A 144,179-nucleotide genomic window follows, 5' to 3' on the forward strand; every position below is an offset into this window, starting at 1 on the left:
ACCCAGTGACAGAGTAGAGATGGGCCTGTACTTGGGTTCTTGCTTCCCCGGTCTTTAGACATCTCTTCAATGAGAAGTACCAAGTTTTGTATGTGAAAGAAAAGTTGAGGGAGCCACAACTAGCTATTTTATTCTGATCTCATGTCTAAGGAGATTCCATAAAGGTTTGGGACTAAGGTTCTATTATAATGCATAATGTGGATTTCCTCATGATGGGTCAACTTTATATTTCTCTCAGGAAGTTTTGGTGACAGTAAGTAGCTTATCAAATATTTGGGTCTTAATTCATTTCTGTTCCTTTCCATAACAGCCAAGACTAGCCTTTTCTATCTGGGAACACTTGCAAATACAGAATCTATCTTTAAATTATCAAATTAAAAAAATATAGGCTTATGAGTATAGGAAGAGAATTTTATTCATACATGTGATTTTCACAAAACTTTCCATAGTCAATTTCAGCACCTATATATTACATTTAGTCTTATTATGCATTAATATCTTTATATTGTTTTCAACATGATAGTAACTTATAGAAAAAATATGTTTACATGTAATGCATTTATTATTATTTTAAATATAAATAAATAGTTTTCAAATTTTTTAGTTTTAATATCTAATGTAAACATTCAGAGTTATGACCCACAGAAACAAAAGTAATTTGGTTCCCAAATACTTAAGAATATAAAGGGATTCCAAACAAAATGATTTTGAATCCCTGCTTTAGAAATACAGGATCTAGGATCTAGGTAGTCTGGAAGCTTGAGGAACAGCCAGAGAGTTCAGGAGTAAGAGTGTGAATATTGCAAGTCCTGGAGATGACTTACTCTTCAGAGATTTATGGGTTACTGGACATGATGGAGAAAGATTTACATTGTTACCGATTAATATCCTAAGTCTTGGTATGCACTCCAGAATCTGAAGAGCTGTATATTTGAATCAAAACTTTACAACCATCATTTCAGGCCTTACTGTTGATTTTTTAAAAAGATTGTAAAGTGGTAAAGAATGTTTGAAGCTATCAATTGCTTTATTTTATATATACATGTAAGTGTGTGTGTATATGTATGTGTGTGAAGAAATGTACAGAAGATTACCAAAAAAAGAACAGAATATTATACTCTAGGTTTTTAGCAGATTGCCTGGGGAAAAAGAAGGAGAGAAAATGGTGTGCCCATGAATAAAATCAATTTATGTAAAATGATACTTGCCTATGTGTATGTGTTGTTTTTATAGTAGATTGTTTAGAAAAGCTGTTAAATATTTCTCTTCCAGCTTATGGGGAATCTATTTTCAGTGAATAAGAAAGTTGTTGAGTATTATGTATATCACATAATCCTACCTTAATAACAAAGAAAATACTGTGTATTCAGTATGTGAATGTATGCTTGTATAAATATTTATGGGCAAGAGAAAAGGAATGAAAGTATACATACAAGGCCATTAACATTGGCTGTCTCAGTGATGTTAAAAAGAAGCAAAGAAAGGTATCAATAATTAGCTTTGCCTTTATACATTTTGTAATACATTGTTTCACTTGTTGAAAGAAGCATGCATCCCTGTAATGTGAAAAAGATAAAAGTTTTAATTGATAAAGATTAATATGAAACATTGTTTATCATGCATGTTAAAAACAGGTCACAAAGCAATCTGTGTAGTAATTCCCATTTACAAAAATTATGGATGTGTGTGTGTGTGTGTGTGTGTGTGTGTGTGTGTGTGTGTGTATGCATGCCTAAGTAAAACTCTATCTATTGTCCCAGAATTGTGCCCAAGGCACAAAGCTGAATTCAAAGCTGAATTCAAAAAAAGTACCAAGTCATCCGTTCTAAATTCACATAGCCAACAATGAACTGACAACAGTTGGAATCTGACACCTTTATCACTCAGAGGTGATAAAGCCTCAGGAACAAATAGAAGAGGGAAAATTAAGAAGCATTTCAGAGCAAGACTGTGACCTTTCTCTTCCACTCCAAGGAAGTAGAGTCATTTTTCTGACTACATTGAAAGGGAACCAGAGCAAGATGCCAGTGAGGAAGGGGCTACCCAAAAAGAAAGAAGTATGTGAGTTATGTGTAAGTAGGGGAGAGGGTGAGGGTTGGTTTAAATGATTATTGCAACTCTTAGGAAAAATAACACCATTTAATGTTATGACTCCAATAATTGTAGATTCCAATTACATATATCTAAATGTCTGGAAGTATGTACACTACTGTGATAATGATACTTACATCTGGACTCATGGAAATGTCTTATTTTCCTATTTTTGTTTATGTGAATATTTTAAAATTGCTACTGGAATATATATATATTATTTTTAATGCTATTGCATTAACTTATTTCTATATACAATATAAACATCACTCCTAATAACATATGTTATCGATTTGCTACCTAATAGAATCTAACTGATCAGAAATTTTAAACAGAATTTCTGGAAATTTTAAAGCACAACACTGGCTTCACATGCTAACTATTAGCTTAGCAGGGAGAAGCACTACTTTTAACTTTCTCTAAAAATGTGGTGCATAACTTCTTCATTCTTGCAGCCATTCAGCAAAGATTCACTGGGACCACTTTGTGCTAAGACTAATTAGAGACAGGTTTTCCCTGTACTAGATAACTGCCATCTATTATCTCTCATCTTCTTGGGCCCATCTTGTTAGAACAGAAAACTATTAGACAGAAACATTTTCCTCATGACATGTATATCATCTTCTAGAAAGGATATAATAAATAAGTCAACAGCTTTCCAGTAAAACCATACCATCAACTCTTCTCCTTCTACTCTGATAATCAGTAGACCTTCAACATAAATGTATTTCATAGTTTTAGTGGGCTTGCCAATCACTTCCAATGCTGTTTATTACCAGGGACATTTGGTTTCTCCTAACCCTAGTATGAATTTGAAACTGATCTTTCACCTCTGAAAAAATTATTTTCTTCCTATCACAGATATAATTTTATTATACATGAAGTCATGCATACAGGCAATCATTACCCTATGAAAGTCCAACTCCTTCTAAAACCCACATAAGTGTAAGGTATTCTTTCTAAAAGTAGAAGCTAGAATTATTGGTCTCTTACACTACTTTTTTTTTAATGAGTTTAAAGATAACTAAGAGATGAAAATACTTACAAAAGAAAATACTGATCAATGTACATCAGCATGAATTTACTTGTGGGTATTTGTGTATAGAATACGTATAATAAAATGTATAAATATGCTGATTTATCTATGACAGATAATTTAAAATATCCATCTAAGGAATTATTAATTCATGTTAAGAATTATGGTATCATATGCTTATTTATAGCCTCACATCTCTACAGTATGTTACTGGATAGTCCAATTGGTTCTGATTTTCTGACAATTCCTACTCTATCTTGGTTTAAAAAAAAAAAAAGCTTCTTACTCATTTCAAAATTGAATGTAAGCCAAAAGCCATTTTATTTACTGTTAAAAAGGTTTCTGTTTAAGAGGAAAAACGTTTTGAGCCAGTCTAACTATAATGGAAATTTTTATTATGGTTTTGCTTTGTAAAACATATCACCAGATAATCATTTAAATCTACCTTTACGATCTGAGGAATTATCTTATGTATAATACAAATCGTTATTTTTTCCCCTTTGGGGAAAAAGTAAAGTAAGAGTAGGGCCACACAAACAAGTTCATTCCAAAGAAAGCAAAATATTACTACTCTTTTAATTATTGAAATCTTTAATTATTTATATTTTACTGATTCCTTTTTCAAATGTTATTAATAACTTGATTTTGTTGCTTTAGTTGTTAATTCTCTGAAATATATGATATAGTTTCACTAAGTACGATGTGCTAAATTCCTCCAAATTTTGTTTTCCATAGTGATTCTGCCCTTTCCTCAGCTCAGAGGGCGTGTTATCTGCAAGATAGGGAATGATGTCATTTTATGCAAAAAATAATTTACCACCTGCTAGAAGGAGGAGGCATATTGTGGCAGCTGCATCACTGATTTGAAAAAGCAGCAAAATATAAATGTATAGATGAGTATGTCAGTGTAATGGTGGGGAAGTGTAACATTCTTTCCCCAACAACAGCTGGAAAATTATACTAAGCAGAAAATAGTATCTTTTGGCTTCAAACCAAATGTTTCTATCACTAGTACTACACAGAGCAAAAACACTACTCACAAATGAATTCCATATTCTGTTTACAGAAGCAGCATTTCCACAATAAGACATATTAGATATGGGGGGCGGTGAGAAGTAAGAAAAAGATATGCTTTATGACCCTATTCATTCTCACATATAACTCTTAGTCTTCAGGCAAATAAGCAAGAAATAATAACCCTTGAATCCTTTATGTTTCCCTTTAAAGATTGACCTCACGTGAAGTATAGATTTTTTAAAAGAAAGGTGAAAGCTCCTTTAGAGCTTTATAAAATACCAGTAATAACTTCAGAAATAATCTGTCTCCAAATAACAAATTTAATCAATTATGAATGAAAAGAAAGCTCTGTGTGTTCATAAAGCATTTAATAAATAGATGAGTCTGTGCAGCACATACAACACAATTATGTGAATCTGTAAATAATTTTTTTTCTTATACAGTTTGTAAGCAATGACTAATGTAGAACTTTTCACTGATAAACAATCACAATGTGTTTTTTCTTACTGTTTTTTAAGAATAGAGGAAGGAACAAAGTCTAAGGGCATGTTACTTTCTTTTGCAACACATGGGGTGGGAGATGCCCCATTCATCTTTACAGTGGCTGCAGACTTTTTACATTCACTCTCAATTATTTAATCAATGACATTCTAAATGTCACATTCTAAAAATAACTTATAGAATTTTAATTTAAAATATAATGTTTTCTTCCATTGTTTTTCACTGACTTCAGATATCAAAACTTTCCATAATTACTACTACAATTTTAGATATTTTCATAGAGGTAGTTGCTTTTAAGCATTGGGTAGCTAATTTTTTTCAACCATGCTGGTGATATGTTGATCATTTAAGTAAAAGTTAACATTTATTTAAAGCTGGTCCACATAGCAGGTAATTACGTGGTTAATTTTCTAGCAATGTTTAAATTTGATTTTTTAGATGGAAAAACATCAAACTTTAGTATGAGATTTTTTTCTGGTGTTCTTTGAATGAAATATTTTGATTAAATAGTTTCTCTTGGTTTTATGTCTATTTTAATTTTTTAATTTAATTTATTTTTGGCTGCATTGGGTCTTCGTTGTTGTGCGTGGGCTTTCTCTAGTTGTGGTGAGCGGGGGCTACTATTGATTGCGGTGCGCGGGCTTCTCATTACAGTGGCTTCTCTTGTTGCGGAGCATGGGCTCTTGGCACGTGGACTTCAGTATTTGTGGCACGCGGGCTCAGTAGCTGTGGCTCGTGGGCCCTAGAGCACAGGCTTGGTAGTCGTGGTGCACGGGCTTTGTTGCTCCGCAGTATGTGGGATCTTCCCGGACCAGGGCTTGAACCCATGTCCCCTGCATTGGCAGGCAGATTCTTAACCACTATGCCACCAGGGAAGCCCTAAGTCTGTTTGTAAATGTTTCAAAAATTATGCATTAAAAGCTAATGCAATCTTCGGCTATTGGACATTTTCACATTTGTAATGGAAAATTCAGTGGTTTGAAATCTCTCTTTTCTCTACGTTACTCTATCTGGCATGGTACTATACCATGTATATACCCCTACTAAGACTCTCCTTAGTTTCTTCTACTGTTAGATACTTGAGTCCTTGATTGAAAGTAAAATAGAGAGTCCTTTTGTCTAAAAAGTGCCGAATGTAAAAAGAAGAGAATCTGTGCACGTAGGCTGCAGGAGTACTGGGCCTTTGCTATTCCCAACTCATCAGAAGTGAATCCACTGAGGGGTTTTCACACAGAGGATACTCTGATTCCCAGATCAGTTCAGAGAGGGACAGATTTTGACTCTTCAGAATCCAAGACCTGTTCACTGACTCCTGTTCTCTAACATGTCTCCACAGATGATTTTGCTGCTAATGAGACCGAGGGTACAGAGCCTCTTGAGAAGGCTCTAGACTACTGAGATTGCCCCAGCACCCATCTCCCCATGTGCTGACTCAATGTGCAGAGTCGATCCAATGTCTAGATCCCCAGACCTGACCAGTACTCTTACTTTCCTTCACCCAGGACAGCGTTTTCACCCTACACACACCAGCCCAATTAGTTGGGCTTATATTTTGCCAGTCCCATTCTCCAAAGGTGGATTTTACCTCATAGACCTCACCCATGGGCTAAAGCTTTTCCATCTACCCAGGTCTCATGTATTCACTGGCATGTTTTGTAATTTTGGAACATACGAGGATCTTAGCATTATTTTCGTTATTTCTGAGTTCAATTATTTGATCAGAGAACAGAGTCTTTAAGAAATTCTCTTCTTCATAGTCTTTAAGAAATTAATTCTTTGAAATGTACTGATGATTCTCTTGGGAGAATCATTGGTGGTACGCAACCAAGTTTTTATTCTTTTTTTTTACTTTAAAATCGTTTTCTCTGATGTTATATTTGCTGGTGTAGCATTCGTTAGTATGTACAGGTATCATATAACTTTTTCTATCCTTTTATTTTCAATACTTCTGCGTCATTTTAAGCATACCTTGTAGAAAATATATTACTGAATTTTTTTCAGGGAGAAGTTGCTGATCTGCACACATCAGTCTTTTGGTTAGTGAGTTTAACCCTTTTAAAATGACTAGAATTTTTGTAAGTTAGGAGAGATGTTTTTATGTCTTTTTTTTTCTTGAATTTCTCCTATACTAACTTCCAGTGAAAGATCAATTTTTCCCTATTGTTTTAAAAGTTATAATTCTGTTCTTTACTGTACTTCTTTCTTTAACATTTAATCTATCTTTATGTGTAATTTTCTTATTGATATCTGAAACTGAACAATGTGTGTATTTTATTCTCAAACATGTACCCTTATAAAATGCTAAATGATGGTTCCTTCCTCCTCGTCCCTTCCGTTCAACTTCTACTGATGTAATCTGAAATTTCAGTTCCAAATTGAGAGATTGTGAACTGAGAATGATAATAGTATTCATTTCCTAGGGGGGTTGTGAAGTTTGAATATTATTATTATATTAATTATTTCCACCTGTGCCTTGCACATAGTAAGCAATCAATATTAGCAAGAAATATGATCATTATTATGGATAAACATTTTTATGTCTTATTTTTTTTTTTTTTGCGGTACGCGGGCCTCTCACTGTCCTGGCCTCTCCCGTTGCAGAGCACAGGCTCCGGATGCACAGGCCCAGTGGCCACGGCTCACGGGCCCAGCCGCTCTGCGGCATGTGGGATCTTCCCGGACCAGGGAACGAACCCGTGTCCCCTGCATTGGCAGGTGGACTCTCAACCACTGCGCCACCAGGGAAGCCCCTATTTATTCTTCATTATATGATAAATCTCACTCCTTTAATGCTTTTTTGCTGGAGTTAATCATTCAGATGATTTTCAGAAAGGTCAGTGTGAGATAATATAACTAGAAATATTTTCATTTTACATTTAAATACTATGTTGATATAAAATTTATAATTTATTCCATGTAATATAAAATAGATTAATTTGTTTATGCCTTCTTGCATATGTTGTTGCAACTGGGAACTCTAATTTTGTTCAATCAGATTTTTTTTTTGAAAGTGTTCTGCTTTTACCTCTTTAGAGACTTAGAAACTTCTCTTTACCTTTCATGTTCTTAAATTTCACTATGCTGTCTGTATCTGTTAATCCCTCATCAACCTCTTCTATTTAGAATCTTACAGGTTTTTACAACCTAAGGATGTATATGTTTCTCCAACTTTTAGAAATTCTCAATCATTATTTCTTCAAGTATTTCCTGTCTTCCAATTCTTCTTGAAATTCACATATACGTGTACATGTATATTATAATTAAAACTTGCAGTAATCACCACCAATATATTAATATTAACTTAGAGCAAAAATAGTTTTTTTAGGGAGTAGTACTTCTATAACTGATAATATTTAGAGTTGGCAGTACAGTGTGTTAATATAAAGCAGACCGACTTTTAATCAGTTCTATTACGATTTAAAATTTTTCTTTCTAAAATGCACCACTTTATTGTCTACAGACAAGGTGAAACTATTCCCTTGGTCCTGCTCATGCACCTTGATTCTACAGTGATCAGGACAATCTGTTTCTGAAAATACTGTGACATAATATACAGGTAGTTTATCAACCCTCTTCATTACACCTTATTGCTGGAGCAAATTTAGTCAACAAAATTCACAGTAACATTTGACTTTAAAGTAAGGAGAAGCTAAGATTGTTTAAGAATAGTGAATGTAATTTGCAAGTAAGTGTTATGATTTCTGGAAATTTTAAAGTGAAAAAGTGTCCCCATGTTAAAAAACCAAAAGCTCATATTATAAATGCTTATTATTTTTAATAAGCAAATGCTCATTAAAATGAATGAGACCTTTGCACCATTTTACCCAAAGCAATTTTGTGTAATAAGAGAAATTCCTTTGAGGTAGTCTCTTATGGAATTTAACTTCAGCTCAGTAAATTGTTTCTCTGTTTCTTTTGAAATGAGAAGTTTTAGAAGGTGAATGAACATGAAGGTATAATAAGTAAAAACAAAAAAATGCAACAGTTACTAATGATGAGTCATTTTTAAAGTGTAGGAAAAATGTAGTTATACTTTCACATCAAGTCATTTGCCAAAATATCAGACTCTCTTTGACTAACGTTTGAAAGCTATAGCTGATGGAGTATTTATTTTGAGCAATGCTAATTCTAATAATTGAAAGAGAAAACTCATCTGTTGGAAGAAATCAGTCTCTATCTCTCCAACTTCATCTTTCCTTACTGCTGTTACTACTCCCCAGCCTCACACTTAAATCCCAGCTATTCCAGACTCATTACTTATCCCCACAGATGCTATCTCATTTCTCTGTGTCTTGATTCATTCTCTTCACTGTGATATGCTCTTCTTTCCCATTTTATAGGCATTTAAATTCTACCCTTCTTTCAAGGCCTATGTGTGATCTCTGAAAAGTCTGTCTTGGGCAGAATTCATCATTCTGTCCTCTGTGGAGGAAAGGGCATTGTTCTTTGCTTTTATAGCACTGCATATATAATTAGTATATATTAATTTATATATATATATATATGATTAGGATATTTGAATTATCTGGTATGAGAAATAAAGATAAGCTTTAGTTTTAAATCTTCTCTTGCCTCTAAGTTACAAAGTAACCATCCAGGTAGGTGGGGCTTTCTATGGGTCCATAATAGGACCAAGAACAGAATGTGAAAGAATAAAATATCACCCATGACTCAGCCATGTAAAAGAATGAAATAAGGCCATTTGCAGCGACATGGATGGACCTAGAGATTGTCATACTGAGTGAAGTAAGACAGAGAAAGACAAGTATCATATGATATCACTTATATGTGGACTAAAAAATTGGTACGAATGAACTTATTTCCAAAACAGAAGAAGAGTCACAGATGTAGAAAACAAACTTATGGTTACCAAGGGGAAAGCAGGGGGGAGGGATAAATTAGGAGATTGGGATTGACACATACACACTACTATAAAAAGAGATAACTAATGAGAACCTACTGTACAGCACAGGGAACTCTGCTCAATACTCTGTAGTGACCTATATGGGAAAAGAATCTAAAAAGAATCTAAAAAATCTAAAAATCTATGTATCTGTATAGCTGATTGACTTTGCTGTACAGCAGAAACTAACACAACGTTGTAAATCAACTATACCTTGATAAAAATTAATTAAAAAGAATAAAAGGTCACCCATAAGTAACTGCTGCTGTGCATGGTGATGTCATGCCCTCCCTGGCCGGGACAGCAGCGCTGATTTTGATGCAGTTAAATCAATTTTTCATCTACAATGTAGGTTTAGACTTTGTTGACATTGTCCTTGGGGTTTGTGTGTGTGTGTGTAGTTGTTGTTGTTGTTGTGTTTGATGCAAGCATTACTTATTAGCCAACCAACAGTAATTAATAGATTTATCTCCCCAAACTGCCAGGGATCACTGGAAGGAGATAGGACATGGAGTAACAGAGCATACCTTGGATTATGATGTTATTATTTTAAACTGAATAACACAGGGATAAACCTATCACACAAGGTCTGTTGTCCCAAAAAGTTACAGGTGGGAAATTGATGTGCTTTACTCCTCCCCTGCACAAGTTGGGACCCAGAGTAAAGAGAAATTGTGATGTTGATAACATAGTAAAGCTTCCCCTTTCCAAAATACCTTAGAGGAAGCTAACTCTTGGATTTGAAAGTATGTAAAAACTCATGCTTAGAATAAGTAAAAAGGAATGAGCATGGTAACCTATCCATATTTTTTGACTCAACATAATATTTGAATTAGTTGGTGTTAAATATTAGATAAATGACAGAGAAAAGGAGGGAGGGAGGGAAGAAGGAAAACAATCTAAATACCATTAAATTATGTGGTCACTATTTTGAAGTCTATTACCATGGAATTTATTCTGTGTTACATGTAGAAAATATAATCTGACTTTCTGTCATTTCCTTAAAAAACACAGCATACAATATTAACAAGGAAAGGGTCAAAGATTAAAAAAAAAAAGAAACACAATTCTATATTTTGACTGCAGGTTGTAGTCCATTGTTTTCCTCTGGGGTTTATTCCACATTTCTATTGAGGCCCCTAGGGATGTATACTACTTTCTATCCAACTTATATTTTGAATGAAATTATTTAAATTGTTCTGCTTACCTTTTCTTTCTTCCCTTATTTTAACCTACCAGTTAAGTAACAAAGTCCCAAAAGTTGTTTCTTTTCCTCTCTTCATGTTATTGTATATATAAGATAAATTTCAGTATATAAGATAAATTTCAGTCATATGCCAAAACAGCAAAAGGGCTTTAAAAATGGTACTGATACTGTTTATTCCCTGCACTCTAAAAGATAAGCAGGTTTTTCTTATTCTTGATTCGTTTTCCATTTAAATGATGTTTTGCTACTCCAGGTTTCCCAAATATCTGTATTCACAACAGTTACAGGTTATTGTTAATATTTATCTTTAAAACCTGGTTAATTAATTGCCTACTGGCTGCATAGAGGGAACTTCAATCCTATTAAAAATGGATAATATTTTCCCTTAATATTTTTAAGTAGATTTCCCTTGTTTCATTTTACAGTAAAAACAATAATAAAAATATTAGTGGCTGTTCTGAATTTCTTCAACTCCCAGTCTTTACTGGTCAGGATGACTAGCTATCCATCCATAGAAAGACAGAGCTAACCCAACCTTTACCATAATCACTGACTCTGATAAGCTGGACGGTGAGTAGGAATCAGTCCTTTGCATCCTAGTTCAGGGAAAGAACCATGACCCAACGTCAGAGGGTGTGGCTTCTTCACACTCCTCAGATGCTTCCTCCACAGCATGACAACTTTTAGGCTAACAGGACATTCAGGGAAGGACCATAGCAGCTGCTTGTCACAGACACATACACTAAAGAGATACCATGCATTTGTTTACTATTGGAAATCTGTGTAAATGAAAGATTTGTGTTCGCTATTGAACTGAGAATTTTTTAAAGAACTAAGGTTTTCCTCGTATTACTTCACATAGTTAATAAGAAAAATCCTCTTTCTCTCTTTCAGACTTAGCTCTCTATTTTTTTTTTAATACAGAGAAAGATTTAAAAATTCTCTTTATTTTCTCAAGCTCCCAAACTCTAGCCATGATATCATCACCCACATAGTTTCTTCTTCTGAAAATTCTATTATCATTTAAATGGAAAACGCCATTTAAATACCATCTATTCACTGATGTAGGCTAGAAATAACAGTTTATACTTTCCCTGTCAGTTAGTGAATTATGTCTTGCAGATATGTATGTTTATTCTGTCCAAAGAAGGCTGACTGGATTGAGGGGAAGACTAATATTTTTTTCCCCTCTCCCTCATTTTTTTTTAAATGGTAGTTTGCTCATATTTCAATTCAGTAGGTTGAAGAAAACAATCATCACTGTTTTGGTAAGAAAAATAATTAGTATTTAAATTTGTTAACTGATAAATACAGGTAGGGTCTGAAAAACCAAGAACTCACCATGAACTGATTCAGAAATGTTGAGCTCTAGTGGTGATGGAGGTGAATGCAGGGAAATGGTAGCACACATGGATCATTTTGTAAATGTGCTTGAACATATGTCCTTGCTTCAGAGAGAGACATTGTATGCAGAAATTTTAAATCTCTTTTTTAAAGTTATTATTTTTGTTATTAAGCCAGAGTATAGTTTTTAAGAAAAGTTTAATTTCTTGGGAGACAAAATATGCATAAATTTATTTCTCCTACTACTGTAATAGTAACGATAACAACAGCAACAACAACAATAAAAATAATAATGGATTTGGATTTCTTTTTTTCATTGAAACATACTAATAGTTAACTTAAAATGCTGCATGTTTTCTAGAAGTGAGAAAAGAGGAATAAACTTAACATTAAATTTACTTTTATAATATAGAAAAAAATATGCCCTTTCCCCTATTCTACTATATCACTTTCATTTTCAACAGCCCTCAAATCCTCATTAATATCCAGAGCACACATGCAACTAATTGATCTGCTGGGTTTCCCTTAGAGAATCCTCAGTCTCTGATGAGAAATAAGGTCAGAAATAGAGTACTTATTATATTGAAAGTGGTCATTGTAGTCACTTTTTATATACTATACATAATAAACTTGCATAATATAATGTGGTAATTTGATGCAATTTCCTCATAATTAGAAATTACATATTATTAAAATAAAGATTTTTCTAATTGCCTGTGAGTCAGTCTTCTAAATTCACATATTTTTAGAGACTATGAAGCAAAATCTTCCCTCTAGGAAATAACTGAAATACTTTCATTCGTTTCCAAATAATTTGCTAATAAGGAAAAATAAGAAAAAGCTTAAAATCTTAAAAGCAACATCTTAATTTAATCTTTTTGCTGATTTTAATGTTGTGAATTTTATACAGAACCTTTCACCTCAAAAAGAGCCAATTCACATTTCCTTGTTAGGTATATACTATGTAATTCAGATGTTAATTAAAGTCAGTTAATGTCACATAAAAACAATTACCAAATCGAAAGTTGAATTTAAAATGGTCTGCCATAAAAAACAATTGAATACAATTAAGATTTTTGTTGACATAGCAACATTTCTTGGCATTACCATTCTTATAGGATTATGTCAGTACAAAAATGTCATTATTTTCTACCTTGTGACATATTTATATGTCTTATATAGATTCCAAATAATAGAAATACCTATCAATACCAAACATTTAAGGAAGAAATTATACCAATTCTCTACAATCTTTTTCAGATAGAAACAGGAAATATTGGGTTGGCCAAAAAGTTCATTTGCTTTTTTCCACAACATGGCATCAGTAGTACTTAGTTGTCTTTTTTATTCTAAACAATTTTGTTAGATTGTATTGTGACAGCTGTCAAATCAACATGCATTTAAAAAAAAAACCTCATCAAAACTGGTGAATTTTTGTGTAGCCATTTTAATATTGAAGATGGAAGAAAAAAAGCAACATTTTTGGCATATTATGCTTTATTATTTCAAGGGTAAAAACACGACTGAAATGCACAAAACGATTTCTGCAGTGTATGGAGAAGGTGCTATGAATGATCGAACATGTCAAAAGTGGTTTGCGAAGTTTCGTGCTGGAGATTTCTCGCTGGATGATGCTCCACGGTCGGTAGACCAGTTGAAGTTGATAGCGATCAAATCAAGACATTAATTGAGAACAATCAACGTTATACCAAGTGGGAGATAGCCAACATACTCAAAATATCCAAATCAAGCGTTGAAAATCATTTTCACCAGCTTGGTTATGTGAATCGCTGTGGTGTTTGGGTTCCACATAACTTTATAATTGTTATAAAGTTTCATTTAAGCAAAAAAAAACCTTCTTGGCCGTATTTCTAGATGTGATTATCTACTTAAATTAACAAAAACGTTCCATTTTTAAAGCAAATTGTGATGGGCAGTGAAGGGTAGATACTGTACAATAATGTGGAACAGAAGAGGTCATGAGGCAAGTGAAATGAACCACCACCAACTGCACCAAAGGACGGTCTTCATCCAAAGAAGGTGATGTTGTGTATATGGTGAGATTAGGAGTCCTCTATTATATGAGGTTTTTCCGGAAAACCAAACGATTCATTCCAACAAGTACTGCTCCCAATTAGGCCAAATGAAAGCAGCACTCGACAAAAAGCGTCCACTATTAGTCAACAGAAAACACATAATCTTCCATCAGGATAATGTAAGATTGCATGTTTCTTTGATGACCAGGCAAAAATTGTTACAGCTTGGCTGGGAAGTTCTGGTTCATCCACTGTATTCAACAAACATTGCACTTCAGTTTTCCATTTATTTCAGTCTTTACAAAATTCTCTTAATGGAAAAAATTTCAATTCCCTGGAAGACTGTAAAAGGCACCTGGAACAGTTCTTTGCTCAAAAAGATAAAAAGTTTTGGGAAGATGGAATTATGAAGCTGCCTGAAAAATGGCAGAAGATAGTGTAAAAAAATGGTGAATACATTGTTCTATAAAGTTCTTGGCAAAAATGAAAAATGTATCTTTCATTTTTACTTTAAAAACCAAAGGAAACTTTTGGCTAACCCAATACTTTCTTACTCATTCTGTAAGGCCAGCATTATGCTACTATCAAAACCAGACAAAGACAGTATAAGAAAACTGCAGGCCAATATCTTTCATGAACATAGAAAAAATTCTAAATATTATTTAGAAAAATATTCTAAATAATATTTTCTAATATTTATTAGAATTCTAATAATTCTAAATATTCTAAATATTAATTAATCTAATTAGCAATATATTAAAATAATTAAAAACCACAAACAAGTGGAATTTATCCCAAATATGCAAGCCTGGTTCAACTTTCAAAAAATCAATCAATATACTCCATCATACCAACAAGCTAAAAGAAGAGCACATGATCATATAGATTGATATAGATAGATCAATAGAGGCAGAAAAAGTATTTAGCAAAACCCAACACTCATTCATGATAAAAACATCAGTAAACTCAATAGAGAAGGAACTTCCTCAGCTTGATAAAGAATATCTACAGAACACCTACAATTAATTTGAGAAAAACTGGTGAGAAACTCAAAGCTATTTTACTAACTTCAGGTTCAACATAAGGATGTCGCCCTCACAACACTCCTTTTCAACAATTATACTGAAAGTTCCAGCTACTGCAATAAGACAAGAGAAGGAAATAAAAGGTATACAGTTTGAGAAGGGAGAAATAAAACTGTCTTTGTTTGCAGATGACATGATCACCTATGTAGATAATCCAAAACAATCAAAAAACAAAACAAAGGAAGAAAACTCCAACTCTCCTGGAACTGGAACTAATAAGAGGTTATAACAAGGTTACAGGATACCAGGTTAATATAGAAAAGTCAAACTCAGTCTCATATTCCAGCAATGAACAAGTGAAATTTGAAATTAAAAATATAATACCACTTATATTTGCACAGAAAAGAGCTGTTATTTTTGATAAATAGTATCTTCTTGTGTGTGAATTTTAACTACAACCCCAATATTTATTTTAGAATGAATTAAAGGTATCATGGTAAAAAACAATGATGAAAATTTAGAAAATTTTTATAAAGTTTCATCAGTGATTTTTAAAAATCCTTGTTAAATTTATACTTATTTGGAAAATAATTAACGACATGTGCTACTGCATCCAACATCAGTGGTGCCACTGAAATTCAATTTATTTTATGTTTTGAGAGCTATTCTACAGATGACATTTAACTGTGCTGTAGCTTTTATCCCAATTCTTTTTGTTATATTGTTATTTATCTTGTATTTTATTCCTGAACAATTTGATTGAAAAGTACCAATAATATATAGAAGGGAATATATACTATCTATATATTTTAGAGAATTGTAATAAAGACCCATTTACCCACTTCTTCACTTGAAAAATAGAACCTTACCAATCCGTTGTGTCTCCTTTCATTTTATTCCCCTCCTTCTCACCATAGATGACCATATTGTGGATTTTATCTTACTATTTTCCTTTCCTTTCCTGATAGTTTTATCTCACAGGCACCTATTCCTAAATAATATATTACTTAGTGTTACCAGTTTTAAACTTCATACCAATGGTCTCATACTACATGCAGTTTTCTGAAAAATTTTTATGCTTCAAAATTGTTTCTTTATTTATATATATTTATATCTATATCTGTGCTTTATTCATTTTCATTGCTTTTTGATATACATTTGAGTTGTTTTCTATTCTTCCTTTTTTTAAATTAATTTTTATTTGAGTATGGTTGCTTTACAATGTTGTGTTAGCCTCCACTTCACAACGAAATGAATTGACCATACACATAGAGATCTGCTCTTCCTTTTTTTCTAATTTTAACTTTTTGCCATGAACATTCTTGTAATTTATCTAAAAAATATAAACAAAGTGAGATTACTAGGTCATAGGATGTGTACATACATTTAACTTTACTAAATCATGACAAATTTTTTCCCATGTGAGTCTTCACTTTGCAAACATCATTAACATGTATTTATCAAGGAATTATTTTATATTTTAACTTTTTTTTATGCTCAGAAGACTCCTTCCACTGATCTCATGGGTGCTTTCTTCTCATCATTAGATTAACTCAAGTATTAACTCCTAAAAGAAGTTTTCCCTTCCCAGCTGAAGCTGCTTCCCATTCCCTGAATCACTCATTAATATATTATTATCCCTTTTATATCTTTGTCAATTTTTAGTTTCTTGCCAGTAGGATATAAGTTCATTGAAGGCAAGTTTGCTTTTTGTCTTCTTCATCCCTATGTCCCCAGCACCTAGAACAGTGACCCCATACACTGCTGGCACTTAGTGTATTTGGTTGACTGTGGTACTGTTCTGATGTCCGTATTCAGAAGGACATGTATCCTTTGGATTTAGAATGGCGTGCCCTTCAGTATTATCACCATCATTCTTTTCTGTGTATTATTTGTCTATGAACGCCAGTTTGTTTGTCTCGTGAATTTTTATTCAGAGATCAGCTCAATCTTACCCGCAGTTTTGACAAATACGACATGTTAATTATAATTATTATACATTTTTTGCTGAAAAAGCATTGTTTTCTAAAAAAAAGTTATCATTCTGATACTATTTATTTAAAACCCTAAAATGTAACCAACGGAAGTTTCATTAGTTTGCTACACGGACTTTTCAATACTCATATGCTATGGTTTTCATCTTTTATGACTCAAACTGTATATGTATAGCAACTGGTTATCAGAGAAACCAATGCTGAATTATCTTCAGTTATATTTCATTTTGCATTCTTATTTCATTCGTACTTCAATGGAGCTAAGGCCATTATTGTGTCATTCAATAAGTTTCAAGAAAACTCAAATATACATTTTGAGCTGCAATTAATATCAAACATTTACCCTAAGCCAAAGCTTTGGCCAAAATATTTATTTTGATTTATTTTGTCAATAGTTTGGCTGTCAACACATATGTTTGTGTTTAAATAGATGGTTCTGTGTTTATGCAGATGTCTACATAGAATTAAAACAGGGATTGTTTTGTCTCAACTTCTGTGTTTTAAGCTAATTTGAAATGACTTCGCAAGTGTTCAGTAGTACTACAGTGTTAACTATAGTTCCTGTGACACTGACTAGAGGTAGATCCATCACCTGTGGTATTAGGCTCTGTAGAGATTCCTCTTTCAAATATTCTGCAAGATATACGCAGTTCCATCAGTGAAGGTTAATTGGGGAATTATTTTTAATCTGAGGGTTATTAAAAATGAGTATTATTATTATAGGTATTTTATTATTTAAATGCATCCTGGAGAGGAAAAGTATTGAAAACAAACTTTAACTTGGAAAAATTTAGCCTAGAGCTATTGCTTCAAAAAGTGGTTAGAGCACTTTGCAGAGAAACATTCTGTGGATTGTGCAGAATATTTTCATTTGCATTACCATACCTGCTAATCAGCCTAAACAGGATAGTTAGTATGAAAACATAATGTAGTAATACTAAGCCTTTTTTTAAAAAGACAATTCAAAATATAGGGCATAGTGAGTTAGTGGTGGAAATTCTTGGTGATAAAGGAGAATGTAAACAAGTTTTATTCTCTTTACATCTTTAATTGCTCCATTTTGGATAACACATTTATTACATACAGAAACTGAATGTCTGGGACATCTAAATAAGTATTAGTTCAATTGTTTTCCCCTTTGTCTTTTATATCCAAAATCTTTTAGACTGTGACCTAGATTCAGATTCAGTGACACTAATCACCAATATTTAACAAGAAAAATTAAAATATAAAGTATGCTAATGTTATTTCTCTGAGTATTCTACCCCTAAGGATTATTTGTTTTTAATTCTCCTTACTGTGTAACAACACTCCTAGGAAACATTCAACAATAGTTATTAAATAAAGATAAGTTTTTTGAAAGAATAATAACAAACTTAGGAAGATAATTTTTATATCCAAAGATACAAGTGAGATGTGTTTTCCAAAGGTTAAAATATATTTTTTAAAAAGATATAATAGATATAGGCTATTGTTCTAGGAAAACAAAATAAAATATTGCCTATTTTAAGTGAAGTAAAGGATATTTTGTTTTGTGTATTATGGACTTATATATTTAAATTATTTAAAAATACTTCTTATACTTAATGTTTTTTAGGACATGAGTTGTAAGCAGCCAGATGATCTACTAGAATAAAGTATAACAGAATAGTTAAACTTTTGGTAAAAAATTGGTAAAATAGAGTACCAATAGGCTCTGTAGAGTTTCCTCTATTTTACCAATTAAACATTAAGTTTAATCTGATTGCTTCAGATTCTTTAAGGATAAGTACAAAATTCCATAACTACTTCATAAACACATCCAAAAGTACAAAATATATCACTTAGAAACACATTTTGTAAACTGACATACATATTTTTCTTACATCTTTTATAAAGGAAAAGAAAGAGGTTTGCATATACACCTGATTAATTTTTGAATAAACCACACATTATTATATATAACTGGAATTGAAATGAAGTTATTTGATTTCCTTAATTATCTATATTCTCTGTTTATGAAAAATTAGAGGAATTTAATCTCAAGAATTCCACTAGTGTATAATATTGCTAAAATATATATATGGCAGACTTCTTGTCTCAGCTTTGACATGTAGAAAGCTAGGAGAAGCACCATTTCCATCCTTACATAAAAGAAAGAGCAGAAGAAACTTCAAAGTAATTACTTCCTTGGACTCAGAAAACTGATCAATAAGGGCAATCAAATAGCACAAAACCTGGGTAAAAACAGGTGACTGCAGAGAAAACAAGGATTTTAGGATTTTCTTATTTTGAATAGAAATTTTTGAACACCATATAAGCTGATAAAGAGATACTTCTTTAAAAATTGAAGTATACTTCAATTTAATGTATCAGCAAAGTGATTCTGAAAAAGAATGTATATATTCTTTTTCAATTACCGTTTATTATATGATATTGAATAAAGTTCCCTCTGGTATACAGTAGGTCCTGTTTATCTATTTTATATATAGTAGCTTGAATCTGTTAATCCCAAATTCTATTTGGAGCAACATGGATGGACCTAGAGATTATCATATTAAGTGAAGTAAATCAGAGAGAGAAAGGCAAATATTGTATGATATCACTTATATGTGGAATATCTAAAAAAAAAAAATGATACAAATGAACTTGTCTACAAAACAGAAATAGACTCACAGACATAGAAAACAAACTTATGGTCACCAAAGGGTAAAAGAATGAAAAGACAAGTCAAAGCCTGGAATAAAGTTTTTGCAACCCTTATGTGTTATGAAGGAATTCTCTCTAGAATATGTAAAGAATTATTAAAACTCACTATCATAAAACAAACAATTCCCACCAAAATATACATGCAGAGATCTGAACAGACACTTCACGGAACAATGTATATGGGTAGCAAATAAGCATGTGAATGGATGCTCAATGTCATTAATCTTTGTGAAAATTCAAATTAAAACCAAAATGAGATACCACTGTACATATATTATAATAGCTAAAAATAAAACAAAACAAAAACAAACGTGGAAATAACAAGAGCTCTTGAAGATGCTGAGAAACTGGAACTCTCATGTTTTGCTGGGAGAAAGGCAAGAATGGTACAGCCACCTTGAAATATAGTTTGGCAGTATTTTTTCTTAATAAAGTTAAACTTATACTTACCATTAGGTTTAGTAATTCTACCACTAGGTATTTATTTAAGTGAATTTAAAACTTATATTCACCCCAAATCTGCATGCAAATGTTTATAGCAGTTTTATTCATAACTGAAAAAAAAATGGAAACAACCCAAATGTCCTTCAACAGATGAATGATAAACACACTTAGATGCATCCAGAAAGTGAACTATTACTTAGCTAAACAAGTAAGTAACTACGTATTTACAAACATATGGAAAATTTTCAAAGCACTTTATTAAGTGTAAGGAACTCAACCCAATGGCAATACATTGTATGATTTCAATTTTATGACATTCTGGAAGAGACAAACTATAGGGACAGAAAATACATCAGTAATTGCCAGGAATGGGTGTGAAGGGGAGAGCTGATTACAAAGCAGCAGCAGCAGAAAGAAGTTTGAGGAATGATGGAATTATTCTGTACAGTATCGTGGTGATAGATGCACAGCTCAATGCATTTGTCAAACCCACAGAACTGTACACCACAAAGAGTGAATTTTACTGCATGCAGATTTTTGAAAAAAATCAACCAGATTGACAAAAAGAGGGGGGACACCAGTATGGAATCCAGACTGTGGCTAATATATCTAACCATATTACTAATATGTGACATAACAACAGTGAAACAAGTGGGAAATAAAAGAGCTGTCTTGAGTAACTCAGAATATTTTGACTAGATACTATAAGATGAAAGACAAAAATAATACCCAAATACTGTGCCTTAGTGGAAAAGCCTAAAGGGCTAGGCAATTTTGAAACAACTATACATATATATGATTTTTGAACAAATAATTAAATATAATATAGATAATGTGAGCCAGATCTCTCACCTTAGGAGAAAAAGTTGTAAATAAGCAATGGGCAAATGATAGATATGGTGTTGGATTGAACTTGGAGATATGAGTAGGAGCACATATTCATTATAATATGTATACATATGGATGGATACAGAGATGAATATAGATGTGCGTATACATGGCTTAGTACACAAATATACACTTCTTAACCCTGCTAATGCCAAGAGAGGCTAGAAATGGTCTCTGTACTACCAAAGAAAACACTTAGCACCCGTATTTTGGTTTCCAAATACAATTGTCCAATTAGAGCAACCAGGGCTTCTTGGGGAAATTGCTGTGACAGGGAAAATACAAGATGATCCTGGAGTAAATTTCAGTGCCAGAAGGTAAGGTAGTATCAAAAATAAAAACAATAGTAGCAACAATGACAATAACAACAGAAGCAAGAAGAAGGAGAAGAAGAAGTGTGGGAGGAAGGGAAGGAAAAGGAAGAGGAGATGAAAGAGAAAGAAAAGGAGAAGGAGGAGATGATGACAAAGGAGAAAACTGCAAAAAGCTTTCTCTGGCTAAAACTGAAACAGTTTGATCCATAAGATAAACAATGATAGTCCTGGATTATAACTCCCTGATTCTATAGTGATATAAGTAAATAATTCAATGTATGATTAAATGGAGGAAAAAAGACCACTCCTTTTTTTACAGATGGATTCCAGTTTATATATGTAGAGGGAAGGAATGAACTAGAGAAATCACCATTAGAACATCACACCAGTAATTGCTGCAGGAAAGATAGATTAAGTAATATTACATTTAGTAGAAGAAACAGGAAATTTGCATAACTTTTAAAAGCTTCTCCTCCAAGATATTTATTATTTACTATGGTGTTTTTAACATGTTCACAAATTTTTTGATACTCCTGCCTCCAAGAGGTGAGCTTAATTCTCTCCCCTTAAGCATGGGCTGGACTTACTAACACACTTCTAATAAATAGAGTACAGCAAGTGAAGAAAAAAAAAAGAAAGAAAGAAAAAAGAAGAGCAACTTGACGGTGAAGAAGAGAAACCTAACAGACACTACCCTAACCAAGAGATCAAGGTTAACATCACCAGTAGTAAAAATAGTGATAGAATGTATTCTCTGATACAAAGCAATGAGAAGGACACATGCTGTTCTTCCCCCAAATCCATATCCTCAGTCTAAGCACGAGAAAACTTCAGACAAAATGAAACTGAAGTTCATTTTATTTTAAAACCTGAGTACTTTTCAAAAATGTCGGGTCATGGAAAACAAAGAAAGGTGGAGAAAATGTCACAGATTCCAGGAGACAGGAATACGTACATAGTAGGGGTAGATAATGTGGGACTGGGTGAAGGATATGTAGGACTGTATTCTCTTCGCTATCTTTTCTAAGTCTAAATTTATATCAAAATGAAAAATTTTAAAAGAGATTTTACACTTAAAAGAATTACAGAATAATGCCTTAGAAAAAGTAAGCTATATCATCAGAGAAGCATTGCTGTTAGACACACCTATTTAATATATAAAATGCAGTGTTTATTGGAAGTGGATGCAGAATCAGAGTATATATTGCTCATCTATTTTTTTGCAATTTTTTTCAATTTTGGGATATTGATTACAATAAGCGATTTATGCACAGAGGGAAAATGTAAGGAAAGAAAATGAAATTCAAAAATTGGTCATTTTTACAATTTAATATTTGAAATAGTCTTGTAGTAGTATGTTAGAAATATACAATTAAGCAAAGTAATTCACTGTGTTTTGAAGAAGAAAATGTTTCCTGCCTGCTGTCTTAATACACAACAGTTATCTGTGTGGATCCTTGAGTATGGAGCAGGATTAGTGCACTACACTTTCCAAAGATAGTTTAGTTTCCCCGCAGTGTGGAGAGAAAGAAGTAGCCATCTGTCCTAAAAATAGATAGATACAAAGCTGTTAGTGCAAATATGTGAATTTTTTGTTTGCTTGGTATGTGGAGTTTGAAAATTAAGGCAAATTGTGAATATATTTCTCTTGGTTGTGTGGCAATTTCTGCAGAAGTAGTGATTTATCAGTTTGGAAAAAGTCTGTCCTTTATTTAACAATGTCAAGAAATGCAAGTGGACAGGTACATACATATTTCATATGTATATATTTTTTTAAAATTAGGAAAATACTTAACTTTTTCAGCTCTACCATACATTATATTTCAGGCTCCACTGGTATATAGATAAATATTTTTATGGACACAGACTATATTGTTCCTTATTTCAATATATTGTATAATTCAGAAATGTTAAATTGAAATTATTTTCTTAAAAATATATATTTTAAAATGTTTCATCATTCATTTATTCATTCAATAAAAACTACATCAGTTGCTAACTTTTTGCATGTGTCAGAGAGATTCTGATTTCACAATACGTTGCGATCAAGTTGAAGACACAATGGGACCTGCATCTGTAGGGAAATGTTCTTGCTTTTGAAGCACAAAGGAGTGGAAGAGCACCTAGAGGAAAAGACATCTCAGGTGAATATGGTTTCTACTGAATACATATAAAGCAGCACTCCTTAAATTTCAATGTGAATGCAAATGACGTTGGGATCTATTCAGTAGACCTGTTGTGGGCCATGAGCTTGGCATCTCTACCCAAACTATGGCAGTGCTAGTGGGGCTCAGGCCCCAGCTGGAGCATTGCTGCAGCGTATACATGTATAAATACCCCAAATCAGCCTCCAGAACACTGACAGAAATATATCCCAGTTTTAATACAAAGACAAGAGAATAGAAATGTATAAAGAGAATAGACCCCTGCACCAAGGTATACACTCCATGAGGGAAGGGGTGTTTGTCTGTCTTGTTTCCACTATGAATCTGGTGCTCATAACAGTGCTTAGCAGTGCATAACAGTGCTTAGCACATGGTAGGCATTCTATAATAATATTTTGAGAAGTGGTTAATCGATTGAAATGGATTATCATATGAAAGACAGGAATGTACATCTTTGTACTTCAATATTATGGAAAACAAATAAGAAAGTCAAATACGTATTAGAGTTAGTAGTAGGTTGAAAGAATACAACAGACTCTTAACAATGCATAAAAACCAACTAATAAACAAACAGGACTTCTGAGATTATAACATTTTTTAAATATGAAAAAAACCTAACTAAAGAAGGTAAAGAATTTAGGGGTGAAGAAGTATTAGTAGACCCTACCACACACACACACACACACACACACACACACACACACATAAAATATTTATTTATACTTTAAGGAGAAAGTGCATAAGTTTCTGTATGTATGTAGACAATTGTTTTTTATAAGTTCTTATGTACTATATTTTTAAGAAATTATGTCTACATCATCAGTATATTGTAACAATCAAATGGAGCAATTTACTTAGAGCAATAAATAAAGTTCCTAGTGTATAATGAGTTCAGTAAATTATCATTATTATTGATAGCTATAATTAAGTAAAATAATGTACAATAATTCAGTGCATAGATAAATAGGTAACTATGAGGGGTGATGAAAAGGGCACGGTATTTGGAGAAAGGACATTTTCTTTTGAGTCCTGGTTTCTTTGCTAATGGATTGTGTGACCTTGAGCAATCCCACAGGTTGCTCTGGATATTAAATTTAAAAAGAAGGGAAAAGGTTTTATAAGCTCTGCAGTGCTAAAAAATATTAGTTTGTATAGGCCTAGAAAAATAGAGACTATTTCTTAATCTTTTAAATTTCATGATATTCATGTCAATTTATGAAGATTTACTGAAAACCATACCAAGTGAGAAATATGCTAAAATCCTCGTATTCAGGCTTAACAGGTCTAAAATCTCACTACCAAATAGTCTTAAAGTTAGTAAAAAGCTAAAGAAAATTCACTAGCGAATGTGAAGCTTCTTGGAGGGCACATGAAGGAGTGTAGGTTGCACTTATGCGTGTGGTTTTATTAAGGTATAAATCTTCCAATATTTTGCCAGCTAACGGACAGATGGCTGCCCTAAAATGGAATCTGGATGCAGCATCCACATACTGAATGTCATTATACACAGCAACAGTTGTGTTTAGCATATCCATCATTTGAATTCTAGTTCAGAGGAAAGACAAAAAATCATAGGCTTTCTATTATCACCAAGCACCAAGTCCAAATGATAAAAACAGAAGGCTTTTCCAAAGAACTGACACTTAAGGAGAGCATAGCCATAGTCGCTAGGAAATGTAAGGTTGGCAAAATGAACAATCCCAGACCTGTGGAATAGCCTATGTTAAACTGTACCCAGAAACAAATAATTCAAGGCTCAGGGAACATAAGAAAGGAGATGCAAGATTAAAGAAAGTACACATATAAGACAGAAAACAGAAAACTCCTCCGTGTGAAATTTGCATCATATTTTACACAAATCCAGCTGATACTTCTGAGAATGAGAACAAAGCTCAGAATTAGTTAGCTCAGGCTGTCATAACAAAACACCACAGACTGGGTGGCTTAAACAACAGAAATTTATTTTCTCACTGTTCCGTAGGCTAGAAGTCCCAGATCCAGCTCTGGCAGCCTCAGACCCTGATGAGGCTTCTCTTCATGGCTTGCAGTGGGCATCTTCTTGCTGTGTCCCAAAAGGCAGTTGCAGGGTGGGTGGAACAAGGGAACTGTTGTGTCTTTTCTTATAAAGACACTAATCCTACCAGATCGAGGACCATATTTATGACCTCATTTGATATTAATTACATCCTAAATGCACTGTTTCCAAATACAGTCACATTGGAGCTTAGGGCTTCAACATATGAATGGCTGTACATTTTAATAGGCTGTACATTTTAATAACTACACTTTTTCTTCTGGAATTGCTCTGTGATACGTTGTGGACAACTTGGTGGACAGGGCTCTGATGACCACCAAATATCAAACCTGCCCCAAGTCCCAGCTACCACTAACTAGACTACCTTAGGCAAGTCACTTCTCAAAGTCTGTTTTTTATTTGCAAAATGAGGGTAATAATAATGATGTCTACCCTAAAAATTTTCTGACTGGTTCATACAATAAGCATGAATAACAAACTTGATGAATTAAATTTTCCTTAAAATATTTCCCTTAAAATATATTTTTCCTTAAAATTCCCATAAAATATTTTTCTTTAGCTGGCAGCATTTTGATAGCTAATTTCCCAAGACAGTTTTACCAGTATTTTGGTCTTTACAAATTAAAAAATCTTTTGGAAAAATATATTTAAAATATTCGTATTCTTTTTGGCAATAATGATTGATAAAGATTTATATGAGGAAATAATTTATATGCAGGAAAAATCTTAAAAGTAATTTGTGTGTGTGTGTGTTAGCCTAAATGCATCATTAATGGTGGTGATGGGTGCTACAGATGTAAAAGGAAAAATAACAGAGTAACAATGGACAATTTATGAAGTAAGTTTCATTAATAAGTCCAATTTATAAATGGTCAAAATAAGACAGAGGTCATTGAACAAAGCCACAAAGCTAGTAAGCCATAGAGGTAGAATTAGAGCTCAGGGAATATGGCTCCCATTTTTGTAAATTAAATCATTATGATTGGTTATTTGGAACATTAAACAGGGCATTCTAGCATGACTTCACTGTATTCAAGGGTTTTGATATCAGGAATAAGAATGAATATAATGTAGACACATTAATAGAAACAAAATAAGGCATAGTAATCATAATTATAAGGTATAATTGTTTACCATTAAGATAATTATTTGTCAAAATATAAAATTAGGATTCTTTGCTCTCTTTACTAACCCCTAGAACACATACTGTGATTTTTTTTTTGATAGCTCTTGTTAGAAATGTTAAAATCTCTCTCTCTCTCCCTCAGAGTTTTGATGAGGTTACTAAGGCAGTTTTAGAAATGTGATTATTATCAGTGTACTACCCAGAAATTATTCATTCCTTAGGTCCTGACATACTCATCAAACACATATTTAAGAGGACTATCAATTTATTAATCACAATAAAAAATAACTGTGGAGGGAAACTGAATTCTTATGTCAGCTTATCAGCAAATATTCTCTCTTCTCTCTCTCTCTCTCTCTCATTTTATTGGCTGATATTGAGCACTGTCATTGAATTATGAAACCCAGATTTATATTCTGAATTATGAAACCCAGATTTATATTTAAATCTGAAACCCAGATTTATATTTATATATATTATATATATATTTATATATATACCTGTCAAATAGGCACTTTTACTTTTTAGGGCTCTCTCTCATTTGCTCAGTGCTGTAGATACATTGACCCAAACCCTTTTTCATGACTGAATACAGCTTACCCCCTATGATTGGTTAATATTTTTCCTTCAAACAGAATACTCTCCATTTTGTTAGAGTTCAGTTTTCTTAGTTATAATTACAACCCAACTCTTTTTGATGTCATAATGCATTGTATTCACTTTTACTGGTCATGAATGCCCCCTAAGCTTCTCAGTCACAAGTTTATAATAAGATCTTGAATTTTTTAATCATTACCCAATCTCATCAAATAGTTAAAGATTTTATTGTTTTACTGATCAGAAGGAAATAAGACACTGTCTGAGGACTCTTCAATTTTTCCAGAGAAGACTGAGTGCTGACCAACATATGTTGCCAAGGTTGTTAAACAGTTTTTCTCAAAACAAATCTGATGTTATTAAAACAACAAAAACAAATTGTGAGTGCAGTTAATTCTGTAATTTGAATCCTTCGAAGTATATAAAACTGTTAGAGTGACTGGTAATATTAGGGGTCTCCAGTTTAATCATAATTAAAAAATGTGTGTTAAACTAATCAAAACATCCTTTTGAAAATAATTGTGCATATATGTTAATGAATTTTCCTGTTTACTTAAAACACCTATTGAATAGCTGAAAGTTCCAGATGCTGTAGTAAGCCTTGATGTTATCATAAATATAAGATGTGGTTTTACCCTTGTCAAGCTCTCATTCTAAGTGGAACAACAGACAGTCATTACAATAAAGATTAAGTTCTGATTTTGGTTCTTAAACTTGATCAGTTCATATCACCAATCAACTTGATGACTTCTTTTGGACTATCCTTAGGCTTAGGGATATAACGCAGTGAAAACAGATGTGAAGTCTAGGAAAATGAAGTTAGATAATTGTGACATGTTCTTTGGAAGGGGTTGAGGCTTTCTAAGGTTTCAGATTAGCTTTTTTAATGGAAAATTTCAAACATATGCAAAGAAAAAACAATGGTAAAATGAACCCACAGAAGCCATTACCCAGCTATCATATTCATCATCACTTTTTTCATACACCTATGTTTCTATTCATGTTCACCGTTACCCTTTGGAAACAAATGCCAAACATAATATCATTTAGTTCATAACTATTTCAATAAACTTCTCCGAAAGATAAGTATACTTTGAAACAGATATCCATGATTAATTTATAATCCCTAACAACCCAACAATACCTACCTTAAAAGTCTCCAATAGACAATATTCAAATTTTCCTGATTATTTCATTTTTTTCCAATGAATTAGGATCCAAATATTGTGTTCAGTAAATGTGTTCTTAAATGTCTTTTATATGTAATTTATCCTTCTCTCTTATTTGTTTTCTTTCAAAACATTGTTTTGAATAAACTGCAGTGGATTCTGTATTGGTTTTATAATTTCTCACGTTCTGTTTTTTGTTGATTGAGTTTTTCTGGCACTTAAAGGAGAACAAAAGCAAAACCAAAAACATTTCTCTGTCTCTATATTTCCTGAACACTGGTAGATAGCTCTGGAGGTTTGATCTGATTCAGGGAAGGGTTTTTGAAAAGATTCATTGTAAGTGTTGGTGTGTCCTTTCATCAAGAGTCACATGAGATCTGGTCATTTCTATTTCTGTGAGATTATAGTGGCTATTGAGGAAACTTGCCAAGATCTTTTTTTTTTCCAACAGGTGTTTGTAAAATGGTGATATTCTTGATCTATCATTTCTCTTTTTATCAGCTGGGTTCCTTCTGTAGAGAGGGAATTCCCCTCATTGTCTATTTGGTTAACCTGAGGTACAGCTCCTAAAGGGAAGGCAGGGTTATGCTTGATTCTTTCCCTTCATTGACCAGTTTTCAGGACAATGGAAGCTCTGTAACATCTTCCACATATGTCTAAAGAAGATTTTTGTTTGTGCTTTTTAGTACTATCATTTTTGAAATAAAAAATTGTAACATACTTAATGTTCTTCAATCCATTACTGTTAAAATCTTATTAGAGTTCAAACTGTCTTCTGTATTATCAATGCAAGTCTCTTCAGGTTGATATTGAGCATTTTTGACAAGACTGGAGTAGTTTTTGGTGGCTTCATTGTTTTATGATAAAACAGGGAGTCCAAGCTCATATTTTCCACTTCCTGTTGCAGAACTGAAATTAGCCAAATCTCCAAAAAGCACAGGTTCCTGTGGTATGTAGACAATAGAGACATAGCCTTTGCTCTCGGTTCCTGATGGTTACTGAATCGTTCCCTATTTTTTGGCCTTTTCAGCAGTTAGAGTGAGATAATGTTTCTTTAACAGAAATTGCCTCACTCATACTGACTCATACTGATATTTTCAATTCGAATAAAATATTTTAGCATCTTACCTAGCCTCTTTTATTTTATATTTATTTTTCTTTTCTCTTTGGTTAAAGATATTGGTTCTTAAAGACTTTAAGTAATACCTTAGTTTATATATTGTATACATATAATAGTTTATGAATAACAATACCAAAATTATGACCCCAAATATGTTTTTACTGAACATAATTCTAGGGTATTTTTACAGTTCTTTTTTACTCCTAATTTATATTTCCTTATTGGCATTACAGTCAAATTACAATGTTTTTAGGTCACTTGGCATAATTTCTTTCTGCTTATCTAAGCTGTCAACTCAATGCAAATTTCAGTTCATTTGTTATGTAAAAAATTTACATGATTCCAGCATGAAATCTAAAACCCAAGATCTAGCAGAAAAGTCTAGATATTGCCCCTGACGCATCCTACACTCTCCTCTCCCACATAAATAACAGTATCTTTCACTGTACGTTTTTTTAAAAAATAAGAGAATACAAACATGTTTAATTCTATCTATAACTTTCTTAGATAAGAATTACCAAACTGTATACATTGTCTCTTTCTTGAGTTTTCACATAATTTGTACCCTGAAGAGTTAGTCGTAGTCTATATAGCTATTCTTTACACTCTGTATAGCTGCATAATTCTCCATCATGTGAACGAAACATATTTTATTCAACCAGTGCCTATAGATGGACATTTGGGTTATTTCTAGTCTTGTCAATATGGTTTCTACATTAAGAGATTCTTCACAGTATGTCTATCCCTGAAGGAAACTTTATTTGGTTAGTTGTGTGAGTTCATAGAACCTAAAAGCATCAACAACATAAACTTGACGTGCACTCACTTGCACTTCTTTCTTGCATTCAACTTCAAATTGAACCTGGCAAATCCCATTTAACCTTCTTCTGAGATTGGCTTACTAAATCATCCAGTGAGTACCTTTGAATGATGTATGGGTCTTCTAGCTCTCAAGGCACTGGAAACATCTTTTTCTACCTTCCACTTTGTCCTGTAAAGAAGCTGATACCACAAAGGTCTTCGTGATCTTCCTGGGTTTTTTCCCATTCTTATATACTGTGCCACTCGTTTTGTTATTGTTATTGTCTATGGATATTTTGGTTTTGCTATCTGAGTTGTTCAGTCATTTGTAGGAGAATTTGTAGAAACTCAAAACTGTCACCATCTCTCCAGGTTACTAAATTCTATACCAGTGTAATAGGATATATATTATCTTATATAATATAATTATCATTGATCTGAGATTTTAATTATATGTATATGAGTTTCTTTGCAGAAAATAAAAAATTTTGACCTCATTATAAGAATGGACATTATCCTTACTATTCTAAAATATTCTTCATGCTAGTGTTTGCCCAGTCCCATAACTTATGACTAAGACCTGCAAATTTTGGTGTCTCCTTTATTCTTTAAAAAATGAACCATGAAAATGACAAAAATATGATTTCAATGGCAAAAATAGGTTCTAAATCATTTGCTTTTCATTCAAAACCTGCATATCCAAATGTGCTTATGGTAGATAATTAAATAAGGTTATTCAGTAAACAGGAAAAATTGAAGAGCTTTAAGTATGTTTTATAATCTATTTATAGTTATTTTTAAATTACAATATCAAGTTGTTGTGTTTTTTTTACTTTTTAAAAACCAAAATACTATTTAGGCTTAAAATTGTACTATAAATTTTGGAATCATAAAGCCAATTTAGTCAGTCAGAATACATATTTTAAGAACTTATGTTAATGTGAGAACATATCTTCTTATTCACAGATTATAGCTCCCTCATCATATAAATCTTAGAATAAATCCATCTCTTACAGTATGAAATTCAATTTAATTTACTGATTGACAAATTGGTTTAGTCTGTAGTTATTCAGTAGTATTTAATAAGCTCCATTGTGTAGGTGGCACATATGCTAGACACTCAGTGTTTTCTAAATATTTCTTTTTTACCATTTCACCTCCTTTAAAATCATTTTATATGTTTTTTTCTTTATTTTCTTTAAAAAAATTTTTTTGAGGTGGCGTTGGGTAGAAGTGTTAGAGAAGAGAAAGAAACTGTATAAAAGCACTGTAAATACTAAATTCAATACCCCAAAATGAGCTGAGTAAGACACTTGCAAGCTACCTTCATAAACATCAAATGCAGACGATACTAATTACCTGCAATTTATATCGCAGACATATATAGTAAAATGGATAACCTGAAAAACACCTCACTAAGAAACACCTAGAAATCATGGGTAAATAACCTTTTAGGAATCAAAAATAAAAGCGAATAGAAAATAAAGTGGGTAGTCAGGTACTACATTTGCCAGTCTTGGTAACAGAAAAGTTTGAGTATTAAGAAATGCATAGAAAGAGACCAGGCAGGCTGGAGTGCTGTAATTGAGTCTTCTATGTAAAATAGCAATATGTGAGTCCCTTAATTCAATAGTGGAATAGAAGGAAAAAAAGCCAAAGTAAGACAACAAGGAATTATCTGTTATGGCCTAAATTCTGAGTGGGGTAAAAATAGATATAACTCATATTTTTAAGCACAAGAAGCATATCTTCATGCAGATCTGGGGTTTGAATTTATATACATTCACAGAATATTTTAAGCCAATAAATAAATTGTGTAAAATGCAAATTTAGATAAATTTTAGTAAATCTATAGAACTCAGAAAGACAAAAGCAATATTTGAATATGGCCAGCCCCTCCACACACATTTTTTAGACTGACAGCATATTTTTAAAATGACAACAGTACGTAATAGCCAGAGTGTAAAATAGTATACTGAAAGTGATAACACAGAAATATCTGTCAACGTAGTATTTCATAATCATGCACAAAATAATTTAAGAATGTAGCCAAAACAAAAACATTTTTAGGCAAACAAAAACAGATTTATTACTAAAAGACCCTTATGTAGGAATTTCCGAAGTGTGTATTTTGGATGGAAGAAATTAAAGCCAGAAGAAGGACTATGATGTAACATGATCAGTTAACAACAACAGCAAAACTGTAAACATATGAGTAAAACTAAACAAAGTTTGACTGAATAAAACAAAAATCAAAATGGTCACTTTTGTAGGTAAAAATAAGGTGGAACTAAAATATTGGCTTATAGTAGAATGCAAGTCAAATGACAGTTAATTGAAGTTAAGAATTTCTAATGTTCTAGAATTATTTGAAAGAAAAGTATAAAAATATATTAACTGTAAACTTTGCTAAAATAATATGAACATTTAATAATTGATAACAGTTAAAATAATTGAAATATAAAATATGATGTCCAAAGTACTAGAGGGAGAAGAATGATAAGCCCCAAATGAGGAAGAAATGCAATGAGATATGGGAAAGAATATGGAAGTGCAGAGTAAAAAGCAAGAACCAAAAAAGATATTAGCAAAAATACAAATATGTCAATAATTATAGGAAGTGCATGTGGACTTAATTTGCCTGTTAAAGGAAAATTGTAGACACAAGTTTTAAAAATCTGTTGTTTACATGAAATACACCTAAAATATATAAGCACAGAAAGTCTGAGAAAATAATATATATATGATATACATTATATATCACAATATAATAACAATATTAATAAATAGCAAATAATATTAAACAAAAGAAAGATCAAAAGATTAAACAAAAGAAAAAATAGACTAGGTGGCAAAACTATAAAATAAAGGTTACTGCATACATTAAACAATATAATTCATTGGGAAGAAACAATTTTAAATTTGTCATTACAAAATAACATAGCCTTAAACACATATAAAACAAAAATGAATATAACCACTGAGTGTTTTGAAATTCACCAATATTGTGGGAGATTTTAACACCCCTCTTCAAGTAACAGGTTGATCATGTCTCTTGAGGATACAGATGCCTTAAATAACATTAGTAATAAGCTTGACTTAAGGGCTATGTATAGGATCCTGAATCTAGCAATTTAGAAATCCACATGCTTCTCAAGAGCACATGGAATTTTAAAATAATTTAACATATGCTAGCCCATAAGCCATGTTTCAAACTTTAGAGAATAATTATTGTGAAGAGTGTTTTATCTGACAACAGTGTAATTAAGATATAAGTAAAAATAACTTAATGAAAATGCAGTAAATGTATCCTCTTGAATGAATCATAGATCAAAGAAGGAATCATAGTGGAAATTAGAAAATACTTAGGTATAAATATTAATGACAATGGTGCAGAGCTCAACCAACAGGATCTAGGAGAAATAAATTGAATGTCATTTATGGCATTGAATGTTTAAATTTAAGAAGAAAAAAATGAACAAATACCTCATTTAAAAGTTTGAAAAAAAGAGATTATAGAATAATCCACAAAAATGTTATAACATGTAATAGTATAGAGCAGAAATTAATTAGATAAGACAAACAAAGATGCAACAGAGGGTTTAAAAAAGCCAGTGATTGAATTGATAAGGTTCATAAAATTGATAAAACCCTGGTGAGATGAATCAAGAAAATGAGAGTGTATGTAGAAATAACAAAAATATTAGAAATTAAAAAGGAGACAAAGCTATAATTAGAGACTAAGAAACTAGAAAATGCATATATTAACTTACTTTAGGAAAATTATGGAAATATGACAAAATAGACTGTTTCTTAGTAAAATATAACTGAGTAAACCTGGCTTAAGGAGAATTAACAAACATCCATATACCTACAAGTATATTGAAGGAATTGAATCAGTACATGAATCTACAGAAAGACGGAGAGAGAGAGAGAGAGAGAGAGAGAGAGAGAGAGAGAGGAGAAAAGGAAGAAGGGAAGAAAAATTGCCCCTGATAGTTCTGTAGATGTTTCACCAAAAATTAAAAAAAAAAAAAAAAAGGTGCCAATTTCAGAGTATTTCTAACACAGACAATAGAAGCAAGACATTGGTTGGCTCACAGATAGATAAACAGACCAATGGAACTAAATAAGCCTAGACACAGACTTATTAGCTATGAAAAAATGACATGAGAGAAGTGAGGAAATGATTTTAAAAATCTAAACAAATGGTCCTCTATGAAAAATAAAATAAATTTGAACTCCCAATTTACCCAACACATAAAGATCAATGTGCAAGTATAAAAAAATCTTGTTATGGCCATTGGTAAAGATATTTGTGAACAACATAATATGATGCTTGACTGTATTAAAATTTAAAATGCTTATGCAACAAAAGAAAAAAACAACTATGAGTTACAGGTGGGTAAGGTACTTGCAATGTATGTAACTCTTAAGGGTCTAGTAGAGATTACATCAGAGACACTTTAAAATCATTAAGCAAACTATCCAGTCTATAAATAGCAAGGTAAGCAAATAACATTAAAGGACAGTTCAAGCAAGTAAACATGAAAAACCAATAAAAATATGAAATGAAATTTCAATAATAATCAGGAAAATACAAACTACAATAACAAAGAGACAATTTTCATACTCATGAAATTAATAGTCTAGTTTTACTGAAAAGTTTTCTTATTAATGAGAATGTTAAATACTGTAATCACTTGGAAAGACAAGTTTAATGAATAGCTAGCACATTTGAAGATAGTAATACCCCTTCCATCCCACTCATAAATACTCAAGATCTTATGCATATTGAGATGTGTAAAATGTTCAAAGCAGCAACATTTGTGAAGCAAGAAATTGGAAGATATCTAAATGCTCACTGAAGAAGGAATAGATTTTGTATCCTTACAGTGTTATATAACAGACAATGAATGAACTAGAGTTACTTGTATCAACATGGGTAAATCTCAAAAACGTAAATTTGAGTGAAAAAGGTAGAAGGATATGAAGAGAATAATATTATTTGTATAAAGTTTAAAATTATGCAATCTAGCAGAAAAAAAAGTACCTTGTTTAAAAAAATAAGTACCTGCAGTAAGGTTAAAAAATATGTGTGTAAAAATAATAAATATCAAATTCAGTGTAATGGTATCCTGGTAATGGGGAAATGGGGTGACAGAGTGGCAGACACTGAGGTTTTCATAGCCATTTGTAATGTCTTGTTTCATAAACTGAGGAGTGGTTACACAGGTGTTGATTATTTCATTCTATATGCCTTTTGACACAATTGAAGTTATTTGTAATTTATTTTGAAAGTCAACTTCAGATTTTCCACTTTTGGTTATGCAGGGAATTATTTGCCACTTTTATGAACCTAAGCATGAACTAATGGCATAAAAAAAAAAAGTCTTTCTATAGCCCAGCTGAAACTGGTTTCTGATATTTAAACAAAAGAACTTAGATAACAGAAAGAAACATGATAGGGCTAGACAGTACTTCTACTAGATAACAGACAGAAATAGCATATAACTAGATAATCTGACTAAAAATATTTATTTTGTTCTAGAACAGTTTGATGTCCCCTACAAGGTCCCTCCCTGTGTAGCCACCCCCATCTCCCCTCTGCTAACTATGAGTATCCTCACTGTCGACACTCAGGAACAGAAAGTTCTGGGAAAGATGATCTGTGATGTAGGTTTTTTGTTTGTTTTTGGTCTTTTCTTATTACTGACATCAGAAAGTCCTATCTCTTCAAGGGCACTGGCCTCCATATCTCTAGGGGATAGTTCAGAAGATAGTATCTGAATGCCATATGTTAAGCCAAACGTCTTTACTGGAATATGCAGACATTTGGGTAAGTTTTCTGGTTATTTAATAGCATTATAGAAAAGAGAGAATTAGTAAACAGCCTTAGTGCCTGCCCAGAAGTGCCTATAGAAATGCATAGAGAAAAGTCAGGCTCTGCATTTTGATTAAAACATTTTTTTTTTTTAACCACGAAACAGTATTGTTTGGTCAGTTTGTCACATCTGTGTTTTAATTCTGAATATTTCACCTACTACCTATGAAAACCTGAAAAGATCCTTAAACTATTATCTTTTTTTTCATCTGTGAAACTAGAACAATAATAATTCATAAGACTGCTGTGAGAATCAATATGTGCAATTCTTTAAAATATTGGTTACTATTAATAATTCATAAGAAACATATGTATAATCTCCAAATTCAACCATTCTCCTACAAATCTTCTTTCTGATGCTCAAATTAGCTTATCCTCTGAAATCTAAGATTTCAGAAGAGAATAGTGAAGTCTTCTTGTTAAAAAAAACACAAAGTGGTAATTCCAAATTGAGACATTTTCAGTGCCTACTCTAGCAACTCCCATTGCTCCAACAAGGAAGAAGGAATTCAGATCTGATGTAGAATTCAAAATTCTATCTGTGTTTGCTGCAGATTTAGTTGTTTTTTTTCTTTTGATTTGATGCAGCTCCCTGTTAAAAGCAGGTTAATTTTTTAAAAATTGTATATACAGGGAAAAGAGGCAGGACAAATATTTCTGAGATCTTGGAATGCATAATAAAATTTTGCAAAAATCACAATCTGTACACTATAGGCTTATTGTGCAACAGTACATTAAAGAGACCTAATTAAAAACACAGCAAGCATATCTTAAGTAGGTATATAACAGACAGTCTTTTAAAAGATTATGTCACATAAGGCACACCTGAACTCTGCCCTGTGAAGTAGGGTCATTATTAGCCATGTTTAACAAATGAGGAAACTAATGCAGTTGTTATAATTTCTACATGTGATCAAGTTAGTGGCTGAGCTAGGATTTGAAACCAGCTCCTTGCCTATTGAGCCCAGGTTCTTATATGCTAACTAGCACCCAGAAACCTGGGCTATTTTCCTGAAATAGCCCTGGCGCTGAAAGGGCTATAACTCTACATTCAAAGAATATTCTATAATGACAAAGGATGGAAAGGCAATCCCGTCCTGAGGTCTCCAAACTGCAGTAGTAGCTATCAATCACACAGCAGATAAATAGATTTCAGAAGTTTTGTGTACAATATGTTCTTGGGTTTGGGCTTAAGTTCAGGCTGACATATAGTATTTCACTGCTAATGTGATCTCTTTCAGCAGAGGGAACATTCCTTTATAAAATTGTGTTGCATAACTTGTTTGCTTCCTAGCCAAACAATTTTTGAATTTCCGTATAATTTCTGTTAAATCTATTTTTAAAGTTGAAGCTTAGGTCAAGTGCAAATATGAATATAGATTTATCCAGCATGTATAATTTGTAGTCTGTGTGGAACTGACTCATATGTCTTCAGTATCTGGCAGTCACGTGAATAGCTCTCCTGCTAAGAGTGACCTACTCATCCTTCAAATAAACATCCACAAGAGGAAGAAAAACAATATGTACAGTTCCAAAGAAGGGACAACATATCGTGCATGAGCCAATGTGCTTGAGTCAGTTCTGTCAACAATCTTTGGAATTAAAAGTTTCTCATTCAGAAAGCATGTGGAAATGCTGAGAAATTCTAAATGTAAGCAATCTAAAAACACTAGGATTATATTGCTTTTAAAATATAAGTGAGTGACCAAATAGATAAACAAGTTTCTTGAATATCTGCAGAATTATTCTGGAACATGAGTTATTCAGAAACATAAAGTCTATGTGATATAGAGACATTTGTTGTATTTCTCCTACTTTAATTCAGAAAAATGTATTTATTTGTTTCTCCCTTATCATTTATATTCTTCTCAAATTCATCTGTATCTATAGGGATATGCATAAGGCAAAATGCTTCAGGTATTCTATATGTTTTTCTCTATGAGGGGAAAAAATAAACCACCATGTTCACATTGATAGATTTAAAAAAATTTTTTTTAAATCTTTATTGGAGTATAATTGCTTTACAATGGTGTGTTAGTTTCTGCTGTATCACAAGGTGAATCAGTTATACGTATACATATATCACCATATCCCCTCCCTCTTGTGTCTCCCTCCCACCCTCCCTATCCCACCCCTCGAGGTGGTCACAAAGTACCGAGTTGATCTCCCTGTGCTATTTGGCTGCTTCCCACTAGCTATCTATTTTACATTAGGTAGTGTATGTACGTCCAAGCCACTCTCTCACTTCGTCCCAGCATACCCTTCCCCTCCCCATGTCCTCAAATCCATTCTCTACGTTTGCGTCTTTATTCCTGTCCTCCCCCTAGGTTCTTCAGAATCACTTTTTTTTAAATTCCATAAATATGTGGTAACATATGGTATTTGTTTTTCTCTTTATGACTTCACTCTGTATGACAGACTCTAGGTCCATCCACCTCACTACAAATAACTCAATTTTCTTTCCTTTTGTGGCTGAGTAATATTCCATTGTATATATGGACCACATCTTCTTTATCCATTCATCTGTCAACGGACACTTAGGTTGCTTCCATGTCCTGGCTATTGTAAATAGTGCTGCAATGAACATTGTGGTACATGACTCTTTTTGAATTATGGTTTTCTCAGGGTGTATGCCCAGTAGTGGGATTGCTGGGTCATATGGTAGTTCTATTTTTAGTTTTTTAAGGAACCTCCATACTGTTCTCCACAGTGGCTGTATCAATTTACATTCCCACCAACAGTGCAAGAGGGTTCCTTTTCTCCACACCCTCTCCAGCATTTATTGTTTGTAGATTTTTTGATGATGGCCATTCTGACTGGTGTGAGGTGATACCTCATTGTAGTTTTGATTTGCATTTCTCTAATGATTAGTGATGTTGAGCATCCTTTCATATGTTTTTTGGCAATCTGTATATCTTCTTTGGAGAAATATCTATTTAGGTCTTCTGCCCATTTTTGGATTGGGTTGTTTGTTTTTTTGATATTGAGCTACATGAGCTGCTTGTATATTTTGGAGATTAATCCTTTGTCAGTTGCTTCATTTGCAAATATTTTCTCCCATTCTGAGTGTTGTCTTTTCGTCTATTTATGTTTTCCTTTGCTGTGCAAAAACATCTAAGTTTCATTAGGTCCCATTTGTTTATTTTTGTTTTTATTTCCATTTCTCTAGGAGGTGGGTCAAAAAAGATCTTGCTGTGTTTTATGTCATAGCCTGTTCTCCCTATGTTTTCCTCTAAAAGTTTTATAGTGTCTGGCCTTACATTTAAGGCTTTAATCCATTTTGAGTATATTTTTTTGGTATGGTGTTAGGAAGTGTTCTAGTTTCATTCTTTTACATGTAGCTGTCCAGTTTTCCCAGCACCACTTATTGAAGAGGCTGTCTTTTCTCTATTTTATATTCTTGCCTCCTTTATCAAAGATAGGTGACCATATGTGTGTGGGTTTATATCTAGGCTTTCTATCTTGTTCCATTGATCTATATTACTGTTTTTGTACCAGTACCATACTGTCTTGCTTACTCTAGCGTTGTAGTGTAGTCTGAAGTCTGGGAGCCTGATTCGTCCAGCTCCATTTTTCTTGCTCAAGATTGCTTTGGCTATTCGGGGTCTTTTGTGTTTCCATACAAATTGTGAAATATTTTGTTCTAGTTCTATGAAAAATGCCATTGGTAGTTTGATAGGGATGGCATTGAATCTGTAGATTGCTTTGGGTAGTATAGTCATTTTCACAATGTTGATTTTTCCAATCCAAAAACATGGTATATCTCTCCATCTGTTTGTATCATCTTTAATTTCTTTCATCAGTGTCTTATAGTTTTCTTCATGCAGGTCTTTTGTCTCCTTAGGTAGGTTTATTCCTGGGTACTTTAATCTTTTTGTAGCAATGGTAAATGGGAGTGTTCCTTAATTTCTCTTTCAGATTTTTCATCATTAGTGTATAGGAATGCAAGAGATTTCTGTGCATTAATTTGGTATCCTGCTACTTTACCAAATTCATTGATTAGCTCTAGTAGTTTTCTGGTGGCATCTTTAGGATTCTCTATGTATAGTATCATGTCATCTGCAAGCAGTGACAGTATTACTTTTTCTTTTCCGATTTGGATTCCTTTTATTTCTTTTTCTTCTCTGATTGCTGTGGCTAAAACTTCCAAAACTCTGTTGAATAATAGCAGTGAGAGGGATAGATTTTTTAAAATGCATATGTCATTTTCAATAAATATGAAGAGTATTACCAACTGTAGAATAAAACTGATTTTCTGGGAATGTTTTACATGTTTTCAATATAGAGTGACTAAAATAAGGAGGTTAAACTAATGTTCTGAAAAATCCATCTACCTTTAAAATGATAAGTGACTATTTGCCTGCTATGTACTATATTTATAATAATTTTAGGATAAAATTTGAAAGAATGGTTGAAGAACTTAGGGATGCATAAATAGTCTATTCCTAGATGTGAACACCCCTTATCTAGCATGACTTATATTCATGTGGGTTTTCATAAAAAAAATGGAAAGTTACACTACTTCTAAGGTGTAAAGGTATGAAGAAAATACATTAAATAGAAGAATTTGTAGTACTATATAGAATTTAAAACAGTGGTATACAATCACGGAGTTTAGCAGCCTATTACACATTTGAAAAGGCATTTCTATGGTTTTATCATTACATTGGACACATCACATTTATATTAATGTGATTCCATCTTACTAATGTAGAAAACATTAAGAATTAAAAAAATGGAATTCCAGACTCTCATAGCAATATTACCTCCAATTTGGATTTCCTGATCCAGAATTTCAGGGGTAATATATCACATTTTTCCCTTTAATATTGGCTTTTTGTGGTGACGAGGACATTATTTTATAAAAAGTTCTGTGTGGTGAGGAGGGGTAAGGGAATGGAGGAAGCTATTCCGGATTAAAAGATACTAAAAAACCAAAGTTATTACAGTGAGTCAGTCACAAAAGTCAGTCCTGCAACACATGAAAACATTTAAATATGAATAGATGGTAAGTCTCAATAGACTTTCAGCCTCCATAACTATGAGAAATAAATTTCTATTGTTTATAAATTGCCAAGTTTGTGGTATTTTGTTATAGTAGCCTGAGTAGACTAAGAGGACACCCAAATGGAAATATTGACAATGAAGTTACGTATATTAGTCTGGATTTGGGGGAAGGTCTGAGCTGGAAGTACAAGTACAAGCTGGGAGTGATCGATCTATAAAAAGTATTTAAAGCCATGAGGCTAGATGACTAATGAGTCATTACTAATAATAACATAACATATATATGTCTCATAGTAAGCAAACCTAAGCATTTTTAGAACATATTGTAAGCAGTTTTTTCTAAATGTGTATTAATTCCCTTAGTCCACATAATTCTATAAGCTTGGTATTGTCCCAATTCACAAATGGGAAACAAGGGCACAAAAAGATTAGAAACCTGGCCTTAGACCACACAGAGATTGTCAAGGAATAAGCATAAATAGAAAAGAGGAAAATTCTGTACTGGAGTACACCAGAGTTTAAAGGTTACAAGTCTAGGAGAAAAAACAAACAAGTATCATACCAAGAAGCCAAATGAGGAAAGTTTTACAATGAGGAGGAAGAGAACATTTTAGGATGGGAACAAAAGAGGGAAATTTTTAAGAAATAAGTTGTGAGAAAGAAGACAATCATTTTAATGATGTTTGTGAGTAAGCAAAATGAAGTGATAAATGACAAACTGTTGTTAACTATAATTGTAAATTCAATATATTTGATTATTTCAAGCAGTTAACATTCTGACATGGCAATATATACATTTCTCACAAACAGGATAGTCACATATATTTACTAAAAGTATATACATGTAGTAAATTGTTTTCTTAATTAGTGTCAAAATGTTTAAAATTAAATCACATTCTGTTATATACTTCAAATTAAAACCTCTTGTCTAAACTTTATTATGAATTTAAAATGGAAAAATGTAAAGTTGCTATGACATAAAATTTAATGTAAATAATATTTTTTAAAATATTAGAGATGTTTAAAATATAAAAACTTACATTTCTTAATAATTATACACTCTGTTCCTAAACATAACTGAATATAATTAATATTATGGAATGGACATATATGTATGTGGTTATTATTTATCTTATTATATGCTACCTCTTTATTACATACTTTAGTATATATATATTTCTGAGGTGTAGATCATTTGCATAACATTAAGTGAATCAAAAGACTGTACATGAATGAGATGAAATTTCTGTCTACAAATTGGAAGCCAGATGCTAAATACTTGCAGAAATATTCTGCTCATGACACTACTGAACACTTGAACTGCTTCTTAAACTTCAGCTTCATCTGTTATGTTCATGTTGGACCATAGTCCCAAGCCTTTCATTGACTTTGAAAATCCAATGTCCTGTATTCCATGGATATATTTCAAGTTTTAACCTTAACCAACTATCATTTTTGAACCGACAATTTTTTAATTCCTTTTATCTTTTAATGCTTGATCTGGGTGGATGATATTGGGTTGGCCAAAACGGTCCTTTGGGTTTTTCTGTACAATCTTACAGAAAAACCCGAACGAACATTTTGGCCAACCCAATATTTTCTATTAGAACATAGCTCGCAAATACTTTTCTTCACCTCGTGGTTTTATTCAATTTGTTACTGCTTGTTTCATTTCTGAAGTCTTTTATATCTGACTCTACATGACAATTTTAGAGCCATTTTATTCAGTCAAGACAAACTTTTTTTAAGTTGACAACTGCAAAGGGAAAAAGGAAGTTGAAAGTGAGGGAGAAAGTAAGGATACTGTGTACAAAGACGATATAAACAATTATAGAAGAGTAAAAAAGTAGGCAAACATGAAAATGAAGTCATATTTATAAATTAGAGGGAAATTCCTTGAAAAATTATTTTCCTGTTTCAGACCTCTACAGATTGGCCCTGGGTCTTTAACCTTTATCTTTCTTCAGAGTCATGTGGTAATAGTCTTTTCTCACTCCCAAAGTAACTGACTTTCACCAGGTCTTCTCTGAGCAGAGACAAGGAACTGTCCTCCTCCTTATATATTTTTTCTAACCTTTAATTTAGCATAAACTTGTTGCTTTTGTGGTGACTCTTTTGACTTGTGGTAGGCTTCTTTTGTAATGGACTCAGAAATTCAGTGTCATGACCCAGTTTCAAAGTGTGTGTGTGTGTGTGTGTGTGTATGTGTGTGTAAATATTGACTTTCATTCTGAAGCCCTTCTATAGTAGATACATACCTCTAGAGCAATATAGATGCCTAAAAGAAAAGATTTATGATTATGAATTTCTGGACAGAAAACAAACATAATATTAATCTTTCAAGATATAACCTAAATACTCTAACAAAGATAGGAATTAGATAATGAGAAATAGAATAGTTCATTTATACTAAATTCCTTTTGGGAAAAAATCAAGCAACTATACTTTTTAACTATGGTAATTATAGAAAAGTCCTTATTTGTATTTTTTGTTTTAAGGTAACTATTATTAAAATTAAAACTCATGTCGAAAGTAAAAAAGGAAACAACAGCAAATAGTAAAAATACCTTGAAAACGATAGTCATGAATAAATGTTTTGAAATATACCAATATGACAAATAATGTACATTAGTTAGGACTCATGGTGAAATCGAAGGCTATATGATTAAGCTTAAAAATCAAAGTCCAGCAATGTATCTCTTGTGCAAGAAAATGAGAAAAAAGAGTTGACATGAACTAAGTAAACATGAACTAAGATAAATTAGGATAAAGTTAAATGAAAGCCAAGAGGCAATTTATATTTCTAAAATTAAATTTTGAGACAGCAGTCTCTTTGAGGAAGGGAGTAATTTGTGGAACAATTCATAGTCGCAAATTTTTAGCTTTTGTCAACAGAGGACCAAATATACAAAATAAAATATGTTCAAGGTTATAGAGAATATGTCAGGGGTACAATTTTTAAATGTTTTAACATTTATAACTGACTAGGCAAATAGTATTGTTTAAAATATGATTAAAGAGGCTGAAGTAAAAATATGTATGTATTCATTTAAAAATTTATTGAGTGTTTACCATGTATCAGACACTCTTCATACGTGGGGGATAGAACAGAAAAATTCATGCCCTTATGTGGCTTCTTGTGTGTATTCTATTTAGGAAGATGGATGTTGTTGATAAAGAGGCTACATGGAAGCCCAAGCCTCCTCCACTTATTAGCTGGGTAGAACTTATTCAAATTCATCATCTCTTTTCTTTAGTTTCCTCATCTGATATGTAGGTTATTTTGAGGATTAAGGTTGTTTTGAAGTTAAATATGTCAATACATGTAAAGCATGTAGAACAATGTCTAGCACATTGCAAGCCCTGCATAAAGGTTGTTTACTACCCTCTTTTCACTTCTCTTAAAATTTCCACAAATTGCCCATATTTTAGGATGGAAATTGAACCTTGAAAGTAAAATAACATAGAAATACATAATTCATAATTTTGCCACAATATACTTAAACTAGGGATTAAAACAAAACAATTTCAAACAAATATTTATAATTGGCTATTTATTAGAGATTTTAAGATGTTTCTTTTTTCAAATATTTTTCCCCCCTCAGGGACACCTGTATTGCTTTAGTATACATCTGTATGCTCTGCTGTCCATAATTATCTTTTAATATTTTCATTATTTTAATATGTGTCTCTTTTCTCTGCCTTAAACTACTAATAAGATTTTTGACAATGTGTTATTTTATTTGTTGCTTCCCACATGCATTTTAAATGAGATATTGCATTTCAAATTCTTTTCAATCTTTCCATGTTTCTACATTTCTCATTTAAACTTAACTAGTTGCCTTTTCACATAAATTTGATTATCTATGGATCTCTCCTGCTTCATAGTCTGTGTATACTTACAATTTATTTATAATGTCAGTTCATCATGTTTTTAAAGTTTCTTATAAAAAATAAGAACTATTTATTTTCTAAGGAACTATTTATCTTCTTCTGAATCTTCCACATTATATTCTCTTTTTCTTATTTTTCAGTAGTTTTTTCATGCCAAGTATTGTTATACACATACTCTTGAGTGAATTTGTTACCAAAGCACCACTTGAAAATGGAGACTGGAGTCAAGGTATGAACTTCCATCAGAATGGCAGCATTCTTGTATGATGGGTTAACACTGGATGCAAAAAACTGCCATAGACAAAATTATCCTTGTCAGATTGGCTCTGGTGATAACAAAAGCTTCCTTTTTCTTCACACAATTATGAAATTATCTGTATTATATTATAATTGATGGATGGAAAGAACCCTGATAGTTAAATGGGCCAAGGATTTTTCAGGTACTCCGTTATAGCTATGGTGACTTGTAATTCCAGATCCCTAGTAGCACTAGAAGCTGAACTGCTCTGTGAATACCCTATGGCACAATAAATGATTTCTATGATAGTGTTATCAAACATCAACTTCCATAGTCTCACAGAGAAAATCCAAAAGTATAATTGAAGCAAAAATATATGGCATGAGTGGATTTTTCCTCCCTCTTTACTAGAAATTATCCACACCATTATTTTGGGAATCGAGATTGGTATTTATCTAAAGTTGAATATTTGAAAATCAGGAAAAAGGAAATATTAATAAATTTGTGACAATGTAAAATAAAGCTTTGGTTAGCTATTGAATGTTATCTGCACCAGGCACTCTTCTAATTATTAAATAGTAAAATTTATTATCCACAATTTGCAGGTGAAGAAATTGAGATAAAAGCATGTAATTTAACTTGCCTGCATATAGTACATGTAGAGGTGGTACCTAAATGCATGCTGTTTTAGGTTCTATGTTCTTAATTCTAATAGAAGGGTCATATGAAATACTTCAGACTGGTCTGATGGGAAAACACCCCAAGCAAATTCACCAGAAGCAGCTAATCAAAACCACACCTTGAGATTTCCATTTCCCTTCAGGGATATATTTGTTCCTCAATTCCCAGAATGTGTTGGAAACAAATTCTAGACTCTAGGACAGTGACAGTGATGGCTAAATGATTACAATGATTATGAGTTACAGCAAACATTTGGTCACTTGTCAATTCCAAAAATTTTAGTCTATTTGAAACACCAAAAAAGACTTTACAAAATCTTTAAGCTTGACAACTCTTTTAAGCACTTTGACATGATAACCAGAGAACCTCTTTGAAAGATTTTCTTGGTGTCTCTCCATTTCCTCATAAAGTATAATGATTCACTTATATGTTGAGGATCTATTTTTTAAAGAATTTAATACCTTGATAAAATCAGGTAGCACTTTGTGAACTTCTGGCTTCGAGTTTTATTGCAAATGCTTCCTTATAAAATATACTGTGAAAAAATTTTATATGTGGTGCTATTTGGCTAATCTTATCTCAAATAATAAAATAAATGAAGCCAAATACACATTCCATTAGGGATTATACATATACATATTTACTCTACTATATAGAGAGCATACATTGAGAATATGTTGAAAATATATTTTCTTGGGTACATTTTTACTTAATTGGTCAACAAAGAAAATAATTTCTTGTATATTTCATAATTGAAGGAAAAACTATTTTATATCACAAACTGAAGTATTTAAAAATCCATACTTTAATCATACTGTATATATTTTTTTCCTATTGTCAGCATTGCTTTTCATGTAAATTTCAATAATGTTTGCTGACATGAGAATTCATTTCCATTTGTGGCCAAATTGTTTACTCTGTATTGTATCAGTCATTTTTATCAGGAAAGAGGAGCAAGTGTTTCTTGAATGGTATATCTCTTTTTGCCTATCATTATTGTGGGAAAAAAATCCACGAAAGAGAGCTTTAAACACATCATTATATTTAGTGACACTCTACAAATACTGCATTACCATTAGATTTTTATTTCTTTTAAATTCTGGTAAAATACACACATAACAAAAATTACCATATTAATTTTTAAGTGTATAATTCAGTAGTTTTAAATACATTTATATTGTTGTGCAGCCAATCTTCAGACTTTTTTTCATCTTGAAATACTGAAATCCTATACTCATTAAACAATAACTTTCCATTTCCTCTTCCCCCCAGCTCCTATCAACCACTATTCTGCTTTCTGTCTCAATGAATTTGACTATTCTATGTACCTTAAATAAATAGACTCATACAGTATTTGTCTTTTTGTGATTGGTTGTTGTAGCATGTTTCAGAATGTCCTTCCCTTTTTAAGGCTGAATAATATTCCATTGTATGTATATAACAATTTTGTGTATCCATTCACCCATCAGTGGACATTTGGATTGCTTCCACTTTTTGGCTCTTGTGAATAATGCTACTATGAACATGGGTGTATAAATGTCTCTTTGATATCCTGCTTTCAATTCTTTTTCATATATACCCAGAAATGGAATATGGTGATTATACTTTAATTATTTGAGGAATCATTGTACTGTTTTCCATAGTGGCTGCACCATTTTACATTCTCACCAATAGAACACAAGAATTCCATATCCCCATACCTTTGTCAACACTTGTTATTTTCTGTTTTTTTTTTAATACCTGCTATCCTAATGTTTGTGAGGTGGTATCTCATTATGGATTTGATTTGATTTGCATTTTCCTAATGATTAGTGATGTTGAGCATCTCCTCATGGGCTTATTGGCCATTTATATGTCTTGTTTGGAGAAATATCTAATAAAATCCTTTACCATTTTTTAGCCAGTTTTTTTTTTTTACAATTAGATTTTAAACATCAGTTTTAAAAAATGTTTTAGAGATTTGTCTTTATGTTCCTGAAGCTTAATTTTAAAACATTTTGCTAGCCCTGATGGTTACATAGCTCAAAGGACAAAATACCTGTAGAGTAATTTTCTTTGTTAGTATTAGATTTGTAGGCATATTATCAAATGCTTTTATTGATAAACTGAAAATTTGATTTTGCTTTATAGACAGAATCTTACTAGAAAATCATCATTTTTACCAAATTATATAGCTGGCAATGAGTCACACCACAAAAAGAGGTGTTACATATACCATTTTCTTGTTCTCTTAAAATTTCAGTATAGACATTGTCTTCACTTATGGGTTCTTGGTAGGAATATTTTAAAATAACTTATTGATTTTTCCAAGCTAGAATTAGACAGTATAATTAATAAATTGTGTACCCACTTGTTTACTTGATTTTGAGAACTGCTCCATCAGTTCCATCCCACTCCCCCCCCCAAAAAAAATGATGAGAACATGGTGTTAGAATATTTAGGATTAGAAATGTCAATGTGTTTGAGAACAACATCTCTTGAATTCATGGGCATATTAATTTTTTTTGCTTCAGCTATGATTTCCCACTGTTTAGCCATTTTGCAATTTCCTTTCCTTTTCCTTTTAGGATTTATTCTCGGCACCATCATGAATCTGGTGTAGTAAAATAGGACCACATTTCAAGCGACACAAATCCCATGTACTGACAATACCTAGAAATAATGGATTCTGCTCCAAAACAGATAAAATTCCTCTTTCTTTGGCAGACCTTTCCTTTATTTTTATTTAACTTTTCTATATTTGACATGAAAACAACACAATCTCATGAGAGGGGTGAAGCTAGGGGAAAGGGGCCAAGGAGGTCCATGCAGTCTTTTCTGAGTCTCAGCTGTGAATATTTACCCAGGTTAGAAGGTTAGAAAGAGTCTTCCTGACTCATACTTCATCTAGTCCATCAGTGCTCAGAGTATGGTTCCAGGACAACACCATACCTGGCAACTGCCAATTCTCAGACCCCTCCCCAACCTGGGAGTGAGGTGCCACAATCTGTGTTTCCACAAGCCCCCTGGGTGAATTTGATGCATGTTAAAATCTGAGAACCAATGGAAAGCCCAAGTCACCAGGGCTAAGCACCTCATAGGGATTTGAGGTTATATAATTAGAGTAATACACAGAGTGATTTGTTTTCCAGGGTTGTTGCTGTAGAATAAGTAGTTTACATGTCAATTCTTGGCAGTAGTAATTAGTTTGAAATCCAGATTGTTTTTAGAAGTTCAAATTATGACCATTTTTTTAACCTCTGTTTCAGGTTCAGTGTATCCTCATTACTTGCGAATTCCATATTTGTGAATTTGTCTCTTTGGTGGTATTTATTTGTAACTCCAAAATCAATTTTGTGGATAACAGACACATGCAGAGTGGCAAAAATTTGAGTTGCCCGACACACTCATTCCCAGCTGAGGTCAAACACAGATGCTTTGCCTTCTCTTCTCGTTGCAGCTCTCATACTATAAACAAGTGTCCTTTCACGGTTTAAGTGGTGACTTGTTTTTCTGCATTTGGGGGCTTTTTGTTGGTGATTTTGCTGCTTAAATGATCCCTAATCACAGTGCCAAAGTGCTCTATTTTATTCCTAAGCAAAATAAGGCAAGAAAGAATATGACTTATGGAGAAAATATGTGTGTTCAATAAGCTTCATTGAGGCCTGACTTTTAGTATTGTTGACTCTGAGTTCAGTGTTAATGAATCAGCAATATACATAAGTAATGTGTCTTTAAACAGAGACACTCATAAAACAAAAACTTGTACTTAATAGTTGATGAAAATATTTTGACCCGAGGCTCCAGGAACCTAACCCTGTATTTTCACTTGAGCAATGGTTCAGTATTCACTAATTCATTGTTCACGACTTCAAAGAACAAAACTGCCTTGAATAATGAGAATCAACTGTATATGATTTCTCATTCTCAGTTCCCTACCACCTTGCAAAAATAACAACTCCATCTAGTGTTGCCTTAATAGTGTTTTGTTTGCCATTGACTTAATCTTGTACTTCCCAACTCATTTTAAGATTGAGTTAATGCCTGAGTTTCAAATGCTTCCAGGACAATCCTTAATGGCTGGTTCAAATCCTGTTTTCTTTTTCCTCTGGTGTTGTATAATTCAGGTCAAGTTTCATGTTCAGAAAATTTTGACTCCAAAAGCATTCAAACACCTCTCTACTATTTGATAAAGAGGAACACATTCTAATTCTGATCCTTGAGGCACATGGAACAGATGCATTCTGCTCTATTAAAATACGCTTTAGCTATACTGGGAAATTTAAAGCTAAAAATGTTAAGGAAACAGATTGGTAGAAAAGTAGATTCTGCAAAATCATCTAAGCATAAGACACATTTCCACCTTCCTGAGTGTTAGGTGCAGGCCAATGACCATCTCCTGGCTATTCTTACACCTGTGGATTGTTTACCTCCATTAGGTAGTATAAAATAATAAGAAGCAGAATGTATTACAGGACTCTATATAAGCTATACGCTTTTGAATTTTTTTCTTATTTACTGTTAAATGCAAATGCATTTTACGGTTTAATCCTTGGGGGCCTTCTTGAGTTTAACATTTTTTTTTTAAATTTGGATGTATCCCTTATCAGCTTGAGATGGATATAAAGGTGGGCAGTAGAACTAAACTAGCCAATATATTTGTTCACTTGAAATTATGAATTTTGAATTAAAACAAGCAAATTGCCAGAATAATAGACACTGTTTCCACTATTTACTATATAGTTGTAATATGGTAAAAACTCATATTTGGTAATCATTCAGCTTTATAATGATAACCAAGTTTTCACATAAAATGTTCAAGGGTGAACCAACAAATGCTAACTTTTTTCCTTCTCACAAATATCCTATGGGCAGCAAAGCAGTTTAGATAGCCCACTCATGAAACTTGTGGTATTTTCATTTTAGTTTATTTAGATATAAATTTCCTCCTAAGTCATAAGTGAATTTGTTTTAATGGTAAAGAGGAAGCATTTTATAATTTTGGCTATTTGTAAATGGTTCATAGATTAAGTATTCAATTAGAATTTTAGATGACTTACATTTTAATATTAGAATTTATTTGGCTTTTTATGATTTTATGAATTTTATGAATTTAACTTTATGTAAATGCTTAATTTATTTATGATAGTTTATTGGAATATTTACTATGTTTGTTCCAAGAAAGATCTTTGAGAGTGACTAAACCACATAAAGCAACGTCTAGGTTGTAAAACTTTGGGAAATGGCAGTTGTTTATTATTGTTACATCAGTATTAAAGGTAACTCTTATTTCATAACAGAAGTAAAATCTCATAATGAAATCAGTGAAAACAATGATGAGAAGACTTTTTAAAGATGTTATTCGAATATGTGTTTAATAAATTAATTCTTATTTTCTCTTTCAAACAAGAATTCAAAAAATAAGATTCAGAGCCTGAAATCCAAAGATCTAATTTTAATATCATATATTAAATTTGATTCATCAATGCCCTTTAACTTCAGACAGTAAGAGTTTGGGCAACATAATAGTATCAATGGTATCGCTTTGCTACTGCATGATCAGAAATAGACATAGAAACAAATTCTGGCCAAAGGCATGTAAGAGATTTTCTTGAAAATTATTTCTCATATCTACATCAGAACCATAGTAAAAATAATCCCTTAGCTTCCTCTGGATCACTGCTGCATTTTACAGAATAACTGCCTCCCAATTGCCACCACCTTGAGAAGAAGCCAACGTCAAGGCTGGAGCAAGCAGAGGGAAAAACCTGTCCTTAATGAAATATTAAGTTACTAAGTCCACTGATGCTGGAAGCTTCACAAACTCTAAACAGATACAAATAGCTTATTGTTTAGGCATTGCCTAGGGGTCTCTGAGGGTTTCAATCAAAATCGTCTTAGAACATTTTAAAATCAAAATATTTGTTTCCAATGACTAAGATCTGTTACTTATTTCAATATAATCATGCTTTGTAAAGATTTAGTCCTCTTAGAGCCATTGCATATTGTATTTTTTTCTATAAGTTTCATCCAAAGCAAATAAAAACAACAAATTTCTACCCCCAAATGTGGTAGTTTTTTCCAAAAGAAATCTTTTTCTTTTTACTTCCACCTCCATGCAGTGGTTAGATATTGACTCATTTGCCAAAAACTCCTAACACACCCATCCAATTCTCTTGTGCTTTAACACTTCTTTCCAAATATGTGTTGAAATTGAAGCTACATTTCAAAAATATATTTCCCTCTTCACAGCTTATTGCTCCTGGAATTTACATCTAGTACTATGCAAATACAGCTAGGCTATAAGTTTTGGACTTGAGACCAAGTAGAGCATGTCTGAGTTTATCTTTGATGGTAAATTTTTTGTGTGTGAGAGATATAGGAGTTGCAGAGGGGAACAGCTTTTCTGACAATGAAGCCCATAGTCAGAGCAAAGCAAAGACAAGAAGGAGAGAGTAGTAGCGATTTTTAATGAAAACCCCTTTCTGCCAAATTTAGGCAAAAGATATGTCACATGTAAATACAATTTTCCACAAGAAAATCTCTTTCCCGTGTCTCTACACTGTTCGTATTCCCTACACCACAACATTTCCTAATGGACATAGAGATTTAATGTTCTTGGTGTTCAAAGCACATTTACTATGGTATCTCTGACTTGTCTTCCCCCACTCCTGTCTCTTGTCTCTCAGAGGACTCTGGGTAATGTTGGTGGTTGGTGTGGGCACTGGGGACTGAGGACCAAGAAGAGCAACAGTAGCAACAACAATATTAGCACAAGATTAGGAAAAGGAGAGGAAACTGACAGATGACAGCATCCCTTTTTCTCACTAAGTTTCTAGCCTGACAAAGACTTATGTCATGGGAGGGGAGAAAATGCAACTAGCAAAAGGCAATTTGATTACCAAAATGAGTAAGAATGGAGATGTCTGTAAAAATTGTTTCAGAATAACTGGAAAATGTTATGGGCACTGTGTAAAATTTCTCCCAGAGAAGAGAGAAGTGATGTAGTAGATTTCCAGGCAAGAGTGAGGAAAACAATTTCATGACTGTATACAAATGAGTTATGTTTGTTCAATGTGACAGTTATGGTTGTATAATGTGAACATGGACATACTACAATTGTTGGCCCTAAAGATTAAAAGCAACAGGCATACAACATGGAACATATATATATGTTGGCTAAATTAATGACAATGATAGGGCTACTGTAAAAATTTGATATAGAGCAAGTAGATTAGAAGTAATGATAAGTTTATATCAAGAAACAGAATAAAGTGTTTAAATGACAAGCCAGAAAAAGATAACTTAAAGAATTTCAGTATAAATCATGACGACAGGGAAATGCCTTTTAAATTATTTAAATTCTTTTACACGAGCAACAATTTTAGCTTAACCATCACATACACATACATACAAACACATACACACATCCACATCCACATAAACACACATGCCTATTCTTTGGACCATGATGAGTAATAAACTATTAACATACTTTCATTTATTTGTGCCACACACCCTCAGTTCCTTCTATATTTATGACCTTGTGCTGGGATCTAGGGGAAAATGATGAATAAATATTCAATGACTTCATCCTCAAGGGGAGACAGTTAAATAACAAACTGGATATGATGCAGTTTGGCTGTTTTCTCTAGGAGGGGAAGCTTATAGGACAAGTGGACAGAAGTGGGTGAGGAAGGATGAAGGGGAGCTACTAGACAAGCGTTTTTCAGCAAAATTATACCCAGCAAACACTTTGTGCTGATGTAGGAGTGAGTCAGCTAAGGACTAAGGAAAAGAGAAATAAGGCAGTGACAGCCACACTTAAAAAAAAAATGTCTAAAAAGCTGGAACAGAATGAGTGGTGGTGAAGGGAGTTGGGAGAAAATAATGAGACAAGAGAGGCGAGGAGGGACCAGATCACAGCATACTTGGTGATGCATGTAACAGCGTTTGTAGTTTAAGAGCAGTGTCATCAACAGAACAGTTTCAAACATGGAAGCAGCACTAAAATGTTTGCTCTGTGGAAAGAGCATTTTGAATTAACATCCCTAGAGGCAAGATGGTGATGACTCTGTACTACTAAAATAACAGAAATGTTGAAAACAAAATGAACAAAAACCAAGATTTTAATGTGTCACTGGGGTAATGAGAAAGCAAGAAATCCATAAACATCAAAAATATTTTGAAACTTCAAAAATGAAGAGAAGAACATTTTTGTCTTCAGCTGTTTTTATGAAAAGATGGAGATCCAGTTCTTCCTCTTTGCAGACTACATGTAATATAGCTTACGACCAATCAATGAGAAGCATCAGATAAGAGACATCTCCATAAAGATTAGGTCTCAAAGAACAGTGGTGGAATAGAAAATAGACCCCTACTTTTCAGAAGTAATAGCAAGGAAATTTGCCTTTCTCATCGTTGGTTTTGGGTAAAAGGAACAAATGACATAATCATTATCATCAGCTAGGTATTACAACAAAATGCACTATGAAGTTGTGGCCATCTTTAGAAAGTATAATATGCCACAAGTAACAGCATTAACAGTAACACCACCTATGTGTCAAAAAATCTTTGAGGGGAGAATTTAAATTCAAGTGGTCTCAGGTTAATAAGAAATTCAATTGGTTGAAACAAATGCAAATCCTCTCCTGAAGAACATTACAAAACTTCAATTATAAGTTAGAAGTAAATTATATTGTGCTTTATTTTTTCCCAATGTTCTCATTTATTTAGCCATGTATCATGCTCTTTTATTTTGTATTTTATTAGCTCTTTTGTTTTACAGATATGTCTGATGATCCAGTGTGGAGCTCTGTAAAGATGAGGTATGGAATGGAGAGGAGGAGTCAAGCCCTGGACCAATGGACAATTCTGATCAGGTTAGTGATAAAGAATTACAAACTTCAGAATCATATGTCAGTGTGCAAAGAGACCATGAAAGCTTTGTATCAGTGGGTTTTACATGGGCTGACAGTCCAACTTGGCAATTTCTTTATGTCTTCTATGGCAACTTAAAATGCAATAATATTGCCAGAAAAATTAAAGAAACTTATTTATAAATCACAGTCATTTGACAAATAATGTTACTGATTATTTTACAGTTGATTCTTGAACAATGTGAAGGTTAGGGGCACCAACTGCTGCACAGTCAAGAATCTGTGAACTGCTATCTCTGCCTCAAAAACAGAGGAAGTGATAAATGACTCACCCAAGGGCAGGAAGCTGAAAGAGTTTTCACAGAAACAGGACTTAAACACTAGTTCTTTTGATTTCACATAATGGGATCTCTAATCAAACACAAACTTTCCCCCACACTTAGTTAATTTAAAGGTCTGTAAAGTGAAAATATATGTACTATATTTATTGAAAAAAAATCCATGTATAAGTGGACCCACACAATTCAAACCCGTATTGTTCAAGGGTCAACTATATATGGCTTTTAGAATCTGAAAATAAAGTTTTTGTTAAAAACTTCCATCCTGCAGAAAGGAACCAAGTTATTTAGCAGCAGAGAATATTGTCCAGAATATATAAGTCACATGGTTGGCAAAAGTCTGATAATGCCAGCATGTAAAATTATAGTGAGGAAATTGGTGAGACAAGACGCTGGATGAAAATTTGAAAAGGACTGTGATCATCAGCGTATTGATGATATGTCACAAGATGTTGTAAAGGTTTTGTATAATAAACTAGAAAACAAGGGCTTCACTATTCAGGTTGATGAATCAACAGATTTCACCAATAAATGCCATTCTGTAGCATTTGTAATATTTGTAAATGGTGATGAATTTTATAGTAACTTTCCCTGTGCAAAAGTGGTCTAAAACAAGCAAAAGCCTACATGTCCTTGATGTTTGATTTTCATATCTCGAACAGAAGTTCTGTCTGGGAGGAATTAGATTGGCCTATGCACTGAGGTACCATGTCAATGATTGGCTCTTGGAAGATTTCACCTCTCTAATAAAACCAGAGTCCCAGTATTGCCATAAAACTATGCTTTGTTCACAGAGTTCTGAGGTTAAAAAAATACTCATGAAAATGAAATAAGTAGAATTATGCCATGAAAAAAATGGTCAATTTTATTAACCAAGAACAACTCGCTCAAAAATATTTAAAACCTGCATAAAACAAAAACAAAAACAAAAAAACCTGGGCAAAAAACATATACACACACTTCCTTTACACAAGGGAATCTGTGGTTTAATGGAGAAAGAGTTCCCAACAGGATTTTGAACTGGAAGGGAAATTATAGGAACACTTTCAAGAAAATTGTAGGGCAGACTTTGCTGAGTCCTTAGAAGATGAAAAATGGCTGCAGAAATGAGCCTAACTGGCAGACATTTTTCATCACATGATCCAATTTAACAATTCCCAGAGCAAATCGTTTTACTGCAAATGATAAGATTTTTGTATTTAAAATTGGGAAACATATATTTAGAAAAATCATATATTTACAAAGTCATGTTACAAAGGGAAATATTGAAATATTTCCACTGCTGCTTGGATTCGGAGTGAGAAAAAATAGGAGCAAGGCCCAAATCTTAGTGAAAAATATCTGGAGAACTACAGTGCAACACTGAACAGGATTTTTTCTTCCTCTCAACTCAAATATATGACACAGTGATAGACCATTTCACTGTCATTTCTGTTCAGCCTGAGAACTTGACTTTGAAAGAAGAGGAAGTATTTTGTGATTTGCAGTCTGATCAGACACTCAATATTATTATAAATCTGCCTCTAGACAAGTTTTATATATCTGTGAAAGAAGATCCTTCATGTCAGAAGAAAGCATTGAACATTCTGATGCGTTTTTTTCCTTCCAGTTTTACTAAGTTATAATTGACATGCAGCACTGTATACATTTAAGGTGTACAGAATAATGATTTGACTTAAATCATGGAATGATGACAAAGGTAAGTTTAGTGAACATTGAGCAACTCATATAGCTACAAAATTAAAGAAAAAGAAAAAAGGCATTGTTTCCTTATGATGAGAACTCTTAGGATTACTCTCTTAACAACGTTCATATACAACACACAGCAGTGTTAATTATTTTTAGCATGTTGTGTATTACGTCCCTACTACTTATTTATCTTATAGCTGGAAGTTTGTATCTTTGACTACCTTCATTTGTTGAGGAAGTTTTTAACTTCTTGCATGTATCTTCAAATTTCTGCTTGTTTAACAGTCATTGAGTGTGAGGACAGAAATTGTCTCATTTCAGTTAAAAATTAAAATTGTACGTGTTCATTTTAAGTTTGAATCACTATGAGTAACTGTGCAGCAAAAAAGCAAGCAAACATTTTATACACATTTTATACTTAATACCATTCTTTATATCTGAGTTCAAAATAACTTTTATGTGTATATAGAATTATTAAAAAGATCATGTAACCAACAAATGTGCATAATAGTTTTATAATTGATATATTGAGTCCAATCATTTCACTTAGAAAATGTTTTTTTCCAAACACATATTAAATTATATCTTATGCTATAATTTTAGTCATATGGCTTTGGTTTATGGTTTTAGTAGTTTTACCATTCAATCATGTGAACCCATTTCATATTGTAGTAACCTCAAATAATATCAAATTAAAATAGTTATTTAAATATTTGTTTTATGAGTTATAAAATATTTGAAAAGGAAAGAAATTAATGTCAAAAAAAGGTACCCTAATTTTAATACTTCCTTTTTTGTTTTTTAAGAAAGTTTGGTTGAAAAATCATGTTTAACTTTAAGAAGGGGAGAGAAAGAAGGAAAACTCTTGTACAAATCTTAGAGTACATAACCTTATTCAAATTCTAAATAGTAGAAATTTATGGCAAATCTTTTAGGCCAACTTGGATTAGGTTAAAAGATAAGTAAGAAGTTAAGCGTTTTAAAAAGGAAGAAAAACTGGAGTATATACTATCTACATTATTTTCTATAGTAGTAGGAAGGAAAAAAATCATACAAAAATAGTGTCATGATAAAGAAACAGAGCTAGAGAAAAAATATTACTCTCTATTCGAAAATAATAGACAACTATTATTGGATTATTATATCTATAATTTATTAATTATGCTAAATAATATGTGAAGATATAATAATTTTTATGCAGGAGTCCTTTGAGACATGTAAACTTTTTCAAAGTTCTCTCCTGGGTAAAAAAGATTGGGAATGGCTGCTAAAATAGATTTAAATGCAAACATACTGAAATCAAATAAATGAAAATGAAATAAATTTTTTCAAAAACGAAGTTCAGAGTGATATAAATATGTAATCTATAAATGTACTCTAAATGTAACTTTTATTTCAAAAGATGACGTCTTTATTTCAAAAGACAACCCTAAAGTGTATAAAAAATATAACTTCAAAAGTTAGAAAGATGTATATCAAGCAAAAACTAAGTAAAAGATGCTGCTGTAGGTAAATCAATATCAGATTAAAAAATCACACAAGTAAAACTGTGATGACTGAAGATAAAAAGGATCACTCTATAATTCACAAGTAATTTTGACAGTTCTAAATGTGGAGGCTGCTAATGATATAACCTGATAATATTTAAAGCACAATTTGCCAGAAATTCAAGGAAATGACACCAAATCTACTAATTTAGTGGGTGCTTTTAAATACATATCCTAGAAATTGATAGGTGAAATTGATGAAAATAATCAGAAATGATATAGGAGACTTCAACGTCATATTTACCAAGGCTGAACTAATAGCATTCACCAATCAGAGAGTATACAAAATTGAAGAGCACCCAAGGAACACCAAATACTGGATAATGTAACAGTCCAGAAAACTAGCATCAACAATGCCAAATAGTTTTGACAACATATAGAATGTATATTCTGAGCACTATATATATATATAATATGTTCTAAAAATTCCAAAACTTCATTCCTATTTAGAGTTATATTCCCAAGAAGAAAAGAGTGCATGTTTATCAAAGAAATACATGAGGGTGTTCATAAAAGCTTTATACCTAAGAACCAAAAAACTAGAAATAATCCAAATATTTATCAACAAGAAAATTGTGGCACCTTCTTACAATGGGAAACTATACAGCTACAAGAAGTTGTAGCTGTGTGAACTACTGCTACACACAGCTTGGATGAATTTCACAGGTAAAATGATAAGCAAATAATGTCAGATCAAAAAAATTAGATATTAGAGTCGGGAGAGGTTTGGGGCTGAGCGACTGGGGGAGAGGTATCTGGGAAGCTTCTGGGGGACTGCAAATTATTTACATATTGATCTAAATGGTAGTCAAATGAACATTTAAATTTGTAAATTTAAATTTTTTAATATCCATCCATTTAAGAGTTGAGCACTTCAGAAATATTATACTGTAATAAAGATAAACGCATGGACCAAAGAAGAAAGCATAATAAAAATCGGAAAATATTGAGTTGAGCAAAATAAAAATACTAGGTAAAAACGTAGAGAATGCAGGAAAGCTCAGAACTGGTGAGCTAAGCAACAACATTAAGGATTTAGAATAATTCAAATCAAGTAGGCCACTAAAGATAAGAACAAAAAGTAAGGTAACAGAATGAAAACCATATAATAATGATTAACAAAGGCAACATTATTTTCATTATTTAATAAGGAAAAATATAGTCAAAACCCTAGCAAAATTAATAACAAAAAGCAAGAACAAAAGATTTATTAGGAGTATAAAAGGGTGTATAGATTTTAAAAGCAACAAAGAGTAAACATATAATAATAGGGTGTTACAATACATTGTGCCAATTAATTTTAATAGCAAACAGAACTAATTAAATTCTCAGGAAAAATAAAATTTACCAAAACTTATTCAAGAGGAAATAAAAAATTGGATTGTTCAATAATCCTTTAAACAATTCAATCAGTTATTAAAAATTTCTCTAGAAATGAATCATCACTCACTTCCTGAAAGCTTTTTAGGGGTCTTATTTCAAACACTAAAGGAACCAATTATAATTTCACACAAAATCTTCCAAGGAATAAAAGAGAAAAAACACTTTTAAACTCATTTTATGGGACAGGCAGACTATTGATATTAATATGAGACAAAGACAGTAAAAGAAAAATATTGGCCAATCAATTTTATGAATATAGATTCAATGTCATAAAAATTAACAAAGTATTTCATCAGTTTATTAAAAAGTAGTGCATTATAATACTCAAGTTGTTCATACAAGGAACTCCAGGTTGGATTAACATTCATGAAAAATCAGTAGGTGAATTTACTATACTAAAAAAAAACTAGAGGAAAAAATAATATCACTTCAAAATATGCAGAATATTTATTTGGCAAAATTAAATATGTATTATGATTATAAAAAAGGAAACTTTTCTTAGATAACTAAGGATAGAACTTCTTTAAACTGGTAATATATAAGATACAGCAAGCATTATTCTCTTTTTTCTTTAAACATCTTTATTGGAGTATAATTGCTTTACAATATTGTATTAATTCTGCTGTATAACAAAGTGAATCAGCTGTACGTATATATATACATCCCCATATCACCTCCCTCTTGCGGCTCCCTTCCACCCTCCCTATCCCACCCCTCTATGTGGTCACAGAGCACCAAGCTGATCTCCCTGTGCTATGCAGCTGCTTCCCACTAGCTATCTATTTTATATTTGGTAGTGTATATATGTCCATGCTACTCTCTAACTTCGTCCCAGCTTACCCTTCCCCCTCCCCGTGTCCTCAAGTCCACTCTCTACATCTGTATCTTTATTCCTGTCCTGCCCCTAGGTCCATCAGAACCATTTTTTTTAGATTCCATATGTATGTGTTAGTATACGGTATTTATTTTTCTCTTTCTGACTTACTTCACTCTGTATGACAGTCTCTAGGTCCATCCATGTCTCTGCAAATGACATTATTTTGTTCTTTTTTATGGCTGAGTAATATTCCATTTTATATATGTACCGCATCTTCTTTATCCATTCCTATGTTGATGGACATTTAGGTTGTTTCCATGTCCTAGCTACGGTAAATAGCACTGCAAAGACCATTGGGGTGCATGTATCTTTTTGAATTATGGTTTTCTCTGGGTATATATATGCCCAGTAGTGGGATTGCTGGGTCACATGGTAGTTCTGTTTTTAATTTTTTAAGGAACCTCCATACTGTCTCCATAGTGGTTGTATCAATGGTGGTGGTGGTTTTTTATCATAAATGGGTGATGAGTTTTGTTGAAAGCTTTTTCTGCATCTATTGAAATTATCATGTTTTTATCCTTCAATTTGTTAGTATGGTATATCACATTGATTAATTTGTGTATATTGAAGAATCCTTGCATTCCTGGGATAAATCCCTCTTGATCATGGTGTATGATCCTTTTAATGTGCTGTTGGATTCTGTTTGCTAGTATTTCGTTGAGGATTTTTGCATCTATGGTCATCAGTGATATTGGCCTGTAGTTTTCTGTTTTAGTGACATCTTGTCCGGTTTTGGTATTAGGGTGATGGTGGCCTCATAGAATGAGTTTGGGTGTGTTCCTCCCTCTGCTATATTTTGGAAGAGTTTGAGAAGGATAGGTGTTAGCTCTTCTCTAAATGTTTGATAGAATTCGCCTGTGCAACCATCAGGTCTGGGCTTTTGTTTGTTGGACAATTTTTTAACTTTTTTTTTTTTTTTTGCGGTACGCTGGCCTCTCACTGCTGCAGCCTATCCTGTTGTGGAGCACAGGCTCCAGACGCGCAGGCTCAGCGGCCATGGCTCATGGGCCCAGCCGCTCCACGGCATGTGGTATCTTCCCGGACCGGGGCACGAACCCACGTTCCCTGCATCGGCAGGCAGACTCTCAATAACTGTGCCACAAGGGAAGCCCCGTTGGAGGATTTTTAATCACAGTTTCAATTTCAGTGCTTGTGATTAACCTGTTTATATTTTCTATTTCTTCCTGGTTCAGTCTTGGAAGATTGTGCTTTTCTAAGAATTGTCCATTTCTTCCAGGTTGTCCATTTTATTGGAATATAGTTGCTTGTAGTAATATCTCATGATCCTTTGTATTTCTGCAGTGTCTGTTGTTACTTTTCCATTTTCATTTCTAATTCTGTTGATTTGACTCTTCTTTTTTTCTTTGATGAGTCTGGCTAATGGTTTATCAATTTTATTTATCTTCTCAAAGAACCAGCTTTTAATATCATTGATCTTTTCTATTGTTTCCTTCATTTATTTTTCATTTATTTCTGATCTGATCTTTATGATTTCTTTCCTTCTGATAACTTTGTTTTTGTTTTTTTTTGTTGTTGTTCTTTCTCTAATTGCTTTAGGTGTAAGGTTAAGTTGTTTATTTGAGATATTTCTTGTTTCTTGAGGTAGGATTGTATTGCTATAAACTTCCCTCTTAGAACTGCTTTTGCTGCATCCCATAGGTTTTGGGTCATCATGTATTGTCATTTTTTTCTAGGCATTTTTTGATTTCTTCTTTGATTTCTGCAGTGATCTCTTGGTTATTTAGTAGTGTATTGTTTAGCCTTCATGTGCTTATAATTTTTTTTTCCTGTAATTGATATCTTGTCTCATAGTGTTGTGGTTGGAAAAGATACTTGATACAATTTCAATTTTCTTAAATTTACCAAGACTTGATTTGTGACCCAAGATATGGTGTATCCTGGAGAATGTTCCATGAACACTTGAGAAGAAAGTGTATTTTGTTGCTTTTGGATGGAATGTCCTATAAATATCAGTTAAATCCATCTTGTTTAATGTGTCATTTGAAGCTTGTGTTTCCTTATTTATTTTCATGTTGGATGATCTGTCCATTGGTGAAAGTGCGATGTTAAAGTCCCCTATACTATTAATGTGTTCCTGTCGATTTCCCCTTTTATGGCTGTTAGCATTTGCCTTATGTGTTGAGGTATTCCTATGTTGGGTGCATAAGTATTTACAATTGTTACATCTTCTTGGATTGATCCCTTGATCATTATGTAGTGTCCGTCTTTGTCTCTTGTAATAGTCTTTATTTTAAAGTCTATTTTGTGTGATATGAGAATTGCTACTCCAGCTTTCTTTTGATTTCCATTTGCATGGAATATCTTTTTCCATCCCCTCACTCTCAGTCTGTATGTGTCCCTAGGTCTGAAGTGGGTCTCATGTATACAGCATATATAGGTCTTGTTTTTGTACCCATTCAGCCAGTCTATGTCATTTGGTTGGAGCATTTAAACCATTTACATTTAAGGTAATTATCAATATGTATGTTCCTATTACCATTTTCTTAATTGTTTTGGGTTTTTATTTGTAGATCTTTTCCTTCTCTTGTGTTTCCAGCCTAGAGAAGTTCCTTTAGCATTTGTTGTAAAGCTGGTTTGGTGGTGCTGAATTCTCTTAACTTTTGCTGGTCTGTAAAGGTTTTAAATTTCTCTGTCAAATCTGAATGAGATCCTTGTTGGTTAGAGTAATCTTGGTTATAGGTTTTTCTCTTTCATCACTTTAAATATGTCCTGCCACTCCCTTCTGGCTTGCAGAGTTTCCGCTGAATGACCAACTGTTAACCTTATGGGGGTTCCCTTGTATGTTATTTGTTGTTTTTTCCCTTGCTGCTTTAATATTTTTTCTTTGTATTTAATTTTTGATAGTTTGATTACTATGTGTCTTGGCATGTTTCTCCTTGGATTTATCCTGTAATGGACTCTCTTCCCTTCCTGCACTTGATTGACTATTTCCTTTCTCATGTTAGGGAAGTTTTCAACTATAATCTCTTCAAATGTTTTGTCAGTTCCTTTCTTTTTCTCTTTTTCTTCTGTGACCCCTAAAATTCCAATGTTGGTGCATTTAATGTTGTCCCAGAGGTCTCTGAGACTGTCCTCAATTCTTTTCATTCTTTTTTCTTTATTCTGCTCTGTGGCAGTTGTTTCCACTATTTTATATTCCAGGTTACTTATCCATTATTCTGCCTCAGTTATTCTGCCATTGATTCCTTCTAGAGAATTTTAAATTTCATTTATTATGTGTTCATCACTGTTTGTTTGCCCTTTAGTTCTTCTAGGTTCTTGTTAATCATTTCTTGTATTTTCTCTATTCTATTCCCAAGATTTTGGATCATCTTTACTATCATTACTCTGAATTCTTTTTCATGTAGACTGCCTATTTCCTCTTCATTTGTTTGGTCTGGTGGGTTTTTACCTTGCTCCTTCATCTGCTGCATATTTCTCTGTCTTCTCATTTTGTTTAACTTACTGTGTTTGGGGTCTCCTTTTCACAGGCTGCAGGTTCATAGTTCCCGTTGTTTTTGGTGTCTGCTCCCAGTGGCTAAGATTGGTTCAGTGGCTTGTGTCAGCTTTCTGGTGGAGGGGACTGGTGCCTGTGTTCTGGTGGGTGGAGCTGGATCTTGTCTTTCTGGTGAGCTGGGCCGTGTCTGGTGGTGTGTTTTGGGGTGTGTGTGAATTTAGTATGATTTTAGGCAGCCTCTCTGCTAATGGGTGCAGTTGTGTTCCTGTCTTGCTAGTTGTTTGGAATGGGGCATCCAGCACTGGAGTTTGCTGGCTTTTGGGTGGTAATGGGTCTTACCGTTGAGATGGAGATTTCTAGGAGCGTTCTTGCCAATTGATATTATGGGGGGCTGGGAGGTCTCTGGTGGTCCAATGTTCTGACCTTGGCTCTCCCACCTCAGAGGCTCAGGCCTGACAACAGGCCAGAGCACCAAGACCCTGTCAGCCACACAGCTCATAAAAAAAGGGAGAAAAAAGGAAGGAAGGAAAATAGTAGTAATAATAGATTTAAAAAAGAAAAAAAATATTAAAATAAAGAAATAGAAAAATAATTTTAAAAAAGAGAACAACAAAACCGATAAACAAATCCACCAATGATGACAAGTGCTAAACACTAAACTAAGATAAACATAAAAATCAGAAACAATTCAGTTGCAGACAGCAAACTCCAAGTCTACAGTTGCTCCCAATGTCCACCACCACAATTTTGGGATGATTCGTTGTCTATTCAGGTATTCCACAGATGCAGGTACATTAAGTTGATTGTGGGGATTTAATCTGCTGCTCCTGAGGCTGCTGGGAGAGATTTCCCTTTCTCTTCTTTGTTAGCACATCTCCTGTGTTCAGCTTTGGATTTGGACCCGCCTCTGCATGTAGGTCGCCTGAGGGCCTCTGTTCTTCACTTAGACAGGACGGGGTTAAAGGAGCCACTGATTCGGGGGCTCTGGCTCACTCAGGCTGGGGGGAGGGAGGGGTACGGAATGCGGGACGAGCCTGCGGCAGCAGTGGCCAGCATGATATTGCAACAGCCTGGGACGCGCCATGTGTTCTCCTGGGGAAGTTGTTCCTGCATCATGGGACCCTGGCAGTGGCAGGCTGCACAGGCTCCCAGGAGGGGATGTGTGGATAGTGACCTGGGCTTGCACACAGGTTTCTTGGTGGCTGCAGCAGCAGCATTAGCGTTTCATGTCCATCTCTGGTGTCCGTGCTGTTAGCCGCAGCTCGCGCCCATCTGTGGAGCTCGTTTAGATGGTGCTCTGAATCCCCTCTACTCGTGCACCCCGAAACAATGGTCTGTTGCCTCTTAGGCAGGTCCAGTGTTTTTCCCGGACTCCCTCCTGGCTAGCTGTGGCACACTAGCCCCCTTCAGGCTGTGTTCACGCAGCCAACCACAGTCCTCTCCCTGGGATTTGACCTCTTAAGCCTGAGCCTCAGCTCCCAGCCCCAACCCACCCCAGCGAGCGAGCAGACAATCCTCTCAGACTGGTGACTGCTGGTCAGCACTGATCCTCTGTGCGGGAATCTCTCCACTTTGCCCTCTGTACCCCTGTTGCTGTGCTGTCCTCCATCTCTCCAAAGCTTCCCTCCCAGCCCACCCCCAGTCTCTGCCAGTGAAGAGGCTTCCTAGTGTTTAGAAACATTTCCTCCTTCACAGCTCCCTCCGTATTCTTTTGTCTCTGTTTTATTCCTTTTTCTTTTGCCCTACCCAGGTACGTGGGGAGTTTCTTGCCTTTTGGGAAGTCTGAGGTCTTCTGCCAGCGTTCAGTAGGTGCTCTGTAGGAGTTGTTCCACATGTAGATGTATTTTTGATGTATTTGTGTGGAGGAAGGTGATCACCACGCCTTACTCCTCCACCATCTTGAAGGTCCCTCTCAATCATTATTCTTGTAGATTTTTTTTTCTGCTTTTTATTTCTCTGTCAGATACTGAAAGTGATGTTTTAAATTTTCCCATTATGAGTGTGGGTTTGCCTAGTTCTTTCATATTTCCATAAATTGTACTTTGGACATTTTAGTGGAATGTAAATAAGTTTGTAATATTTTGAATCTGAAGACTTAAATTTTTAGTCATTTTGAAATGTCTCATTTATTGACTGAACATTTCAGCTTTATTTTGGATAGCATTGTTATCCATTTCTTTTTTTCTAAACTTTCTGTGTAATTCTGTATTCTGATTTTTAAAGACATCAGTATAGAGTTGGGTTTTGATTTTCCTTTACTCCAGTGTGATGATATTTGATATTTGTCTTTTAATTAAAGTTTCAAAATCCACTAAAATTTATTTTATTTTTTATAGTGGAGATAGAATGTTATTTTATTTTTTACTTCAATTTTACTTTAACTTTAATATTTGTATCTGAACTTATATCGAAATCCTCTCAATGTTTTCTTTCTGTCCGATATGTTTCTCTACTTGATCAGCTTTTTCTGTAATAACCAAGTTTTTTTGGTTTTATTATTATTATTATCATTCAGTGTTTCTTCAGTAATAGTGTCTTATTTATACACAGTTATACTATTTCTTCAAGGTTTATCTTCTGTAATGTGATATGCATCTTCTTATTAAAATCTTGTATAAAGCAGTACTCTCTTCCTTCGAAAATGCCAGCTTTGAAGAATCACTTAACTGCATTAATCCTCCTTCCACCTTTCGTGCTCTTATCACCATGTATTTTATTGCATCATATATTGGAAACTTCACAAGACATTGCAATGCAGTTAGCATGCAATTATATTTACCCTTCTCATTGTTTCTCCTTCCTTTCTTGGTTCCTGTGCTTCCTTATGGGACCATTTATTTCTGCCTGAGGAAATCCTTCAGCATTTGTCAGGCTGCACTTAGGAAATAGAAAACATACTAGTAATTGAAGCAGGAAGGACTTAACATAAATATTTGTTAATTACTAAAAGAGGTTAAAAAAAAGAATATTACATTGTTCTGAAGTAGCAAATGCAGAAAGCAGCTATTACCTCTAGGGCTGAGAGGGAGAGTGAAGAAGAAAAGAACTAAGAACTTAGATGAGGTCCCTTGCTAATGCAGAGATTCAGGTATTTTTGGCAAGGGAATGGCTACCATAAAAACATGCAGATTGCCAGTGGTAAAGAAACTTGCTGGAGGTTATAAAGAAAACCACATGATAGTGGAAAATCTTTCAGGAGGGCATGACCACAGTTGTTCTGAAGGAGTGACCTGCTTGGTGACGAAAAAGAAATATCCTAGGTGTTGGCCACAGCTTCTCCTTGTGGACAGCTGAAGTGAGTGCTACCTGGCTTCCCAGATGCCACTGTATTGGCTGTCAGGTTGAAAAACAGCACATCAGATACAGGAAGGAAGTGCTTTTCCACTTCTCTGGTTTACAGTGTCTTTCTGTCAAGGACCCTCTCTTAAAGAAAGCTGAAAAAGGTGAAATATCTGTGAGGTCTAGTTCTAGTACCATAAGAAAAGAAGATGAATTATGAGATGAGAGGCAATTTTGTTAATGGGCACAGTTGATCTTTTTGGCACTTCAGTTTCCAAATGCACCCTTCATGTAGTGTGAATTTCCATAAAACAAATAAACAACTTTTTAAAAAGTGTTTTCCTTTGTACAGTGTGAAGTCCTTTCCCTCTCACTACAATGATGAGACTCATAGTTCCAATAGCCATTACTGGATATAATATAATCACTAATCAAATTCAGTCACAGTTCCACCAAATATTCTGTTTTGTGAAGACTAAATTTTGAAAGTAACCAGTGATATATTGTATATAGAATTAAAAGAAATAAAGGGAAAGTATAATTAATATACACTAATAACTATACATATAAATGCAAAGGGAAACTGTATAAAAAACTATAGTCCATATCTCAGTAAATGGTTATGTCTATTGTTAATATTTTTATTTCTTTCTTCTATAAGCTTTCTCTATTCCCTTGCTCTTTGGAAAAAAATATCAACTGGTAAAGATTTTAGTAGGGAGGATGACTAAACTGTCATTCTGAAGGAAGTGAGCCCTCAAAAGGCCTCCCTTTTTTTTTTTTTTTTTTGCTTATCCTATCATTAATCTTTACTATTAGATATAAAAGAACTAAGAGGTACTGCAGATACTCCCAAGGGTCCCATACATATTCCTCTTTGCCCCTATTGTAAAACTGCAAATCTATTTCATAATCATGATCAATCAGCCAAAGCAGAAGAGTAAACCCCTTTTTGTATGTGTTGGGTTGATTTCATAAGGAGCACAAAGTGGCAAGTTGGAAATCTCATCTTCCAATTCAGTGGAACCAGTGTTGTGTAGCTAGGGAGTAGCCTTCCTCCATTAGGAAAAATGAATTCCATGCTAGCAGAACTCAGATAATATAGTCTCCTCACCCCATCTTGCATGACTGAATGGCAAGATGAAAGGTCTTATAGGGGCAGGAATTTTTTCTTCATTTTGTATGAAAATTCTATGCATGTGTGGAGTACAGCTGTGAATGCTTCTGGATCACCATTGTCCCACTGATCTTGCCTGTATGTAAGTTACTCACAAAAAACTTCAAAATTGTACTATATGGAGTTGCATGCTTTTGTTTTTGGTCTTAAAGTTCCTTCTCAGTTCGGAGGATATTATTCAATATCTCCGCCTCCCAACATATGCATTGAAGTGATAACAGGTGAGTCACAGGCAGTAGGTTGAATACATGAAAAGTGGGTTAGTGGAAAAAGTAGACAGTGTTGTTACATGCTTGACTGTGAATGATGAGAAATAAAGTGCTAATGGATTAAAGGAATTTGTTTCTGTGTGTGTGTGTGTGTGTGTGTGTGTGTGTGTGTTTAATTTTAGACAAATTTGAGAGTCTTTATTTTCTGAAGGGAAATGATTAGTGGAGGAAAGATTAAAAATGGAGAAGAGGATAATAATCTATAACAAAAAAGTTCTTACAAACATAGAAAGATGGCAAATCCAAATTATAGGGGAAGAGATTTGTTTACACTTGTGGAAAGGTGACTTTTTATTGAGGTTATAGACCCACAAACCAAAATGTTGGTAGATTTGATTATATACAAATGAATTATTAGTAGCAAATTAGTATTACTGAACATTCTCTTATACTAATTAGTCTGTTGATCAATATATATGTTATTTCTTCTTTAATTTACATATTTAGTCAATTATTTATGGTTCATCAGTTCACTCATTTAGCAAACATTTCTTGACTAGCTACTGTATGTCCAGCATGGTGTTAGCAAATGGGGGTTTAAAAACCTTGATGACTACTATCTCTAAATCTATGGGGAAGCCAAACTTGCTGGAAAGAAACATAAAGAATAAAATATGAAATATAATGAGAGAGTAGTGAAAGGTTAAGTACAAAGTATTGTCAAAGCCTAGGGTGGATCAAGTGAATTGGGAAGGAGGTGAGGGGCAAGAGTGGAAAACAATGCTTCTTTTCTTGATTTATTAGCCAGGAATCAAATTTTCTTTTTAAGTTTGACAACAGACTGATTTTCCAACAGCGTTTTGTGTAACCTTGGGTTAATTTTGGATTTTCACAAGCTGCTACAGAGAAAAGTAGAAAATTATATAGGAGAATACAGGCCTCTGATTCATCCAAAGTAACTGTATTTTGATCTTTTTCATAAAGCGGTCTTGTATAAGATTTTGATATAATAGGTATTTCTGCCATTTAAATAAAAACATTTTAACACTTCTGCCTTAAGACATTTTTTTTTCTTTTTTTTTTTTTTTTTTTTTTGCGGTACGCGGGCCTCTCATTGTTGTGGCCTCTCCCGCTGCGGAGCACAGGCTCCGGACGCGCAGGCTCAGCGGCCATGGCTCACGGGCCCAGCCGCTGCGCGGCATGTGGGATCTTCCTGGACCGGGGCACGAACCCATGTCCCCTGCATCGGCAGGCGGACTCTCAACCACTGTGCCACCAGGAAAGCCCAAGACATTTTTAAGAAGGAAAATGGGATGCAGAGGCATTATCTAATATACTTCAGAGATAATTTTTAAAACAGATTAGATGATTATTTCTGATTTCAAATAATCCATATGATTACTTCATATGGCACAGATAATCAAAGTTTGTATTTCTTTACATACAATGTACAAATTTGAGAAGATGGACTGAGAGGGAATGATAGGTTCTTTAATATGTTTAATTATTTTGATTTTGTTGCCCATTTAAAATAAATTGTAAATGCATATGAATAAAAGTGAGGAAATATACTTCTCTAAGCATTTTTAAGATGTGAAATGTCTAGGAGTTTTAACATTCTAAAAACAATTTTTTGAGTGAAGAATGCCAAAATGCAGCTGGAATATTATTACACTGAAATGTCTGAATGTCTTTAAGAGACAAAAATAAAATAAATGTGCTAATCAGGAAATAGTGCTAGCAACAATTCCAAGAACGAGGAATATGGTATGCAGAAAAACGTGATAATTAGGAATGTGAGGCATTATAATGTTAAAATTGAATCATATTAAAGTTATTAAAGTCAAAACTTATGGTTCCTTAGTAATGTGATTTTCCAAGTCACATTACCCATATGTACTATTTTCTCTTCCTGTTTTGTTTATTTTACCTCTGGTCTTCAGCCATTAAGGCAATATGAATTAAAATTATACTATTTTGTTTTTCAAAAATTGCTTTTTTTTATTCATTAATAATGAAATTATAAAAATGTCAGGCAATTTATCTTTGTTTCAAAAATATATGTGTTCTAGACATACTGTGTAGATGAATTACATTTTGAAGACAAATTTTTTCAATAGGTACTTCCATTTTTTACTTATATTTAGAATGTGCAAAATTGCAGGAATCGCAGGCGAGAGACGCAAGTGGTTAAAGTAAAATGGGCTTGATTATCCTTTCCACATTAGGAAAGACACTAAAATTGCTTCATTTGGGCATTTTAACTGACAAAAAAAAGCAAACAAGGAAAAAGAAAGCAACCAACATTTTTTCATTGCCCTCCCTGTACTCCTTCCAATCTTAGTACAGTACATCCCCCCCACCTTCTTTAATTTCTTTTGAGGAGGAGAATAATTTTAATCTAAATAGCTCAATAAATCTTAATAGCTCAACAGTTTACTTCCTCAGATGCTGGAATCTTCTGAAGATGGAAAGGGGATTTTTCCAACATTAGTAAATAAAATATTTCAGTTTCTACTTAAGTGTAGCTGAGGTGCTTTGTGAACAGGCAAATGCACAGACACTACATTCCTCTGATACTTGCTTGTCATGATTCTCCCATGTTGTGTATCTGATGCAGGAGCAATGAGAGGGGTTCATTGTAGTACATTTTATTTTCCCCATAGTTTATGAATATAGTGTTTTAAAGAAATTTACCTCTCAATCTTCTGAAGCAACAAGAGAAGGGGGAGCAATAAAGGAGAGATATGAATGGCATATAGAAAGGTACCAGTGACCACTCTATCAGGGATCCTGGTTCTTCTAATTTGCCTTTCTATATCTCAGTGGTCAGACATGAGAAACACAGGCTGTGTCTAGTTCAGTCTAAATTTATCTGATGATGTGATCAGTTCCAGCAAGCATTGGATTCTACGCAAATAAAAAAACAATTTTTTTAAGATTTTGAATCAGATACTTTCTCAAATTGACCAATTCATTAAAAATGATTCATTGAGTAGTCCATTGACATGGCAATCATGCAACGAGTGGGAAAATTAAAGAAAAAAAAGAAACTGGCTGGTTATTTTATATATATGTTGGTGATCATTCAAGTTTGATTTGTCACACTCCCTTCCCTGCAGGACCAGACCCAGCTGGCCCTTTTCCTAACAGGTAGACACAGACATAGTCTGTCAAATCTGCTTCAGGCTCAAGTCTCAGATATCAGTGAGTGAAACAAGAGCTATTCTTTGAGCACTTATAGAGTGCTGTGACAAGGAGCTAAAGATTTTAGGAAATATAAATATTCAATGAATTAAACATGACCATGCTCCTCAGTCATCATTCAAAATGATGACAAGACAAGTAACTGCTTATAGATAATTACCAGAAACACTAAAAGGAAGAACCCATAATACAAGATAAATTTAGTTGAGGGACTTCCCTGGTGGTGCAGCGGTTAAGAATCTACCTGCCAATGCAGGGGACACGGGTTCAAGCCCTGATCCGGGAAGATCCCACATGCCGGGGAGCAACTAAGCCCGTGTGCCACAACTACTGAGTCCGTGTGCCACAACTACTGAAGCCCATGCACCTAGAACCCACCACAATGAGAAGCCCATGCACCGCCAAGAAGAGTAGCTCCCACTCGCCGCAACTAGAGAAAGCCCGCACGCAGCAATGAAGACCCAACGTGGCCAAAAATAAATAAATAAAATAAATAATTTTTTTAAAAAATGAAACAAAACAAAAAAAGATAAATTTAGTTGAAATATTATTAATCTTGTAGTCATTTTACAGGTAAATGCAAATATTCAACCTAAAATAGACTAGACAGATGATCATTGAACATGTGCTTAGATATTTGCAAATCAACACAATAATAAAACAAATGTAAGTGAGAATGAAAATATTTTGGAAATAAACACACCTAACCATTTATAAAATCCTTGACCTTGTAATGTGAACAACACCCAGAATTCAAAATTCACAAGAAATTTTCTTTCTCCAAATAAAATAACAATTGAGTGTCAGAAAAATATAAATCACTTTAGAAATGATATTTTGTGAATTAATAACTGAAAAAAACCACTAAATTCAGAAAATGATATTATACTAATTCATTCTTGGAAATTTGACCATTCAATTAATCATCAGAAGAATTACTTTTTGTCAAATTACTATTGGGTAATTCATTTTTTCTGAACTTGTCTACTTACCAGGAGCATATTACATTCTGGAAGTGCTCAGTCTGTCTTAGGCTGAAAGCTTCCTCTCTGTGAGTTCTACTCCAAGGTCTCAGTTCTTAGTTCTGTTCATACTGAAACAATGGCAGTGACTACATCCAGTTACTCATATAATATATAGTATCTAACATATAGCATAAATCATAAGCAATAGTTTTCATGAAGAGTAGAACCACACCAAGTGAGTATTTTAGAAATGTATGTGGATATCTTTGGTTGTGAAAATGTTTGGGGGGATACCACAGGCATTTCATTGGAAGGTTCCTGGGATAAAAGACATCCAGCAATGCATAGGATTTTCCTACAAAATGAAGAATAAATTCCTGCTCCCACAATTATTCATGAAAGATGGGGTGAGAAGACTACATTATTTGCCAATTATTCATGAAAGATGGGGTGAAGAGACTACATTATTTGAATCTGGAACCAACTATATTTTACATATAAGCACAAATAGTTTCTGCAATGTCTTAATATACACTAAATTGTCCAAAACAAAAAAAACCTGTGGGGTAAATTTAAGGTAAATTGTACTCTGTTGTTTGAAACTTTACCCAAAGAAAATCATATTATGGACAGCAATAGCATAGTCATATTACCTCTCATAGTTGAGGTAATAATACCAAACTGTACTAGTCTGTATTTGTCATTGCCAGATTCACATTCATTATATGTATCAGTGTGATCTTCCGACCACTCCATTATACTTCATATATTTCTATGCTTTTAAAATCTGTACAACCATACCTCACAGATATTGCAGGTATGGTTCTAGACCACGGCAATAATGTGAATATCTCAGTAATGCCACACAAAATTTTTGGTTTCCCAGTGCATATAAAAGTTATGTCTACACTATAGTGCAGTCTCTCAAATGTGAAATAGCATTATGTCTTAAAAAAATAATGTACATATCTTAATTAAAATTATCTTATTGCTAAAAACTGCTAACCATCTTCTAACAAAGCAGGGTTGTCACAAACCTTCAATTTATAAAATATGCAATATTTGTGAAGTTCAAGAAAGCAAAGCACAGTAAAAACAGATTTGCCTGTAAGTGTATCAACATGTTTAAAAAATTTGAAATGGAAATGAAAACGTCAATTCTATTTATTTCTATTCTACTTGTCAGAAATTTGTTTCCTCAAAGTTGTTTCTGAAAATACCTGCTATGTTTGAAGCATTTATAATATTCGATAATGATCATTCTACTTATCTTCATGTGTGTACTGGCCATGCTTGCAAGACTTACATTTAAAGCAGTGGGCAGAAAGATTCAGATGAAGGAAATATCAGCATGATGGTTCCAATTTTTCTTAGTGGAACAACATGCATTAAAAATTTAATTTAATGAACTTCAAAGATTTATGAGAATTAGATACTAGTTATGAAACTTGAATTGGCCAATGTGATTTTCAGTTTAGATCTTTGCTGTCAACCCATTAGGATCATTGATCCCTTAGGATTCACAAGTAAACAGAGCTGTACCTGATTTAAATTAGCTTTCTCTTTTATTTGAGAATAACAAAAACACGAATGCAGTGCTCAAATAAAATTGACCCCATGGAACTCTCATCACGTTTATCAGGAAATATTTTTAGCCACTTTCAACAGTTGAATACTGCCCCTTTTACAGGTCCTTTTATATAATAATCAATATATGCATAGAGAATTGATACCAATTCACTTATTTCAAACCAGCCAGAAAAACAGATCAATAAATTATGAACTTTTCTTTGCCTCTTCTCTCAACTTTAACAAAACAATTATTCTAACAACTAAGTCAGCAGCCAATACTGTGATAAAGCTGTGTCTGAGGTCAGAATGTTCTGAAATTGAGAGAGACCCCAGACTCCATGTATTTATTTCCAAGTACGAAGTGAGGAAAATATTATAACTGATATTTTAACACTCTCTCCTAACAATGAATATCAGGAGATGATGCATTTTTCCATCAAGAAACATTATGGTAATTAGCAGGGGAAAATAAGGTATTTGTATCGCTCATTTCTTCTTTCAAAGAGACTATGATGGCAATAGAATTCTTATTAGCTCTATGGGTCTGAAGATGAATACTAATAGCATCTGAAATAATAAAAATAAAATTGCCGTTCATATGAGTATTGTGTAGTGCAAAACATTCATTTTTTATGTAGTATCCAGGCCACTTGGGGACATGGCCTGAGTTAGAACACAACACACTTATTGATCTCATACTAATAAAGGACCTGCTTTTTCAACTCCCCTCTACACGTTTCATGGAACACATTTAACTGAAGTGAGAATAACTTTACTTCTCTAATTTATTTTTCTAAAATATTATTCTTTTATTGTTCCAGTGTAGTTACCTGGTGTCATTAGAGAAGAAAAAAGAAAGGAAAGTTCTATTATTCTCCAGGTCAGTATATCATCCCAGTACTTTCCCTGACTCAAAGTAATATAATGGGGCTTCCCAGGTGGCGCAGTGGTTGAGAGTCCGCCTACCGATGCAGGGGACACGGGTTCGTGCCCCGGTCCAGGAAGATCCCACATGCCGCGGAGCGGCTGGGCCGGTGAGCCATGGCCGCTGAGCCTGCGCGTCCAGAGCCTGTGCTCCGCAGCGGGAGAGGCCACAACAGTGAGAGGCCCGCGTATCGCAAAAAAAAAAAAAAAAAGTAATATAATGACCCCAAGCACCTAGTAGGCAATATTGAGAAGATTTTTACTTAAATACTCATAGAAAAGCTTTGGGTGATATTTCCATTTTAGGATTGGAATTCTAGAGGATATTTATTTCTCTCTGCTTCTGCTTCAATATTTTCCTTGTGATAAAAATATGCCAAATTATTTGCTTAAGTTCCCAATTGTGAGAAAAAGTTATGTATATGAATATGTGACCTATTTATAGTTGGAAGTAGTCTTTTACGGTTTAGTCTCTCTTACAATCACTGACATAATGAAACAAGTCCTTACAGGAAATGTTGTGATGCTGACCCACCTTTCAAAAATAATCTATCAAATAACAGCCCTGGTTTTTTTGTATGGCAATCATGTTGATAAAATCTATTTTGGTCAAAAGATGTAAGTCAGTTTTTGTGTGTCTGTGTGCATTTATTTAATTATTTTTGATGTTTTGCATATGAAAACAGCCATGGTAGTTTTTATTTCTCTGATTTTAGTTTTCTGGCTAACTTCACATTAAACAAATAAATTAGTTAAGTTTAAAGTAATATTATTAGAGGAACTGTTCCAAAAATGTCTGTGAAATTGCATTTCAATACCCATTAGACATGGTTCTTTTCACTAAAAACCTCTCGCCATCATTGAAAATGCTATTCTGTAGCATTAAACAAAAGGCATAATCATTAGGTCCCATTTGTTTATTTTTGTTTTTATTTCCATTTCTCTAGGAGGTGGGTCAAAAAGGATCTTGCTGTGATTTATGTCATAGAGTGTTCTGCATATGTTTTCCTCTAAGAGTTTGATAGTTTCTGGCCTTACATTTAGATCTTTAATGCATTTTGAGCTTATTTTTGTGTATGGTGTTAGGTAGAGTTCTAATCTCATACTTTTACATGTACCTGTCCGGTTTTCCCAGCACCACTTACTGAAGAGGCTGTCTTTTCTCCATTGTATATTCTTGCCTCCTTTATCAAAGATAAGGTGACCATAACTTAAAACCTTTTGCATAGCAAAGGAAACCATAAACAAGACCAAAAGACAACCCTCAGAATGGGAGAAAATATTTGCAAATGAAGCAACTGACAAAGGATTAATCTCCAAAATTTACAAGCAGCTCATGCAGCTCAATAACAAATAACCAAACAACCCAATCCAAAAATGGGCAGAAGACCTAAATAGACATTTCTCCAAAGAAGATATATAGGTTGCCAAGAAACACATGAAAGAATGCTCAACATCATTAATCATTAGAGAAATGTAAATCAAAACTACAATGAGATATTATCTTACACTAGTCAGAATGGCCATCATCAAAAAATCTACAAACAATAAATGCTGGAGAGGGTGTGGAGAAAAGGGAACACTCTTGCACTGTTGGAGGGAATGTAAATTGATACAGCCACTATGGAGAACAGTATGGAGGTTCCTTAAAAAACTAAAATTAGAACTACCATATGACCCAGCCATCCCACTACTGGGCATATACCCTGAGAAAACCATAATTCAAAAAGAGTCATGTACCACAATGTTCATTGCAGCACTATTTACAATAGCCAGGAGATGGAAGCAACCTAAGTGTCCATCATTGGATGAATGGATAAAGAAGATGTGGCACATATATACAATGGAATATTACTCAGCCATAAAAAGAAATGAAACTGAGTTATTTGTAGTGAGGTGGATGAACCTAGATTATGTCATACAGAGTGAAGTAAGTCAGAAAGAGAAAGACAAATACTATGCTAACACATATATTTGGAATCTAAGAGAAAAAAAAATGTCATGAAGAACCTAGGGATAAGAAGAGAATAAAGACACAGACCTACTAGAGAATGGACTTGAGGATACGGGGAGGGGGGAAGGGTAAGCTGTGACAAAGTGAGAGAGTGGAATGGACATATATACACTACCAAACGTAAAATAAATAGCTAGTGGGAAACAGCCACATAGCACAGGGAGATCAGGTCGGTGCTTTGTGACCACCTAGAGGAGTGGGATAGGGAGGGTGTGAGGGAGGGAGATGCAAGAGGGAAGAGATATGGGAACATATGTATATGTATAACTGATTCACTTTGTTATAAAGCAGAAACTAACACACCATTGTAAAGCAATTATACTCTAATAAAGATGTTTAAAAAAAAGGCATAATCAAAATAAAGCTTGGTTTTCAATCACTGAGTTACAGCTACCTCAAATAAACATCAGAACACAGTTAAAAAGAATTGAATTCTTCAGCTTGACCCACTGACGATTTCAGTTCTTTTCTTCGCATTTCAAAAGTTTCATTAGGGAACACAAGACTTAAGTTGACTCTGATTTCAGGAATCTGTATGGAAGTGGCTTACTAGAAAATGTTAGGGAGGTGAGGAGGATTGACCTCTGGGAGACAGAAGGGGTGGAGAGAATGGTTACTAGGGAAATCCCTTCCTGATGTCCACATCTGTGGAACAGAAGTAAAAATGGGGAAGGCTATGGAAGGTAGCCTGGTACAGAGTCATCACCCCAACAGCCCAGTAGGGAGGTACCTTGCCTCAGAGACCCTGGTATGGGCCCAGCTCCAAAGGCTCTACTATTCACAGAAAGAGCTCTGATGCTGTTAAGGAAGCATAATTTTTCTGGAAGCAGATAGCTCCAAAGAGGCTCCAGGAAGGACTTACTGCCTAAATCCTTTTAGCTGTTTGATTTGAATGAGTATACTCAGAAGCAGGTGGTGCAACCCGCTGCAATCCAGACCTAAGAATATATGGGTTGTTATCTCCAAGAAATAATGAGTTTTTCATTATCTGCTACTATAGTTGTATATGCAGGCTACATATTTATATAGGCAGAGCAGAGGAGAGAACCCTTATATTCTATAATTATAAACATTCTTGCTTATTACGATGGTCTTCCCATGGCTCAGTTCTCTCTGCTCCAAAAGAGGACCCTTCCTATGACAGTCAATTTGCCAGCTGAATTGAGAAGTGTGAGATAAAGTCAGACAAAATTTATCAAAAATATATTCCTCGTGGCATAGACATTCTGGAGGGGAGAAATATTCTATATAGCACCCAGGGATCGAGACTCACCAATTTTATATGATATGTCTACAACTGGATAAGTTGTAATAATTTCTTCGGGAAATGTTCTTTGGCATTAAAGATGGAGTTAGTACCTACTTACAGAAAGCAGCTTATAAACAAATAAATAAATAAATTTTAAAAATTCACAAGAACAGAAACAAAAACCTTGGGCCTGGAGAGGTCTTTCTCAGATTTGAAGGGACACCTATGACAGACTTGGTTGGGTAGTTAAAATGTTTTATCCATGAGCCCAGATCTCTACATGAAATACCCAAAAGTAACAGTAAATTTTTCAGGAGAGACAATTGTATAATTTCTAAAGCTCATGCTAGATATGATGTAGTATCAAAAACTACAAATGTTTTCAGAAGTTTAGATGCCCATCTAAGGACTTTAAAATGGGATTGAACAAAATTATAGGATTCTTTTAGAATAGTCCATCTCCATGAGAGAGTTTAAGGAGAACATTGAAAACACTGCCTGCAAGGGTATGCAAGGCTTGTATCAGTATCTCAGTGTGTGACTATGTGTTTACAAGCAATTTGGCATACATTTGGTAACATAGATCTGCATATTAAATTACTGAACATCCACCAGGAAGCAGGAGAAACACTCAAGATGTGCATGTTGTTGCTGGAAATGTTACTGAGTCCAAGCTCGTACTGCTGGCAGCATGACAAGTCAATTAATTGAGAGATGAGTTGTTGGGGCAAAGGATAGGGACTTTATTTGGAAAGCCAGCAGACTGAGAAGATGGTGGAATAATATCCCAAAGAACTATCTTCTCCACGTTATAATTCAGGCTTCTTTAACACTGAAAGGGAAGAGGGTAAAGTCCTGATTCTGGTCAGACTCTGGAAGGGATGTGTTAATTTCTTCCTTCCTGCTGTTATTCACAGGTGGGTTTGATCATGATGTTTCATGTGAGCTAAAGAAAGGTATTTTAGGGCTTCCCTGGTGGCGCAGTGGTTGAGAGTTCGCCTGCCAATGCAGAGGACACGGGTTCGTGCCCCGGTCCGGGAAGATCCCACATGCCGCGGAGCGGCTGGGCCCGTGAGCCATGGCCGCTGAGCCTGCGCGTCCGGAGCCTGTGCTCCGCAACAGGAGAGGCCACAACAGTGAGAGGCCTGCGTACCGCCAAAAATAAAATAAAATAAAATCTGTCTATGAAATGATTAAGGACCAAAACAATTCCTAAATTCTTAAAAAAAAAAAAGAAAGGTATTTTAGCTTAGCTCATTACATAGGAGGCAGGGTTCCCAGAGATGGGCCATTATGTATAATTTAAACTTACAGGCAACAACTCTTTAGTGACTAACTTGTAGCAAAAGCAATAGAATACAAAGGTTAAAGTAAAATAAAAAAGATCAATATGGAGTCAGATTTGTTCTTCCCTATTACAGAAACATTGAAACTGCAAGTAGGAGAGAGAACGGGACTACCACCAAGAGCAGCATATCAGATCCCCGCCTCCCTCCTACCCGACTCCTGGGGAAAATGTCAACAGGAGTTGTCTCTTGCTTGATGCAATGGGAAAAGTGTGGGCTTCCAATGATAATAGTCCTGGGCACCAATCCTATGAGAGGGTGGGCAGAAGGTAGGAGCTCCATTCTTAGGCTACCCTTCTCCAATAGACAGTTACATAAGGAGGGGTCGACAAAAGCCAGTGGATACTATTGCTCTACTTTGGGAGGAGTAAGTGAGTCCGATGAGGATCTTTAAACCAAAGAGAGACAGAGCTAGAAAAAAGTTAACTGGGCAAGGAAAACAACCTAGAATGTCCGCTCCTACGTGTGACTCGGTTTTATGATCTGCCTGGTTGTGATTCACAGATAAGTGGGTTCTTTGTCAGGATTTTAAGGTCCAGGGCCAGAAGGACAATTTTCAACTTGAAAATTCTTTGATTCTAACCCCAAATTTTAATATTACTGAAATTTTCAATGATCACATCAAAGTGCATTGTTCAATTTAATAATACATCTATTTATAACACGAATAATTCAGGGACATATATATGGTATACATACCAGCAGTCTCATCTGCTTTCTAGTTGCTCTGAAGTTATTCTAGCTGCCCTTTATTTAGGTAGATGCCTAGTATGCAAATAATTTAAGCATTATGGTCCTGTTGCCTTATGATAATAAAAAACCTTATAAAGTCTGTACTTCTGATTGTTGGCTTTACTACTAGAGTTGGATTTTGACAATCATACTTCTACCTTCAAAACACACAGCCTATTGTCTCAGGTGACACAGTTCCTACTGGAGCCCAGGGAAACACCACCCACCAGACAAGATCCTTGGATCTCAGAAAGTATAAGCATTGTTAAGGGACTCCTTATCACCCAGAGGAGCAGTGAATAATTTGAAGGCATAGGCCATTTCTGAATAAAGAATGTAGCCCTGCACATTAGTTAGGTCAGTGCTATTTGTGGTCACAAACAAAGCCCCAAATGTCAATAGTGTAAAACAAATGAAACTCATTTATTTTCTTAAGAAGTCCAAAATTGATAGTTATGTATCTAGTAACAGTTCATACCAGATCACAAGAGTCAACTAGTAAATTTTCTGAAATTGTATGAGCCAATTTTTAATCAGCCACTATTAAATAATAGATTATACACTTACAATTAAATAAACAAGTATATTAAAAACAAAGGTAATTAATAATCAAACTCATCTCATACTAATCATTTTACTACATTTTACTCTTATCTATGTTCTGAAGGTTATTAACTTCTGTTATATCAATACGGTATAAATTCTATCAAATGGTTGGGTACACACATTTCAGCCTGACTCTTCCTAACTCTTCATTCAGTGCTGAGACCTACAGGTTCAACCTGCATGTGGTCTGATGTAAAAGTTATTGAAGGACACACATTTACCAAATATTTTGCCACCACATAATATGATCCTTAATCTTTCCATCCTCCAACTCCTGTATAATCTGCACCCCAACGATTAGGTCAATATTATAATTTAGGTTTCTGTTAGCAATACCACATTCTTTCTGATCTCCATATTAATTAGAATAACACCAGCTATAGTAATAGTAAACCCTGAAACATCAGTGACTTAACAAATTAGAACTTTAGTTCTTGCTCACATAAATTCATAAGTGGGTATTGATAATAAACAAGCTGTTCACTTCCAAATGACTCCTTTCATCTTGGGACTCAACCATTTTTGATACTTGGTTTCCATATTTTCCCCAGGGATCATTTTCCATTATATTCATCCAGAGTGGAAAAAAACAAAGGTGATTACATGCAAAGGATCTATGGTCCTGGCCTAATATCCTGGCATGCATCACTTTTGCTATCTTTCTGTTGACTAGAACTCAGTTACATATCAGATATGCTTCAAGGGATGCTGGGAAATAGAGATTATTCCTGTGTATAGTTGTAATAGAATACAGTTCTGATGAAGAACTAGAAAATTCTTACACCTTTAGGTGTGTAAGTGTAGAGTCACACATGTTTAGTCTGTTAGCTTCAGTCTTTTGACCAATATCTCTTCTGATACCCAGCAAGCCAACTCAAATAGACGTGGCATAAAAACTGAAGAAATGGATCCTAGAGAGGTGAAGCGACAAGCAACAATCAAAGTTTAACTAACAGAAGCATAAGTGTCTTGACTGTGTTCAAGAACATATTTGGTTGAAGCATTATCTACTCTGCCTCAGTTTAGCCCCTCCCTCCTCACCTAAAGTGATAGGGTTAATCTTAGCCTAACCCTAGACTTTAACAGCTATGCTGGAATAATGGTCATTCTGTATTGTCTCAGGTTAAGTAAGTGTAACTCTTCTTCCAAGTCATAAATTTTAAAAGTTTTGAAAATGGTTATCTTTTTGTAATCTATATTTTACACTAAGCCATTATAGCCCTTTACCTGTCCCTTATGACATCAGTTCCAAAACCTTTACTTTCCTCAATACCTTCTGAAAATATGGTATTTAGAAGGTAATTTAATTTCCCAAGCTTGCTCTGAATAATAGATTAAGAATGCTCTCCATCCTGAGATATGAAAGCTCCTTTATTTCTTTTTTTTCCACTGTGGTTGCCTATGAAAAGCCATTGCTCTTTTTCTTCATGTGATTATTATTACTATTTCAACATTAAACCTCCTTTCCCATTATATATTTTGCCACTAAAATTTTCTCCTTAACACTATCTCTGCACCATCATTCACAGTAATGAGTTCTTTTCTAACTCACATAGGTAAGTCAGCTTCTGCTCTCTCTAGGTTTGTATTTGAATCACTGATTCTCTATCATAATTATTTCAAGTAAGTAACTCTAGTTGCCCACAGAAATGAATATACATTTAATATTTCATTAGTTTTTACCACTATTAGTTAACCCTCATTTTAACTAACCAGTACCCCCTTACTTATAAAACGCAAGAAAAGAATTTTTTCTTAATCTTTAGTAATATCAACATAAGCATATTTGATTATGAATAATAATATATTTAAAGATAGAGATGACTTCCTGATTTAATGCTTGATTCAATTTCCTCTCTAGACCCAGGAGGGAGTTATTTAAGAGATCCCAATTAGGAATGATTTGAATTAATTGGAGCAACATAATGTACACACTGCAATGCATTCCCAATTAAGTTGGAAAGAGATAGAAGATATTCTGCTGACAGCATGTCTTTATTGGGCTAATAGTCATTATTTACGTATCATCAATTCTTTATCTAACATCAAGTATTTTGCTGCTTCTGAACACAAACATGCATTATTAAGAAACAAAAATACCAATGAATAATAGATTGGTTTAGTAAATAGGAATAAGATTTGAACATATAGCATGAATTGATGAATTCGCAAATACCCAGAGTTTCACCCCTGTATGTGTATATGAATTGAATGTCAGCACTATGTATGAATTGGATGACCCTCTGGAGACCACTCTGACCTAGGATAAAACCAAATATTATTTTATCTTAATTGCTCTCTGTTTGATACTGAAGTTAAAATGTACCACGGAGCATGTAGAGATTCTCACTGTGTTTAGAATATTCATAAAATACAATTATGCTCAAGGGTAAAATGCTTTAATACTGACATTTTAGAATGGTGAGTATTCTGTTAGCAATATTATCACTTATTGTTCTGAATTTTAGAAGTATTTGCTTCAAACTTATAATATTTTAATAAGATTTTTTATTGTGTTTAGGATCATGTTTGCTATATAATTATTTTTTTCTGATATTTTATGTCCTACAAACAAATAAACATATGATTTGAGTTCACAACACCCAGACCGAATTGTTTTGAACCCCAGACCTGCTAACTATACCTGTGTGACAGTGCATAGGTCATTTAGCATGTGAGATTCTCATTTTACTTATGTAAAGTTAATATCTCTCTCTTCGAGTGGTAGTTGAATGAGAGAGCCAGAGACAGAGAGAGAAAGAGAGAAGGGTTATTGTTTTATTTTAGATCAAAATAAGTATATCCATGGGATGTTCTTTGGACAAAAGCAAATCCCCATATGTAAGTTGTAGAACAATTTAAAAAAGATACTGTGGTTCTATGGGACAATTTTAATCAAATAATTTAATTTTGGTAATATGTACATAGAATTAGACTAATCCCTCTTCCACGTGACCTCTCTGATTGAACTCAATTCCAAATTCTAGCTGATAACCTACAAAATGTTAATTCAATGAATTGAAAAACTCATTTTAAAAGAAATCAATTAATGTTTTTTTCCAAAAATATATCTTGAGAGCCAAATTATTGATACCCCACATCAGTTCACCAGTTGACCAGTTGTGTGTCAGTTATGCAGACCCAGACTTAATTGAAGCTGAGTACAAAGTCTTATTTTCTAAGAGGAGATGAAGCCTTCCTGTAACCCAGAAGCTATTATAGTTTCATTACAAGTAGTTTTGTGAGGCAAGTACCCAGACTAATGAAGTCTAATTTCCTATGGATTTAAAAAAAAAAAAAAAAAGAAGAAGAGGCAATAAAATATCGCTGATGTTAGGTAAAGAAATTCTGAATATAGCACATTTATTCTGTTAAATTACTCGTGAACACATGAGGACATGGTTGGGGGCCATAAGAGGCAATGGCATTTTCCTATGGGAGCTGTGAGGTATAGGGATTCAAGAGCCCATTCTATATAGCCTTAAAGCCTTTTCAGTAAAAACTCTGTGGGTGATCTTATTTCAAGATAAAGTTAAACTAATATCACAGGTCAAAACTTGCCAGCCAAGACATCTAAGAAAAGTATATAATTATGACCAATAGAAATCCACACAATATTTTTAACCAGGAAAGGAGAATGCTATTTATAGCTTTGTCAACATTGCCTCCACTTTGAACAATGAACAATATATGTGTATAATATAGTTGCGTATATTCTAAACCAAAAAAAATCACATCTGCAAATTTATAGCTTCAGGAAGTATCAGAAGAAAATCAATTGTCGATTTACTAGAAATATCAGTTGTTTCAGAGACTGTCCTATGTTATAATCAGTTTTAAAAAGCACATTATTTCTATCATAAACCATTAAAGGTGGTTTATAACCAGGGGAAAAAAAGTCTTTTAAAATCCCTCACTGCTACATTTCACAAGCCATTGCTACAATTCACAACTCGATTGTTAGAGTCTTAACGGCCCTCGGCTTTGCCTTGGGCCATTAACTAACAAACCAATCATTAACTGTTAGTAATGACCATTTTTCCCAGGGATTATTGCTTAATTGAACTCTTGTGCGGGACCCATTATTTTCTGAGATGTCAAAATAACTATGCATTACTACATATTTCTGTAATATAAGCATCTCCCAAAATAAACAATAGGAGAGTCAGAGAATTAAATTGTTCAATGTACACACTATTTAAAATACATTACTTTAATGAACGATTTTAATGTTTCAGAGGAACTTTCTCAGTTTTTCATCCTCCTGTGCATATCCATCATGTAACTTAGATGTAGAATTAATGTGTATTTCTCTTCAGTAATATACACAATGTTGAGACATTTATATTAGTAAACTGTTATATATTCATCTGGGTAAAGCACATTTGGTTATTAGCATTCTGCTCCTGAGAAACAAGGCACAGTTGCTTGTCTGTTGCCATGGAAATAAATTAGGAAGGATAACCTGCCTACTTATCAATTTTTATTAATGCAAGCAGCCCACCTGCTTAACCCATAAGTAACAACAGCACATTTAAACTAAGCCAATAAAGCAGTAACTGTAGGGGTGCCAGTTAAAGTAAATAGAATAGAAAATTGCTGAAATAAAAAGTCTGAGTTATGTGTCATAGTTCTGATGTGCCCCATTAATATTACAGGATAAAGAATGTTGCCATTTGAGAGGTCTTTAATGGTGGAATTACCATCATCTAATATTTACTGAGAGGAGGAGAGGCATCTAAGACAAGAAGTCAAGAGGGATATTATAAAACACAATTGCCCTCCTACTGTGTTGAAACAGTTTATAGACATGTGTTAAAATTTGAACTAAGGAATTCCAATCCAGTGCTAGCCAAACAAAGGTGAACAATACAAAGTATAATTGATTGAGGACTAATATGTAAATTCCAGAAATTCAGAAATTGTGATTATTTAACCTGTGCTGGAATGTTCACCCTTCTATGAACTAAGAAGAAAAAAATAAAAGTTTACTAAGCCAATCGATAACAACTTACAAGGTCAAAAAGATAGTTAACCTGAAATATATGACACTAACTTTTAAGGACTCCAGACCCATGTCTACTCATTTCAGTGGTTCCGACTAGGCTTAGAAATAATTGGTATTTTCTCTCTGTAATTCAGACTGACTTAATCCTCAATGCCTACAAATTACTGATATTTTACAAAATGCATTGTTATCAAGGCAATCAATAGCAAATGTACATACATTTATCTTCCATAAGGAAAAAAAATCACTTGAATCTGTGTGTCTAGTATCTTTAGAGGTTAAGGAAACATTTTCCTCATAACAGAAACAAAATCTGATATTTGAAAAATAATGTTTAAACTTTAGGTGATAAGTATATAATAAGAAAAAATTAACACTTAGCCTTAATTGTTTTAAAATTTTATTTTATTGTGGTAAGAACAATTAACATGAAATCGACCCTCTTAAATTTTTAAGTGTACCCCACATTATGGTTGTCTATAGATATAATGTGGTGCAGCAGATCTCTCCAACTTCCTCATCTTGTTTAACTGAAACTTTATGCTCACTGATTTGTAACTCCCCATGACCCCCTCCCCTCAGCCCTTGGTAACCACCACATTTTTAATTTTTTATCTTCAAATATATTTAGTTGCTCAGAGTTTGATATTCAGAAAAAGCTAAATGTAATGACTATTATGGTGTTCATATTAGCTACAGATTAATACTAAAAAGTTAGAATTAAACAGTCACTTATTCTTTTTTTATAAATGAAATTGATTTTAGTAATATAAGTAATATGTTTTTTTGGCCATGCCCTGTGACATGTGGTATCTTAGTTCCCCAACCAGGGTTCGAACCCGTGCCCCCTGCAGTGGAAGTTGGAAGTGCAGAGTCTTAACCACTGGACCACCAGGGAAGTCGCAGGTCATTTATTCTAACTTTGCAAAAAAAAAAAAAAAAAAAAAAAACCCTCAAGTTTCTGTTATAATTCATAGTTAATTGCATTATAACATCTCATGGATGATTGATAAAGAATAAAAAGAAAGAAGTCATCTTGTCTTTACACTGGAAAGGAGGTTATCAAATACAGGATCATCCCTTCTATCTATCCATATCTACCCAGTCAGATCTGTGCATAAAGATGGCTGCAACATCCCTGATATTGAAAGGATAACATGGGTAGACAGTTACTAAGTGTTTATAATGTGCCAAGCCCAAGATGAAGCCTTAGACATATATTATTTCATTCATCACCACAATAAAACAATGAAGTAAGATATTTATATTAATTTTGTAGATAGGAAACCATGTCTTAGAAAAGATAAATGACATATCAGAGTCAAAATATAGTAAATGACAAAAATAGAACTAAAATCCAAGCTGGAATTACTATGTTGGTTATTTGAAGATGTATATCCCTTTTCCTAAGTACTTTCCTAAAAATATGCAATAATACTGGTGCCAGATATTTGTTGAAGAAATTTATGCAGAGATTATGCTTGACAGAGTATAAGAGCTGGGGATAGAAAATATATCATAAGCAGGGTTTCTATCATAAGAAAAATAATAAAGGTATAATGCAAATACATATAAGTATAACTGTGGTTATAGCCCTGTAAATGAGTCTACCAAGAAAGTTAATATAGTTTTTGCTTTGTTTTTTAAAAAGTATATTGAGATACAATTCACATGCCATGAAATTCATCCTTTTAAAGTAGAGCACAATTCAATGTTTTTTTAGTATTTCACAGATATGTGCAACCGTCACCACAGTCAGTTATTGAACATTTTCATCACCTCAGAAAAAAGTCTCAAACCTTTAGTGTCATTGGCCTATCCCTCCAAACCTAAGCAGCCACTAGTATGAAGTATGTCTCTATAGCTTTGCATATTATGGATGTTTCATATGAATGGACTCACATAATGTGGAATCACACATGATGTGATTCATATATATCATATATGATGTGGAATCATATAAATGGAATCTCTTTCGAGACTGACTTCTTTCAGTTGGTATAATATTTTTATTACATAACATGTATCATTACACTCTTTTCTATGGATGAATATTATTCCATCATATAGATATACCACTTTTTGTTAATTCATTAGTTAATGGATATTTGAGTTGTTTCCTTCTTTTGGCTATTATGAATAATGCTGCTCTAAATAATCATGTACAATTTTTTGTGTGGACATGTGTTTTCACTTCCTCTGTATTGATACAACCCTAGTGGATGGACAGTGCCATCCCATTATAGTTTTGATTTGCATTTCCCTGTTTACTAATGATATCAAGATTCCTTCATGAACTCATTGGCCTTTTGTAAATCTTCCCTGAGTAATGCCTATTCCAAATAGTTGCTCATATTTTTGGATTGTTGGACTTCATATTATTGAGTTATAAGTGCTTAAGATATTCCAGATAAATTCTGTTATCAGATATGTGATCTGAAAATATTTTATCCCTTTCTGTTGGTTGTCTTTCAAGTGTCTGTTGAAGTGCAAAATAATTTTTTTTAAATTTGAAGTCTGATTTATCTATTTTTTTCCTTTGGTTGCTCATCTAAGAATCCACTGCAAATTCCAAGGTCATAAAGACTCTCCGTTTAGTATTCTTCTAAGAATTTTATGTTTTTTGCTATTGTATTTAGGTCATAGACCCATTTTCAGTTAATTTTTGTATGAGGGAAGGGTTCAAATTCACTTTTTTGCATGTGGCTATCCAGTTGTCTCAGCATCACTTGTCGAAAGATTATTCTTTCCCCATCGAACGATCTTGGCACTCTTAGAAAATCTATGTGTCTATTCTTTTGACATGAATGAGACTATCTTGATTTCTGTTGCTTTGTATTAAGTTTTAAAATCAGAAAGTGTGAGTTCTCCTACTTTGTTCTTCTTAAATATATAGTTTTTGGTTATTCTAAGTCCCTTGCAATTCCATATAAATTTTAGAAACAACTTGTCAATTTGTACAAATAAGTCAGCTGGGATTCTGGCAGAGACTGGGTTGAATCTGCAGAACAGTGAAGAATACTGGTATCTTAACAATAAATCTTCTGATCCATCAACCTCAGATGTTTCCCCATTTATTTAGATCTTCTTTTGTTTCTTGAATGATGTTTTGTAGTTTTTGAGTATAAGTTTTGTACTTCTGTTTATTTCTAAATATTTTATCATTTCTGACGCTATTGTGAATGAATTGTTTCCTTAAATTTCATCTTTGGATTGTTCATTGCAAGTGTGCAGAAATACAATTGAATTTTGTATGTTGAGCCTGTGTCCTGCAACTTTGCTGAACTCATCTATTAGTACTCCTGGCTTTCTTGGTGGATTCCTTGGTATTTTCTATGTAAAAGGTCATATTATCTGTGAAGAGAGGTAGTTTTACACCAATCTAAATGAATTATTTCCTTCCTAATTTCCCTCGCTAGAACCTCTAGTACAAAGTTAAAGAGAAGTGATGAGAACAAACATCCTTGTCTTTTTCATGATTTTCTAGGGAAAGTTTCCAATCTTTCACCATTAAGAATGTTAGCTGTGGGGTTTTCATAGATGCCTTTTATCAGATTAAGAAAGTTCCCTTCAGTTCCTAGTTGGCTCAGTATTTTTATTATGAAAGAGTGTTGGATTTGGTCAAATGTTTTTTCTATATTGATATAATCTCATTTTATTTACAAAATTTGTATGATATAATATATTACATTAATTATTGTTTGATGTTAAACTAGTCTTGTATGCCTGGGATAAATCTCACTTGGTCATAATGTATAATTATTTTTGTGTATTGTTGGATTCAGTTTGTTAGTATTTTGTTGAGGATTTTTGTGCCTATATTTTGTGCCTATCTCTAAAGAGACATTGGTGTGTAGCTTTCTTGTGGTGTTTGTCTTGTTTGGGCATGAGGGTAATACTAGACTCTGAATGAGTTGGGAAGTGTTACCTACTCTTCTACTTTTTAGAAGAGTGTGTGAATATTTGGTATTATCAATATTTCTCAATATTTCTATCTTAAAATGTTTGGTTGAATTCAGTCGTGCAGCCATCTGGATCTGGGCTTTCTTTGTGGATAGGGTTTTGATAATTAATTAAATGACTTCACTTAATATATTTTAATTAGAGTGTCTAGTTCCTAAGTCAATTTTTGTAGTTTGCCTCTTTCTAAGTTTTTTTTTTCATTTCAGCCAAGCTGTCTAATTCATTGACATACAATTTTTATAGAATTCTTTTAAAATACATTTTATTTCTCTAAGGTGAGTAGTAATGCCTTGTCTTTTATTTCTGATATGATTCTAGTGATTTGAGTTCTCTGTCTCTGTCTCTGCCTCTGCCTCTGTCTCTCTGGTCAATTGAGCTAAAGATTTGTCTATTTTGTTGATATTTTCAAATAATCAGCTTTTACTTTCATTGAACTTCTCTATTGCTTTTCTACCCTCTATTTCATTAATTTCTGTTCTAATCTTTATTTCCTTCCTCTGCTTGCTTTCTCCTTTGCCTTAAGGTAGAAGGTTAGGTTATTGATTTGATATCTTTCTTCTTTCTTAGTATAGGTATTTACAGCTTTTTAAATTTATCACTAAGCTCTGCTTTGTCTACACCTCATAAGTTTTGCTAATTTGTCTCTCATTTTCATTCATTTCAAAGTACTTTCTGATTTCCTATTTGGTTTCTTCTTTGATTCATTGGTTATTTAGGTTATAAACAACACATTTATATGTGTTGTTTAATTTGCACGTATATGCAAGCATTCTAAATATCTTTCTGATACTGATTTCTAATTTCATTCCATGTTGTTTAGAGAACATATTTTGTATTATTTATAACTTTTTACTTTTATTGAAGATTTTTTTATGGTCTAGTATATGGTCTATCTTGGAGAATGTTCTATGTGCTCTTGAGAAGAATATATATTTTGCTATTGTTTAGTGGGTGCTCCTTATAGATATCTGCTAGGTCTAGTTGGTTTACAGTGTAGTTCAAGTCTATGTCCTTGTTGTTTTCCTGCCTTATTCTATCTATTACTGAAAATTAGATTATTGAATTTTCCAAGTATTATTTTTGAATTTATGTATGTCTCACTTCATTTCTGACAGCTTCTTTTTCACGTATTTTGGTGCTCTGTTATTAGGCATGTATGTTTATAACTGTTCTACCTTTCCAAAGGATTGGAACAATTATCATGCTAAAATGTCCTCTTTATAATTAGCAACACTTTTTGTTTGAAAATGTATTTGTCTTATAATATCATAGCCACTCCAGCTTTCTTATAGTTGTTGTCTGTATATCTATGTCTCTGAATCTAAACTATTTTTAAGAGCAAATAGTTGGACTTCCTTGCCCCACCCCAGTCTCTGCCTTTAAAAGCCTTCCATTTTGTACAGCCCCTTGGAGCTCCTCTCTACTTGCTAGATGGGGTGCTGCCTGATTTATAAATTGTTGAAGGAAGCCAATTAGATCTTCAATAAAAAGCAAATAGTTGGATCTTTTTTTTCATTCAGTCTAACTTTGGTTGGTTAAGTTGATTCACATTTAAAATTATATTGATTTAGTCAATATGACTGCCATTTTAATGTTTATTTTCTATATGTCTTGTGCCTTCTTCCCCTCTATTCCTTCTTTACTATTTTCTATTGCATTAACTGAATAAGTGAATATTTTTTAATGTATCATATACATTTCTCTTATAATTTTTCCACTAGATACCTTCAGTTATTTCTTTAGTGGTTCCTCTAGGGCTTTCCATATACACTTTACCATATCAATATCAGTTTTAGATTTATACTAACTTAATTCCAGTTAGATATAGAAATGTTACTCCTCTATTCTCTTTCCTCCTTTTTTGTGAACTTTTGTTCTACATATAACATCTATAAATATTACAAACCCAACAATACATTGTTATAATTACTACATTCTATAATTTGATATCTTATAAAGAAGCTACAAGGAGAAAGGGGAGCAAGTAAATATTTACAGCTTTTGTTTCATTAACCTTCTGATTTACCATTTCTGTTTCTCTTCATTTGTTCTTATGTATTTGAGTACCATCTGGAGTCATTTCCTTAGCCCAATGCAGATTTGCTCCCACCTGTCTCTTTAGTGTCTTTTTTGGCAAATATATTACATTTCTATACGTTATAGGTTCAACAGTGCAAATATATATATATATATATATATATACATATATATATATATATATTTTTTTTTTTTTTTGTATAACTGTTTTTTAAATCGGGGCTTCCCTGGTGGCGCAGTGGTTGGGAGTCCGCCTGCCAATGCAGGGGACACGGGTTCATGCCCTGGTCCGGGAAGATCCCGCATGCCACAGAGCAACTAAGCCCGTGCACCTGCAAGTTCAGAGTTCTACAGCTGGTCTTCTAACTTCCCATTTCCAAAATGTGTTATGTTTTAGTAAATAAATTAAATAATTAAGTTTTGAATAATTGAGTGGTCCATTTAAGATACAATTAAGTTTCGTTGTCTTACTCTTTTAATTTGCTTTCCTGTTTTTTTTTTTAATTCAGGGAAAGTAAAAGAAAAACAAGTATGACACTTTATTTCCTTGTGAACAGAATTTAACTGGAAAAAAGCTAATAGTGTTATGAAAGTTGGGGTTGGAGGAATGTGTTATATTTAATAACATATGTAGGAAATTAGAAGACTGGATGCTACAACATTTCTTTTTTAAGTCTTTTGCACCACTGCTTTTAATAAATGAGTCATTGAATTTGTTTTCATACAACTTATAATTTCGAAGTTTTTGAACAAATTTGAGACTATCAATTGTCTTTTTCCAAGTTCTAGAAATCTTGGTAAATTTATTTACACTTAAAGAACAACATAGCTATATCATGGTGTGGATTCTTAGCTTCGACTCTTTCTATGATGTTAAATTTCCAGAAAAAAATGTAATTGTTATTTTTGAGATTCACAGTAAGGATTTTGGGAAATAAGGTGGAAAATAAAATGAAGAATAGTAGCATAGATATCATAATGCCTAGATTTTATTAAGCTTTGAAAAGTACTAGGCTAGGGACAGCAAGTATATCACTGGCGGAAAGCAAATCAGTGTTAATGACTTATGCCAATAGAGTTGATTTGGGGCTCTTACCATATCTATGCATGTGAATTTTCCCCCAATAATTGGATATAATGACATTGCAATTACTTTTGAAATTGTTGACATTGTCTCAAGAAAGATTTTCTGGAAAAGACTGTTTATGACTACTATTTGATAGTAAGGGAACAGAGTGCCTGAGTTCGAGGCTTTGAGTGTGCATACAATTACTATTTACACAGTGTTTTAATCCTCCTTGAAGACACAAGTACAGTATATCACAAAAAATAAACAAAGAACCCATGTAGCATCTCTCAGCCAATATAGAGACAACAGAAGAACGCATGTATGTGTGTATAATTAATACTCTATTACATAAATAACATTCTAATTTATAGCACATCACACTGTTGTGTTACCTCATTTTTTTAGGCCTGGTTATTTTTAAAATCATATTTTAATATACTTGATCTCTTTTCATGAACTTGAGGAAAATTTTAAGTGCCTCACAATAACATGAGATATGTTATGGAACATAATTCAATTTTATATAATAATTAGCTTTCAGTTTCTTAGCAAATTAAATACTTCTTTCTTCTGAAATATATTCATATTTTAAAATTAGATAAAATTATTAATATATGTTGTATTAATAGGTAACATATAATAAAAATAGGTAAAATATAGTTTATCGTACATGAGTAAATTTACACATTAAAAAGATTAATTAATAATTAAAAAGTAAGGTGACACACCAAAAAAGTGGACAGCAGAAGCCCTGTAAGCTAGATAGTTTTATTGTTAGTAATTGAAAAAGTAATATGTGAAAGCAAGGATGGTAATGAATAAAACCATAAAAGAAAAGAAAACACAAAATTATTTCTTCTTTATTCTCTAAATATGTTGTAATGTTAAAACAAATAATAATTATGTAATCCATAATTAACTGATGAAGTTCAATAAGAAAACTTGTCAATAACAAAAGTCCAAAAGAAGCAAATTAAAGAATTTCAAATGTCCTAGAAATTTTAGATATTTTAGCTTTAGGCTCATGAACTGATATGTTAATTTCTAGATAATCTTAGAAGTTATATGCTTCATAGCAGACACACACACATATAAATACTATAAAGTATAATGGATTTTATATATGATATATATTATTTATATATATATATCACAAATTCTTTGGTCAAATACTGACAACTAAATACATGTCTTGCCATTACTCACTAATTAATAATGTGTCATGATAATGTGTCCTCATAGAAAACCTATTATCCCTATTTCATAAAATCGTATCTCGAACAGAGAAACAAATTGGCATCTACAAGATAGAAGGTACAAACAAATATTCATATTCATTGAAAATAACATTCCAGTTATCACAATAGATATACATCTTACAGAGTCACCAAATCAGATGTGTTGATGAAAATACATGCTTGTAGTTTCTAGCTTTCATAGAAAGCCTTTGGATATATTTCGAGAAATGTGAGTTTTATCTATTCTAAATGTATTTGTTTTAGCAATTCCTTTTTATTATAGAGTATCTCTGAGGTTCTTGAACTTGAGCACATGAGAGTTTGATATTTCTCTGCAGATATTGATTTTGTTTACAAAGATCTTCTTCCAGGAAGGAGCACAGTGTTTGAATTTATCTTGTCATCCTTGCTTTGTCACTTGCCAGTCAACTTGCAGACATATGTAACAAACTAGACATAAAAATGTCTTAAAAATCTAGCTGTATAAATGATCATATTCATAGGTTTGGGTTCCTGTTTTTATTTGTTTCATTAAAAATAGATGCAAAGCGTAAAGTCTTGTGGGAACTGAAATGAATGTATATGGCATCATAGTGACCTCTAATTCTCTTTGCAATACACAAATTTTACTCTGTTGCTCTGTGAAATGTTAATTTTCCTCTCAAAGGTTATTAGCAAGTCTAATGAACTAGAGTATGGCAATATGTTTAGTGACCAAAAATCAAGCTGGAAGCCAAGAATATCTTCGATTTCTGAAACTTCCTCCACCACTTTGTCAATGCTCACCAAGAGGAGATTGAAGGAGCCACCTTTTCAATTCCTATGTGAACACAAAACAAGATATTGATGGATGAAATGGTTGCATACAAAACAAATTTCAAGTCAAAGCACTCACTTTAGGCTGAATAGAGTCTGACTGATCCACAAATAATCAGTGTCTTAAGGTAAAGATTGTGTTATTGTTGACTTGTTGCTAAATATAATCCATAACAAGTGTAACAGTCAGTAATATTCTAAATGTTCTTGTGATATAGTAAACTTTTATTAACTTATTTGAAATATAAAAGTATTTTAAAACTATATAGTTATTATAAGATTTTTATAAAATTATCACGTCAGAAATGGTATTGTCAGATTTATCACTTGGCATTATCTTCCTGTGTTTCTAATAATTTTTTTTGATGCAACGTTTTTAAGAAGTTCCCAATAGTGATTACTTTTGGAAATCTCTGTAAGTGTAGCCTATCATTTCATATCTTGTTATCTTTGAATTTTAAATATATAGTTGCTATAGTTGCTTGTTTTTTCACACGTAGTGTGTGAGTATAACAGCTGCACCATGGTACTCAATTTTATTCCATTCACTTATTAATGAACTACATTTGTGCTTGGGAAGGTATTTTTAGAAATACACTCACTGAAAATGATCTCTCATCTATAATTTCTACCATAAGGCAGCTAAAATTCCCTCTTGAGTAAGATACATGTGCAAATTTAGTATTTTAATGAGAAAGTTTAAATTTATTTTCAAGAACACTTCACTTAGCCTGGGTTATTTTGAATGTGTATAAATACAAGCACTCAATGCTTCAAACAGGGACCACTAGTTGATTATAGTTCTAGGATGTAAGTAGTCAGTTTGGGCACAATATAATCTTCCCTGAAGATCCCTTTACTATGATTTCTTCCACAGAATGTTCTATTTATTTACCTTTGAATGAGTTTTACTCACCTCTGAATGACCTCTGTTTAGATTGTGCACAATATCTTTCTGTCCCTGGAGCTAAGCTGATAAATACCCGAGGAAGACCATCCAATCCTCCAAGCCCTCTCCTGAGGATCTCTCCAGAGAGATGTCTCAATCCCAGGGGCAGGGATACAATACTTGAGCTAAGCAGAGTAACTGAAGTCTATAAGACTTGGAAGTTGGGCTCACCACTCACTGACAGAATCCACATGAAATAGCAGTGGGGAGATTTCTTTCTCTCCCATTTATGCTAATGTTTGAATACAGTTTTCTATATCCAACATGTTTATAAAGAGTGTATTTGCATGTTTATACACGTTTATAAATTGCATGTTTATAAAGAGTGTATAAGATGAAGATAAAAAGATGTATATAAACATATAAAATAATAACATCTTTTATTGGGGAAAGTGTTATAACCCTGATTTTTCTTAAGTCTGAATTATTGTCACAAACCAAAAAGAGATATATAGAAGTTGACAGATGATTATACTTAAGTTGCAAAGACAAACTATCTCCAGCTTGGAGTGAAAGTGATGACTTCTATATGCCAACTGTCTACTTGGATCAAAATAACATTGAATGGACCAATTAATAAAAGAGAAAAGACATAAACAGATGAAACTAGAAGAATATAAAGACAAAATTTCCATATAAAATATAGTGCTGGGTTATAAAATTATATTTCTTTAAAGCATATTCCCACACAGACACAGAATTGTGTGTGTATATATATATATATATATATATATATACACACAGATTTATATGTATAATGTATATATTATGTATGAAATTATTTTCTTTTTCAAAAAGGTTTATGCTCTGAATTTGAGATATTGATTCCCTATAGACATTGAATCCTAGATGAGAAAAACACAGGAGACATTTATCATAAAAATTACCTTCCAGGAACAGATGAACTCCCCTTCCAATTAGCACTAGGTCAAAAACTGTATTTTTGCATGTAGAATTTTTTTTTTATTTGCATTCATTTTCTATCTCTAATCAAAAGGGAAAATAGACCCAAGTAAGATCAAATTTCTTTTAGGGTATCAGCATATCTTTACAACAATGAATGTATATATAATATTTGTAACAATGAAAGTTAATATTTTCTATGAGGATAATGTACATTTTAGAGGGTTACCCATCATTATATTTTATTATTTTTCATATATATATATAAAAGTAGAGAGACTAATATTGTAAAATACCGTCATGCATGGTCACTTAGCTTTAACAATTATCAACTTATGGCTAATTTATTTTTACTCTCCCACTTCTCCTTCAAAACTTTTGGGGGCAAATCCCAGGTGTAATATTATTTAGTCCATAAATATTTCAGCATACATCTGTTAAACATAGAAACTTTAAAAAAAAATACAACACAATATCAATATAATACATAAGAATTACAACCTCTGTATATTACCAAACACATATTCAATGTGAAAATTTTCATAATTAACTCAAACATTTCTATTTTTGTTTTCATATGTGAATCAGATATTCAAATAAGTTCCATATGTTCAAACTAGTTGATGTGCCCATTATGTAAGTTTTTATCCATAGGTTGTCTTTCATCTCTCTATTTTCTTTGCTTGCTATTTAGGAAAGAACAGAGTTGATTGTCTTTATAGAGTTTCCCACAGTTATCATTATTCTATCTCTACTATAGTTCCTGTAAATTGCAGCCATGTTTAGAGGATTTATCATATCAAAGTTTTTTTTTTTAAATTTTGGTAAGAATTCTGCATAGACCCTGTTGCATTATTCCATCAGGAGGTAAATAACATATAGTTACTTGGTTATCAGCAATTGATAGTTATTGCATAGATACGTCAGTACACTAAGCTTTTGAAAACACTTTTATAAAATTGGATTACTTCTTTTTCACTTATTAGCAGAATATTTTTCTGATGTAAAACTTTCATCATTAACTATTTGGTTACACTGAAGTGTAGTTTGTATAGAAAATGTGGTATGTATCCTTGATTCTTTTCCTTTTATAACTTTATTTTTTTCAAGTGTTGGTTCCCTAACATCTTCCTAATGTGACTGTTCCAGGTATCCACTGTCGTGGAATAAAACACAGTAAATCTTAGTGGCTTAAAACAGTGACTGTCATATTTCTGTGGGTTGTGAATTAGGGAGGGGCTCAGCTAAGCAATTCTGGTGCTTGAGATCTCTAATATCGTTGGAGTCAAAGAGGGGCTGTAACTGGAACAGTAAATGATTAGATAATTGGGGCCTGGCCAGGCACCTGCCTCTGTGTGTGAATGTGACGTTTCCATGTGGACTAGTTTGAATTTCATGTCAGCTTAAGGGTAGTCACTATAGACTGAATGTTTGTGTCTTCCCAAATTTATATGTTGGAACTTAATCCCCAATGTGATGGTTTTTGGAGTTGGAACCTTTGAGAAGTGATTAGGTGATAAGGGTAGAACCCTCATGAATAAGATTAGTGCCCTGATAAAAGAGACCCCAGAGAATTCACTCATTCCTTCCACCAAGTAAGGATACAGCAAAAAGACAACTATCTATGAACCCAGAAATATGTGTTCATCAGACACTGAATTTGCTCATGCCTTGATCTTGGACTTTCTAGCCTCCAGACTGTGAGAAATAAATTTCTGTTGTTTATAAGCCACCCAGAATATGGTAACAGTCAAAATGCTTACTTGGTGACTGACTACCTCCAGAACAAGTATTCAAAGAGAAAAAGAGGGTCCTGTGTGGAATTTTGAGGATAGCCCTGAAAGTCAGTCACATAGCATCACATTGGTCCTATTCAATGGATAGGGGTAGTCAGAAAGGGCCACCTAGTTTCAACAGAAGGAAACATAGACTCCACTTCCTAAAAGAATGTTATATTGTAAGAAAAGCATGTGGAATGAGAGATTTTTGTAGATACATTTCAAAGTAACTTAAAAACCATATATTATTATGAACTCATGGATTTAAGTATATTTGATGTGGTCTAATCTGTTACAGTTATAATTCATATTGATGTTCAAATTATTCCGTGTTTGGCTGATGAAAGGAGATTATTCAAGCTCTATACAGATCTCTATAACATGACTTAGTTCTCCCTGATAACTTTGTATTTTCCTTGATTTCTATAATGACAAGTTGTCTTATGTATATCTTGTGTACTTACCTTCCAATCATTGCTCACTACTACTAGGTTGGTCATTTCCGAACATTTCTTATGGCCATACCTAGAAAATATTTTCCTTCTTATTTTTAAAGAGAAAATACATTTGGTGTTCATACTTCTTCACTCAGCACAAATTAAAAATGACAGAGATTTTACCCAAGTCATCAATCTTATATCTCTATAACCTTTCTCTCATTCATAAATTCTAGTTCTTAATGAGACAAGTATAATTACTTATTTGCTTTCACATAATGCATACTCAATCTCTTTATTCTCAGGATGAAAACACAGATACATCAACTACGATTATAGAAAACAGATAAAAATATTCTGCATTTTTGTTTGTCCTATAAGTAAATTTTACTCAGAATATCTAATCAAATTATTATGTTTTTAAGTCATCTGGGACACTTCTCTGTGTGCTACCAATTTGATATGTTTGTTCATTTGTTTTATTCTGCTTTCAATTTTAAATTTAAATCTTGTTTTTATAACTGTAAAACATTTGTATATCCCCAAAATATAATATATAAAAATATATTATACATATGGCTAAACTCTATCTCTATCACCTCTCTTCCACCTATAGATAATTTTTCTTAAAATGTTGTGATTTATTCTGCCATATTTATCATTTAGGCAAACACACACACACATGAATATCCACATTGCCCTTATATACAGCTTGGACAATACTTTATGGAGAACCAATAAATGGTAGTACATAAACACATTCATCATTTTTTTAAAAATTTCAACTGCATTGGGTTTCACTCTTTAGATATTATTTAGTTTATTTAATGAGTCCTCAATTAATGGTCATCCAGTTATTTCTGGTCTTTTGGTAAGGAAAATTGTGTTACAATATATAGAAATCTCTCATATTAGATTTAGAATGCATAGATTTTTATATTATGTTTTCCCTAAAACTAATCTTATATTGATAATCCTCAAAGACATTATAGCTAAATTTTCAACTCTAAATATTTTGACAAGAAAAACAGTTTAAATTATTTATAGTAAACTTAATAATTCAGTATCTACTCATATATCTATTTTTAGGGAAAAGTATAGGCAGAAAAATTTAGATTTTGTGCTGGTGAGAAGTGTACTGAAAAGTGTAATTGACATCCAGTCCCAAAGTGGACATATCTAAGAGAAACACTTCCAGATAGAGGTGGCACTAGGCCTTTTCTTGTGTGAGGTGTCACATGTTACAAATTCATTTCTACTATGATATCTATCTACATCAAAGAGTTTGACAGCTTTCCTGTATTTAACAGGTGCCTGCATTCTTTTGAATTGCCCTAGTTTTTCATCAAAGAGATATGCTAAATGCAAACAGAGCAATAGCCTGTTAAAATAAACTTAATAGCATTAAGTGTCTTCTAACAATACTCAGTATGTCCAGGTATAGAAAATCATTTGTCACACAAAGCACCAGGAAGATCATAACTTGAATGAAAAAATAAAATTAACTCATGACAATATCAACAGAATCAGTTGTTCAAGATATTTGACACAGGTTTTAAAGCAGCCAACATAATACTGCTTCAATAATAGTTATGAATTGCCTTGAAACAAATGAAAAAATTAAAAAGTCTCAGCAAGGAAATAAAAGTCATAAAGAAAAGAATTGAAGAGAAATTATAGAACTGAAAAATATGATAACACAAAAAGGAAAAGGAAAAAACAAACCTTGCTGGTTAAGCATTGCAATAGAGTGGAGATTACAGAAGACAGAATCAGTGAATTTGAGAACAGATCAATAGAATTCACTTAATCTGAACAACAGAGAGAAAATAGTCTTAAAAGTAATGAACAAAGACTTAGGGTCCCCTGGAACAATAATAATAAATTTAACATTTATATCATCAGAGTTCCAATGTAAAGGAGAAAGAATGTGCTGCTAGAAAAGTATTAAATAATGGCTGAAAATTCCACAAATTTGACAGAAGACATACACCTACAGATTCAAGAAGCTGAGTAAACTCTAAATATTGCTACACCAAAAGAAATCCAAGCCAATGCATCCTAATTAAACTTCTGAAAACTAAAGACAAAGTAGAAATCTTATAAGTAACCACAAAGCAGTTTCATATAGAGAAACACTAATTTAAATAACAATGGATTTCTCATATGAAACAACTGAGTCCAACTTTTCAATCATGTATTTAAAATTTTTTCCTCACTTTTTAAGAGTTCCTTATAAATTATATATGCCATTCCTTTATCTGTGGTTTATGTTGCAAATATTTTCTCCAACTTATTTGTCTTTTGATTATCTTTATGGTATTTTGATTTATATGTAATCTTAATTATATATTTAAATGTATCAATCTTTTATTGTGCCTGGTTTTAAGTCACAATTAAGCTTTTCTTTTTTAATATCCTATTTATAGAGGAATTCATCCTGTTTTTTTCTAAAACTTGTATGGTTACATTCTAGATCTCTGATCGATTTCAGTATTGTGTAATGTATGTACAAATTTTATCTTGTTTCTCAAATGATCTTCCAGCTTTCCTAGCACTATTCATTTTTAAATTCTGTTTTAACTCCAAAGAGTGTGATTCCTTTTAAAATTTTCTAATGAACTTCTATTATCTGCTTGTCAGCATGCCAGTATCACTTTAATTATAGAAGCTTTATGTAATATTTAAATATCTGTCAGTGTTAATATTCCTAGCTTTTCTTCTTCAAAGTTCTCTTTGCTGTTTTCGAGAATTTATTTTTCTAAGCTTATTTTATTTCTATAACTCCATAAAGCCTTGTTGGTTTTTTTATTAAGATTATATTGAATGTGATGTTGAGTGATCCCCACTCAGGGACAAAAGAGTCTTTTAATTTGTTCCAATCTATTTTGTACCTTTCAGGAGTGTTTATAGCCATATTTAAGTGGATTTTGCACATCTTGTTAAATTTATTTCTAAATATTTTAGTTCTTTTGTACTACTGCATATGAGGAACTCTCTACATTATATTCTCTATCTCACTTTTATGTACATGAAGGGCTATTGATTTTTAAATGTTTATTTTATATCATTCCACCTTACTAAAATATTTTATTTTTAGAATTACGTTAAGCCATTCATCCTCTGGGACTTTCTAGGTATACGATCACACATCTGTGTAGTGGATACTTTGGCATGCCTCTCAGATTTACCCCTTCAGGATTCGTACTCCAGTTGCTGGAGTATTGGAAGATGCTGGCTCCCAGTGAGTCCTACTCCATGAATTCTTTCATCTAAAGGGAGAAGGCCTTATCCTAAGTCACACTCGCTTTGGTGATACCCCATATCCAAAGACTACTGCATGTTGGTATATGAAGCCTCAATACGCTTTGCATAAAGATAGGTCATCTCTGAAGCACCACCCCAGCTCTAAGACTCCCTGTAGAAATGGAATCAACTGAGGACATGTTGCTTCACATTTCTACACTTCCCTCTAACCAGTCCTACATGTTTTGCTCCTTGACAGGTATTAATTGCAAAGACACTCCCTCTAAAACATCCTAAATGCAAATCTCCTCATCTATGTTTACTTCCTGAAAAACACAGTCTAGGACAACCTTCAAAAAGAAATATTTTCAGATCTTCTTTTCCTATTCTTAAGACTCTAATTGACTTGATTCATTAGCTAAAATCTGTAGTGCAATGTTGAAAAGTAATGGCAATAGTGGACATCTTGCTCTTTTCCTGATTTTTGTGGCCATGCCTCTAAAATTCCCTATAAGTGAGGTGATAGCTTTATGACTAGGATATATATTCAGAAAAAGAATATCCATAAATTCTTATTTTATTGAGTATTTTAAAAATTATCAATGAATGTTGAATTTTGCTAAACATTTTTCAGTATCTATGGATTTTTTTTTGCCCTTAGATCTACTAAAGTGGTGTATGATGTTACTAGATATTCTAACATTCAATCAGCTTGCATTCTAGGAATAAATCCACTTTGGATGGCACATATTTTTTAAATGTGTGTTAAATTATTTTGCTTATATTTTTGTATAAATTTTTACAAATGATACTGATCTGTGATTTTGTTTTTGTGCTATCTTTATCATGTTTCAATATTACCTTTTCTGCTGAAATTAATTTTAAATTTTTAGTGTTTTCTCTCCATTAGCTATGCTGAAGGTGTAGAATGTGTGTTGTTTCTTTTGCTCTTTTAGTTGATCTGTATAGTTTGTGGATATTACATGGAAAGATTTGTTTTTAGGCCATTAGCTGAACTATCTGAAAGTCCAAATGTTTTATTTCATAATCTATGATGGTAATACCAAGAATTCACTTGGTTAAAATTCATGGAAGTGTGGACTTACAATATTTGCCCTTTATTTGAAGTATGTGTATTATAGTTAAATTGAGATAGTTTATATGTACCAATAGTATTCCCATTTTACAAGGGAGGAAGCTGGCTCCAAACATTTAAATGACTTGCCCCTGGTCACACAGGTAGCAGAGTTAAAATTCAAACCCAGAGATTCTCTGTACCTGCAACTGTTTGGTAAAAGCTACCTGCTATGAACTGGATGCTTATGTCTCTCCAAAATTTATATGCTGAAGCCCTATTTCAAAATGTGATGATACTTGGGGTGGGGCCTTTTTAAGGTAATTTAGGTTCAGATGAAGTCATGAGGATGGAGCCCTCATGATTAGATTAGTGTCTTTATAGGAAAGGAAAGCCTAACAGCTCTCTCTCTCTCTTTCCACCATGTAAGGATACAGCAAGGAGGCAACCATTTACAAGCCAGAAAGAGGGCTCTTACCAGAACCCGACCATGCTGGTACCCTGATTGCAGAATTCCCAGCTTCCGGAATTGTGAAAATAAATATCTGTTGCTTAAGCCAATAAATGAATGAATAGATAAATAAATAAATACATGTTTACCATGAAAGGAAAATAAAAAAGAATGGGTTGTATTGTGGGAGTTAAGTCAAGAGTCTAATCAGGGAGATGAGTTAAATGACTGTTGTAACAGTAAAGTCAGTTGATCGTACCAAAAACTATAATGTTGTAACTAGAGTTACAGAGAAGTAGATGGATTCATGTCATACTATGCATACAGAGTGTGAATTTGGAAATAGATTAGATATGGATAATAAGAAAAATGACAAAAAGTAATGATTACTCAGAATTTTTATTCCATGGACTGTGTTCTTTTAAACTACTGGTGGTGGGATAGTTATTATGAGCACTAAGGACATGGGTGAAGATGTGGAAAGTGGATAATAAATCACAAAGCAAATAGAACAGTGAGCAAAGTATTGGAATTCAGTTAATATTGAACATTTACTAGGCACCTATCATGTTTTGAAGAGAACAAACATCTAATATATAAGAAAAATTTTTCAGAAGAAATTAAGTTTTATACCAAGTAAGCATCCAAGAAAATTTGGGCATTATGCATTTTAGGGTTTCCATTAGGAAGTTCACCTTTCAGTTAAGATAGAAACACTCACATTCATCATTAATTCAACAGATGTACTTTTTGTGTGTGCTAGAGATGCACAAGCAATGAATGGGGCACATTTTGAACTTCTCCTATGTTATACCCCTCACTGGTTATATGGATATATTGGAATCTAAGAGATTTCTCAGTTCCACATGTCTTATATCATAAGACTCTTACTGAGCCCAAATATCTCAGCCCTCACCTTCCTTGTGTCTTATGTCTTTGAAGTTTTTGAGAGAAGCAAAAGGATCTCTTTTTCATACTGTGAAGTGAGGTGGTGGAAGTTTGAGACAATAGAAAATATGTCACTGAAAGGATATGTGAGTTACAGAGCGTACAAAATCTTTAATGTAGCTGGCAAAGGAGGCTACTTCATTGTGAGGCGTGAAGGAATCAGTGTCAATAACTAGACAACGAACAGGCAGGAGACGTGTGGCTCTTCATTGCCACTCAGTCTGAAGCAGCACACAGGGATCTAACAGGCTTGGCTATAGACCCTGGAAGGACTCTCACATCTCTGTTATGAGGTTTTAAGCTGTGGGATTAAGGAATACTTCCCTCCCTCAGCATCATGGATGCTAGGATCCCAAAGCAGTATAATATAGCAGAATCCCAGCCTGCAGCCTTATTCTTTCACTTCAGCATTCATGGTTAACGGATATCTGTATATTCCCCAGTTTGATCCAGCTGTGACGTCCAAGACCCATAACTGTAACTTTCCGATGTACTATACCTTTGGTGTTGGATCCTGACCGTCCATTTCTTTAGAGCTCCATGGGGCTCTTCAAAAGGACAACTGTCTCTCTGGAAGGCTAGTTTACAAGGAATCAATCTTGAACAAATTAACACATTTTTAAGCAAGTGTGCAATGTGGTGGATCAGAAGGTATGGTTCTTGCAGTGAGGTAATAATTTCATTTTTAGCTCCAAAAAGACATGGAGAAAGTGGGTCAAGTGATAGGAAAGTGGCAAATGACATGGGATAGTCACTCACTGATAGCTCAGAAATTTAGGAGTAAGCCTGAATCTGCAGGACAAGGCATGAATCTGCAGAATAGAGAGGCAGTAGAAATAAAGCAAGAGATGACAATTTTGGCAAATGTGCCAAGCTTTCACTATTTTCAAAACTTAAAAAAAAAATAAATTAAAAAAGCTAATGGGGCTTCCCTGGTGGCGCAGTGGTTGAGAGTCCACCTGCCGATGCAGGGGACACGGGTTCGTGCCCCGGTCTGGGAAGATCCCACATGCCGCAGAGCAGCTGGGCCCGTGAGCCACGGCCGCTAAGCCTGCGCGTCCGGAGCCTATGCTTCACAACGGGAGAGGCCACAACAGTGAGAGGCCCGCGTACCGCAAAAAAATAAATAAATAAATAAATAAATAATAAATAAATAAATAAGCTAATGACCAAAGTTCCCTATGTGGATGGAAGAAAATGATTTTAATGTTATTCTTGGTCCACACAGTGTATTTTCCAATTCTAATTTGTATATTTTAATTGTTCTTTTCACAGCATTCATTTTATATTGTCATCATTTTGTTAGTTTCCTAGCTTAATACTACTAATGTCCCTTAACTATTTTTCTAACTCTTTTTTGTTGTCTTGGATATATATTCTATTGCTTTGAATTCAAAAAGACCCTTTTAATGTTTTTAATTTATATAATTTCTTTTGAGATAACATCAGGTGCACAGGCAAAGAGCCAGATGTGCAATTTCTGCAGAGCTCTGAAACCGTGTGAAAACAGGGAAGGGATAGATTTGTTGGCCTTGCTCTAAAATCATGAGAAGACAAGGACCTTCTGCAAAGGAAATTCATGTTTTAAATAGCAATGTTCTGAGGAAATTTTATTTCAGTACTATTTTAAGAAATTAAAAAATAAAACTTTATTGTTTTATATGAGAGATATTGTGGAAGAGAGAGAAACGACTGAGTTTTAAATTGACAACGGTAATGGAAATTTTGCATTTTGACTCATGATATAATGTTGTTAATATTTATGTAGAAAGGAGACATTTTGAGACTAAATAAAACCTGTTTCTCATCATGTTGCAACCCTTTTAAGGTATGTGTTTCTTTCATAATCATGTATACTTTGATTTTCCTCTTCCCCTCCCACTTGTCTTTTCCTATGCAGTAGTTTTGTATGTGCGAAGGAACAGACACTCCATGTCTGGACATACTCCTTTTCTGAGGCACCAGAAAAGCCATTATTGCTTCAGAATAATCCCTCATCCATCATACTACTGATGCCACTGTTAAAGGTCTATTCCATCAACTTCATGAAATGCAAATCTCCCTGGGAAGGATAACACAAAAAGTTTAAATGAGTCTTTCAGAACATAGTATAAATTAAATTGGGGTATTTTTTTCTAAGAGCAGAGGTTACTAGGTAAAGTAGGGAAGGAAAAGATTATAAAATCACCAGGTACCCAAGGAAGAACAGTGAAGAGGCCAGGGCCATCAAGGACTAATTCCCCCTACTTTCAATTTTGGACAAGCCTAAAGAGTATGGAAGGACTAAATCATAATTTTTTTGGAGGCTGATAACTATCAGGCATAAATTTTAGTAACTAAGTCTACTCAGTTGAGAGCAAAACACTCCCGTTTTTTAATGCTTTGCCATAGGAATATTGCAAAATGAAAACACAAAGCTGGCAACCAGGGGAATGTTGACCATTTAAATAAAGTCAGACTTTACCATTCTGGAGAGATGCAGATTTGAAGGAATTCTAACTGGGCACTGATTTTTTTTACCCCACTATTACACTGCACACAGATCAAAGTCAAGAGAGCTAGTTCTTTTTACTGGGGGAATACTGGATCACCTTAATTTTCCTATCCAAAATGATTGACTTATCTGCGGTATCTGAAATAGACAAACTATGGAAGCAGATAATTCCAGTTTAAGGGTTATTGCATCAAACTTCTATAAAAAGTTCAACACACCATGCAATTTCAACCCTAAAAAGGATCATCTTGCATAGACACTGCAGTTGTGTTGTAATAATATCGCTTTCATCACACATTAAGTAAATATGCTTTAAAGCCTGCTTTAAAAAAGAGACTAATGGATGAGGGGATTATCTTCTTATTTTCTTGACGTTGAAGACATTTGGACAAAACTTCCAAAGGTATTCTAAAGCTTTATTGAAGTGCATAGACTTCTTCCTAGACGTGCAAAAATTGTCTGGCTTTGAGTGTGAGCCACCAAACTCAGCCCACTAATGAGAGTAGGGTAACTAAGGGAAAAATGGCAGCTTGGGCTTGGTGATTAGAGATAACCAACTCCGTACCGATGCTACTGATGATCTCCCATGTATTCTTGGGTTTCCTCTTCACATCACACGTCCCTAAGGTGCCTCCAGATCAACTTAGTTCCTCGCTTTTATCTTAACTTTTAACCATTTCCATGCGAAGCATGGCCTTTAACTCACATTTCTTCAGGCACATGGCAGGGTTTTTATCACCAAATTTGTACTTAGGGGACCTGCGTCATGGAGTCTATTCATAAATAGGTTGATTATCTGCATTCTAAGTCCTATGTGATGAACCTGAGCTGACATTTAATGGTAAGGATGGCTTATGGCAATGGATGTTGAATGCTGTATATTAAAAACCCTCAGTTATTTTAGAGGTATCTTCACCTTTCTAAAACTGGAGTAATATCATTTGCTGACTTGATTTTTCTAGGATTTTTGCTTTGGGACCAAAAACCTACATAAAACACAAGTGTTTGAGGGTTTTTCTAAGGCAATTATAATCTTATCTTAGTTTCAATGCTTATAAACAAATATGAAAGGGCTATGTAGATTAAAGTACAATAACTTACGAGTTGTAGTTACCATATTTATTGTTTATACACCACTCAAATTGAGTGAGATTTGTAATATTTAATGTAGAACTATATCATCCAATTGTCAAATAGCTCTAATCATCTCAGGACTTGACAGATATTGATAGAACATTTATAAAATAAGTATTGAAAAGTATAGTTTTCTAAAATATGTACATAACATTTAGTTAATGAATTGCTATTAAAGAAAAAAAGTTACTTAAAATAATACTGTGAATCTAAATTAAAAATTCCAGTGCCTAGGCTGGTATACAAATAGGCTTTAGTAAAAACATTTCATTTGTGATTAAAAATCAACACTCTAATAACAGAGATACCAAACTCCTATTTACTTGAAATATTGATAGAACATTATAATGGAATATGAGCAGGCTAAAAAGGCATAACATACAAATCAATACAATTTTCAATTGAATAGCTAAAGAATGAAAAATATCTAGACTATATAATTTTTAAATACAAGAGATGTGTAATAGTGGTATTTGTTAACATTATGATGATTTGTCTCACATATTTCTGTATGAATTCAAATATGCTATTTTCTTTTATAATTTTTGTTTCATGCCATAATGCTATATATTCTTCCATATCTCCCAGTTTCAGTAATTTGTTGAAATAAAAACTATTTGAAATAGAAATTTAGAGGATAGTATAAAATGCACTCATCTCACCACTGAGATATATGAAATGTAAACATTTTGCCATTTTTACTTTATAACTTTGTTTTGAGGAATTTTTGTTGAAGTCCACTTTGTACCCTTTCTAGATTTCATTCACCTTCACACCTCACTATTTAAGATTTAGTGTGTTTTCCCCCTTTTCATTCTTTTGTTTACCAGCTGGCAAGAGCTTTGGGAGCAGAGGCATCATGTCCTCAATCTCTGAACTGCAACCATGCCTGTTGCCCTAAGATAACCATCAGAACACAATGGATTCTGCTTCTATTCTATCTTCCAGATCTAGCTCCATCCCTCTTTTTCTCAACTATAAACTAGAAATACATTAGAAGGGAGATTCTAGGAATTGTACTTCTAACCTAGTTGACAGTTCAAAACCGCATGAGTATGACAAGTCACCTTCCTCTTTTGTTCTCTTCCTGCTTCCCTTTTTCTCTTTATTTGTCCCCACAAATTTTTTTGAAAAAATGTGTTTCCGTGAAAGTCTCTGAGATTACAATGGAAATTGCCTCAAAGTTTTAAACATATCTCCATTTATTTGCACCCTTCATTAAAATTTTAACATGTTCTTTCTTGACTTCTGATTGCATTAATCAAAACAGTTTAGTACTATGTATTTTACTAGTATTGTAAATAAGGTCTTTATTTAAAAAACATATCTTAGAAATAGTCTAAGCTTGTGTACAACACTCTTGATTTTATTGCTCATTTAAGTTTTATCCTGCCACATTGCTGAATTTTCTAATAAGATCTATTGGACCTATAGATACATTGGGTTTTCTGTGTAGATGGTTACATTGCTTATAAGAGCGAATATTTTGTTTCTTCCTTTCCCATAACTATCTTCTTTAAACCTTTATTTAGTGCAATCTTTATTAGTGTGTGTAGTAGCAGTATCTTTGTATTACTTCTGAATATAAAACCATGATGCTCATATTCTACTCTTAAGTATATCTCTTTTATGTAGGTTTTGATGACAGCCCATTACTGGGAAGTGGTCACTTTCTGCTTTTAGTTTGCTGAGAGGTTTCTACTGCTTAATTTTTGGTATTGGTGTGTGCATGTTATGAGTGTGTGTATATGTAACAGTAAATGAGTGTTGAAATTAAATGTTTTCTCTATATATTGAGGTATTTTAAATATTTTGGTATTTTAAGAAGTTAATGTGGCAAATATCATAATATATTTTCAATATAAAAGTGTTCTTGCATTCTTAAGATGCACCATACCTATTCATCATTTGGTTGTTTCCTGTCTGTTGCTGGTTTTGTTAGCTGGTATTTTATTTTGGATATCTGTATCTGTGTTCACAGTTTTCCTTCCTCATGATATCTTTATTTTTTTCTGGTTTGTAATAAGAGTTTATGAGGCTCATTAAAAGTGTTGGGGAAATGTTCTAACTTCTAAAGCATTGAATATGAGGGAACAGCTTTCTGATCCTTGACCATTTAATAAAATGAACTATCAAGCCATGTGTACTTGATATTGTTGAGATTTTAGATATGTTAATTTGTTCTGTGGTTAGCTTTTGTGTGTATTTTTTTTCTTCTCTTTTAATTGTTTTAATTACAGGCTTTGTTAGGTATTCTTTCTCTTGAAGCAGTTATAAGTAGGTTTTCCAATACAATGACTTAATTAAATTAATTTTTCTTGCATTTATTGACCTCAAGCTCTTTATTGTGTCCTTATATAATGTTTAAATGTGTGTTCACATCCATATCCCATTTTACTTTCTTAATATCATGTGTATATGTCTTCTCTCTTTTTTTCTTGATAAATCTTACCGTCTTTGACCAACGGTATTTTTGGAGTCTGCTTTCGGTTTTGTTATTCCACTCTGCTTTTGCTTTGCTTTCTGTTTCATGTGTTAAATTTATTGACGTTTCTTTATTTTACTTCCTTTGGTTCTGTTCTGTGTCTTTTTGAAGTTATCGATTTGAGTGGCCAAATGGTCAACTTAACAATATTTCATTCTTTCTCATTTGTTAATATAGGCATTTAAGGCTCAAATAGTATTCTAGCTTCATTCCACAGAGTCCTCATTATTGTTCAGTCCTACTTAAGTGTAATTTCCATTTTGTTTATACTTTTTCTTATTAAGACAGATTTTTTTAAATGAACTTACCAAATTTTGTGAGGCCTTATTATTTTCTCTAAATTAATTGTGTCATAGCATGTAAACAAGGTGCTTTTCTTAGTGATTTTTTTGCCCTTGCTGAGACTGCCTTTGCAGATTAACACATAGTAATTTTCTTTGACAATTCTGTGTGGGCTTGAAGAAATATAAAAAGATGTCCCTTATATATTTGGTGCCAGTGCTCTATGTTCCTTTGATAAAGTTTGTTAACTGAGTATTTCAAATCTTATGTACTCAAAACTCTTTGTCTCCCTGCTTCATTAATTTTTAAGAGAGTTATAAAAATCTACTTTTATAATTGATGAGTTATGAATTTTTCTTAATTCTGAAAATTTTTATTTTATTCATGACACTATAATCATTTTGTCTGCATTTGGTATTAACATATTTTCTTCATGGATTTCTACATATATCATCAACCACCTTCTTTATATTTAATAGTATTTTGGCTTCAAAAGCACTTCATCTAAAACTTTTAAAGCTAGACCTGTTTTTGTTTTGTCTTTTATTTTAAATTGGAACATTATATATACATATATGTTTTATATATTTTATATATAGTTTTTCAACTTGCATAGATAATCCCAAATTGTTTCACAAGGTGATTGTATACCACGAGTGTGTCAGTTTCCAGTTGCTCAACATTCTTGTCAACACTTGATATCGTCAGCATTTTTTGATGTGTATTTCCCTGATCATTAATAAAGCAGAGCTTTTAAATGTGACCATTGGATCCCCTCTCTGCTGATATTCTTGTTCAACTCTCTTGACATTTTTCTATTGGTTTGTGTATTTTTGTATTTATAGAACTTTACTGTGAAAACTGGATACGAATTCCACAAATATCTTTTCCACTATGTGAATTGCCTTTTCACTTTCATACTCTTAATTGTATGTATTTGTGTGCGTGTGTGATGAGAAGTCTTAATGATTTACTCTTTTACCAACTTTCATATATAACATACACCAGTGTTAATTATGTTTATCATGTTATACATTACATCCTATTATTTATTTATCTTATAGCTGGAAATTTGTACATTTTGAATGCCTTCATCCAATCTCTCCCCCTCACATTTCTGATAGCCACAAATCTGATCTCTTTTTCTATTAGTTTGTATGTTTGGTTTTGAAGTATAATTGCCCAGCAAAATTATGTTAGTTCCTCTTACACAACATAGTGATATTTTGGCGGTGCATTTCAAAATGATCATCACAATAAGTCTAGTTATGATATGTCACCATACGAAGATATTACTTAGTTCTTGGTATATATCCCACACTGTACATTCCATACACATGACTCACTTCCTTTGCAACTGGAATTTTGTACCTCTTAATCTCCCTCACCTATTTCTTTCCACCGCCTACTCCCCTCTCCATTGGTAACCACCTGTTTGTTCTGTTTCTATAGCTCTGTTTCTGTTTTGTTATGTTTGTTCATTTGTTTTGTTTTTTAGATTCCACATATAAGTGAAATCATGCAGTATTTGTCCTTCTCTGTCTGACTTATTTCACTTAGCATAATACCCTCTGCGTAATCCATCCTGTGACAAATGGAAAGATTTAATTCTTTTTTATGGTTGAGTAATATTCCCTTGTGTCTGTATACCACAACTTCTTTATCCACTCATCTATTAATGGACACAGTACCATTTATTGAAACTACTATTCTTTCCCCACCCCTTTATATTATCATTTGTTTGGTAAATAAACTAATCATACATGCATGATTCTATTTCTAACCTATTCTGTTCCATTGGTCCACTTATACATAAAAAGACAACAAAAGAATTGAAACTATGGAGAAATGTTCTTGAGTCAATGCCATGTTGTTTAATTTAATATAGATTTATAATGAACATTTATATCCAGGAAAGCAAGATCTTCCACCATAGTTCTCTTCAAGCATGAACTATTTTTTTTATCATATTTTCTTAATCACCTTGAGAAGTTCCAAAAAACAATGAAAAATGTTGAATTTTTGATTGGGATTACATTTAATTCACACTTAATTTGGGGGACATTTGACATCTTTGAATTTTCCAACTCATGGACACCTAGTTCATATTATATTTTTACAATATTGAAAATCTGCAAGATCTATAGTAAAGAATTATTTTTTTTATTCCTGATGTTGTTTTTTTGGGCTTTCTCTCATTTCTTGATAGCTCTCTTCAGATCAAATTTCAGAGGACTATAATTTAACTTTTGGTTCTGTCTGTTGTACATTGGTTTTCTGTTTTATTAATTTCTACTCTTATTTTTCCCTTCTTATATTTTTTGGGGTTTAATTTTCCAAATTTTTCTAACCTCTTGAGATGCACAGTTAGCTCAATGAGTTTCAACTTTTCTTCTTTTCTGAAATATGAATTAAAGCCATAAATTTTCTTCTAAATACAGCTTATCTGTATCTCATAATTTTTAATGTATAATAATTCATTATGATTAATCTATACTATTATTATACCAATTTAGAATTTATTTTGATCTATGGCTTATTTAGTAGTACATTTCTTAGTTTCCAAATTATGATTTTGTTAGCAATCTTTCTGTTTTTGATTTATAGCTTAATTTCATTGTAGCCATAAAACATACTCTATAATTTTACTTTTTTGTAATTATTTGAGACCTGCTTTGTGGTGAAGCATACACTCAGGGTTTTTTTTGGTTTTTTTTAAGTTCCAAGTACAATTTAACTATTGAGTATCTTGCTTTTAAGTGTGTACAATGTTTCATATATATCAGTCAAATTTGCGAGTTATATATTGAAATTTTCTATATTCTTGATTTTTTTTGATCCACTTACTCTGTTACTGAGAGAAGTATATTAAAATCTCTTACTATAACTGTAGATTTGCCTTTCAGTTTTATAAGTAGTGTTTTGTATCTATTTGAGGATATGTTAGTAGGTTTTTAAAATATATAATTTCCATGTTCTTGGTAAAATTAACATTTCATCATTATGGTGTGTTTCTTTTTATTATATGTGTCTGTGTATATGTGTTTATGTGTGTGCTTTGTGTGTATACTCTAATAGCCATTGTCTTTTAATCTGCACATTAGCTGAGTTAAAATTAATGCAGTCATTCATATGTTTGAGTTTAAACCTACCATCTTACTTTTTGCTTCTAATTTGTCCCACCTGTCCTCTATTTCTTTTTTCTTTCTTTCCATCTGTAAGAGAATTATTTTTTATGTGTATTTAATTATATTTCCTCCTCTATTCACTCAGAAATGTTACTCTTTCATTATTGTTTAATGCTTAGCCAAGAGATTAAGACATATGTCCTTCAATGACTTATGTCTAATATTCATGTTTACTCTGTTCCTATTCCTGGGCAATGTAAGCACCTTAGAAGAATTTAAATCAGTCATTTTCTCCCAAATTACATACCATTGCAGTCATATGCAAGTTAGTCCTGTTCGGTTTTAAATGAAACAAGATATTATTATTGCTTATGTAGTCAATATTTATTTATTTATCCCTATTTTCCAATAGGGATATTTTTTATGCTTGAATAATATTTTTTAGTCCTTTCATAGAGATCTGTTTAAGCTGAGTTCTCATAGCTTTTATTTGTCTAAAATATCTTTACTCACTTTGATTTTTCTCATCAATTTGCTGAGGAATAATTTATGTACAGTGAGTTATATCCATTTAAAGTACACGACTTTTTGAATTTTGACAGATGTAGAACCCCAGACAATACCACCAAAATCAAGGTACAGAACTATTACATCACCCCCAAAAGATTTATCATGCCTCTCTGTCCCTCTCTGTGCCCCTGGGCCTAACCAAACTGCTAAGCTTTGCATCAGTTTATGTTGGTTTGCATATTACACAAATTATAACTTGTGCTTTGTATTGTCTGGCTGTAAATCCTTCTTCCGCCTCTTATGTAGTGGACCCAATAAGCAAATACCTACTTTTTAATATGAAATTTAATTTTCTTTAAGGGAAATGTCCTTTTAGAATTGATATTCATCCATATTATCTTTAAACATTTCTCTGTAGTTTCAATTCTTTTGTTATCTTATTTAATATTCTTATCTACTCCGATATCCAACAACTTATCTCACAATTATTTACATACATTCAGAGTACATACAAAATTGATGTGAGATCTATGAATTATTTAAGGACTTCAAATGATCTAAAAGGAAATCTGTATTTTAAAAACAGAACAAATTTATATTACATACACTTTAAGATCAGTATCTGACAAATAAATTTCCTGACAAGAAAGCTACTTATTATCTCGACAGAAATACTAGAGTATCATAAATCTGTAATAGTATTTCATAACTTTCCACATAGATTCAGTGCATCTAAAATTGATGTTATTTGAAATTTTGTTTTATTGATATAATAAAAAGGCTAAAGACAAATAGCATATGAATTTATTTACCAACATTTATATATAAAAATTTTCATCTCAGAACCTCAGTAAGTATTCTTTTATTCATTCAACAAATATTTTCAAACACCTTCTTTGTTCCAGAAACTGTCCTTTGTGTTACGTACAGTTTAATGAACAAAACAGACAAAAGTCCTTGCCTTCATGAAGCTTATATTCTCATGAGGGGAAATAGACCATATGCATAATGATAAACAAATTTTTTAATATTTATGGAGGAATAAGTGCTGGGGAAAATAGAGCAATAAGGAAAATGAAGAGAACAGACAGGAGAATTGCAATTTAATTAGAATACTTTGTCATCATTGAAAAAGTAGCATTTTCAAAGCAAAATGATTTATTTGCATTATAAACTTGTAATTGCCAAGAAATCAGACTAGGAGCACATGTGTTAGAGTCATTCCATCTGAATGGAAACTGGACGTGTGGCTGTTACAGCCATGGCCCAGACTTCCACGGCTGGAAGTGTGATTCCACTTCCAGAATCACAAAAACAACAAAAATGAATGCACTTAGACTTGGAGTAGGACTACAGCTGATCTTACTACTTTAACATGCAGTTAATAAAATCCATGATTTTGATTATAGGATGAGAGCAAACTGTGGGAATGTTTTGGTCATTAACTTGCCTCATGGTAACCTTACAGTCTTGTTCAGATTTTCTAACAATTTATGGGAAATTATATATGTGGCCATTGATTTAAAAACAAAACTGTGTTGTTTGATAAAATATGAATCAGAAAAAGGTGTTTCTACATCATCGCACTAAGGACTAATATTTTATTTAAAACATTCTATGAATATTTAATTTTCATCATTGACATGTGTTCATTTCTTAACAAGTTTGAAGGCAAAATTATATATTTTCTTTTAAAAGAAAAGAGAATTGCCCTCATTTTACCTTATTACAAACTCTGAACCCTTTTATGGCAAGTCCCTCATATATAACCACTCCAGCTGACACCTTTTCCATAAGAAATATTCACTGAGTTCTGTTTGAATACCATATATCAAGCGAACATGTAAGTGTCCTCATTATTCATGAATCAGACAGCACCCCAAGTGTACCTAGCATTAAATTGCTTTTGAACCATCTATAATCTCTAGAAATGTCTGCTTCCAAAATACATTTTGCAGAGCAACTCAATTTGAATTCTTCATCTACTGTAGCAACACACAAAAGTCTAAAGATAGGTTTGAAGGTCACTTTGACTTTGTTCCTTTAAGTAAAACTTTGCTCTATTTATGGAACAAAACCCAGGAATGTTCTGCATGTCACAGCATAAGATTATAAGATGCTTGCATGGTCTTTTCTGAATAAAAAGTAGTAAACTCACCCTTTTGTTAAAAATAGTTGCTTGTTCTTTCTAAAACAGAAACAACACACAGCTTTGAAGGAGACAAGCTGAAAGCCATGAAATGAGTCATCAGCTGTGTTCGGTTACAGTGGGTTTATCTGTGACTGTGTGTGAAAAACCACTCACAAGAAGTCAGCAAAAGTGCAGCCAGTTGCTGCGAGCTAATCATGCTGGGTTATTCTTGGAGGAGGCTGGTGTTTGGAGGGAGCACTGACAGTTACCAATTATTACCTCTACTTGGCAAAATGGATGGGTCTGAACAGTTATCTTGAAGGTGTTCTCAGCAAGAACTATATTTAAACTGCTGACACCAATAATTGTGTTTCACTCACCCAATCCTGAGTTTGATCTTAAGTGTTTTACAGTAGGCAGTCAAATGCGCTTACCTTGGGCTTTCAGTGTCCCCAGAGTGGGTCTGATAAACAGCTTGCACTAAAGTGCATGTTTTACAATGTTCTTTTATCTACTTTCTGTTGAGTATCATAGGAATGAAAGGAATGTTTTTACTGTGGTTGCTACTGAAATACTCCAGTATAAATTTCTATCATCAAACCATTTCTAATCCTCATAAAATGGTACCCTAGTGCATAATAATATCTATATGTGGTTTTAAACTGATAATTTATAACTGTTGAGATACAATAATAAATTTGCCTTGGGAAATATAGTCAGTGAAAGGGGTGAATTTATTTCTGTTGATTACCTTGAAGGTACACAACATAAAGGGAAACATTACTGGTGTCTTTGTCATTATAGAAGAAAACCTCTCCTTCCTTGTTTGAGGTTGTTGTAGTGATTATTGCAATCAACAAGGTGTCCATCATCGGATGAATGGATAAAGAAGATGTGGCACATATATACAATGGAATATTACTCAGCCATAAAAAGAGACGAAATTGAGCTATTTGTAATGAGGTGGATAGACCTAGAGTCCGTCATACAGAGTGAAATAAGTCAGAAAGAGAGAGACAAATACCGTATGCTAACACATATATATGGAATTTAAGAAAAAAAAAATGTCATGAAAAACCTAGGGGTGAAACAGGAATAAAGACACAGACTTACTAGAGAATGGACTTGAGGCTATGGGGAGGGGGAAGGGTAAACGGTGACAAAGCGATAAAGAGGCATGGACATATATACACTACCAAACGTAAGGTAGATAGCTAGTGGGAAGCAGCCGCATAGCACAGGGAGATCAGCTCGGTGCTTTGTGACCACCTGGAGGGGTGGGATAGGGAGGGTGGGAGGGAGGGAGACACAAGCGGGAAGAGATATGGGAATATATGTATATATATAACTGATTCATTTTGTTGTGAAGCTGAAACTAACATACCATTGTAAAGCAATTATACTCCAATAAAGATGTTAAAAAAAAAAAAACAACAAAAAAAACAATGTGTCAAAGAAGCTTATTACTTTTTGTTGAAACTTTCTACTTCTGATTTTCCCAAGATACAAGTAAAATTTAAAGAGAAGAAAAAATAAATTATAGGCATAACATGACTGCAAAAAGAAACATTATTTTTAAAATGCAGTATGAAAAAAATAATGAATTAGGACACAAAATCAGAGGAGTAGAGAGCAAACAACCACCCTCATGCTGACCTGAAGGAAAAGCAGATCAAGGCACGTCTACAAGCCAGTGGTGCTGGCCCATCTCCATTCATGTCTCGCCTCTATGATCAATGAGATCATATGTCATTTTCTTCATTTTTTTCTCTCCTTCTTATTGGTTATTTTAAGCTTACTATATTTTTCCACTGACTCGCAAACCCTCTATTATCATTTCGTAGGAGAAAATCCACAGGTATGGATAGTTGTTTATTTTGAGGAAAAGTACTTACATTTTCTGTTCATTTTGTTTTTAGCTGGCAAAGTGAGGTAAACTTAGGAAAATACAGAGAGTTATAAAGAGGAAATTTAAAAATAAATGGTTTCCATAAAAGGATGATTTCCTTGCTTGAAATATTTTAAGTACACAAACAAGTAAATAATTACACTCTTCGATTCCATTAACTATCATAAATGCTGCTCAACTGTAAAGAACAGTATTGACTAGTTTAACATTATTTGGTTGGATATCTCATTCTTCTTCAATTCTTTTTGTCTATTGTTTTGTAATTAACTAAGTAGAAGAAGTGAAAATTATATTAACATATTTGCTGGTTTGTTTTTGGCATTGATTTAGGAAAAAATTAGTTTTGTACCTTAAAATGGCACCCTTGAAAATGAATGCAGCAGACTATTGCTGCCATGAGGATGTTCCCAGGGATTGTCTTTATTCACTGTGAAGATAATACAAGATGTGTTACACTTGGGTTCTTTAAATAGGACCTATTTTAAAGCAACTCCTACTTGCCTGCAGGGATTGTGTGACATTCCAAATCTTCTAATGCTTCTCCCACCAGATTGAGTCTCCCTGCCCCCATAGTGTTAATGAATGACCATATTTACAAGAATTTCTGAAGACAATAGAATTTTGGTTTATTTAGGGTGATTTTACACAATAACATATGTTGTTTATTTTGAACAGAAACAAGAATATGGCCTGACTAATACAGAAAGTAATGTGTAAATTTCCAAGCAGGCAAACCTCATGCCAACTGAGCCACTCAATCATTTGAGGAAACAAAATTTTGCATAAGTGTGAATCATATGCTTCCTTCTTTCTCAGTATTAGCTTTCAGTTGAGCAATTTTTCCCCAGTTGTATTCTATGACCAACTCTCCTTTGTCCAAGAAGTCAGAGAAGAAATTGTTTTATATTTTACATTTCTTAAAATACCACCCATCTGCAAAAGCATCTGCACTGCATCTCTCATACGTTTCTACTAGGGATGTAAAATGTTACAGTCCCTCCAGAAAACAGTTCAGCAACTTTGTTAATATTTAAACATACGCTTAACCTACGACCCAACAATCACACTCCTGAGTATTTATCATAGAAAAATAAAAGCTTATGGATATGAAAATCTTTATATGATGTTCGTAGCCACTTTATTTGCAATATCCCAAACTGGAAATCACCCGAACATCCTTCAACAGGTGGATGTGGATGGACTAAAAAAGCCATGATACATCCATGCAAAGGAAAACTACTCAACAATGAAGGGAGCAAATTATTGATGTACAAAACAACTTAGATCAACTCAAGGGCATTATGCTTAGTGACAAAAGCCAATATCAAAAAATTACATACTGTATTTTGATTCCATTTGTGTCACATTCTCAAAGTGACAAAAGTGTAATGATGGAGAATAGATCAGACAGAAATTGCCTAGGTTGAGGATTAGGGTAAAGCTGTGACTTAAATTGTTGATATAAGGAAGTTTCTCTGTAGTGATAGATTAGTCTTTATCCTGATTGTGGTGGTGGTATTAAGTCTGTGCACATAATAAAATTTCATATTATTACACATCACAACACACATGTACACACATGCACAGGCACACATACACACACACACACACACACACACACACACACACACCCCACATATATTTGAGTGCATGTAACAACTGGTAGGAATTCTGAAAAGATCCATAATTTACTTAATAGTTTTGTACCAATGTCAGTTTCCTGGTTAAAGTGTACTATGGCTAAGGAAACTGTTATCAGTGTGAAAAAATGAGTACCGGGTCCTAGGGGATTCTCTGTACTGTTATTGCCACTTCTTGTGATTCTTAAATGTTTTAAAAGTACACTACCTATTTAATCTCTATATAGCCATGATGGGGTGAAAGTTTGCAATTGCCTACTAAGTCACAGGCATTGTGTTAGGTATTTTATCTCTCTGAAAAAGGACAGTTTTCTCTACATTTTATGATAGAAGAACCTAAAACTCACCAGTTATATTTTCCCAAAATCACACCTATAAACTGGGCCCGCCATCCAAGCCTGGGATTTTTTTTTTCCTCAAAATTTATCCTGTTTTTGGTCTTTCCATTCTATTCTCTTGTCTCTTTTTTTTCACTAAATATTTCCAAGATCCTTGAAACTTCGTTTCCCACTCCATACCTCTTCAGTTTTTTAATGCTTTCTTTCCTTGTTCTCGAGGAGAACTCAAATATAACATGTTCAGAGTTCTTTCTCAAACTTGACACAGGGCTCAAGCACTCTGGAGGTACTTTCCTGTAAGTTATTGCCCAGAAGATTTATAAAATCAGGAACCATTGTGAGTTCACAGAAATGTGTCATCAAAACTAGATCTGAAAATGTGCCCTGGTCTCCTGAGAACCATTCAGGACACTCTCACTATGTAATAAGAGATGTTCTGTAAAGCACATTTGATTGGATAGGCCTAATCTCAACAACATTACTTTCTATGTATAATTCCATGACTTAACAAAAGTGAAACTTCCCATTGCTCAAAAACCTTAAAAAGAAGTCAGTTCTGTTAATAATTCTGCTGAAATTATTTTGAGAAGAATAGAGATAAAGGAACCTAAGAGCTGTAAGCTTGAAAAAATGTCCTTTTTGAAATATTGATTCAATTTTCAAACCTTAAATATAGTTTTAGAGTTTATATTTTACTCTGAAGGCAATTGCATACATTTTTCTTATTATAATACATATTTGAAATGAATTTTAAAGGAAATACAAATTTTGTGGAATCAAGAGCTAGTGAAAAACATATATTGCAAACCCAGGAGAGTAGCATATTGGATAACACCATTTTTGATCCAGACTAATATGGGCTCAAACCTTTGCGCTGCCATTTACTAGTGTTGTTTTCTTTAAAAAATCTTAGAAATCTTTTATTTCTTAATCCCATTAAGACCCTACAATACTAAGAGAATGCACATTTTACATGTACTAGATGTTAGTCACATTGTGATAAATAAGCTCAGTATCAAAGAGCATTATCACAAATTGGTGAGAAAATTGATCCTCCAAAAAAAAAAAAGAAAGCCAAGTCATTCTTCAAAACAGTTGTTGAGTCATAGTGTTCTATATTAGTAATTCAAACAAGGCATTGGAAAAATATTAACTTATGTATGGCATAAAGGGAACAGATAAGCCATTTTTTTCCCATAAAATATTGGAGAATATAAAAATTGTAATACTGTGGGATATTGAGTATATTTTATACATCATATTTAATCTAAATGCTAATGTTGAGAAGAAAAAACTGAATTATTCTAAAAATGTGTTGTAAGCTTTAAGAGTAATGTTTCTAAAAAGGTGTGGGACATTTACATGTGGAAACCTTAGTTTTTAATAAAATTTTGTATTCGTCTTCTGATAGAATTATTAAAAGGAAATGTTACTAAAACAGTCAGCTAGGTTCAAATTAAAAACAAAATTATATAGATTTATAAAATCAGAACCTACTAAACATAAATTATACTTAATGGTGCAACATTAAAGAAAATTTTAATGTTATTTAACTTTAAATACAATTTAACTATGGGTGAATGAGTGTTATGCATGCTCACTATTCATTTAGCTTTTAATCAAGCCAAGTGTTTGTTCAAACCTACTAGTAAAGATTATTAAAAGAGTTTTCACTAGTTTTAATTAATCATCAATTGCTTTAGAGAAACTTGAATTTTGTTACCAGTGGGTTAATCTACCTTTTGTCTGTGGCATTATCTTTCCAGAGTTCGCCAGGTGTGTGTAGGTACTTTTAGAGCCCTGTTTGATTCCCTCATGCCAGAGAATCAATTAACAAAAGACAAGGAAATAGAATAGATTTATCAAATTAAGAAAACTGTATGCCCATATTTGGCCTAAATGAATATGGAGCCCTTGCAACAGAGTCCTGAAACTGAAATGAAACCACTTCTGATCAATCTTCTCATTGACAGAAAAGAATCAGAAACCTTTAAAAGGAAACATCACATAATGAATTAATAACCACAAGTTGTGTGGTGGAAAGTTAGTATGACATGCAAAAACTATAATTATAAAGCTTTAGGTGAATAAAGGAAACCAAATAGGTCATCAGAGTCTATGTTCTCAATGGATTATGGATGCTCTTCCTCCTCCAACTTTTTCCTTTCTTATTGCTCTTTAATCAGTCATTTTTTTGGTTGCATGTTTTATGTTTCATCTTTTATTGCATCTTATTTGACAAAAGTACTGTTTTCTTTAATATTTGTTGCAAGATTTTTGGTTTAGATTACATACCCTAGTATTGGTATTGTCAGGGCAGTAAAATATAAGCACACTTTCTTTCCTCTATATTGCTGAGAACCCGGGTTTCACAATCAAAATGACCTAGTCTAGGCTCTCATCTCTGTGTAATGCTAGCTGGTTACTCTGGACCATTTACATAAATACCTCTCAGACTTAGTTGCCTCATCTGCAAAAAGAAGACAATAATACAAACTATATTACAATAATACAAACTAGGGAAGACATAAATAAATGCCACAGACTGGGTGACCTAAACAGCAGAAGTTTATTTTCTCACAGTTCTGGAGGCTGGGAAGTCCAAGATCAAGGTGTTGGCAGATGGCGGCCTTCTGGCTGTGTCCTCACGTGGCTTTTTCTTTGTGTTTGCATATTCCTGTTGTCTCTTACTTTTCTTACAAGAACATCAGTCTTATTGGATCAGGGATCCATGCATATGACCTTATGTAACCTCACTTGCCTCCTGAAAAGCCCTATCTCTAAATAAAATCACACTGGGGGTTAAGGATGCAACATATGGATTTTGGGGGACACAGTTCAGTCCTTAACACAAACCTTGAAAGGTTTTTTAAAAGTATATAATTTTTAGCAATACATTTGGTATACATAAGTGATCAACAAATATCAGCTAATGTAATTTATATTTTACTTTGGTGAATTAGGATGCAATGGTAAGTAAGTTGTAGAAGAGAAAAATCAGTAGGTTTATTAGTTAGCCTTTGGTGCATGAAAAACAATCCAAAACTTAGTGGTCTGAAACAACTGTTTACTGCATGATTTTGTGGGTCGACTATTTGAGCCTGATGGCTCATCAAATCTAATCAAGCTTAGCTGATCTCAGCTAGATTTATTTTTAATTTTCAAAGAGCTGGTGGTTTTTTGAAGCTGGGAAGTTTATGATGGTTTTGTCTGGGATGGATGGGATGAGTGTGGTCTCTCTCCAGCTGGTATCCATATAGTCCTTCAGCAGATGAGACCAGGCTTCTCCACGTGGCTATCAAAGTGTTCTAAGAATAGCAAGAAAACCAGCCCATGCAAGTGCATTTCAGTATCTCCTTGTGTCACATTTGCTAATGTTATATTAGTCTAAGTATCATGAAAAACCCAGAATCAAGGGGTAGAGAAATAGAATCTATATCATGGGAGGATCTGCAATGTCCCAAAGTATGAAGAGAGTATGTGAAGACAGGAAGGGGAAGATTTGATGAAACTGGGCAGAAGAGCTAAATAGATATTTTTCCAATGAAGATATACAGATTGCCAACAAACACATGAAAGGATGTTCAACATCACTAATCATTAGAGAAATGCAAATGAAAACTACAATGAGGTAGCACCTCACACCAGTCAGAATGGCCATCATCAAAAAATCTACAAACAATAAATGCTGGAGAGGGTGTGGAGAAAAGGGAACCCTCTTGCACTGTTGGTGGGAATGTAAATTGATACAGCCACTATGGAGAACAGTATGGAGGTTCCTTAAAAAACTAAAAATAGAACTACCATATGACCCAGCAATCCCACTACTGGGCAAATACCCTGAGAAAACCATAATTCAAAAAGAGTCATGTACCACAATGTTCATTGCAACTCTATTTACAATAACCAGGACATGGAAGCAACCTAAATGTACATTGACAGATGAATAGATAAAGAAGATGTGACACATTTATGCAATGAAGTATTACTCAGCCATAAAAAGAAACAAAACTGAGTAATTTGTAGTGAGGTGGATGGACATAGGTGTCTGTCATACAGAGTGAAGTAAGTCAGGAAGAGAAAAACAAATACTGTATGCTTACACATATATATGGAATCTTTTAAAAAAAAAAAGGTTCTGAAGAACCTAGTGGAAGGACAGGAATAAAGATGCAGATGTAGAGAATGGACTTGAGGCTACAGGGAGGGGGAAGGGTAAGCTGGGACAAAGTGAGAGAGTGGCATGGACATATATACACTACCAAATGTAAAATCAACAGCTAGTGGGAAGAAGCCACATAGCACAGGGAGATCAGCTCAGTGTTTTGTTACCACCTAGAGGGGTGGGATAGGGAGGGTGGGAGGGATACACAAGAGGGAGGAGAGATATGGAGATATATGTATATGTATGGCTGATTCACTTTGTTATAAAGTAGAAACTAAAACACCATTGTAGAGCAATTATACTCCAATAAAGATGTTAAAAAAAAGTCTATTACAGACAAGACCTTCCAAATGGCTTAGGAGTAAGACATAGAGATCACCTTTCTCCCCATAAATACATCAGATATATATCTACATGTGGAACAACTCCTACAGAACACCTACTGAACGCTGGCAGAAGACCTCAGACTTCCCAAAAGGCAAAAAACTTCCCTCATACCTGGAGCAATGTGGCTGACAGCGTCTTGATGTTCCGGCCGGGTGTCAGGCCTTTGCCTCTGAGGTGGGAGAGCCGAATTCAGGACATTGGTCCACCAGAGATCTCCCATCACCACGTAATATCAAATGGAAAAGCTCTCCCAGAGATCTCCATCTCAACGATAAGACCCAGCTCCAGTCAACAACCAGCAAGCAACAGTTCTGGACACCCTATGCCAAACAACTAGCAAGACAGGAACACAACCCCACCCATTAGCAGGGAGGCTGCCTAAAATCATAATAAAGTCACAGACACCCCAGAACACACCACCGGACGTGGTCCTGACCACCAGAAAAACAAGATCCAGCCTCATCCACCAGAATACAGGCATAGTCTGCTCCACCAGGAAACCTACACCACCCACTGAACCAACCTTAGCCACTGGGGGCAGACACCAAAAACAACTGGAACAACGAACCTGCAGCCTGCAAAAAGGGACCCCAAACACAGTAAGTGAAGCAAAATGGGAAGACAGAAATACACACAGCAGGTGAAGGAGCAAGGTAAAAACCCACCAGACCAAACAAATGAAGAGGAAATAGGCAGCCTACCTGAAAAAGAATTCAGAAGAAGGACAGTAAAGATGATCTAAAATCCTGGAAATAGAATGGAGAAAATACAATAAGCATTTAACAAGGACCTAGAAGAACTAAAGAGCAAACAAATAATGATACAACATAATAAATGAAATAAAAAATTCTCTAGAAGGAGTCAATAGCAGAATACTGAGGCAGAAGAACGGATAATTAACCTGGAATATAAAATAGTGCAAATAAATACTGCAGAGCAGAATAAAGGGAAAAAAATGAAAAGAATTGAGGATAGTCGTAGAGATCTCTGGGACAACATTAAACGTACCAACATTTGAATTATAGGGGTCCAGAAGAAGAAGAGAAAAAGAAAGGGACTGAGAAAATATTTTAAGATTTTATAGTTGAAAACATTCCTAATATGGAAAGGAAATAGTCAATCAAGTCCAGGAACTGCAGAGTCCCATCAAGATAAATCCAAGGAGAAACACACCAAGACACATATTAGTCAAACTATCAAAAATTAAATACAAAGAAAAAATATTACAAGCAGCAAGGGAAAAACAACAAATAACACACAAGGGAATCCTCACAAGGTTAACAGCTGATGTTTCAGCAGAAACTCTGCAAGCCAGAAGGGAGTGGCAAGACATACTTAAAGTGATGAAAGGGAAAAACCTACAACCAAGATTACTCTACCTAGCAAGGATCTCATTCAGATTTGACAGAGAAACTAAAACCTTTACAGGCAAGCAAAAAGTAAGAGAATTCAGCATCACCAAACTAGCTTTACAACAAATGGTAAAGGAACTTCTCTAGGCAGGAAAATCAAGAGAAGAAAAAGACCTACAATAACAAACACAAAACAACTAAGAAAATGGTAATAGGAACATACATATCAATAATTACTTTAAATGTAAATGGATTAAATGCTGCCACCAAAAGACATATACTGGCTGAAGGGATACAAAAGCAAGACCCATATATATGCTGTCTACAAGAGACCCACTTCAGACCTAGGGACACATACAGACTGAAAGTGAGAGGATGGAAGAAGTTACTCCATGCAAAGGGAAAGCAAAAGAAAGCTGGCATAGCAATTCTCATATCAGACAAAATAGACTTTAAAACAAAGACTATTACAAGAGGCAAAGAAGGACACTACCTAATGATCAAGGGATCAATCCAAGAAGAAGCTATAACAATTGTAAATATTTATGCACCCGACATAGGCGCACCTAAATACATGAGGCAAATGCTAACAGCCATAAAAGGGGAATTTGACAGAAACACAATAACAGTATAGGGGACTTTAACACCCCATTTTCACCAATGGACAGATCATCCAACATGAAAATAAATAAGGAAACACAAGCTTTAAATGATACATTAAACAAGATGGACTTAATTGATATTGATAGGACATTCCATCCAAAAACAACAGAATACACTTTCTTCTCAAGTGCTCATGGAACATTCTCCAGGACAGATCACATCCTGGGTAAAAAATCAAGCCTTGGTAAATTTAAGAAAACTGCAATCATATCAAGGATCTTTTCCGACCACAAGATATGAAAGTAGCTATCAATTAGAGGAAAAAAACTGTAATTGTAACAAACACATGGAGGCTAAACAATACGCTACTAAATAACCAAGAGATCACTGAAGAAAGCAAAGAGGAAATCAAAAAATACTCAGACAAATGACAATGTAAACAAGGCGACCCAAAGCCTATGGGATGCAGCAAAAGCATTTCTAAGAGGGTAGTTTATAGCAATATAATCCTACCTCAAGAAACAAGAAACATCTCAAATAAACAACCTGACCTTATACCTAAAGCAATTAGAGAAAGAAGAACAAAAAAACCCCCAAAGTTATCAGAAGGAAAGAAATCATAAAGATCAGATCAGAAATAAATTAAAAAGAAATGAAGGAAACAATTGCAAAGATCAATAAAACTAAAAGTTGGTTCTTTGATAAGATAAACAAAATTGATAAACCATTAGCGAGACTCATCAAGAAAAAAACCGAGGAGACTCAAATCAACAGAATTAGATATGAAAAAGGAGAAATAACAGCTGACACTGCAGAAATACAAAGGATCACAAGCGATTACTACAAGTAAGTATAAGCCAAAAAAATGGACAACCTGGAAGAAATGGACAAATTCTTAGAAAAGCACAACCTTCCAAGACTGAACAAGAAAGAAATAGAAAATATAAACAGACCAATCACAAGCACTGAAATTGAAACTGTGATTAAAAATCTTCCAACAAACAAAAGCCCAGGACTGGATGGCTTCACAGGCAAATTCTATCAATAATTTAGAGAAGAGCTAACACCTATCCTTCTCAAAGCCTTCCAAGATATAGCAGAGGGAGGAACACTCCCAAACTCATTCTACGAGGCCACCACTACCCTGATACCAAAACCAGACAAAAATGTCACAAAGAAAGAAAACTATAGGCCAATATCACTGATGACCATAGATGCAAACATCCTCAACAAAATACTAGTAAACAGAATCCAACAGCATATTAAAAGGATCATACACCATGATCAAGTGGGGTTTATCCCAGGAATGTCAGGATTCTTCAATACATGGAAATTAATCAATGTGATACACCATATTAACAAATTGAAGGATAAAAACCATATGACAATCTCAATAGATGCAGAAAAAGCTTTTGACAAAATTCAACACCGATTTTTGATAAAAACCCTCCAGAAAGAAGGCACAGAGGGAACTTACCTCTACATATTAAAAGCCATAGATGACAAACCCACAGCCAACATCGTTCTCAATGGTGAAAAACTGAAACCATTTCCTCTAAGATCAGGAACAAGACAAGGTTGTACACTCTCACCACTATTATTCAACATAGTTTTCAAAGTTTTAGCCACAGCAATCAGAGAAGAAAAAGAAATAAAAGGAATCCAAATTGGAAAAGAAGAAGTAAAGCTGTCACTGTTTGCAGGTGACATGATACTATACGTAGAGAATCATGAAGATGCTACCAGAAAACTACTAGAGCTAATCAATGAATTTGGTAAAGTAGCAGGATATGAAATTAATGCACAGATATCTCTTGCAATTCTATACACTAATGAAAAATCTGAAAGTGAAATTAAGGAAACCCTCCCATTTACCATTGCAACAAAAAGAATAAAATACCAAGGAATAAACCTACCTAGGGAGACAAAAGACCTGTATGCAGAAAACTATAAGACACTGATGAAAGAAATTAGAGATGATACAAACAGTTGGAGAGATGTATCATGTTCTTGGATTGGAAGAATCAACATTGTGAAAATGACTATACTACCCAAAGCAATCTACAGATTCAATGATTTAAGTCAGAAAGAGGAAAATAAATACCATACACTAACACATATATATGAAATTCAAAAAAAAATGGCTCTGAAGAACCTTGGGGCAGGGCAGGAATAAAGACGCAGACATAGAGAATGGACTTGAAGACATGGGGAGGGGAAAGGTAAGCTGGGAGGAAGTGAGAGAGTGGCATGGGCTTATATATACTACCAAATGTAAAATAGATAGCTAGTGGGAAGCAGCCACATAGCACAGGGAGGTCGTCTCGGTGCTTTGTGATCACCTAGAGGGGTGGGATATGTATGGATGGCAGGAGGGAGACACAAAAGAGAGGAGATATGGGGTATATATGCATATGCACAGCTGATTCACTTTGTTATTAAGCAGAAACTAAGACACCATTGTAAAGGAATTATGCTCCAATATAGATGTTAAAAAAAAGAATCTATTACAAAGACCCCGACCAATATTCATGGTGCTATTTACATAATGCCTGTGATCATCAGTCAAGATGCCTGATCAAACTGTGCTGTGATAAGATCATAGATTTTACATCAATGCCACTATGTTCTTCAGTTGTTCAGAATAGAGCGAATGATGTGCTGTTGCTTAGGAGTGTTTTCTGAAGGTTTTACAAAGAAAGACACTATTTCTCTTCTTAACTTCTGACTTCCTGCCTTCCCATTGCCAGGATAATAATAGGCACAGAAAAGAGACGGGACAATATAATGGTTTTGAAATCATCGATTGTAGTCATGTTAAATCGTTAAGAACCTAACCCTAGGAAACAAACATCTATATATAAAGCTCTACTAATTTAAGGATACAGTTTTTTCAGTCTTCTATTTGTGGCTGAGATCACCACATTTTTTTTTTTAATTCCCAATTCCTTTCATAGTCCTTTCACATGTTGCCTCAGAGGAGAGTCAAATTCTGGAATGAAAGAAAGAGTTACATCTTGACTTTTTAGTTTAAAAATATTTCCTGTGGTTAGCACTCAAAGGATATAGAAAAATGTGATGAGCCAGAGCAGATTCTGTCTTCCCCTTAGATTAGAAATAGATCTCCAGATTCTGGAAGCTTTCAGTAGAACCTTCATTTGAGCTGAGAATCTGAAAACAGAAGACATCTATGTCAAGATACCCTCAGGTCAAGTCTGGGTCATAGATTAAGTACCAGGGTCCTTCTATGCCCTGTGTATAGGTACCAGAATACATTTTCATGTTCAGTGTGTAGGCAAATGGAACACCTCTTCGGAGTTTCAATATGCATCTGACAAAGGATTACACTCAGATGAGGCATTGGCTTAGTTAAGGAAGATAAAAGGATGGGAGAGGCTGTGTGGTTGTTACTGAGCTGCAACAAAACATCAGCCTGCAGTCATTGAAGCTCAAGGTCCAGAGAGGGGAAAAGCCTGTATGTGGATGCAGCTTGGGGGGATGAAAACTAAGGAGCAGAAGCCCCCATCAGAATTGTGAAGCTAAGAACATAAATACCCTAGTCTTAAATGAGAAGTTATACTGCTTATACCGTAGGCATTTTTGAATGCTAATTACCAAAGTGAAATTCACATGCCTTAAAATTTACCGTTTTAACATGAACAATTCAGTGGCAATTAGATCATTCACACTGTACAACCACCATTTATATCCAGTTTCAAAATATTTCCATCACTGCAAAGTAGTACCTTATACCCATCAATCAGTTTCTCCCCATTCCCTCTCCCTGCCCCATCACTCTGCCTCCGGCAACCACCGATCCATATTCTGTCTCAATGAATTTGTCTATTCTGGATATTTCATGTAAGTGGAATCATAAAATATTTGATCTTTTGTGCTTGGCTTTTGTCACTTAGCTGTTTTGGAGGTTCATCCATGTCGTCACCTGTATCAGTACTTCATTCCATTCTATGGCTGAATATTATTTCATTGTATGTATATATAACAATGTGTTTATCCATTCATCTATTGATGAACATTTGAGACTTTTCTGCCTTTGACTATTGTGAATAGTGCTGCTACGAACATGTGTTTGGGTACCTGTTTTTAATTCTTTTGTGTGTATACCTAGAGGTAAAATTTCAGTGTTATGCAGTAACCTTAACTTTTTGAAGAACCACCAAAACTTTTTTCTTTTCTTCTGACAGATGAAAGACTATAAGAAAATTATTAAAAGATTTGGGTGAACCAAATGTAAAAGAGTATGAAAAACTAATAATAAATGAAGTTAATGATCATTATCTCAAATATGACTCATAGAATATAGATTTAAGTTGCACAATTTAAACACACCCAAATTATGTCTATCAGTCTATCTATCATCTATCATCCATTTATCTGTCTACCCACACACACTATTTTTAAAGCTATAATAATGAGAAATCTGCTTCAATACATAAAATAAAATCTACATTACTAAAAACCTGTGTCATAATAATACAGATAAAACATATAGAATTGACTAAAAGGGAGGCATATTAAGTGGATAATACTTTTCTTTGTCAAATCTTCTAGGCAAATTGGTAGAAAATGCTCTTTTAATATTAAGAAAGTTTCGTGAACAGCTCAGATGCCATGGTAACACTCCATATAATTTTTTTAAGAATTCTAAGAAATCGAGATTTATGCTGCATCTGCATAAATGTCATCATTTAGTCTAGATACAAGGTGTTCCTAACAATATTGTACCAACAGTTCACTTTTTACTTTAAAAAATAGTTTTTAGTAAACTACGAGGTGCAACTTTTAAAAGAAGCATTGATAAGTACATTTTTCCTAAAGTATATACAGACGGATAATGAAATTTATTTCTTACTCATAATCTGATGTCTACTCATTTTTTTCTTTAATTTAAGTGGCATTATAAAATGTTTTCCAAATATAAGACTGCTTACTGAGCTAATAAAGTAATTAGTCTGATTAAACTGATGGTCAACTCAGGCAAACAAATTCTGTCAACATAATCTGTGTGTTAACACAGAAGATAGTTATCATTTAAAACAAATGTGTTCAAATAAAGTAATTTATGTAGATATAGCTCTGGCCAACAACAGAGAGCTAAACAACTTTTTGAAACATGCTTAAAAACCAATTAAAAGATAAATTTGACAAAGATTAAAGAAAATTAATCACGTATAAATATCAGATTCATGTACAATAATTTCTTTTACAAAAGGTGTGCAGTTGACCTGAATCTGAAGACATAAATGACAAAGGAAACACATGTGTTAGGCAGATTAATGGTCCCCCCAAGTTGTCCACATCCTAACCCCCCACTTTGAACCTGTGAATATGTTACCTTACATGACAAAATGTGCAGATGTGACCAGTTTAAGGATCTTAATTAACCTGGAATATCCAGATGGACCCAATCTAATTACCAGGAGTCCTTGATGGTTGAAAATGGAGGGAGAAGAAGAGAGTCTGAATGATCCAATGTGAGAAAAACTTGACCGAGCATTGCTGGCTTTGAAGATAGAGAAGGGGCCACAAGTCAAGGACTGTGAGTGCCCTCCAGAAGCTGTCAAAGTCAAAGAAAAAGAGACTCCCCTAGAAGTTCCAGAAAGGAGTAGAGCAATGCTGATACCTTGATTTTAGCCTAGTGAAACCCATGTCAAACTTATGACCTACAGAATGGTAAGATAAAACATCTGTATTGTTTTAGCCCCTAAATTTGTAGTAATTTAGTAGCAATAGAAAACTAATAGAAATTAGTTGTTATAGTAGCAATAGAAAACTAATACACCAGAAATGGTGACAGTGACTCATGAGTGTAAAGTCTAAGTTATGAGTGTAAAATCTAAGTTATGAGTTTAAAGTCTAAGTTATGCCTTCTTTGAGGCATTGTTTTCATTACTCAGCTGTTTATTTTCATTCTGACACCAACACAAAAATAATGGCATTCATGCAACTAGGTTAAATGCTTTTTAAAAATTAGCAAAATAGATAAACCACAGAAACGTCTATTGTAAACAAAAATGACATAGTACAATAATATGTGCAAAATGGTATCTACAATTTATTTATGCTAAAGTTGGAAACATCAATGAAATGAATGATTGTAGATACTACACAGAGAAGTCAATGAATCAATAACTAAGAATAACATTGAAGAACTCATAAAAGCATTTATTAATTGTCAGTGATGAATTATTTAATTTCTCACAGAACAAATTAATTGATATTTTATAAATTGTTCCTGGTCATAAGAGATAAGAAGCTCTATAAATCATAATTTGGAAAAAAAATGTGCAGTGCAGAATAATTAGCACAGAAATAGAAGTGTGGTTTAACAATTATTAGTAATTTTCAAAAAGAGGTGTAAAGACATTCAATATTAAGGAACTACTAAGATCATTTACTATGTGAGTAAGTCAGATAAAAACATTTTATCCTCAAGCAGTTTGACCAACTTTATTTGACAAAGTCAACACAAATTCTTATTCAAAAGTATTGAGAAAAACTAACAATAAGTTTACTTTAACAATAAGTTTACTTTAACAATAAATTTACTTTTCCTTTTAACAATAATTCTTACAGTAAATAATTTAAAGTAAATAATAATTTACTTTCAGCAAAGGAAATTATAGTAAATGATGAAATATCAGTAGAATACCTATTAAAATTAGGAAACCTAACAGGATATCTATTATAAGCATCATTTTAAGAGTATTTTTGAAACTTATGCTTCATGCATTTAGAATGAAACAGAACTAAGAGGTCTATAATCTTTTAATCTTTCTAAGATTAAAAGGCCATTATTTTATACAATGCGTGTACACACAAAAATCCCAAGGAAATACATTGAAAAACTTTTCATAAAAAAATTCAGTACAGTATCTTACAATAGGGTACCTACACAAAAATCAATAGGTTTGCTGAGGTAGAAAATAAGTTGTTAATATTCCACACTAACAAGAACGACAATCACAATAATAAACCTTTTTTTTATTTATAGGAAAAGGAATATATATTACTTATAAGCACAAAATTTAAAAATTAAGGAGCTATGTCATGATTTTTTCTAAAAAGTTAAAATATTTTAAGATTCAATTAAGTTATTTGAATTCATAGATTAATTCAATCCTAATAATTAGCCTATGGAGAATTTCTTGCTACTCAACAATATGGTTTTTAATATTTAATCATTATTTTTGACAAGAGCAACAGAGAGATATCAAAAATAATGAGATTGTTTCATGGAATATTATAAAATGAACCTCATTTGCATTCTCACTATATTGAAGGATATAAGACATTCTCCCTGTTTTTGGTTAAAACTCAAATATTAAGCCTTCTAATTTAAACTGGATGTTTGGCAAGCTACATGTTGTAGACTGAATGTTGGGATACCCTAAAATTCATATGTTGAAATTTTAACCCTCACTGAAGTGGAGTTTGGGGTTGGGACCTTTGGAAGTTAATTAAGTTTAGTTGAACTCATGAGGGTGTGGCCCTCAATAGGAGAGTAGTACCCTTATAAGAAGAAAAAGAGATGAGTGCCCTCTCTCTTTCCATAAGTCCACATCAAGAAAAGGCCAAGTGAGCACTCAACTAGAAGGCAGCTGTCTACAAGTCAGGATGGGAGCCCTCATTAGACACCGAATCTGCCATCACCTTGATCTTGGACTTCCCAGCCTCCAGACCTAAGAGAAATAAGTTTGTTGTTTAAGTCACTCGGTCTTCAGTATTTTGATATAGCAGTCTGAGCAGAATAAGACACTACAGTTTGTAAAGTCTCCTTCTCAGAACCTCACTTGGAAGATATGTTCCTAGCTTCTTCCAAGCTCAGAACTCATCAGCTTTCTTTGTTAGTAATTTTTTTTACCAGTTTGTTAAAATTTTCTTAAACAATAGAATATGGCAAGAATACGACCTCCACAGCATACTCCCTGCTGATACCAGGACTCTTCCTATCTCTAGCCCAGATTGTATCATGTTTTATTTTGGATGCTAGATTATACTACCATGAGGTCCTCTTAGATCATTTTAGTAGATCATAGGAATTTTAGTTGTCCAAATCTTTTTGTAAGAAAAAAGAAAAATTCTCTGCCACTGCAAAAAAGCACAATTCACCTAATACAGTATGAGTAGCCCAGTTTTCTGACGGAAAGAGACCCAAAGCTTCAGAGTTAATAAAAATTAGAAAGGTAAATAACTTCTTTTCATCTCTCAGATTATCAGGCAATATCATAGACTAAGTGTCAGACCCCAATCTCTACTAGAAATCATATTTGCATTTTAGCCAAATCTCTCTGATGGGAGGGTGAAAAAAATTTACAGGTTTCAACTAATAAAATGTTACTGTTTTCAATAATATTCCATCATAATTGAAACTCATTTAATACTTGAAAAAATAAATCTTACAGTAAATAATTTAAAGTAAATACTAACAAAAGTTTGTTTTGCAAAGGTTTTCATATTTGGAACATTCTTTAAACCAGGGTGGCAAACTAGTGCCCTCAGGACAAATCTATTCCACTGCCTGTTTTTTAAATAAAGTTTTATTGGGATACAACCTCACAAATTTTGTTCTGTACTGTTGTCTATGGGAGCTTTCACATTGCAACAGCAGAATTGCCTAATTGCTATAGGGACCACCTGGCTGGCTAAGCCAAAAATATTTACTGTCAGGCCCTTTGTAGAAAAAAGTATTCTGACTCCCGATCTGAACAATATCTGATGTTGAATTCAATGATTTTAGAAAAGGCAATGTAATTCCTTTCACATATTTACTTAAAATGAAATACAATAGAGCAGATGAACACTCCATATGCTTGTCAAATGATATTTGGTAAAACTATCTTATGTTTGTACTGTTTTTGGTTATAATTAAACTTGTGGCATCAAGAAACTGCATCACCAGCTTGTTGCCACTTAGTTATTGTATTTCAGACATGTATTAGGTGACAGAATAACTTTACATAATTATCATGTTTCTTTTCTAAATTAATTGGAAAGAAAAAATTTTAGTGTTCAAGTAATCTTTCAAGTACGAATAAAAAATATTGATGTTTAAGACCCCTAAATCTTTATAATATCTTTACATTATAAATGAGATGAATGAGGACAAATGCTGCTTTAAAAAGAGTGCTTTTGGGTTCACTAATGAAGCCAAGTTTCAATACAACCTTTATAGAGTAGTTGAATTGTCCTAGAAGATTTTAGCTAAAAGCCCACAATAAGGACAGGATATCTTTTTCATACTTATTGTTCTTTTAAGTTATTGCTTAGAATATTTGCATAAAATTAGCTCATCTGCTTCTACTAAAGTCATATTGGTATGATTATGATACCCCATTTAGTTACTGTGGAAATTATAATGATATTAGAAACTGATCATGACTTCTGAATGAGACAAGCTGCAGGATGAGGCTAAATATATAAACCATGAAAAGAATGTGTTTTCATGCAAAGTCTTGAGTGTCATTAAAGAACAAAGGAAAAAGGAACAAGGAAATGGGAAGATACAAATAAAAATAATGAGCAATTATATTCTGCTTACCAAAATTCCCCCTGCAGTTTCAATCAATGTCTCTGCTTCTGCTTTCTGTTCTAAATAATTGTGCTAGTTCTGGTAAATATATTCGGCATGATCCAAAACAGCTGTGACTGCTTTCCTGTGATTAATTAATTAATTCTTACTCTTTTTTGTTTGTTTACTATTACATTAGCTTTTATTTCTGGTCCAACCTTGCAAGGCACGAATGACTTAAAGAGATAATTCTGACTCCAGGAGGGGAGGAGCTATGTGTGGAGGATATGCACAAAAGAAGCTCTGCACTTAAGTAATCATAGGCAGGTTTCTAGACCTCAGTACTACTCAGTACAAAAAGGGCATACAAATGTCACCTACCCCATGGAATTCTTGGGTGGTTAAATGAGATGATACATGTACAAAGTGGTAAGGTCCATGCCCAGCATGTGGGGAGTGCTCAGCAAATGTTAGTTATTTTAGTACTAAACTTCGAAGCTCTATGCTTCATCAAACAATGAGTAATCACTAACATACTTGAGTAACTTCTTCTCTAGATTACTTAAACAAATAGAAAATGCTATCCACTTACAATTTATTGTTTAAAAAGCACCAAAGAGTATTATGTTCCTTGAATCTCCACTTTTCTCTGCAGTATTGATGCTGAGTTACTATTGACTATTGCCTGAAATTGAATCCATGTTGGAAGAAAACTGCTAGCTATAAAACCAGAATCTTCACAGTGGACCCTCTTTTGTGACAGTGGGGAGGCAACACCTGCAAATAAAGAGGACTCAGTGAGTGGCCCAGAGAGGTGCTGAAAAGAGAAATGGTCATCAGTTGATGTCATGTGCCCAGGAGGCTCCCAGTTATAAATGGGTGAGCCTCTGAGAGAAGACCTTGTGTTATGTAGGTCTCCACTGAAAGGAGCCACTGGAAAATGATTTATAAAAACTAATCTCATCCTATTTTCATGCCCAAACTGATCAATCCCAGATAATATGAAATACATTGATAAAATATTCCTAACTAAAACTGATCTGCATTAAACTTGCACCAACTATGAATGGAATACTGGCGTGACCCCTTAATTAGTATACCTACCTTCAACGTTACAACCCTCAGACTCAGAGACCCTGCAGCTACCAGCTCTTATATGAAAACAAAACATAGCTAGGCCATGTCCAAACTCAGAATCTTTGTTGTTTTCACATATAGAATAAAGCTCTGGCTTCTTAGCATCCTCGCCCTGTCTTCTTCCTCTCCAGCCTCATTTTTCACACCTCCCCCTGTACGTCCATGCTAAAAGGCTCTTCCTCAGAGAATCCTACAGCATGAAACACTGAACTGAATTTATCTGGTATGTCCTGGGTTGTGTCAGCTTTATTTTTGTTTCAAAGCAGACAGTTTGCCTCCTATTAGATTACAGTCAATAAACATTTATTCAATAAATGCGTTTTGGTTTTCTTATTATTCTCATAGTCAGGTTGTATTTCCTAATGATTTGTCTGAATTTTTCTTTTAAAAATTCAAATGCTTTTCTTGCAACCTCCCCCTTAAGGAAATGAAGATTAAATCAAGAATCATTGCATACATACTTCCGTATACTTGAGGGTTGTTGCAGAGCAAGAACGTTTTTCTTAAACCATTCATAGTGTCTATCTTAGAAATTTGCATATTAATAGTTGTTCAATAAATGTTTGAATAGCGAGGGTGGGTGGAGATTCCCTTTAGACAATTTTTCTGGAATAATATAAACAAGACTTAGAGACTGAGAATCGTATCTTTTAAAAAATGGATAATAATCATCACTTTGTAAGAAAATGAGAAAACTATGAAATAAATTTTAAAAATATTCATATATATCCCAGTGTGTCAAAACATGACTGCTATATGCAAATGTGGAAAGCTTGATAAATATTACAATTTATTCTCTTAAGAGTGTGGGCATCCTTGAGTTATTATTTTTCCTGAGAGCAGTAGTAAAATGGGCAGCTGCTACTCACACAGGATACACATAACAGCTTTCCCACAACTATGATACAAATTCTGACATAATTGGATTTTTGGATGAGGTGACAATTACTTCCAAGTTTTCTGTCAGGTATTCTCTAAGGTGTTATTTAAAATACTGCATATAACAACTGGTACAATAAGTGCCAACCAATCAGAGCACACACCTACCCGTTCAGAACAGACACCAGCCGTAAACAGCCAACACAGCAATGTGGATTGAATAAGGCTTCAAAATATACCTCTCTAAACATAAAGGAAAGAAAATTCACCCTAGAGTTTCTTCTCTTACTTTCTTTTTTCTTCAAGCACAATAATTTGTGAAGAACTATTCTCATTTGTGGATATTATGAGACGGATATTGAACTGAGACAGGAAAAGTTGCTAGGCATGCTACTTTTTGAGCATGTAAAATTTTAATAGTGCATGTAAAAATAGTACATGTAAAATTTTTCTACAGAATACAGTCACGTGGCTAGTAAACTTCAGTTAAAGAAAAATAATGCCTTTGGGGAGAAACTTCATCTTGATGCTATTGTAATGTCCCTCTTATACCTCCACCTATAAGTTGAAATAACGCATGTGAAGATTTTCATACAATTTTTTAAAAAAAACATAGTAAGTATTCTAAAAATTCCACTACTGCTATTATTATTGTTGTTTGTGTTTTTGTTATTGACACCAAAGGGCAAGCTCAGGGTGAAATTGTGCAGTAGAGAAATGGATTTCATGACACTTGTTATTCTCCCTTCCCTGGCCTGTGTACTTCTCCACACCCTCATCACCATCATGGACCACATCTTGGTAAAAGTTCTCATTCCTGATACCACCCTTTCCTCTCTTCTCCATGCGATGATCATATGTATCTTCTTTTTTTCCCAAGTTCTGATTGCAATTGAAAAGAAAATCATTTGAAATTATTTTAATGGACAGTAATGATTAACAGTATTCCTGTTCTCCTTTGCCCCAACATGCTCATATTTCCACAAGGATCTTATAGAAACATATTGGGAACGTTATTCCAAAGAAACCTTGGCAATTTCAGAGAGGGTGGCTGTAAAAGGAAGAAATATTCAGACATCCACGCACCCCCATGGTACAGAAAGGCCACTTATGCCTTTTTTTTTTCTGTAAAGAGGAAACAGAGTTCTAGTTTATTATACCTTCATATGCATATGGTATTTATTCAGTTGAAACTCCTATTAATGGTGACATGAAACCTCAGGTCAGGAACAAGCTAGTTTATTTTGAATCTTTCCATTGTGTTTTCATAGGAGGTTTCTAAGAATAACTGAAGGTTATAATCTATGGGAACAGCCTTTCTCAATTTAGTTGAACATTTCCAGTTTTATTCATAAAGGGCTTCTTTTTTCTCTTTTTTTGGTTCAGAATAAGAACTGTAGGGTTGGATCCATTAAGTTTATTTTATCACTTTTAATGCAAAGATTATTACTGTAATTTACATATCTGAGTAAGAGCCAAAAGCTTCCTGCTGTGGCTTTTTCCACCAATGTGCTACAAATTAACAATCCAGCTACATTAAAGCAAATGAAAAAAAGTTAATTCTTTTCAATATAAAGAAAATTATCTGCCCACAAGACTATATAATTCCCTCAATAAGATTCCCAGAAACAAGAAAACAAAATTTTTGTGTAAACTACTTTAAAGTTTTAGTCCCATGTGAGACAGTAACATATATCTTAAGAAAATGTAGTAAAATCATAGTGATCACCAAAAATGAAAGCATTAACTTTGAAGCTGTGAACTATGCTTAAAGTCATAAGAGAAAAATGTGCATCAATAATATTTTTGAGAATCACTGAGTCAAGATTAAGAATCACTTAATCGTGTAGAAATTATTGAAGTATGAGTTTTCTTATTTCTCATTGGTATCAAAGCATCAACTTTTGGTAAACAACTAGTCTAATACTTCAACAATGAGTTCCCACAAAGAAACAGCCCATCTAGAAATCAGGTTAATATGTCATTACTCAAAATATACCAGTGGAGTAATGGACACTTTCTATGCCTTACGTCTTGATGGAAATCCCTAGACCACCTAAGTGTCCCATCTCCCACTGTCACTCCCAGGTTTTCTCAAGATAAGGGAAAAATAACTTCAAGAGTCTGTCAACAGGGACCAGTCTTCCAATGACCTGAATTTGCTCCTCCCCAAATTCATATGTTGCAGCTCTAACCCTCAATCTGATGGTATTTAGAAGTGTGGCCTGTGAGAGGTAATTAGGCTTAGATGAAGTCATGAGGGTGGTCCCAGTGATGGGATTAGTGGCCATGCATGAAGAAGAAGCAGACCAGAGATTTCTCTCTGCCATGTGATGATTCAAGGAGAATGCAGCCATCTACAAATCAAGAGGGCTCTTGCCAGGAACAGAATCTGCCAGCACATTGATGTTTGGACTTTCCAGCCTTCCAGACTGTGATAAATAAATGTCTGTTGATTAAGCCATCCAGTCTATGATATTTGTATACCTTAGGCAGCCTGAGCTAAGACATTTACTAAGGACTTATAGTATGCTAGGCAGACACAAATTAATAACATTTTTCTTATCTCCTTTAATGTTTAAAACAACAAAATATTGTGTTGCCACTATTCTTGTCATTTTACAGATGAAGCAACTGAAACAGGGAGATTAAATAATTTGCCCAAGTTTATACATATAGTCAGTGGCAGAAAAATCTTCTGACCTCATACTATTATATTAATCATAACATGCTGCTATCCCATAAATTTGTGTTATGTAGCTTTTCAATTAAAATCAGAGGCCATTTCTAATAAATGACCTCCAAAATTCAGAGTTATATATCTCAACAGCATGTAATCAAGAATATGTAAGGTGGATTTTATTGCTGAATAAATAGCCTTATTTTAGATAGCAAGAAACAGCTTTGAGGGTGTTATTGTGGAATTAAAATACTTTATATGTCACATATGCACTATTATAACTGTGTATAGTAAAATAGGCTTATATTCATTCACTATTTTATTCATTCAATTTATGTAAATAAGACCAGATAAGAACCATATATAGTCCTTATATTTAAGAAATTCAATAATTAAACAGGAGGCCAAATTATTTATTAAACAATATTCATGGGCTAATAGAGCAAGACAATGATATAGAAAAACACAAAATAACTAAGTCTGGGAAGACAGAGAAAGTTTCCAATCAGATGTGACATTTAATTGACATTCAACAATGAGTATCATTTTGCAATCAGGTGATGTCAACATGAAAGTTGGAAGACCTATTCAGGTTGCCAGCTGATAGATCGTTAAAAATAATTTTTGCTGACTCTTCACTATATGATTTTTCTAATACAATGCAAAAGGAGGTTATGGCAATGATGGTGCTGTAACATTTATATACATAGTATCAATAGATTTAGTGCTTATGCCCATAAAACTTAAAGAATGTATTATAAATAATGTTGAACCATTCCTTATTTAAACAAAGTAAACTTCGTCAACGAATGCATAGGTGGATTATAACAAAACACAGTCTCATCTATTATTATCAAAAACTGTAATATAACAATGATGTATTGGTCAATTGTATACTAATTATAATTATAATGATAATCAAGAGCAAAATTTTTAAATGTTAGGGACTTATAGTCATAAAAATTAACATCTTTAAGGATTATACTTGAACTGCTACATGCTTGAGTAATCAATTATATTTTTAAGTGAAATGCTGTATTATATTTGCATAAAATCAGGTGGGGGAATTTAAATGGGAAAAGGAAGAAAAAGCAGAATGTAAATATTCTATCCGGTAGTCATGTATGTGTGAAAATGAATGATAGGAGCTAAAAAAAACCCTTTGGTATTTAGATTTAATTGGCTCCATTTTAAAAAGTAATGTTAACCCTCTTGTTTGAAAAAGGCAATATTTTCAATAAGCTGGAAATTGCACTTTTGCATGTTTAAACTTATAAGGAAAAATTTTAGATAGAAACTAAAAATGCTAAAGGATTATGTACTTTTAAAAATTATTTTATCAATAACACAAACAAAATATTTTAATCATACTTATCTGAGGAATGAAGGATAATCTGTGAGATAATATCACACTAAAATATGGCAGTAAAGACATAATGTAAAGGGACATATCAAGCTGAGAATATAAGGCAAAAGAGAGCAAGTGATTTGAGTAGGGCACTTTAAATATCACAACATGCTGTCCATTTCCACTCTAAAATGTGACACAATATGGCACAGTTAGTTTTTGATGCAACTGTTGGAGCTACTAAGTTGTAATTTTATTACCTGCAGTCATATACTTAGCCATGTCTAATAGGCATATTTTCCTAAGCTTTTCTCCATTGTAGCTTACATTGGTAAATGTCAGTAAGATCTAGATTTCAACATATGTGTTGTATATGTAGAAAATGAATGCTAAAGTTATCTTCTGAACATACATTGTGTATCATTCAAGGTAATACACTGCAGGAATTCTTCTGTGTCATTGTAGGTTGGAGTTGATGCATGAACTGTGTTAG

At 33.4% G+C, this 144,179-nt stretch overlaps 1 long non-coding RNA gene across 1 annotated transcript; it reads left to right on the forward strand.

The window, feature by feature from the left end:
* Nucleotides 1-36,187: 36,187 nt before the first annotated feature.
* LOC137204956 (uncharacterized) lies at nt 36,188-105,130 on the forward strand. The gene is made up of 4 exons (XR_010933928.1): nt 36,188-36,340; nt 54,973-55,066; nt 75,585-75,643; nt 104,584-105,130. It is a non-coding gene; the product is annotated as an uncharacterized lncRNA (long non-coding RNA).
* The last annotated feature ends 39,049 nt before the right edge of the window (nt 105,131-144,179 follow it).

Source organism: Pseudorca crassidens, chromosome 13, assembly GCF_039906515.1.
Source record: "Pseudorca crassidens isolate mPseCra1 chromosome 13, mPseCra1.hap1, whole genome shotgun sequence".
In the NCBI taxonomy this organism is placed as follows: Eukaryota; Metazoa; Chordata; class Mammalia; order Artiodactyla; family Delphinidae; genus Pseudorca; species Pseudorca crassidens.